This window comes from Dendropsophus ebraccatus, chromosome 11 (genome assembly GCF_027789765.1).
Source record: "Dendropsophus ebraccatus isolate aDenEbr1 chromosome 11, aDenEbr1.pat, whole genome shotgun sequence".
NCBI classification, from domain to species: Eukaryota; Metazoa; Chordata; class Amphibia; order Anura; family Hylidae; genus Dendropsophus; species Dendropsophus ebraccatus.
Window position 1 is genome coordinate 57,023,564 of NC_091464.1, and position 144,179 is coordinate 57,167,742.

At 44.5% G+C, this 144,179-nt stretch overlaps 2 protein-coding genes across 2 annotated transcripts; both read left to right on the top strand.

The window, feature by feature from the left end:
• The first annotated feature begins 37,362 nt into the window (after positions 1–37,362).
• LOC138767920 (cell surface glycoprotein CD200 receptor 1-A-like) lies at positions 37,363–55,237 on the top strand. Its single transcript, XM_069945820.1, has 5 exons — positions 37,363–37,580; positions 45,579–45,836; positions 52,694–52,787; positions 53,548–53,587; positions 54,991–55,237. Exons 1-5 carry the CDS (start codon positions 37,457–37,459, stop codon positions 55,096–55,098), a joined length of 624 nt encoding a protein of 207 aa, XP_069801921.1. The 5' UTR covers positions 37,363–37,456; the 3' UTR covers positions 55,099–55,237.
• A 14,959-nt stretch (positions 55,238–70,196) lies between these two features.
• LOC138767857 (cell surface glycoprotein CD200 receptor 2-like) lies at positions 70,197–106,628 on the top strand. Its single transcript, XM_069945690.1, has 7 exons — positions 70,197–70,284; positions 70,445–70,769; positions 90,252–90,545; positions 96,966–97,232; positions 99,830–99,926; positions 100,237–100,288; positions 106,257–106,628. Exons 2-7 carry the CDS (start codon positions 70,697–70,699, stop codon positions 106,389–106,391), a joined length of 918 nt encoding a protein of 305 aa, XP_069801791.1. The 5' UTR covers positions 70,197–70,284; positions 70,445–70,696; the 3' UTR covers positions 106,392–106,628.
• The last annotated feature ends 37,551 nt before the right edge of the window (positions 106,629–144,179 follow it).

Consider the following 144,179-nt stretch of genomic DNA (forward strand, 5'->3'; position numbering starts at 1 on the left):
AGGGAATAGAATGTTCTGGTCTTCTTGTTCTGACGGGAGGCGAACAGGTCTATCTGCGGAGAGCCCCATAGAAGGCAAATTTGGTGGAATACCTCCTGATTTAGTTCCACTCCCCCTGATGTAGTTGATGTCGACTTAGGAAGTCTGCTCTGCAATTGTCTACCCCCTTGAGATGTAGCGCTGACAGGGAGAGAAGGTGAAGCTCTGCCAGCCTGAATATGAAGTGAGAAATCCTCATTAGTTCCACTGACCTGGTGCCACCCTGGTGATTTAGGTAGGCTACTGCTGTTGCATTGTCCGTGAGGATTCTTACATTTCTTCCTCTGATGACTGGAAGTGCTTGTGATAGTGCCAGAAACACTGCCCTTAGTTCTCTCACATTCTGTGACTGTTTGGAGTGTTCCGGGTTCCATACCCCTTGAAGAACCAGTGAGTCTGAGTGAGCCCCCCAACCGTACGGACTTGCGTCTGTTGTTATCGTGAGTAATTCTTGTATGTTCCAAGGCATACCTTTGTTTAAATTTTGTCGCTCTGTCCACCAAGATAGCGACCTGAGAGTCTGTGGAGATAAAACAAATAAATCGTCTAGATTGTCAGTATATCTGTTCCATACCTCTAATATCTGTGATTGTAAGGTCCTTGAATGATATTGGGCCCACTGAACTGCCGGGATGCAGGAGGTGAAGAGTCCCAAAACTGACATCGCTCCCCTAATAGCAACCTCCGGGTGGTTTATTAGTTCCTGGGCCTTTTGGATGACCAACAGTATCTTATTCTCTGTCAGAAAGGACTTTTGAGAAACTGAATCTAGGCAGATTCCAAGAAATTTACAACACTGTGATGGGATCTTATTAGATTTCTCATCATTTACTTCCCATCCAAGCCTAGAGAACACTTCTTCTACTATGGAGATGTTTGCTGTCACTGAGGCCATAGACTCACCAACAATAAGAAAATCATCAAGATATGGGATAATAATAATGTCTCTCTCTCTGACATGGGCCATAACCTCAGCCATGACCTTGGTGAAAATCCTGGGAGCCTGGGAAATACCAAATGGCATGGCCGTGTACTGATAATGAAACACAGATCCATCTATATTTACTGCTACTCTCAGAAATTTCTGGTGATCTGGATGAACCGGGATGTGATAATACGCGTCCCTAAGATCAATTGTAGCCATAAAGCAATTTTGGGATAAGTTTAGAATAGCCGTGGAAATGGACTCCATTCTAAATTTTTCGTAGGAAAGAACCTGGTTAAGAGGTTTAAGATTGATAATCGTCCGAAAGGAGCCATTGGGTTTCTTAACCAAAAAGAGGGTAGAATAAAACCCCCTACCTTTTTGATCTTCTGGCACCGGAACTAAGACCTGTTTATCTATTAGAGACTTGACCTCAGTCACCATGGCCGTATGTCTCTCAGGATTAGAGGTAACGTTAGTAACAACAAATCTTTCTCCTGGGGAGGACAAAAAAGAAATTTTAAGTCCATACTTTATTATGTCACACACAAAAGAACTGTTCGAAATAGCACACCACTCTGAACAGAAAAATTGTAATCGCCCTCCCACAGGATTCTGGCGTCATTGTGATTGTTTTTTAGAGGTATCCCCTCCTGAAAACATGAGACCTCTACCTTTCTTAGGGGGCCTCCAATCCTTCCTTCCTACTTGGGTGCCACCTCTGCCTCTTCTGCCTCTACCTCTAGAAGGCCTGGTTGTTTGGGTAGAGACTAGTGGGAAGCCTTTTTTCTTGTCTGAGGCCTTTTCTAGTACCTTCTCTAAGGCCGAGCCAAATAAGAGATTGCCCTCGCAAGGGACCGCACAGAGCTTAGCTCTGGATGTAACATCTCCTTTCCAGTCTCTAAGCCATAGGGTCCTCCTTGCTGAGTTGGAAAGGGCTGCCGACCTGGCCGATAATCTTAGAGCGTCTGCAGAGGCCTCTGCCATGAAGGAAACCGAACCTTCTATGATAGGAAATTTGTCTAGTAAATCCTCCTTAGTAGCCCCAGATTTAATCTGTTCCTTCAATTGTGTTACCCAGATTTCTGTGGCCCTCGCTACCGAGGTTGTAGCAATGAGAGGCTTGAACGTGGCAGTTGTTGCTTCCCAATTTTTCCTTAAGTAGACCTCTACTCTTTTATCCATAGGGTCTTTCATGGATGCAGAATCCTCAAAGGGCAAGGCATCCTTCCTTGTTAATTTTGCCACCGGAGGATCGATCTTAGGCGCTGTCTCCCATGTTATTACCTCATCAGCGTTAAACGGATATTTCCTCTTATAAGCCCGAGGAACAAAGAATTTTCTGTCCGGGCGAGCCCATTCGTTTGCAATCAAGGTCTTTAAACTCTGATGTATGGGAAAAACCGGGCGTTGTCTGGGGGCCAGGCCCTCGAACATAATGTCCTGAATGGACCTAGGCTGTGGATTGTCCTCTATGGCCATGGTCTGTCTGACAGCCTTTACAATATTATCAACCAGCTCAATTGGCATAAGCTTTTTTGCCGTGTCCTCCCCTTGGGTCTCTACGGTCTGTAAAAGCTCTCCCGGTTCCTTAAGGCCAGATAGCTGTTCATCCCCCTCAGCCTCTTCCTCCTCCTCATCCTCCACCTCCTCATAGAGAATAATCGGAGCTTCCCCACTAGGACCTGGGATCTCCTTTGGAGGTACCTCCATAACGGGTTCCACTGAAGGAAGAGTAGAAGTGGATGTGGAAGGGAGAGAGGCCTGAAATACAAAAAAGAATCTACCTTAAAAATCCTTCTCTTTTTTTTTTTAAAGGGAAGAATAAAAACCAATACACCTACCCGAATCTGCCTCTTAATCAACCCCTTCATACTTCTTAAGAATGCTGGTCCCTGATCATCCAGCACTCTGCTCATACAGCCACCACATAAGGTTTTTGTGTAGGAACTACTTAGTCTCTTCTTTTTTTTTTTAAATCAGATAATTTTTATTGAAAGTTTTTCCATTTTCAGACATACAACTTTACACAAGAAAAAAGAAAAGGGAAAGGGAAACAAAACGAGACTGTAAGACCTTGCCAAGAAGAGGAGAAAAAGAACAGGCGAAGATTCTGTATGACCTCACGCAGGAGGCCGCAGCAATAGACTCGATATAGATACACAACCATATATGTAGCATTATACTGTATCCAAACTTAATATGAGTATTGTATAAACACCATTGTAAAAGATAGACCTGAGATAAATTAAAGCTGTCTCACTACTGCTTCCTAGGCCTTCGTGGAGAGACTCTATATGTCTGCACATGACACCCTTCTTTGTACCAGTGAACTATGGTAGAATATTACTAGGGGGAAGTGGTGGTAGCCTGCAAATCTGCAACAACGCCCTAGATGGGAGACCCGGGGTGTCCACCCATCTTCCCCATATTTTTTCAAACTTCTGAGGACACTTCCTTTTTATATACACTGCGCGTTCCAGTCTCAAGGTATTATTCATTTTTTGCAAATACTCTTGCTTGGTAGGTGGGACACGTTGTATCCAATGGGCAGCTATAACCTTACGTGCCTGATAAAGCATTCTCTGCACCGCCAGGAGAGTGTGCTCATCCGCATCTGAGAACTCCAGAATCCCCAGTATACATGCCCTGGGATCAAAAGAAAGGCTCACCGAGTAAGCCCTCCTCACGATCTCCACAACCCCCCTCCAGAAGCCCTCCAATTGTGTACACCCCCACAGCATATGCAATAAGTTTGCCTCCTCAGCACCACAACGGGGGCAGTTAGGTTCCGGCCAAGAGCCTATCTTATGAAGGAGAATTGGGGTCTTGTATACCCTGTGGAGGAGATACAGCTGTGAGAGACGCTGTGCCTCACTCAGAGATACCTTAGTAGTAAGTTCAAGTACATCATTCCATTGATCGTCTGAGATGTCTCCCACATCCGCCTCCCATTTCTCTTTGACAGACAGAGGGTACTTTTGAAGGTGCTCACACAATAGATCTGCATATATTGTCGATATAAGACCCCTGGCCGAGTTATCTGTGGAGATATATGCTAGGGAGTTATGGGAGGGGGTAGTCATTGGTCCAGTACGTTCTTGGGCCACATACGCATGACGTACCTGGAGGTATCGGTAGAACTGTGTGTTAGGGACATTATAAGTCTCCCGAATATGATCAAAGGACACAAAATTATCCTCTTGTTTTAACTGATGCAGATATACTATACCTCGTCTCTCCCATGGGGAGAATCCTTCCAATCTCAGGCAGTTTTGGATTCCGCCACAATGGGGTATAAATCGTGAATCCAGTAACGCCCAACAGGGCCTTGGCCTTATTCCACGCCTGTACCATTAAGGCCAGTGTAGGGGTCTCTCTCCCACCCCATTTTGTGACCCCCGCTTCCAATGCCATAATAGGCAGACTATGGCCACTGGCCCAGGTCACCAGCCGCCCCGTTTGTCCCATGGACTGTAGCTGTCCCCATCCCCTAATCTGCTGTAGTTGGGAAGCGAGGAAGTATATGTACGGATTAGGCAAGGCCAACCCTCCCGCCTCTTTACTCCTCTGCAGGGTTTCTAGTTTAACTCGCGCCGCCCGCTTTCGCCACACTAGCTCTCTAAATAAACATTGTATTTTGTGAAAAATCCTCTGAGGGATCCACACTGGGGAGTTGTGAATGATATACAATAGCTGTGGCATTAAAATCATCTTAAGTAGATTACCCCTGCCTATGACTGAGAGCGGGAGTTTGCACCATATGTCAATTTTAGAGCGGAACTTGAGCAGCAATGGGGTCATATTTATCTTTAGGAAGTCTCTAGCATCTGGCGTTATCATGATACCAAGGTACCTAACGGACGTGACTACTTGTAAGCCGGACCAGACCAATTGTGTAGTGTCCGAAAGCGGGTGCAAGGGCATAACAACTGATTTAGACCAGTTTATTAAAAGGCCGGAATTACGGCCAAACTCCTCAATAAGTGACATAATCATTGGTAGTGACCTGCTAATATCACGGACGTATAGCAGGAGGTCATCAGCGTATAAGGATACACGTTCCTCCCATGCTCCCCTACAGAAACCCTCAAAGTCTGAAGTAGACCGCAACAAGCACGCCAAGGGTTCTATTGTGAGTGCGAAAAGGAGGGGCGACAGGGGGCAACCCTGCCTAGTGCCCCTCCCCAACGCAAACCCACCTGATATCCCACCATTTGCCCTCACTCTGGCCCGAGGTTGGGAATAAAGGAGCTGCACCCATCCCAGGTATCCTGGTCCGAACCCCATTTTCCGCATGACCGCCCATAGGAAGGCCCACTCGACGCTATCGAAGGCCCTGGCAGCGTCGAGTGAGACCACCGCCGGGCAGCCCCCCTCCCCCGCCCCCAGCTGGATATTCATATACAGTCTACGGAGGTTCAGTGCTGTTGAGCGATCTGGCATAAAGCCACATTGGTCTGGGTGGATCAGAGAAGTGATGACGCGCTTAAGGCGATCCGCCAACACCCGTGCGAGGAGCTTGACGTCATTATTTAACAGCGAAATAGGTCGATACGACCCAGGGTCAGCTAAATCTTTACCTGGTTTGGGTAAAACCACCACCGTAGCCTCTCGCATGGATGACGGCAAAAGCCCAACCTCAAACGCCTCGTTATAAACCTTTAACAGCTGAGGGAGAAGGAGTTCCTGGTGTAATTTATAGAACTCGGCAGGAAAGCCGTCACAACCAGGGGCTTTATCATTTGCAAAAGATTGAAGGGCTTCCTCCAACTCCTCCAGCTGCAAAGGCGCCTCCAGTTGTTCTAATTGGGCGGCAGTCAGACTCGGGAGTGAAATGGAGTGCAGGTATTGCTCTATGTGTGCCTCCGAGACCTGTAGAGTAGATTTGTATGTGTTAGAGTAATAGTCATACAGGACTCCCAAGATATCCTCATCTGAGCATACCCTCTGCCCCCCCGAATTAGTTAGCTCAACAATATGAGGTGGGCCGGACTGGGATTTTACTATGGTGGCTAGGAGGTGACCTGCGCTCTCCCCCTCCTGGAAGAACCGTTGTTTTTGGAAGAATCTCTTATCCTCTGCTATTTTTAGTACGTGGTTGCTATAGGCTGTTTGGGCCTCCTCCCAGTTGGCCTTATTCCTAGGGGATGGATCTGTCACCATTGCATTTTCAGTATCCCCGACTCTACTCTGAAGCACCGTGGTGAGTTTCCTGGACTTAGTTTTATGTGCACTGATTTTTTGAATATAAACTCCCCTCATGTACGCTTTCATAGTCTCCCACACACAGAGTGTCGAGGCTGAGCCAGTATTTACCTCAAAAAATTCCCGGATGGCTACATCTATAGAGGTATCCACGTCCACGAGTTGCAACCAAAATGGGTGCAGCCTCCAGGGCAAGATCTCGCCTCCCCCCCGTACCCCCATATTGAAACTCACATGCAGCGGGGAGTGGTCTGACACACACCTTGGTAAATATCGTATATCAGATACATACGTCAAGAGGGTGGGTGAGCCCACAGCCATGTCGATCCGGGACAGGGAGTGGTGCGACCCAGAATAGCAAGAAAACTGTTGATGATCAGGATGGCGAACTCGCCAAAGGTCGCAAAAACCGCACTCCCCCAGCAGGCGCGACAGGGCTGTCGGCTGGGATGTACTTTGCGTACCTGTGGACGCCAATCTGTCTAGAGGAATAGAGAGTACAGTGTTAAAATCACCGATCAGCAACACCGGCACAGAAGGTAACGATGCAATATGGGTGAGGATACGTGTAAGCACCTCCATTGTAAAAGGTGGCGGTATATAAAGGGCTACCAATATCAGTTGTACATTATACAGGGAGCAGTGCAGGCACACAAATCGTCCTTCGCTATCTGTCTTAGAGACGTGGCACACAAAGGGAATGCTACGGTGTACCAACACACTGACTCCCCTGGCATGAGTGGAGTATGTGGAGTGGAATGCACATTGGGCCCAAGGTTTAGTCAGCAGATGCACGTCATCTTTAGTGAGGTGTGTCTCAGAAAGACAGACTATAGCAGGCTGGAGAGGGTGAAGTGAGGAAAAGATGGCGCATCTCTTAGTTGCATCCCTTAAGCCCCGTACATTCCAGGCCACCACAGACACTGCAGCTACGGAGGGTGCCATTGCATACAAAGATGTGTATGAGTCAGCAATACTGGTGCTGCAGTAAAGATAGTCTTATTACACATATACCCTTTCTGACTACATTCGATCTCTCCACTTGGCACATATAAAGGCTGGATAGCTAACAGTAACATAAACAATAAGAACATAAACATTATTCTCCAACAAGAGAAAAAGTGAGGCAGAAAAAATACTCTAGACCCCGTGTAGGACTCTAAGCTCACCAAACTCCGCTCCCCCAATCCACCCGCACAGGTCAATATGATATGCTAATGTACACGTTCCCGTGACCAGAAGTCATAACCAAAATGGTTAGGCACATATACTTAAACAAACGTTGCAACAGTCGCAAAATAGCTTGCAGGGCCCGCCGGAACCTGGGCAGAGAGACGTTGTCATGTCCCCGGGCAATTCACCACCAATCCGCAATCTCAGTCATTCTGTCTCAACTCTCTTTCATTATTATCCAGCCATTGCAGAGCAGCTTTAGGCGATTCAAAAATGTGAGTAGTGCCCAAGGCTACCACACGAAGTTTGGCTGGGTATATAGTAGAGTAGGGGACTTGTAGGGATCGTAGGCGTCTGCGAATGTCAGTAAACTGAGCTCTTTTCTTCTGAACTTCAGCGGAAAAGTCTGGGTAAATGGAGACCCTGGACCCATTGATGGACAGAGTGTCATTGTCCCTAGCCAGGCGTAGTATTGCATCCCTGTCTCTGAAATGCAGAAGGCGCATGATCACTGGTCGGGGAGCTCCCCCTGGTGGTGGAGGACGAGAGGGCACCCTGTGTGCTCTTTCAATGGCAAAAAGATGTGAGAGGTTGTTAGTTCCTATTTTGTCCTTCAGCCAGCTTTCAAAAAAGACCACTGCATCCTTCCCCTCCGCCCTTTCAGGGATTCCTAAAAGTCTCAGGTTATTGCGCCTCAGTCTGTTCTCTAAATCGTCCGATTTGTTTATCAGCAGGGACACATTATGAACAACCCTCTTTAAATCACGTTTCACTGGAGGGAGCTGGTCCTCCATCTCACTGATCCGACCCTCCACCTCACCAATGCGTTCATTTACTTTTCTCATGTCCTGTCGGATGAGGTTAATATCTTCCTTCAGACCTCCAATATGTGCATGTAAGGAGGCACTGCTCTGTGTTAGGGCTGCATATACATCTTTTATGGTGGGATCTGTGCTGCATTCTCAGATCCCCCTTGTGCACAACCATGTGCCTGGCTACTGCATGTCGGCTCCCGGTCTCCAGGATTTCTCCTCTTATCCCCCTCCACACCGTCAGCCCCCCGCTTCCTCACATCGGTACCTGTCTCGTACTCTGAGGGATCAATATCCTCCTCTATAGAGCTTGTCTCCCAGGCTGTTGAGGAGCGGGCAAGCCTCTGTGGTCGCGGCACGCTCTCCTTCCCGCGCTGCTCTCCCTCAGCGCCATGTTGGATCTGCGGCATAGCAGGGCCTCCGGCTTTATCCTCCGCGATCTTCCGCGATGTGCGCACCATCTCGCCCTCTCTCACTCAGGAGCTGCTTGGGCACCCGGTAAGTCTCCCGTTGTGGTGTTTGCGGGGTTTCGGCCACGGGAAGGATGTCTGAAAGGATCACTGTGCGGGGAGCTCGGGCTGCACACGTCCTCCTACATCGGCAGTCAGGCCACGCCCCACTTAGTCTCTTCTTACAGATAGGGCAATCCCTAGGTTTAGCCCTAGATTTCCTAGCATCCTCCTAGATTACAATATAGAGAAAAAAAAACTATTTAGACTTTAAAAGAAAACAAGTTTACTTGGGGGGAACCCCTCTTACCCACATCATACCGCAATGGTCTCAGGTTGAGGATTATCCGATGGTTCAGCGCCTTGTGACTCCATGTTATTCTCCTTAATGGAATTTTAGGGAGTTTTGAAGAAAAAACCACCAAACAGTGGCTGAGTACACCTGTACTAGCAGCAAGCTTTCCTGGATGTACACTGCCATAGAGACAGACTCCAGTCTTATACCTGGCACCTGCTGAGAAAGACCGGCTGGCCCCGCCCCCTGCCGCGGCGCTGATGTGGCACACCCTCCCGTGTGCGTGGAACACCACACCCGACAGGCCGAAGCCCGGATGCTGCCGGCAAGGCCCGCAGGATATCCCTACTCGCAGGCCCGAGCGCGTGACGTCATCCCGGGGCAACAGCGTCCCGCGCGTGACGTAAGCGTGCCACGCACGCACGCCGAAGGCGGCGCCAGGAACCACCAGAGCGCGCGCGCGCGGCCGCGCTCAGAGGAGCAACCGGGACCCTGCAGCAACAGGAGACAGCGCAACCCGGGACTGGAGGCGCCGGGGCTCACACGGGGACCCTCTCCGGGAGGTGCTGGGGCGGAGGACAGACTTGGCTGTGGCTCCTACAGTGGAGTCTTAAACAGCCGGGATGACGGCAGAATAGGTACGCCGGGTGCCCTGGTCTAAACTTCTTTAAAAGTGAAAAACCAGCAAGCAGGAGGAGATATCCTCCTGCACGTCCTGCTCCCATGGACAGGAAACAGAAACTGGCGTGAGTGGGGCGGGATGCTTCTTTTAAAGGTCCAGTGGTCCTGTTTCCTGTCCAATGGGAGGAGGTGGTCCTCTCCAGGGGTGCCGTCATAGGGCGAGAGGAGAAAAACACAATCGCACAATCTGCCAATTAGGGCAAATACTACTCACTGTTGGATCACCACGGATCCCTAAAGTCCAATGTAGCAAGAAAGGTAGTGAGAGTAAATCGGTGTTAACCACACCTGTACCTGCGTATCCCAAGATAGTCGTCCTCTTTCAGAGCTGGATACCCGTGAAGGTAGGAATCCGCACACTTGAACTGCTGTCCAAACCGCAATTTATTAACAGATACTTGGTACAATTTAGCTCACAGGCTGATCTACACACCCAAGCGTCCACCTGGTGTCCTGCGGACGTTTCGGAGGATAATCCGAAACCCTCCGTAGTGTGACTGGATAACACCGCCATACCAGACCTGGCCAACACCGCCATACTGTGACTGGGTAACACAGCCATACCAGACCTGGCCAACAGTGTCGGACTGGAGTGCCTTAGGCCCACCAGGGGAAATTATTCTTGGGGCCCACCCTTCAGCCACCATACTTATCTATGGTAACATTAATAAGGGTCCAGTTACACAGCGTGATATGGGGCACTGTAGGGCTGCAAACAATTGCTAATCAGCAGGGCAGGAATATATAGAGATGTGCGTCCGACAGCAATGATTTTTACAGCCGCACAAAAGATCAAATCAGCCGACTATCGGGCATTTGCTCGCTTGTCAGCTGATCTCTGGAACTTTTACATGGGGCTTCCTAGGAGCGCTTGTTACCGATAATTGGCCGGTTTTATTAGGCTATAAGACAATTTTCTTTGCATGATAACACTGTTTACTACTGTATGCTACCAATAACACCAGTATATAAAGAGCAAATATCCCCACACATATTACTGCCATACTATCACTGACCAAATCCAGTATACCAAGACGGATATTACCAATAATACCAGTATATAGGAGGGAAATATTATCATCATACATATTACCACCATACTGTTACTGACCAAATCCTGTATACCAATAAAACCAGAATACAAGGGGGAAATATTACACCACACCACAACCATCTCCACCATATGTTACTGACCAAATCCAGTATACTAAATCCAATAAAACACAGTACCGGATTAAAAGTGACAAATAACACCACCACATACTAACACCACCACATACTGACTAATACTATCACATACTGACTAACACCACCACTGCTACTGAATAATCCTGTACACAGATCACTATCACCTCATCCAGTCATATAGAGGTAGCCCAAGCCCTACACAGCCCTGTACACCATATACATCACAGTGCAGTTATATCAGGTGACTCACGGGGGGACGTCTTCTCTAATCAGAGTTCTTCCTTCTCCTTCTTCTCCATCTGCCCAGGGCCATTATGAGAACTTCTCCGAGCCACGAATCCACAGAATCTGCCAGAGAAACATATTAGGCTCCTCACTCTGACACCATCCTCATCTCTATACAAACTGCACATCTGTAATGGCCCCTTTACATCCTCATTTAGTAGGTAGCCCTGACACTATGTACATTATATATATATATGGCCATCTCTGTGTAGACACCTTAAAGATGGTCCTTTGTTCAGTCCTCCATATAGATAGCCCCCAGTGTTGTCCATGCCCCATATAGGTAGACCCCTTATGTTGTCCATCCCCATATATATATAGCCCCCTCATGTTGTCGTTCTTCAATATAGATAGCCCCCTTATGTTGTCCATTCCCCCCATATAGCCCCCTCATGTTGTCCATCCACCTATAGCCCCCTCATGTTGTCCATCCACCTATAGCCCCCTCATGTTGACCATCTCCCCCCCATAGCCCCCTCATGTTGTCCATCTCCCCCCATAGCCCCCTTATATTGTCCATCTCCCCCCTATAGCTCCCTCATGTTGTCCCCATATAGCCCCCTCATGTTGTCCATCCACCTATAGCCCCCTCATGTTGTCCATCTCCCCCCACAGCCCCCTCATGTTGTCCATCTCCCCCATAGCCCCCTTATATTGTCCATCTCCCCCCTATTGCTCCCTCATGTTGTCCATTCCCCCCTATAGCCCCCTCATGTCGTCCATCTCCCCCCTATAGCCCCCTTATAGCTCCCTCATGTTGTCCATCTGCCCCCCATAGCCCCCTTATATTGTCAATCTCCCCCCTATAGCTCCCTCATGTTGTCCATCTCCCCTTATAGCCCCCTTATATTGTCCATCTCCCCCTTATAGCTCCCTCATGTTGTCCATTCCCCCCTATAGCCCCCTCATGTTTACATCTCCCCCCTATAGCCCCCTTATATTGTCCATTCCCCCCTATAGCCCCCTCATGTTGTCCATCTGCCCCATAGCCCCCCATATGTTGTCCATCTGCCCCCATAGCCCCCTCATGTTGTCCATCTGCCCCCATAGCCCCCTCATGTTGTCCATCTGCCCCCATAGCCCCCTCATGTTGTCCATCTCCCCCCTATAGCCCCCTCATGTTGTCCATCTGCCCCCATAGCCCCCTCATGTTGTCCATCTCCCCCCTATAGCCCCCTCATGTTGTCCATCTGCCCCCATAGCCCCCTCATGTTGTCCATCTGCCCCCATATGTTGTCCATCTGCCCCCATAGCCCCGCTCATGTTGTCCATCTGCCCCCATAGCCCCCTCATGTTGTCCATCTGCCCCCATAGCCCTGCTCATGTTGTCCATCTGCCCCCATAGCCCCCTCATGTTGTCCATCTGCCCCCATAGCCCCCTCATGTTGTCCATCTGCCCCCATAGCCCCCTCATGTTGTCCATCTGCCCCCTATAGCCCCCAGTGCTGTCCCCTATGATAAAAAAACAAAAAAAACAAACCCAACTCACCTGTCACCATGCTCCCCCGACAGTAGCGGGTCTCTTCTCCTCTCTTCTCCGACAGACGAGAAGCTTCTGGTCCCGGGCAGTGTCATCACCACTGAGTTCCGTGCGCGCCGCAGTGGCTGGGACTTCCGGTATGCGCTACGGAAGTCCTAGCTGCCGCACCGCGCACAGAGCTCAGTGGTGATGAAGCTGCCGGGACCAGGAGCTTCTTGGCTGTCGGGGGCGGAGGCGGGGGTGGCACTCTTGTGATCGCAAGCAAGAAGCTGCTTGCGGTCACAAGATTGATTGACAGGGCGGGAAGCTTCTCGTGCTGTCAATCGGAACACAGCTGCATTTAACTGGAAGCGATCGTTGTGATCGCTTCCAGTTAAAAGGGAAGGTGCGGCAAGCGGCGGCTGAGTGGGCCCCCCAGGAGCAAGGGAAATCCCCGGTCCCCCGGTGGCCCAGTCCGACACTGCTGGCCAACACCGCCATACTGTGACTGGGTAACAGCCATACCAGACCTGACCAAACAGATTTGAAGCCAGAAGCAAAAAAAAAAAAAAAAAAAAAAAGAAGTTGCAGCATCTGTTCTTCATTTTAACACCAGGAGGGGACTAGAAAGGAGAAGAAGCATCTGTATATTATGTATTTTAAGAAAAGGGAACCTGGAGCCCTCCACTGTTACAAAACTACAATTCCCCTCATGTCTGGGCAGCCAAAGCTTTAGCTGCCAAGGCATTACTGAAATTGTAGTTCTGCAACAGCTGGAGGGCTCCAGGTTCCTCATTCCTCTACTAAAAAATCCCTATAATCCACATCTGCTTTTGGCCTCAAAACTGACTATATATATATATATATATATATATATATATATATATATATATATATATATATATATATAATATACACATATTTCCCTTGGTTAGATTTAACCTCAGGACCCCAGGGCTGCCAGCCAACAATATAAACCACTAGACCACCCCATCCAGGCACTAGACAGAGAAAGCAAATGCCCCCCCCCCCCCCCCAGTGTATAGCCCCCACATACAGTATAACCTCCTGGCTGCCCCTACATAGTATATAGCAGGGGTCCCCAAACTTTTTATACAGGGCGCCAGTTCACTGTCCTTCAGAGCAGTGGAGGGCCGGACTATATGCTGCTGCTATATCTGGTCCACAGGGAGGAGTTGCCACAGGAGGATTATACTGTCTCTGCCCATGAGGAGGAGGTGGAGTGGAGGATCATACTGCTCATCTGTCTCTGGTCCAGGGGAGGAGCAATGGGATGGTGGAGTTGTAGTTCTATCACAGCCATACAGGAGCATGCTTGGAGTTGTAGTTCTACCTCAGCCACACAGGAACATGCTGGGAGCTGTAGTTCTGCCTCAGCCACACATGAGCATGCTGTGAGCTGTAGTTCTACCTCAACTCTACAGGTCATGCTCAGAGCTTTAGTTCTACCTCTGCCACATAGGTCATGCTGGGAGTACTTTAGCCACACAAGACATGCTGGGAGCTGTAGTTCTACCTCTGCCACATAGGTCATGCTGGGATTTGTAGTTCTACCTCTGCCACACAGGTCATGCTGGGAGTACCTCAGCCACAGACACACACACACACACACACTCCATTAGCAAGCACACACACACACAGTGACGCCGCAATGATGAGGCGACCTGACTCGCCTGCCTCAGGCGGCGCCACCAGCTGTCATCATGGGGGCGGCATATGGCGGATTATAATATGGGCGGTTTGGGCGGCCGCCCGGGCCCGTGGCTCCAGGGGGCCCATGCCCGGCCGCCCACATTATAATCTGCCACTGATTAGCTGCATTCCCGGAATGCATGTACCGGAGTCCCCCCGCGCCCGGGCAGTATCTGTAATTATATGCTGGGAGCGGGGGATACTGTATTCATAAGCGCGGCGCTGTAATGAATCAGCTGCACGGTGCTGATACTACAGCGCGGCGCTTATGAATACAGTCTCCCCCGCTCTCCACAGTCTCCTGTATTTCACCAGATGGCGGCACCTGAGGCCATTGCCTACCCTTTGTCCCAGCCCTAACCCCATCTATAACAAATGTCATGGTTTTAATATGGCAACCATAGTAACTCTCTATCTCCCATTTCGTGGAGGGATATCAGGGTTTTTTCAATATGGATATGACATAAAACTGTGTCAGGTTTCTTCAGCTACTGTGCTACTTTTACTATAATTGGTGTCACTAGTATTATAATATTATCATCATCATCATCAATATTATTAAAAATACTTATACTAAATTTGTTAATCTCAACACTGTTTAGATAATGAACCCAACTAAAACTATTAAAACCATGCAATTATCCTTCGTATTATTTTTATTGCTGCTATTATAATATTTTTATCCTCCTCATCCAAACTATAGTTCATATCCCTGTAATGAATATATATATACACACACATATACACATATATTTACTATCATGAACGTGTATAGTCACTATAATTAGTCTTCCTCCTATAGTTATTACATTCATTTTGGTTATACTGTGAAACCTCTTACTTGATGTGCGCACACAGACCCCCAGTCAGATTTCCTGTTTCCTGTGGAGATAACACTCACAGATGAGTAGGCTGATGAGTCAGAAGTCACAGTGTTGTTATCCACCTAATATCTCTGGTCAGGGCTGTTAGAGAAGCCAACACACCTATTACAAGAAAGAAAAAAATCAATAATCAGATTTTTTTTTTTCATGTGGTAAGCGTAAACTAAAAAGATATTGGTACGAAAGTGAATAACTTTAAAAACGTGTTATAGTTTTCAACATTAAAGATGACCTTTGGGTCTCCATAAAGGGACCTCAAAATGATATTATCCCCTTCGCACCCAATTTCAGTATCCCACATCCTCTCAGAATATGTATGACTTATGTCACTGTAAATTGCCCCACAATCCACCTGACTGTTCAGTAATAGGCAGGATTAGTAATGGACAGTACAGGCTGCATTGGTCCATTGAGTCCAAACTGTGGTTAGTCTGGAAACATCCAGGCACCAGCAGTGGCATCAGTATATATTGGCATACTGTATGTCGTCACCTCCCAACACACAAAAGTACCCACATACAGCCAAGATAACATAGCTATAACATAGACAACTGGATTCTAAGTACCAAGAAGAAATATCAGCAGATTATCATCCTACTGTTACTAAACAAAACCCAATAAACCAAGACCAATACCATCAAATATTACATATATATAAGACGCAAATTATACAACAATATCATGATCGTATTACCATCCCATAATGGCTGAATAATACCAATATACCAAGGAAAAACATTACCAATTATACCAGCGTACATAGGGTGTATAGTAGTAGATACCAGCTGTACAGTACATAGGCTCTGTACAACATGTAAGTGATCAAAGTTAGATTCAGTGACTTAAGGGGGGATGTTGGGGGCTCTGCTTCTGCTCAGTGTTTTCAGAAGGATGCTATTAGCTTTAGTTGTATGGATTTAGCCCCAGTGTTTTCAGAGGCTGAAGTTGCAGAGCAACTTGCCAATTTAAAGGGGTTGTCCGGCGCTAAAAAATTATTCACAGAATAACACACATTACAACGTTATACAACTTTGTAATGTATGTTATGTCTGTGAATGGCCCCCTTCCCCGTGTCCCACCACCCCTACCCGTGTACCCGGAAGTGTGGTGCGCTATACATACCTGTCACGTGCCGACCACGGTCTCCGATCCTCAGCAGTGACGTCTTCTTCGGGCGGCCGTCGGATCTTCCTGAGTGCCGGCCGCCCTCTGCAGCGTCATCCGAAGCTCAGCCGCGATTGGCTGAGCACAGTTATGCTCAGCCAATCGCGGCTGAGCTTTGGATGATGCTGCAGAGGGCGGCCGGCACTCGGGAAGATCCGCCGTCCGCCCGAAGAAGACGTCACTGCTGAGGATCGGAGACCGTGGTCGGCACGTGACATGTGAGTATAGCGCACCACACTTCCGGGTACACGGGTGGGGGTGGTGGGACATGGGGAAGGGGGCCATTCACAGACATAACACACATTACAAAGTTGTATAACTTTGTAATGTGTGTTATTCTGTGAATAATTTTTTAGCGCCGGACAACCCCTTTAAAGCTGAATAAGGCGATGGGTCCAGATGGTGTCCACACCAGGATTCTTAAAGAACTTACATCTGTGAGTTCTGCCCCCCTGACAGATCTGTATAACCAATCCCTGCTAACAGGAGATGCTCCTGATGATTGGAGAACGGCCAATGTTATACCCATCTACAAGAAGGGGAGTAAAGAAGAGCCCAGTAACTACAGGCCAGTTAACTTAAAACATCTATAGAAGTAAAAATTATGGAAATGCTTCTAAAAAGATAATATATCCCCTAAGAATCAACAATGTAATGGATCCAAACCTAATCTCATTGATTTCTTTGATTATGTCACAAAAGTGCTGGATGAAGGTGGTGCTGTGGATATCGCCTATATGGACTTCAGCACAGCCTTTATACAGTTCCCCATAAAGAGCTGATAGAGAAGTTAGACAAAAATTGGACTTAATCCCTGGATAGTTCAGTGGATTTCTCGGATACTTACCCCATCTCGCCAAGTCCAGTTCCTGGAGCCGGTCCCGGGATGGAGATATCCCCGTCTGAAGCCCTCCGCGCGCGCTGCTGAGCTGAGTCTGACAGCCATAGAAAATTCATTCTCATTCATTTTCTATGGGCGTCGGACTCATCTCAGCAATGCGCGCTCCGGGCTTCAGTAGGTATATATAATGCTTCCCTGCTGGAGAACATATTAAATATATTATGTAACCTGCTCATCCCCAGTGCCCTTTTGTAGCCTTTTCTGTTTCCCCCGGGGACTGCAGCAGCCACCACTTCGGAGATAAGCTCGTCTTGGGAGTGAGAGCATATATTTACGCCCTATTGCCGGTAAGGGCATTCAGAGCGGCGGTCCCGGGTGCCGCTTGTAGCCCGGGACCACAGGTATTAGCGGGCACGGTCCGATCGCCGTGCCCGCTAATACAGTACATGACAGCTGCATCCGATTACCGGATTCAGCTTATCCCTGGTGTCTAGTGGCGAAGATCGCTCCCCCGGGACATTATCCCGGAGGAGCGATCTCCTTGTCTGAAGCCGGCCGGGGACCGCTCCAAGATGGCGACGTCCCCGGCTCGGCACTCGTTTTCTTCCGGCTGCAGCATGGATCTCTGCAGCATATCTATGCTGCAGAGATCAAAGCACTTATACTAGAAGTCCCCTAGGGGGGCTTATAGTATAAGTGTAAAAGTAAAAAAAAAAAGTGTTGTTGTCAATAAAAAGCCCCCTCCCCTAATAAAAGTCAGAAACACCCCCCTTTTCCCAGGTATAAATAAAAGTAAATAAATAAATAAACAAACATGTTTGCTATTGCCGCGTGTGTAATCGCCCGAACTATTAATTAATCACATTCCTGATCTCGCACGGTAAACGGCGTCAGCGCAAAAAAATCCCAAAGTGCAAAATTGCAATAAAAAGCGATCAAAAAGTCGTATATGCACAATCAAGGTACCGATAGAAAGTAAACATGTAACGCCTGGAGTAGTGGATCCACTGGACCGTCACCAGCGATGGCGCTAACCTCACCAGGGAGCGGAGTCTAAGGGGCCGCTGGTATTCACCAGAGCCCGCCGCAAGGCGGGATGGACTTGCTGCGGCAGGCAACCCCCAGGTCGCTACCCCTGGCTTGGTTGCTAGTGACGGCAGGCGAGGCGTGGCAGGAGCAGTAGGCAGGAGATAGTGCTGGCAGAGGTCTGTCGGCGTAACCGCAGGTGACAGGCTGAACACAGGAGCAATGGAGTGACAGGGGAGCAGGAACCAGGAACAAGGACTAGGGACCAGGTAGCGGATAAGAGGCGGGGACGCGCGCGCCGGCACAGACGGAGACAGGAGCGGAGGAGAGGTGAGGCGCCCCCAGGGGCCGAACTAGCAGCAGCGCCGGGTCCCTGCACAAGGACCCCGGCGGCTGCATGGGGCAGGAGGAGGTCGCGGCGGCGGCCCGGAACACGGGACGCCGCCGCGGGCGTGACAAAACATCATGGGGCAAAAAATGACAACTGACACAGCCCCATGGACCTGTTTTAAGTGACATATATTTGTTGACAATGGTTTGAATTTTTTACAGGCCATCAGATACAATATAAGTTATACATGTTTAATATCGTTGTAATCATAACGACTTGAGAAACATATAAAACAAGTCAGTTTTACCCCAGGGCGAATGGCGTAAAAACACATTTCCCCCAAATAAAAAAAGGCATTTTTTTTTCAATTTCACCACACATTTATTTTTTTTCCTGTTTCGCAGTGTACTTTATGCAAAAATTCAGCCTGTCATTGCAAAGTACAATTAGTGACGCAAAAAATAAGGGCTCATGTGGGTTTCTAGGTGGAAAAATGCAAGTGCTATGGCCTTTTAAGCACAAGGAGGAAAAAACGAAAACGCAAAAATCGAAATTGGCCCTGTCTTTAAGTGGTTAAATGACTATTTATATGATAAGTATTTCACAGCAGGAACATCTCTGTTACAGAATTCTTTTTTGTAACAAATAGAGGGGTCTTGAGCAGGAGACCCCAGTATGACATTTACATTTCCTCAACCATTTGAATGTTAAACTGAGGTCAACAAGACTCCTTAGATTAAAGGTTCACCAACGACAGACAACAGTGAAGGTTCTCCAAGAAGAGTGCTGAGCCCACAAGCAAAAATGGCTGAAATGAATGCCAAGACTTTAGATCATATTTACTCCATATGTTTGGGGTATACATTGGCAACTTGTGAAAATGGGATGCCAACATATTTTGCAGCATCCTTACAGAAGGCCAGCTGAGATGAACGGACCAAATGTAGTCAACAAATGATTAGGCTTCCTCCATTTCTTGAAAATATACTCAAAAGCATGGTCTGCTGACATAAAAAAAAAAAATTCTTTACTAAAGTATATCTATGAAATAAGGCAGCAGTCTATTGTATGTCATACAACGAACCCTGATGTGTACCATACAGCCCAGGTCGTAATATGGTTCCAAGTAGGCTGTAGAAATACCAGTAATTAGATAAGATGGGAGCAACCCATTCTAAATAGTAAATAGTGTGCAGAATCCTCTCCTCTCTGCATAGGGCGCAGGGCATGGCTGGAAATCTCTCTCACAGAAGAGAACAGGATCTTTTCCAGTCTGTTGTGCCTATGCCCATGTTGGGTAGCTGTAAAGTATATCTCTATATACTGTTAAAGTGAATCTGTCACACCCTCACTGCTTACCAAGCTAATGGCATAGCTACAGTACATAGATCAATAAAAACATTCACAACATGCATTTGTTGCTTGTGTCTGTGTTTTCATTTTCATCAAAGCTTATATTTGGGCTGTGAGTAGTGTCAAGAAGGCAGAGTCATTATTTCTGCACGCACTCTCTTGGGCTCTACGCCTACCAACTTAAGACTTAATCGAACTATTATGTACAATAAACTTATCACTTCTTGGATTTATGTACAAATAAACACGTTTTTATTACAACAAACACAAGATAAATAAAACAAAAGTTCAGGTCGCCCCGTGATAAAGTACTTAAATGAAATAAATAAATAAAGATACAGTAATAAAATAGAGACAGAAAATACCTAGGCAAAACATGCACTTATTCAAAAACATTGAAAACACATTGGTCACTTTAAACAAACTTTAGTGGGCTAATGTGAATGTCTATACAAAAAAAAAAGGGGGAAATAAAGGACGGCTTAAGTCTGTGCTATGATACAATTTACATTACACAGCTACATCTTCTCACTATTATGACCTGCATTAATAAACAGGAAGCGAAAGCCAGCAGTGTTAAAATAGGAACCGTGACAGCGTAAAGTGTTCTCTACAGTAAGCTTGCTTCTCCAAGGCTGAGAGATGTTGTCGGTGTAGACCCTATCCTTACAATACTGATATGTAGCTTCAGCAATCAACATGTTTCTCCTACTGCTACTAGTCTGTGTATTCAGCAACGTTGTCTCTGCAGGTAAGATAATCCTTATACCGACTACTGGCATAGGACGTGAGTGTGAACATAGGATGTGTGTTACCATAGGATGTGAGTTTAAAGGGGTTATCCAGCGCTACAAAAACATGGTCACTTTCCCCCCTCTCTTGTCTCTAGATTGGGTGAGGTTTCAAAGTCAGTTCCATTGAAGTAAATGGAGCTTAATTACAAACCACACCTGAACTGGAGACAAGAGAGGGGCAAAAATGGCCATGTTTTTGTAGCGCTGGATAACCGCTTTAAACATAGGATGTGTCTATATATGTATATATATATATATATATATATATATATATATATATATATATATATATATAGGATGCGTGTGTGACTATAGAATGTGTGTTACCATAGAATGTGTGTTACCATAGGATGTGTGTGTGTTGGAACATAGGACATGAGTGTGAACATAGGACATGAGTTTGAATATAAGAATATAGGACACAAGTGTAACCACAGGACATGAGTGTGTGTGACCATAGGAAGTGGTTTAACAAATGTAGTTCATATATATATATATATATATATATATATATAATATATATATACACACTGGCCACTTTATTAGGTACACCTGTCCAACTGCATGTTACCACTTAATTTCTAATCAGCCAATCACATGCCGGCAACTCAGTGCATTTAGGCATGTAGACATGGTCAAGACAATCTCCTGCAGTTCAAACCGAGCATCAGTATGGGGAAGAAAGGTGATTTGAGTGCCTTTGAACGTGGCATGGTTGTTGGTGCCAGAAGGGCTGGTCTGAGTATTTCAGAAACTGCTGATCTACTGGGATTTTCACGCACAACCATCTCTAGGGTTTACAGAGAATGGTCCGAAAAAGAAAAAACATCCAGTGAGCGACAGTTCTGTGGGCGGAAATGCCTTGTTGATGCCAGAGGTCAGAGGAGAATGGGCAGACTGGTTCCAGCTGATAGAAAGGCAACAGTGACTCAAATAGCCAACCGTTACAACCAAGGTAGGCAGAAGAGCATCTCTGAACGCACAGTACCTCCAACTTTGAGGCAGATGGGCTACAGCAGCAGAAGACCACACCGGGTGCCACTCCTTTCAGCTAAGAACAGAAAACTGAGGCTACAATTTGCACAAGCTCATCGAAATTGGACAGTAAAAGATTGGAAAAACGTTGCCTGGTCTGATGAGTCTCGATTTCTGCTGCGACATTCGGATAGTACGGTCAGAATTTGGCGTCAACAACATGAAAGCATGGATCCATCCTGCCTTGTATCAACGGTTCAGGCTGGTGGTGGTGGTGTCATGGTGTGGGGAATATTTTCTTAGCACTCTTTATGCCCCTTGGTACCAATTGAGCATCGTTGCAACGCCACAGCCTACCTGAGTATTGTTGCTGACCATGTCCATCCCTTTATGACCACAATGTACCCAACATCTGATGGCTACTTTCAGCAGGATAATGCGCCATGCCATAAAGCTAGAATCATCTCAGACTGGTTTCTTGAACATAACAATGAGTTCACTGTACTCAAATGGCCTCCACAGTCACCAGATCTCAATCCAATAGAGCATCTTTGGGATGTGGTGGAACGGGAGATTCGCATCATGGATGTGCAGCCGACAAATCTGCGGCAACTGTGTGATGCCATCATGTCAATATGGACCAAAATCTCTGAGGAAGCTTCCAGCACCTTGTTGTATCTATGCCACGAAGAATTGAGGCAGTTCTGAAGGCAAAAGGGGGTCCAACCCGTTACTAGCATGGTATACCTAATAAAGTGGCCGATGAGTGTATGTATGTATGTATATAATATATATATATATATACACACACTATATTCAATTAAAATAGTATATAGAAAATATAAATCTCACTGTATTGTAGTATAATGTTTAATCTTGTATACCAGGCACGTCAAACTTTGGCATGCGGTGCCATTATTTTTGGCCTGCAGAGTAAATTAATAGATCAATATGATTATAATATGGGCAGTCTTCTGATGTCCTAACTCCTAGGCCGCAGGCACTTTCAGACCTGCAGCCTGTGCATGGCAGCGTGATGGGGTAGAGGTAGAGCGGAGCTTTGGGAGAGAGCGATACATCGGGAGAGAAAATAAGCAGAAGCTGCAGTAACCCTGGAGTGTCTGGAGTCCACAGCGCGAGGTAGCCCTAACTGGCACCAGAGGAGTCCAGTTACACAAAAGGTGCATTGGGTGACATTTTCTTTGACTGTTGAGATGGCCAGCGTACCTATTAACTAATGAGAAACTGCTGTGGGGGTGGAGGGTGGCTGGCTACTGTGTGGGTCACTATTATAGGGACTGGCTACTGTATGAAACACTATTGTGGGGGGCCGGTTACTGTACTATTACTATTAGCTGACTACTGTATGAAATCCTACTGTGTGTTTGAGGGGGGGGGGGCTGGCTACTGTATGGGACACTACTATGGGGGTCTGCTACTGTATGGGACACTGCTGTGGGTGGCTGGCTTCTGTGTAGGACCCTATTACAAGGGCTGGCCAGTGTATGAGACACTATTATAGAGACTGGCTAACTGAATGGGACACTACTTTGAGGGCTGGCTACTGTGTGAGACACTACTGTGGGGGGGGGCTACTATGTGAGACACTACTATGGGGGAGTTGGCTACTGTGTAATGCACTATTGTGGGGATCTGGATACTGTATGAGGCACTATTACCAAGTGAAGCACTATTGTGGGCATTTACCATATCATTCACACACCGCTCTACAGTGTCAGGAACGCTGCTATAAAAGGCCAGAAGTGCTAGTTGAACACTTCAATAGATATCAAGGTTTGGCCTGTGTTTTTAATTTTGATTCACCATGTATTTGAGTCTGACACCCCTGGTGTATACTATGTTGTGTATAGTTATAGCAGAGCTGAGCACTTGGCAGCATCATAATGTTACAATTCACTACTAACATCTTTGTGGTTAACTTATCATTTGCCAAGTATGTACCACCAGCCTTATCTAGGTACGTTTTTGTGTAGCATGTGTATAATTTACAACTAGTTATTGTAGGATTCATGCGCACAAATCCACATGAAGCCCTGAAAATGTACAAACAAGACTTTTTAGGGGTGCCCTCACACACATTTTTTTTTTTTTATACCAAAAAAATGTTTTATGCATTTGCGCTTTTCTGGCATTTTTTCTAGTTATTTTTTACTTTATTTGTGAATGATCTTGTGGGTTAGGCTTTTTTTGTACAAAATTTATTTGAAAAAAAAAAAAACTGCCTCATTGCCTCAAAAACGTGAAGAAAAAAACACCACCCCAAAAAACGCTATGTGTGCAAGGCAGATCATTCCATTGATTTCCGCTAACATCTTGCCACTGGCGTTTTTGCAAAAACAAAACAAAACAAAAAAAAACACCAGGGCATTTTTCTTGGCCTTTTTACGTATTTTAGGTCAGTGTCAAGCCAGCCTAAAATCTGGTGTGGATTTGTGCAAAACAATTGGGCTGCGGGCGGGCCGGGCTGCAGGCGCGCGATTGCAAAAGGATTTTTCCGTACGATGTATCCTACCGTCTAAACGCTGATCGTTATAAAGAAAAAAATTGTTACTTCGAAATCGTTAATCGTGCGATTGGGCCAATTATCGCTCCGTGTAAACTTAGCATTGGGCTATGTTCACACTACGTAAGAGACCAGCCGTTCCGTGACCCCGGTCGAGTCACGGAACGGCCGTTCTCTGGCCAGATCATCTCGGCCGGTACTTAAGTACCGGCCGGATGATCCTTTCGGCCGCAGAGCTCTGATGCGGGTGCATCAGCGCGCGCCCGTATCAGAGCTTCCCATAGCGCACAGTGAAGCGTGTGTGAACTGACAGGTGTGTGAACTGACAGGTCTTTCTGCGGCCGGAATATACTGAATTACGGCCGCAGAAAACTGACATGTCAGTTGTTTGCGGCGGCGTATGGGATCCCGGCCGGAGCGTGTACGATGTGTGTACGCTCCAGCCGGGATCCCATAGAACAACAGGCATTGTTCCACCGCGGTAAAAGTACGGGTACGTAGTGTGAACATAACCTTATGGTGCGTTTACACAGAGAGATTTATCTGACGGATTTTTTAAGCCAAAACCAGTAATGGATGTAAAAATAGGAAAACTCTAAATGTTTCCTTTATGACCTGTTCTCTGTTTACAGTCTGTTCCTGGCTTTTGCTTCAAAAATCTGTCAGATAAATCTCTCTGTGTAAACGCACCATTAGACTAGCCATAAACCCAAAAACCCAGAACTATATTGTTAATAAAAAAAACCTGTCAAAAAATGACGGCTGCCTAGTTAATCTTGTGGATGTGGCAGGTTTTTAGGGACACACTTATGACCTTTTTGGAAAAAATGATGAGTTTGTCAGGTTTTTATTGTATATTTATTACACAATAGTGACATTTAATTCATAAATAAAACTGCCATTTAGTGTCCCATTACCACTATCCTACGGCTAAATAATGAAGAGGTGTATGGTACAGTCTCTCATGGTCTAGTGCACGGTAGGTGTTTATGGTAGTTAAAAATGTAGAGCACACGGGTAATGAAGGGGTTACTCATTACTCATCTCTGTGGGCTCCAGCGATGTCCAGACGGGTGTACAGTACTGTAACAGGATGAGGTCAGCGTGTTGAGTTATCACCCGCAGTGACTTCTTCTTCTCCTGTACTGATCACACATATCAATGTAGAGAGGAGATGGAGAAGGCGGTATGACTGTGATGGTGCAGTTTGTGTGAATTTTGTATGAGATTGTATGAGATCAGATGGTGCAGTTTGTGTGAATGGGTGCTATGATGATCCATTCTTGCCAGGTTGCCTTGAAGGGTCTTGTCCTGAGCTTCATCTAGGTAAACAGTTATACAATGATACCCAGTCTGACTTTATATGATTAAAACTATTTTTTTATGAATTTGTTCAAAATTTCCTTGTTCTGATTCCTAAATCCTTTATTTACATATAAAGAAAAATAGATAGGTAGGTACCACCACAGAATTACTGCTGCAGTCACTGGGTAACTCTCAGCGGTGTGGCTCTGTTCACACCAGGTAATGGAAAGAAACAGATAAGGAAATGGAGAGAGAACCTCAGAGTGAAAGCATACTATGTTGATTTATTTCTGACAATATCTAAAATCTGTATTCATAAACCTCATGTGTAAAAATAGATATCGATATAAAATATAATATATAAAATAAATACAGATATACAAACAATATAAAAATATTGCATCCGATCTTATATAGGCAATAAGGAGATGTCCATGGCAGTGTACCAATAGCTAAAAGTCTATTATGTCCGTATATCTTACAGTATCCGTAATGCTTGCTGTATATCTTGTAATCTTACCGGTCCGATGCAGCAGTTCGTAAGCAATTTGCTGGCGATAATGTAATCTTACTGGTCCGATGTAATAATTTGTGGGCGAGTTACTGATGATCGGAGTGCTCCAGGACGTGCTGCGGGGTCTCTAGCAGTCAGGCTCCCAATGAATCTCACTTGCACATGCACATCGGTGTGCCGTGGCCACGGCTCGTAGAATCACAGGTGAAAGAGGGGAGGAGATCCGGCAATCAGAACAAGCTGTGAGCAACAGGCAAAAGTGAACACTGGAACTAAATAGATAAAAGGTATAGTAGTCCTGGAAATAATTATAAAGTGCTTGATATTTGAACTCAGGGAGAACAGTGAAAAATTCCAATGGAGTACTCATTTACGAGTCTCCATTGATTGTCCTATACAAAATTTGAATATGCAAAAAAGGGGTCCGTGGAGCCTCAGTTACGAGTCTCAAAACACGGGAATAGCCAGATATCCCTCTCTCCAGAGAAGGAAGCCCATTGCCAAGGGGTGCCTCCTAGTGGGGAGAGCACCAAACCACCCTGATACGTAGTCCCTCAGGTCCTCACTCTGTAGCGAGCTTTAGGACCTAAATAGGGAAACACCAGGGTGACCCCTGTGAGTCAAAGTCTAACTCTGTGGCGAGTATAACGACATAAGACAAGGGTAACCAAGGCTAGGCATCCATCCACAGACTGCAGTTTCGGGGTATTTGCCCAGTTCAGTGATTGTTGTGTTTTGTTGGTCTATTTATCATTGCCCCAGTAGCCAGAATCCTGCTCCACACTGACGAGGGGCAAATACCCCGAAACTGCAGTCTGTGGATGGATGCCTAGCCTTGGTTACCCTTGTCTTATGTCGTTATACTCGCCACAGAGTTAGACTTTGACTCACAGGGGCCACCCTGGTGTTTCCCTATTTAGGTCCCAAAGCTCGCAACAGAGTGAGGACCTGAGGGACTACGTATCAGGGTGGTTTAGTGCTCTCCCCACTAGGAGGCACCCCTTGGCAATGGGCTTCCTTCTCTGGAGAGAGGGATATCTGGCTATTCCCGTGTTTTGAGACTCGTAACTGAGGCTCCACGGACCCCTTTTTTTGCATATCCATCCTTTATATTACCCTGAGGTGCTGCTGACATCCCTGAGCAGTATACAGACCTTTCATGTTTTATCATTGACCACCATTTGAGAGACTATATGCCTCCGTAGACCTGCAATGTCAGGTCATGTCTCCCTTGTTCACACCTGTCACCCCGTGCATGCCCAATGCACCTACTAGTGCAGACCTACAATGCAATGCTAGGTCACTTCCTTCCACTTTTTACTAGCCTCACTTGCGGCCTTGCTCATGACTATGTTTTCCTCCTTCACTTCCACACATCTGATACTGCGGTGCCTCTATCACTCGTAGACTTGGACACGCGGCGACGCGGCGTCCGGAAGCTGCTAGCGCAATAGCGAGCTGTGTCTCCTCTCCTGCTGGCCACTTGCAAAACCAGGTAATGGATACATTGTTTATATGCCTTGAGGTAATTACTACAGTGGATTGCTCTGCTACATCCGATACACTCAATATATGTGTTAGACCTCGTATGGGCAGATTTTTCGCTTTTGCATTATATCTTTACGGGATAACAGACCAGTACATATTATTTTGCATCATGTTGTCTATAACCGGCGGTTCCATTCCGTGTTTTCTTCTTCTTATGATTTCCCTTCCCCTCCCTCCCCTTGGATGGGTGTCACTAATCACTGCATATGTATATATACTCTCTGTGAACACTGTATCTGTATGCTTGACAAAGGCCAGGAGGCCGATACGTTGCATTTCTGTACCCTGATGTGTGAATAAACACACCATTTGTACTTTGGATACTGTGGGGATTCCTTCTTTTTACAGCAGAGAGCACTGTGTCACGCTGGAAAGAAAGCAACACTTCCTGTCTGATAACTTTCCCCCAAACATTGCAGTTAGTGGCATCCAATCCCCATCTGAACCATGGACACATAGTAGCAAAACTACTATTGATTGGATAATCAGGGCAGGGTCTTGTAATGTTGGTAATGCTATCAGAGTACCACATGGCAGGACATTGCGTTATGCGACAAAACATGTATAGGTGTCGCACAATAACATTTTAAATAGTGGTTACATTTGTTTATACCAGGAATTGCAGTCTTGGTGTGGTGTTCCCCCGGAGATGTTGTGTCAGAGGAGCGGACGGTCACTTCTTAGGTAGTCAGGTGTGACTCCACTCCAGTGATGGTTGGCCGAGATACAGCCGGACCTTGAGGTGTTAACTCGTGACGCCAGTGCCTGGAGGACACACAGGTGTGATGGCACGCCTGCTTTTATTTTATAAGGCCGTTTGTACCCTTTTCCCCTGTGGTCAGTGTCCTGCCGGGTTGCTACCGGGTCCCTTGGGATAATATCACGTATGGCCAGAATGGTGTAGTGACCCTCCCGGATGATAGGACCCGCCACCCACAGAAAGAGGAAATGTCCCAAGGTTGCGGTGTGTGCTGTGTCGGTGGGTTGCGAATAATCTTTGTGTAGAGTTAAGCTGGTTTACTATTTGCAAATCTGCAGCAGTAGGATATGAGGTTTCTCTGGATAAAGCACTTGAAAGCACTTGACAATACAATGACCTGATCTGTAGTAGAAGTGCGGTGTAGGATATAGTCGTGTTGGTTGAGTTGTGCTGAGTGATACAAGAAGCAGAGTAGCAGAGGGGAGGATGCCGTGAGAGTCTAAACCCATGTAGTACTGTGCTTTTCCGGGATGTTGGAGGATGAGGTAGAATAATTAGAAGAAGAAGAAGAACACCTGTGCCTGTGTATTGACTCTTGAATTAGTCTTCACATCACCTTATGCCCACTAGACTCGGCTGAACCTTCCTAATGGGTGACACAGGCCCCAGACCTTGTTACCTGGGATAAGCGTAATGGTGAGGGTTCCCTGCAGACACCGACACTGCGAGACAGAGTTCCTAGGCTTACTGCAACTTTGCTCTGTCCGGATCAGTTCCTAGCTCTTTGGTGGATACTGTCCTGCTCTGTGACTTCTCCTTGTCCTCTGCATGGGTTGAGGTTGTCTCTGGCTGGTCCTCTCTTAAGAGGAGTTTAACAGTGCATATTGCTATGTAGAGTTACTGAATAAGACTGACTTGAGGTACGGGGACCTGGCAGAGGGCCAGGGCCCAGATGGGACCACTGTAGAGAGCTATCTAACTTTTGTCCTTCCTCCAAAATGTCCAGAACGAAAGACCTTTGCTCCTCCTCCACCCATGTGATTTACTTCCTCCCCAGCGTGTAAGGTGTGAGTGGGTGAAGAGTGCAACAGAAGAAGAAAGGAGGAAGATTATAGGAAAGAAGAAAGCTAGACTCCTACTGGTCTACAGATTCAAAGTGACACACAGAAAACAATAACCCTTTACAATCATTCAGCTGTGCAGCTTCCATATGCATATATAACAGAGCGACATCTAGTGGCGAACTTTAGTACTACTTTCATCACCACAACAGTACAATAAGTACAGACTTTTGCAAAGGGTGTATATATCTGTAACACCCGTGGTAGGACACCACATTGGCACATATACTAACAGTGGATATTTGGGAATTGGATATAATCACATAATTAAGCTTACTCCTGAGTCACATATAACCATGTTTTTAACCTTCTTTTGTACTGCATATTAAGTTATTATATAAAAGTATATTTTAGGGTGAGGGTTACAATAAAGGGGGTCTTTACACCCCAGTCCTTTGTGCCTTTGGGTTTGGTTGAATATGATATAATTGACGTCACAGAGACTAGGCATATCATAGCTCCCAACCATTTCGGACAAGTACCCAGCTACCTCCCGCCACAGTAGGGCAAATCCCCACCCTCTGCTTTCCGAGTCCACAGATTCAGGCCAAATCTATGAACAATTCATTTTTACCCCCAGACAAAATAAGTTCAAAAAGAAAAAGCTACACCGGGGAGTACAAGAAAGGGATTGAGCATAATGTGTGATTGCTGCTTACATAAACAAATGAAAGACCTACCCCAAAAATAAGACCTAGTCTTTTTTTTTCAAAGAAAAAAAAAAAAAGGTTCTGTCTTATTTTCTGAGAAATACGTTACTTTATGATTTCCCAGAAAGATATATATCAATCTGCTCAGCTCCTCATGCTCTATAACATAATGCTGATAGATTCAATACTATTTTCATGGTAACAGGCTCCCTTTAAGTAATATGTCTAAATTTCTTTCTTCAATTCAATGGTTTGATTATGACTGTTTTTCCTGCATTATGTGATAAAACAGATCAGCCAAGGCCATGATAGCATTTATATGGTTTTAGGAAGGTCTTGGGATTCACCAACATCCCATCATGGCATAGGAGACACACACGAGTAGACTTCAGGATTCTTTAGGTTTGCAGAATCAGCAGTTTAAGGGTTGGATCATGAAGAGGGTATACAGGGCTTATGCCTTGGTGCCTCCATCATTTCCGTGAATCATTGTAGTATCCTACTATAGAGACCTACAGCACTCCATGTGCACTACACCATCATATGGTGCTGGCACCATACTGGAGGGTTGTCCTACTCTAAGAATCATATAGAATCTTACAGAAAAAAAACTCTCTGTCCACTGCACAGTATAAGGCTATGTTCACACTACGTATCAGACCGGCCTTTCCGTGACCCCGGCCGGGTCACAGAACGGCCAGTCTGTGCCTGGATCATTGCAGCCGGTACTTAGGTATCGGCCGGATGATCCGGCCGGCCGCAGAGCTCTGATGCGGGTGCATCCGTGTGCGCCCGCTTCAGAGCTTCCCATAGCACACCGTGAAGCAAGTTGCCGGAGCTGCTCGCTTCACTGTGTGAACTGACAGGTCTTTCTGCGGCCGGAATTCACTGAATTCCGGCCGCAGAAAACTGACATGTCAGTTATTTGCGGCCCCGTATGGGATCCCGGCCGGAGCGTATACAATGTGTATACGCTCCGGCCGGGATCTCATATCAGATAAGGTTAAGTTGCGCTCTGCAAAAAGTACGGCCGTTGTTGCCGATGGCAACAACTGACGTATTTTTACGTAGTGTGAACATAACCTAAAGATGTAATATGTACAGGTACATTACATAAGTCCTAAGGCCATTTTCATGCATAGTGGTTCGGCCAGTATTTCTACCCAAAACCAAAAGGAAAACTAACACTGAGAAAACCTACAACTGTGTGTTAAGTGTGAACAATGTGTTTGAGGTCAGTGTGTGAGATACATGGGAACTGTGTGAGTTTGTGCCATTTGTGAAAGGTGTGTGTGAAGTGTGATAGGAACGTATAATATGTGTGAAGTGTCCATGTAACGTTCAGTTTACAGCAAATCAATAATTTCCATGGTGGCTTATCTGGAATCTCAAAGAATACTGGGGTTTACCACCTTTTCATAATTTTAATGGCAAGAATAATGCTGCCCCCTGAAAGAAGCCCTGACAGAAACCTGGTAGAGCAGGCATGTCCAAACTTTTTTCGAAGAGTGCCAAATTTGATGAAGTGAACATGTGCGAGGGCCGGCCATTTTACATGCTACATGCTATATGCTTTATAACACAGGCAGATAATAGCAAGCTGGATACCTGGGGGGCCGTAAAAGTTCGGAACGCGGGCCGCAAATGGCCCTCCGGACGGACTTTGGACATGCCTGTGGTAGAGTATAGGAATGAGCACACCACCTATAGGTGAATAAGACGGACATGCTGCAATGGTGGTGACTTAACTGCATAGGATTCGTTATTGTGGGATGTTGATAATGGGACAAGGTGTCCAGCAGTATATGCATCACTGGTGCAGTGGATAGTGGAGCAATAACTTGATACAACATTTTAATTTTCACTTGGTAAAATGATATACTCAAAAGTGGCACTGCAAGCTTATCAGTTGCAAGTTCATAATCCTTGGTGGTTCTCAATTGCATTGATATAGTAGTTAGACTTCCTCTGTATCCCCATATAGTAGTTTCATTCCTCTTTATCCCTATACTATATAGACCCCTTTTTGGCCCCTTATATTAGTTAGGCCCCCTCTTTGTCGCTATATAGGCCATCTTTCTGCATAGATATCGTAGTTAGGCCCCTCTTTCCATGTAGGCATCTCAGCAGCGCACCGCCCAAAATGTTGCTATGACACCAGGAGCCTTCCCTGAAGCCAGTGGCCAGGGCTGGGACAAGGAGTTTTGGTGCCCTAGGCAGAGAGGGTAAATGGCGACTGCCCACCCCCACCCCTGCCTCATATACACACACACCAAAAAGTTATATATATATATATATATATATATATATATATATATATATATATATATACATAAAAAAGACATATATACACAATTTTTTTATTTTATATAATTTTATTTTCCAACGTTAAAATTCAATTCAACAATTAACAAGAATATTACCCCAATAATTAATAAGACCTCAAAATAATATTACCAATATATACAAATATTTTCCTCCCTACCCAACCCCCCTCCCACCCTAACAACCCCTCCCGAGATGGTGTGTAAAAAAAAAAAATCAGAATAAATAAGATCTGGGATTTAAACTTTAATTCAACCATATCCTCCAGCTTCTAACAAGCTGCCCGTACGATTTCTTTCCTTTATAAAAAAAACATTTCATATTTACCTATTTTTTCCGACAATTTTTCCCAGTGCGAGATCTGTAGCAGGGCCAATCCCTCTGCTACCCTTCATAGCCCCCACATAGTGTATAATCCCCACATAGTATAGCCCCCATATATTGTATAGTGCCCACATAGTATAACCCCCACATAGTGTATAGTGCCCACATAGTGTATAGTGCCCACATAGTATAGCCCCCACATAGTGTTTAGTGCTCACATAGTACTGCCCCCACATAGTGTATAATCCTGACACAGTATAGCCCCCACTTAGTGTATAGTGCCCACATAGTATAGCCCCCACATAGTGTTTAGTGCTCACATAGTACTGCCCCCACATAGTGTATAATCCTGACACAGTATAGCCCCCACTTAGTGTATAGTGCCCACATAGTATAGCCCCCACATACTGTATAATGTTCACACAGTATAGCCCCCACACAGTGAATAGCCCCCCACATAGTGTATCCCCCACAGTGTATAGCCCCCACATAGTGTAAAGCAGGGGTCCCCAAACTTTTTACAATTCACTGTCCCTCAGAGCAGTGGAGGGCCGGACTATATGCTGCTGCTATATCTGGTCTGTGAGGAGCCATTGCCGCTAGAGGATGACATTGCCTCTGCCCATGAGGAGAAGGTGGAGTGGAGGATCATACTGCTTGTCTGTCTCTGGTCCAGGAGAGGAGCATTAGGGATGGCTTAGAATGGTGGAGTTGTAGTTCTACCACAGCCACACAGGATCATGTTGGGAGTTGTAGTTCTACCACAGCCACAGAGGATCATGCTGAGAGTTGCAGTTCTACCACAGCTACATAGGATCATGCTGGGAATTGTTGTTGTACCACAACCACACAGGAGCATGTTGGGAATTGTAGTTCTACCACAGCCACACAGGATTATGCTGGGAGTTGCAGTTCTACCAGAGCCACACAGGAGTATGTTGCTCTACCAAAGCCACACAGGAGCATGCTAGGAGTTGTAGTTCTACCACAGCCACACAGGACCATGCTGGAAGATGTAGTATTACCACAGCCACTAAGGATCATGCTGGGAGTTCTACCATAGCCACACAGGATCATGCTGGAAGTTATAGTTCTACCACAGCCACACAGGATCATTATGGGAGTTGTAGTTCTACCACAGCCACACAGGAACATGCTGGGAGTTGTAGTTCTACCACAGCCACACAGGATCATGCTGGGAGTTGTAGTTCTACCTCAGCCTTACATGAGCACTAACACACACACACATGGAGGTATAACCACATAAAGTGAGACTGGTCCGATTTAAAAAATGGACTCTTGTCATCAAGGCAGGTGATGCATAGGAGAAATTGTTCTCGCGGCATTCCTTATGATGAAGAGGGCGGTAAGGAGGGATGGAGGGGTGTCACAATCCTAGGGGCTGCAAGTTTAAAAGTTGTTATTTAGGACAATAACTCCATCACCTGCCAAACGAACCCCAGGACAGATCTTGGATTAAATGCAGCTATCCGAAGGTACAAGCGGTTTGGGGGGTCAGATTGTGGGTACAGAGCTTTAAGAAAGGAGCGGTAAAAAACAACAATGAAAACTGGCTCAGTTCATAAAGGGTTTAAATCCATCCATCTTATTAGTCATGTATACCCCCTTATTATACCTGCTCTTATACCCACCTAAGCTAAACTGTGCATATAAAATCTGTAATTTAGTATGTGAGGTTTATCACATTACATAAGTGCAAAAAATAAAAGTGTTAACGCTACAGATAACATCAAACTTCAGTCATATAGAAAGCTTGATATACATCATTGTTATATGGCTGTTACAATCACATGGGAATTAAATGTATGGAGTCTATGGAGAGCAGGTCACATATATACATCACCCCCTGTCCTGTGCTATAACATAGGTGCAATTCTTGTAAACTGTAGGTTTATCATGAAGATGTGTTGGTGGAGGGTTGTGGTGGAGACTGCAGCCTGGAAATCAGAAAGGATTTCTCTGCTCTCTAGATGACTGTGCATAATAACTATACTTTCATATTCACCTTATGTCATCGTACATTATATGTGTGTGGGTCGCTGTAAACCAACACCACAAAACTAACAAAAAGTGTAGGCATAGCATGGTGAGTTTCCTTTGCTGAAATTTTCTAGACTCATGTTTTCCTTGTGGAAGTCCCTTTGGTCATGTTCACCCAGGTTCAATGTATTTTTATTTGTTTTTAAAATCTAAGACTGGAATTAAATGAATAAATGAATTCCTGATTACATGACATTTTTTAAAATTCACCATGTAAGAAAAGTCTTACTGAGAGCTCCGGGCGAGTGCAGGCACTGATGGGAGGCAATGGGTGACTCAGGGTTTCTATAGATGGTATTGTCTGATTGACTTTAGAAAATGATCACAGGGGTGTTTTCTTCTGAATGGAATTTATGATCTAAGAGTCTGAGTGAACTTCCTGAGGTTCAGGGGGTTTCACCTGAATTACCCATTACATTTATTTAAGATTTAATCTCCATTTGTATTTGGTCTTACATCCTCTAGGTCTAGTGCAGAAACCTTGTAAGCCATTGTAAGAAAAGATAAATTTTATACTGTATACACACAGCTGCCTCCTGTGGAGAAGGTGGCACTTTGGCCAAGTGTGAGGAGAGATCACATAGTGGCTGAGCGGCCAGGTATAAGGCAGATTTTATTATTGTGATGAATCAGATTGTAAAGTTGATTCACTCTTCATATTTATATCATGTCATTTTGATGGCACATGGCCACAATATTTAGCTGGTAAAACTGATGCATTACCAGTGGCTTAGCTACCATAGAGGCAGGGTAGGCAGGTGCTACGGGGCCAATGCAGGAGGGGGGCCTGGGGAAGAAGGTAAGAGCGTGTGTCCTTCTGCTTAACCCATTATCTACTGTCAGTGAATCAATTTTTACTTACATGCAGCAACACAAAAACAAGCAGAAGACAGAGATCTATCCTTCACTGCACTGATAACCTCTGACCTCTGTTCTCCAGCTTTGCAATCAAGTAGAAAAGGAAAATGTTCAGAGCTCCAATTAAATGACATGATTCAGCCCGATTAAAAACATGCTAGGAGACAATATTAACCCATAGCTGCACAAGGACGTTACTGAACGTCCTCGTGCCGCTATGGGAGTTCAGAGGGGGGTCGCGCGGCGACCCCCCTCTGAACTGCCGCGATCCCGGGTGCCGCATGTAGCCCGGGATCGCGGCTATTAGCGGGCACGGTCCGATCGCCGTGCCCGCTAATTAAGTACTTAGAAGCAGCTGTCAAGGTTGACAGCTGCTTCTAAATACTTGCTAATCTCCATACCTGGTGGTCTAGTGGGGGGATCACCCCCCTGCGGCGCGATTGCGGGGGGGCGATCCCCGCATCCATCCCGGGCCGGGGTCTGCGCCGTAATGGCGCTGATCCCGGCTCGGCATTCTATTGCTTTTGGCTGCAGCAGCCAAAAGTAATAGAACACCGATCTCATGGATTCATGCAGTATAACTATACTGCATGGATCTCTATGAGAGATCAGAGTGCATATACTAGAAGGCCCCCAGGGGGGAATAACCCTAACCCCAGGGGGGCTTCTAGTATATGTGTAAAGTAAAAGAAAAATGTATTTTTAATGACACAAAGCCCCCTCCCCTAATAAAAGTCTGAATCACCCCCCTTTCCCCATTTTATAAATAAAAATAAATAAATTAATTAATAAACAAACATGTTTGCTATCGCCACGTGCGTAATCGCCCGAACTATTAATTAATCACATTCCTGATCTCACACGGTAAACGGCGTCAGCGCAAAAAAATCCCAAAGTGCAAAATTGCGCATTTTTGGTCGCTTCAAATCCAGAATAATTGTAATAAAAAGCGATCAAAAAGTCATATATGCGCAATCAAGGTACCGATAGAAAGATCACATCATGGCGCAAAAAATGACACCTCACACAGCCCCATAGACCAAAGGATAAAAGCGCTATAAGCCTTGGAATGGAGCGATTTTAAGGAACATATATTTTCTTTAAAAGGTTTTAATTTTTTACAAGCCATCAAATCAAATAAAAGTTATACATGTTACATATCATTGTAATCGTAACAACTTAAGGAACATATATAACGAGTCAGTTTTACCCCAGGGCGAACGGAGTAAAAACAACCCCCCCCCCAAATAAAAATAAAAAACATTATTTTTTTTTCAACTTCGCCACACATATAATTTTTTTCTGGTTTTTCCGGCACATTTTAGGCAAAAATTACATCTGCCATAGCAAAATACAATTAGTTGCGCAAAAAATAAGGGCTCATTTGGGTCTCTAGGTGGAAAAATGCAGGCGCTATGGCCTTATATACACGAGGAGGGAAAAACGAAAACGCAAAAATGAAAACTGGCTGTGTCCCCTAAGGGTTAAACAACGGCCGTTGTTTCACGACCAGCCCGTATGCTCGTAATTCTACTGCCGTTGTTTTGACCACAAAATTCCGGCCGGTGAAAACAACGTAGTTTACGTAGTGTGAACATAGCCTTAAAGTGGGTGTCCTTTCACATCCCTGCCTGTGAATGAATAAATGACAGAATGAATGAAAGAACCCCCTTATCATACAGCTGTTGTATTATATCAAAACATCAAATGACATTCCCATGAAAATGTTATTACTATTTGTCTTTTTTTTACATCCAGATGTGGTGAGGGTGAGAAGAGGCCAGTCTGCTGTTCTGCAATGTGATGCTGATCCTGTAGACACATTATTAATAGTTACATGGAAGCTTCATCTATATAATTCCTCCTGTATAATAGCATATAAAATAGAGGAAGACAATACAAAGAAATCATACAGCTCCTGCAGCACAAGGATGAGAATTGACAATCTATCACTGAGTATCACTAATACTGAGGTATCAGATGAAGGAAGGTACACATGTGAAGTGGTACATGGTACAGACACAGTCATCAGATACGTTGTACTACAAGTATTAGGTGAGTTGTAAAGTTTATCCTTTATATAACCTAAGGACATTTTGTGTTGACATTTAGTATATACTGTATATATGACATTAGTAACAGGATTGTAAAAACACAAGGGTCCATCAGGTTTAACCTATAACTGTACTGTGTTAGTTCAAAGAAGGGTACAAAACCCTTATAAGGTGGATACTAGTGATGAGCGAGCATGCTGGTCCGAGCTTGGTACTCGATCAAGTATTAGGGTACTTGATGGTACTCGTTACTCGGACGAGCATCTCGCAATACTTGAGAAAATCTCATCATCCGTTTCCTGTAAGTTTGGGTGCTATTTCTCAGCCAATAAACATTCAGGAGACTCTTTGGTACATCCTGCGATCACGTGGAACCCATACATGTCGATAGCAGCGATTGGTTGGCCAGATCAGATGACCCTGCCATATAAACGTGCAGCCGGCAGTGCTCGCTTCAGACGCATGCTGTGAGAGATCAGGGATAGAGCTGCTGCTTCTCAGGGAGAGCGTCAGTGTAGGATTTAGTGTTCCAGTAGGCAGGGAATAATAGCAATACAAACAAACAGCCCTTTTCAGGGCTTAAAAAGTGTTTTTTAATAGTATTACTACAGATTACTGGCTGGGACTTGCAGTGCTGCTACCACAATTTCACCAGCACACTGTGGTGATCGGCTGCTGGCAGAAAGGGGGCATTAGGTGTTGCATATAGACCCCTAAGAAGTGCTCAGTGTACTCTTTTTTTTTTTTTTTTTTTTTGGAGCTGGTGATGCTGCTGTACTACATTGGATTGCTGGGATTTGTAGTACACCTGCATAGAACTTCACTGCTCATTGGACGGGGGTGTCACAGAGTGTGTATCTAGGTCCAGCCACTACCACATTGTACCTTACAGCCCCCCCTAAACTAGTGGGTACTACACTGTATTGCTGGGATTTGTAGTACACCTGCATAAAACTTCACTGCTCATTGGATGGGGGTATCCCAGCTGACATGTCAGTTTTCTGCGGCCACAATTCAGTGAATAGAGGCCGTAGTCAGTTCACACAATGAAGCAAGCGTCTGCGGCCGGCAGCGAGCGGCTGTGAGGAGTTCTGTTGCTGGCGCACGCTGATGCGCCCGTATCAGAACACTGCGGCCGGAAAGATCATCCGATCGGTACTGCAGTACCGGCCGGGATGATCTTTTCAGAGACCGGCCATCCACGGAACGGCCGGTCCTGTACGCCATGTGAACATGGCCTTAATAAGGTTGGAAATGGACATCAGGTTCAACCTATAACCCTACTGTTTTGATCCAGAGGAAGACAAAAGCCCTCATGAGGCAGATGCCAATTGACCCACATCCACTCCAATATGCCAATTGGAATAAATCTCTGAATTACCATCCTATCACATATAATCTTGTGCCCATAAATGGGAATATTATACTTTGCAAGAGAAGCATCCAGGCTCCCCCTGAACTTGTTCATTGAATCAACTCCTTCTGAACTTGTTCATTGCTCTTACAGTAAAGAATCCGTGCTGGTGGTAAAACCTTCTTTCCTCTAGAGGTGCAGGATGCCCCCTTGTCATTTTTACATGATAATAATACTGTTCACAGCAAGAGAAAAGTCATGTGCTAAACCTGCTGGATGCCGTGATTGGCCCACGTCTATACCTGTGTTAGTGAGGACAGCAGACCGTCTTATGAAACCTATTTGGAAGAGATTGAAGTTGACTATTCTCTATTCTCCAGAAATATATGACTTTCTGAAGCTTCTCAAACATCTCAGGAATGTAGAACCTCCAGCATTGGGTGGAGCACTTTTTAAGTGCTCTTGATTCCAGAGTGCTCTACATATAACATACAGAATGTAACATAAAATCAAGTAAACAACAGGAATAAAGTAAATGACAGACTGGCACATAGGGACAGTGTCGGACTGGAGTACCTTGGGCCCACCAGGGGAAATCATTCTTGGGGCCCACCCTTCTGCCACTATACTTATTTATGGTCACAATAATAAGGGTACATTAACACGGCGTGATTTGGGGCAGTGTAGGGCTGCAAACGATTGCTAATCAGCAGGGCAGGAATATATAGAGATGTGCGGCCGACAGCAATGATTATTACAGACGCACAAAAGATCAAATCAGCCGACTATCGGGCATTTGCGTGTCAGCTGATCTCTGGCACTTTTACATGCGGCTTCCTAGGAGTGTTACCCATAATTGGCCGGTGTAATTGGGTTATAAGATTATTTCCTTTGTATGATAACGCTGTATACTTAGATACAAAAGTCATACAGCTACCAATGACACCAGAATATAAAGAGCAAATATCCCCACACATATTACCGCCATACTGTTACTGACCAGATCCTGTATACCAAGACTGATATTACCAATAATACCATTATATAGGAGGGAAATATTATCACCATACATATTACCGCCATACTGTTACTGACCAAATCCTGTATACCAATATTACCAATAATACCAGTATACAAGGGGGAAATATTACCGCCACACCACAACCATTACCATCACTATATTGTTACTGGCCAAATCCAGTATACTAAGACCAATAAAACACAGTACCGGATTACAAGCAACAAATATTACCACATACTGCCTAACACCACCACATACTGCCTAACACCACCACATATTGACTAACACCACCACTGCTACTGACTAACACCACCACATTACTGACTAACACCACCACTGCTACTGACTAACACCACCACATTACTGACTAACACCACCACTGCTACTGACTAACACGACCACATTACTGACTAACACCACCACTGCTACTGACTAACACCACCGCTGCTACTGAATAATCCACTGTACACAGATCACCATCACCTCATACAGTCATATAGAGGTGGATGCAGCTCCACACAGGTTGTATACACCATATACATTACAGTGCAAATATATCAGGTGACTCACAGGGGACGTCTTCTCTGATCAGAGTTCTTCCATTTTCATCTTCTTCTCCATCTGCCCTGGGTCATTATGAGAACTTCTATGAGCCACGAATCCACAGAATCTGCCAGAGAAATATATTAGGCTCCTCACTCTGTCACCATCCTCATCTCTATACTAACTGCACATCTGTATTGGCCCCTTTACACCCTTATTTAGTAGGCAGCCCTGACACTATGTATGTATTAGAGATGAGCGAATCGGGTTCGAGTTCCAGTCCATCCGATCCCAAACTCTCGGCATTTGATTAGCGGTGGCTGCTGAACTTGGATAAAGCTCTAAGGTCTGGAAAACATGGATACAGCTAATGACTATATCTATGTTTTCCACATAGCCTTAGGGCTTTATCCAACTTCAGCAGCCACCGCTAATCAAATGCCGAAAGTTCGGGTTCGGATGAACTCAAGCATGCTCCAGGTTCCCTCATCTCTAGTGTATATATATATATATATATATATATATATATATATATATATATAAAAAGTAGAAAACCGCAGCACTCCAAATAGATTAAAAAAACTGTGGTATTTATTTTCGCACAAAAACTTGCTTTATAAAGCTCTCAGCGAGAGCGAAACGTCGCAAGTTTTTGGGTGAAAATAAATACCACAGTTTTTTTAATCTATTTGGAGTGCTGCGGTTTTCTACTTTTTATACACTTTGCACGATTGGTCCCTTGTGCTAACCGCTTGGCACCACCTGCAGGACTTTTTTTCTATATATTTATATATATATATATCCCTTATAATAGGGTCCCCTCTGTGTTGTCCCCATTATAGATGGCCTCCCCTGTGTTGTCCCCCTTATAAATGGCACCCCATATTGTCAATCCCCCATATAGGTACCCCCCTTATGTTGTCCATCCCCATATATATAGCCCCCTCATGTTGTCCTTCTTCAATATAGATATCCCCCTTATGTTGTCCATTCCCCCATATAGCCCCCTCATGTTGTCCATCCCCTATAGCCCCCTCATGTTGTCCATTCCCCCCATTTAGCCCCCTCATGCTGTCCATTCCCCCCATATAGCCCCCCTCATGTTGTCCATCTCCCCCCATAGCCAGCCCCCCCATGTTGTCCATCTCCCCCATAGCCAGGCCCCCCCCATGTTGTCCATCTCCCCCATAGCCAGCCCCCCCCATGTTGTCCATCTCCCCATAACCAGCCCCCCCCCATGTTGTCCATCTCCCCCATAGCCAGCCCCCCCCCCATGTTGTCCATCTCCCCCATAGCCAGCCCCCCCATGTTGTCCATCTCCCCCATAGCCAGCCCCCCCCCCATGTTGTCCATCTCCCCCATAGCCAGCCCCTTCCCATGTTGTCCATCTCCCCCATAGCCAGCCCCTTCCCATGTTGTCCATCTCCCCCCTATGATAAAAAAACAAAAACAAAACCCAACTCACCTGTCACCACGCTCCCCCGACGGTCGCGCGTCTCTTCTTCTCTCTTCCCAGACAGATGAGCAGCTCCTGGTCCCGAGCAGCACCATCAACACTGAGCTCGCGCGCGTCGCAGCGGCTGGGACTTCCGGTATGCGCTACATGAACCGGAAGTCCTAGCTGCCGGACCGCGCACAGAGCTCAGTGGTGATGACGCTGCCGGGACCAGCAGCTGCTCATCTGTCCGGGCGGCGGCGGCACCGGCACGCTTGTGACCGCAAGCAAGACGCTGCTTGCAGTCACAATCGTGATTGACAGGGCGGGAAGCCTATGGCTTCTCGCCCTGTCATTGGGAACACTGCTTGATTTAACTGAAAGCGATCGTTGCGATCGCTTGCAGTTAAAAGGGAAGGTGCGGGCCGGCAATCGGAGGCTGAGTGAGCCCCCCAGGAGCACGGGGGCCCCCGCTGCATGTTCCCTGACTGGGGGGCGGGGCCTACTCCTGCTCGGGGCCCACCGGGGCCCAGTCCGACCCTGTATAGGGAGGGAGGACCCTGAATCCTTGCAGATTGTATAAGGGCTTACAATCTACAAGCACTAGAATTGTCCCAAAGCCTCCACATCAGACCTACTGCCCTCCATGGGGCTCAGAGCCTGTTTCAGTCCTGCGGCTTACACTCTGAGCAGGCTTCTCTAGCTTCCATGTGCAGGCTGACTACTTCCTCCTTCAGTCACAATCCTCTACTCTCTGCTGTCATCTTATGTCCAGAAAAGGTATAATCCACACAGAAGAGACTTATAGGAAACACAAATAGCAGGATGCCAGGACAGGAGCAGGAACAGTTCAAAATTTAAAGGGGTTATCCAGCGCTACAAAAACATGGCCACTTTTGCCTCACTCTTGTCCCCAGGTCAGGTGCGGTTTTCAATTAAGCTCCTTTCACTTCAATGGAATTGAGCTTCAAACCCCACCCAAACTGGAGACAAGAGAGGGGGAAAAGTGGCCATGTTTTTGAAGTGCTGGATAACCCCTTTAAAAGGACCAAATAAGATATAACCAGAAACAAAAAAAAGATCTGCCACAAAATCATAAATTTGCAATTCACACAATAATATTAACCAAAGAAAACATTGCAAAAAACCCATATGTATAGAAAAAATATATATACAATTCTTTATTTAGGTAATAATTTAATACATAGTACAAACATGGGATAAAATGCAACTGGAGAAGGGGACATATATATATATATATATATATATATATATAGAGAGAGAGAGAGAGAGAGAATTATTGATGGAGAATTAAATCCACAGCTTAAATATATATCCACAGCTTCAATATAGATTGTCCATCTATAACGGTACTGACAGTCCGGGTGGGTCATAACTCCACTACAGCAGTAGTGGAGTATAATAGGGGCGTTTCGGGCGGCAGACCGGGGCCTAGAGCTCCTGGGGGGCCCATGACCACCCAAAAAGACTTATACTTTCAGTGGTGTACTGTCTCCTGGCTACACTTCCGCCATGATTTTCAAAAAATCACAGTTTTTTTATGACAATTTTACACAAATCAGGACATCATGACATTATCTATCCTGTACTATGAACGCCAGGCTAGTGCTTCCATAGTTACAGTGGGGTGGGGGGGCCCAGGCTTGGTGAACAGCCCGGGGCCTATGGTAAAGTTAATCCACCCCTGCACTACAGACAACCGTGATAAGCGCCCAAGGGACCCATCACATTGGGGAAAAGGTATAGCCAGCCTCAAGAACTAAAATCAGGTGTGCCTTCATACCTGTGTGCTGATTCAGCACTGGCGTCACAACAACCTACTATCCGGCTGAACTATACTCCACCAACCAACCACCACAGTAGTGACGTAACACTGTACCATCTAGCAAGTGACTGGTCGAGCGCACACCACGATATAGAAGCCTCTTCTCCTGTCAATCACCCCTGCAAAGTGTACTGACAGGGAGAGAGCAGTGACTAGTTACGGCACGGTCTATGCTCCAATTTGGGCATTTGGATACCCGCACACGAGAAAAACGGACTGATTTCCTGCATGTAAAGTTACAGAAGAAGACACAGAAGAATAGCACATCTAGTGGGCACTGCTAGTAGCTTTATTAGTAAAATTGTGGTGATTGGTTCCCTTTAAAAAATTGACTATAGGAGCAAAATACAGTGGTACCTCGGGTTTAAGAGTAACTTGGATTGAGAGTGTTTTGCAAGAAGAGCTCATAGTTTTTCAAAATTGTAACTCGGTTTAAGAGCATCGCCTTGGTTTAAGAGCTCTCTGTGCTGGGTGGGAGGGAAATTCGGGGAGGGGCATGGTCTGCATAGCGGGGTCTATAGCCCTGTACTCTGACCAGGAAGACTCCTTCTCCTTCCAAATCATAGTAGATCCACATCAGACTGGGGCTTGCATCATGAGACAGGACTGTGGAGGTAATCTCTTCATAGCTGCATGTATGTGCCCACATCTGCCCTGCTCATTCCTCCATGCTCCATGCAGTCTCTGTCAGCCCTGGTGTTTCCCATCCTCTCCATTTCTTCTATACTGTGACTGCATTTACACTCAGCTATACACACTGCTATAATCTGCCTGCACTTACACTCAGCCATTCACACTGCTGCTATAATGTGCCTGCACTCACACTCAGCTATGCACACTGCTGCTATAATGTACCTGCATTCACACTCAGCTATACACACTGCTGCTATAATGTGCCTGCACTCACACTGCTGTCATTTGACTACACAGACCTCTGACAGCAGCCTTGCTTCTCTATTCTTGCCTTTTGTACTACACTCCGGCATTATGGGGATCTGCACCTCCATTCTGTATGTACAAACTGCTGCTGTGTTATCAGGTTTATGCATTTACTATACATTATATGCCACATGCTCATTGCTATACTGTACAGTAACTTATAATATGACATATTCAGCTGTTTCTCAATGTTTATTTTACATGTTATTCAGAATAAAAAAAAATCATTATTTTGGATTATGTGGAACCAATTGTCTGCATTTCAAAGATACCTTATGGGAAAATTTGCTTTGGTTTAAGAGTGATTTGGATTGCAAGCACGGTCCCGGAACTATTTATGCTCATAATCCAAGGCACCACTGTACATGGGTTTGTTTATGGTCTATAATCATGAAGGCATATGGGTGGTGTTACACCTAGTGTAAAGCCTGAGATGTAGCTGACTGAATGAGGGACTCTCTCTTTGCTGTTTTTTGCAATTGAAAGAGGTAACGTTTTTCCTTAAGAAGACAGTTCTCCCCTCTAGTTGTGCATTGGGTATAACACCATGTTCCACCACGGTTATCCTATCCCCATTGCACACGCAGTATATCCCAGCACTAGTTAATGACAACCACACTGGCTATTACATTAGTCTGATAATGTTCTTTCTGGATATTTCTTCTGTGTTGACTGGTTTTATATCTTCCATAGACTGTAATGGAAAGGGACTGAGAATGCTTTAATAGAAAGAGACTGACGGGAACAAGGGCCAGGAACCCAAGACAAATGCATAAGACCATTATGATGTTTTGGTTGATGTAGAGCCCCCGTGACACCCTGTACATTGTACCAATAACCAATCACCTTTCTCTTTTTCAGTTCAGCCATATCCCATCTATTTAACATTAACCAGTGATGGATCTCCAGTGTGTGGCGCCATTGGTGGGAATCCTCCTGCAGAGATCTCCTGGATCCCACATTTAGATAATATAAACACCACAGTAGTGGAGGAGCCGGACCAGACGTGGTCAGTGATCAGCACACTCAGGAGAAAGGGGATGAATGAGACCTCAGTGACTTGTGTTGTGTCTCATCCAACATTAGAAAATCCATGGAAAAAAATCATTGTAGTAAATGGTAAGTAGTTAGTTACTTTTATGAAACAACTACAGGATCTCACTAGTGTAGAACCTCATTAATGTGGCATTACTAATCTTGCTCTGGCACTATAAACTGGTTCCTGTCTATGAAATTTATGTATTAACCCTTTGAGGACCAGGCCCAAAATGACCCATTGGACCACGCAAATTTTGATCTTAGTGTTTTCATTTTTCCCTCCTCCCCTTCTAAGAGCTCTAGCACTCTCAGTTTTCTATCTACAAGCCATGTAAGTGCTTATTTGTTACAGGAATAGTTGTACTTTGTAATGGCGTCTTTCATTTTACCATAACATGTATGATGGAATCCCAAATATATTATTTATGAAGATATAAATTGGTGAAATCGCAAAAAAGAATGCAATATGGTAACATTTGGGGGGTTCCTGTGTCTACGTAATACACTATATGGTAACAGCGACATAATACTATTATTCTATAGGTCAGTCCGAACACAACCATATGCAGGTTACACAGATTCTCTAATGTTATATATATTTTTTTAAATGAAATCCTTTTTTTTGGCAATTAATTATAGTGCTTGAAAAGCACTATATTGTAATCCGTATTCTTCTTCTTCTTCTTCTTCTTCTTCTTCTTCCGTTTCTTCTTCCAGCCTTTTTTCTGCTCGTAATACAGCCCGAACCGCTTTGTGCACACACTCCGTTCAAACTGCGTTTCGAAGCCCTCGGCGGTGTGTGGTGTGCTATCTATTTTTCGTTTCGATCGGATTTGTCGTTTTTAAGAAATATACGTTAAACAACCCCAAATTTCCCATTGCAAATAATGGCCATACTCTAACCGCTGACAGCCAATCACAGCACATATGCAAATAGCTGAAATATAGCAGCCAATAGGAACTCTAAGGTCTCGTCATGCAATGTATCACACCATCCACAGTCACATGTCCACTATTGGCCAATAGAAGATGTAATATATGGAAGGTCCTTAACGATTTTGTCTCCCCGACATGAGTAAGATTGTCATGGTAATTGAGCAATGATCTTTACCATTATAAGTACTCAGATCGCTCTTAAAGGGACCCAGGTCACCCTTAAAGGAACGCAAGTCGCTCTTAAAGGGACCCAAGTCTCTCTTAAAGGGACGGGAGCCATGTCGCTCTTAAAGGGACCCAATTTGCTCTTAAAGGGACGGGAGCCATGTCGCTCTTAAAGGGACCCAAGTCGTTCTTAAAGGTACCCAAGTCGCTCTTAAAGTGGCGGGACCCAAGTCGCTCTTAAAGGGACGGGACCCAAGTCGCTCTTAAAGGGTCCCATGTAGCTCTTAAAGGGATCCAAGTCGCTCTTAAAGGGACGGGACCCAAGTTGCTCTTAAACGGACGGGACACTCCAAAAGGTATGGGACCCATGTCGCTCTTAAAGAGACCCATGTCGCTAGAGCGACCTGGGTCCCTTTAAGAGCGGCCCGGGTCCCTTTTAAGAGCGACCTGGGTCCTTTTAAGAGCGAAATATGTCCCTTCAAGAGCGACCAAGGTCCCTTTAAGAGCGACCTGGGTCCCTTTAAGAGCAAAATATGTTCCTTTAAGAGCGACCTGGGTCCCTTTAAGAGCGAAATATGTCCCTTTAAGAGCGAAATATGTCCCTTTAAGAGCGACCTGGGTCCCTTTAAGAGCGAAATATGTCGCTTTAAGAGCAAAATGGGTCCTTTTAAGAGCAACCTGGGTCCCTTTAAGAGTGAAATGGGTCCCTTTAAAAGCAAAATGGGTCCCTTTAAGAGCGATCTGGGTCCCTTTAAGAGCAAAATGGGTCCCTTTAAGAGCGAAATGGGTCCCTTAAAGAACGAAATAGGTCCCTTTAAGAGCAAAATATGTCCCTTTAGGAGCAAAATTGGTCCCTTTAAGAGCAAAATTGGTCCCTTTAAGAGCGAAATATGTCCCTTTAAGAGCAAAATATGTCCCTTTAAAAGCAAAATTGGTCCCTTTAAGAGCGACCTGGGTCCCTTTAAGAGCAAAATGGGTCCCTTTAAGAGCGACCTGGTTCCTTTTTAAGAGCGACCTGGGTCCCTTTAAGAGCAAAATGGGTCCCTTTAAGAGCGACCTGGGTCCCTTTAAGAGCGAAATTGGTCCCTTTAAGCGTGAAATTGGTCCCTTTAAGAGCGACCTGGGTCCCTTTAAGAGCGACTTGGGTCCCTTTAAGAGCGACCTGGGTCCCTTTAAGAGCAAAATGGGTCCCTTTAAGAGCAAAATGGGTCCCTGTAAGAGCGATCTGGGTCCCTTTAAGAGCGAAATGGGTCCCTTTAAGAGTGACCTGGGTCCCTTTAAGAGCAAAATATGTCCCTTTAAGAGCGAAATATGTCCCTTTAAGAGCAAAATGGGTCCTTTTAAGAGCGACCTGGGTCCCTTTAAGAGCGAAATTGGTCCCTTTAAGCGTGAAATTGGTCCCTTTAAGAGCAACCTGGGTCCCTTTAAGAGCGACCTGGGTCACTTTAAGAGCGAAATATGTCCCTTTAAGAGAAAATGGGTCCTTTTAAGAGCGACCTGGGTCCCTTTAAGAGTGAAATGGGTCCCTTTAAGCGTGAAATGGGTCCCTTTAAGAGCGAAATGGGTCCCTTTAAGAGCGACCTGGGTCCCTTTAAGAGCAAAATATGTCCCTTTAAGAGCGAAATATATCCCTTTAAGAGCAAAATATGTCCCTTTAAGAGCAAAATGGGTCCCTTTAAGAGCAACCTGGGTCCCTTTAAGAGCAAAATTGGTCCCTTTAAGCGTGAAATTTGTCCCTTTAAGAGTGAAATTGGTCACTTTAAGAGCGACCTGGGTCCCTTTAAGAGCAAAATGGGTCCCTTTAAGAGCGACCTGGGTCCCTTTAAGAGCAATCTGGGTCCCTTTAAGAGCAATCTGGGTCCCTTTAAGAGTGATCTGGGTCCCTTTAAGAGCGAAATGGGTCCCTTTAAGAGCAAAATGGGTCCCTTTAAGAGCGACCTGGGTCCCTTTAAGAGCAAAATATGTCCCTTTAAGAGCGAAATATGTCCCTTTAAGAGCAAAATGGGTCCCTTTAAGAGCGACCTGGGTCCCTTTAAGAGTGAAATTGGTCCCTTTAAGCGTGAAATTGGTCCCTTTAAGAGGGAAATTGGTCCCTTTAAGAGCGACCTGGGTCCCTTTAAGAGCGAAATATGTCCCTTTAAGAGCAACCTGGGTCCCTTTAAGAGCAAAATATGTCGCTTTAAGAGCAAAATGGGTCCTTTTAAGAGCGACCTGGGTCCCTTTAAGAGCAACCTGGGTCCCTTTAAGAGCAAAATATGTCGCTTTAAGAGCAAAATGGGTCCTTTTAAGAGCGACCTGGGTCTCTTTAAGAGCGACCTGGGTCCCTTTAAGAGCGATCTGGGTCCCTTTAAGAGCAAAATATGTCCCTTTAAGAGCGACCTGGGTCCCTTTAAGAGCGACCTGGGTCCCTTTAAGAGCGAAATATGTCCCTTTTAGAGCGAGATATGTCCCTTTAAGAGCAAAATGGGTCATTTTAAGAGCGAACTGGGTCCCTTTAAGAGTGAAATGGGTCCCTTTAAGCGTGAAATTGGTCCCTTTAAGAGCGATCTGGGTCCCTTTAAGAGCGAAATGGGTCCGTTTAAGAGCAAAATGGGTCCCTTTAAGAGCGACCTGGGTCCCTTTAAAAGCCATTTGGGTCCCTTTAAGTGCAACGGGGGCCCTTTAAGAGCGACCTGGGGCCCTTTTAGAGTGAAATTGGTCCCTTTAAGAGTGATCTGGGTCCCTTTAATAGCAAAATGGGTTCCATTAAGAGAGACCTGGGTCCCTTTAAGAGCGACCTGGGTACCTTTAAGAGCGACCTGGGACCCTTTAAGAGTGACCTAGGTACCTTTAAGAGCGACCTGGGTCCCTTTAAGAGCGACCTGGGTTCCGTTAAGAGTGACCTGGGTCCCTTCAAGAGCGAAGGGACCCACGTCGTTCTTAAAGTGACCCAGGTCGCTCCTAAAGGGACCCATGTCGCTCTTAAAGGGACGGGAGCCAAGTTGCTCTTAAAGGGATGGGACCCAAGTCGCTCTTAAAGGGACGGCACCCAGGATTAAAGTTAAATGGAAGTCACTGGTAAAGGGGCGCTCTTTTCAAGCACTATGTATTTCCCTGGAAATGCAAATCTAGTTATAAATAAAATGGGACTATTGTGACGCTTATAACAGTTTTATTTTTTCATCTACGGGCTGTATGGGGTGTCATTTTTTCCGCCATGATCTCTAGTTTTTATTAATACCTTATTTGTGAAGATCGGACGTTTCTATCACTTTTTATTAATTTTTTTTAAATATAATGTAACATTAAATCGGTAATCCGCGCACTTTTTCCCCTATTTTCGTGTACGCCGTTCTCCGATCGCAATGACGCTTGTAATATTTTAATAGATCGGACAATTACGCACACTACGGTATATTATATGTTTATTTGTTTATTTATTTTTATATGTTTTATTTATATAATGGGAAAGGGGGGTGATTTCAACTTTTATTGGGGGAGGGTTTTTGGGGTAGTGTGTTGGTGTTTTTAACTTTTTTTTTTTTTACACATTTGAAGTCCCTTTGGGGGACTTTTACATACACTAGTTTGATTTCAACACTGATGATTGCTATGCCATAGGCATAGCATTGATCAGTGTTATCGGCGATCTGCTCATTGAGCCTGACTGTGCAGGCTTAGTGCAGCAGATCGCCGATCGGACCACACGGAGGAAGGTGAGAGACCTCCGGCGGTCCGTTTTACCGATCGGGACCCCCGCAGTCACACTGCGGGGGTCCTGATCGGCAAGTGACAGGGGACTCCCCCTGTCATATACACTTAAACGCCGTAAGGGGTTAATGACACGTGGCAGCGCGATCGCTGCAGCGTGTCATTACCGGTGAGGTCCCGGCTGCTGATTGCAGCCGGCCCCCACCTGCTATGAAGCGCGCTCCGCTCCGGAGCACGCTTCATAGCGGGAGAACCACCCAGGACGTACAGTTACGCCCTAGGTCGTCTGGGGACAGACTTCCATGGCGTAACTATACGCCCTGGGTCGTCTAAGGGTTAAGCTTCAGTTACCCCCAAGAATATGGAAGGTACCAGCATCAGCTTGCTGGGGAATCTAAACAGGTACAGAATATAGGCGAATGGCACAGATTTCAAGAAGTTTTCTAGGGATAAAAAAAATATTGATAGCCTATAAAATGCATAGACTACCTATAGCTGATCGTCAGGGTGCCCACACCTGGTGTCTCTACCGATTAGTTGTTTGGCACCTGCACTACACTGGGTCAGAAGCAGCTGGCTTATTCTCAGTGTGACAGTGGAGCCACATTACTGCAGCCTCATTGAGGAGAATAGGAACTGAGGCCGCAGTTACCTGATGCGGCCAACTACTTCCTGCCCAGTTCTCAGTGTAGTGCGGGTGCCAAACAGCTGATTGTTAGGGACACTGGGTGTGGGCACCCTGCCAATCAACTATAAGTAGCCTATACAATTTAGCAATAATTGTTATTCCTGGAAATTCTCTTTAAGGTTAACAACAATTTCTCATTTACTTCTTAACCTCTTACAAAGTAGCAGCACAGACCTTTTTACATACAGTGCAGATCTTGATAAAATAATACACTTGGTAGGGTACACCCTGCTGCAACTTGTAAAATATGGGAGGTGAATCCACTCTCTTGTCTTTTTACTCAGCAGCACAAAGGTTAGGGTAAAGTTACATACAGTCCCTTTGACATCCTCTAAAGGGGTACACACTACTTCACAGATTGGCTCTCCTACTCTTCCCAGCCACAGGGTGTAGACTGACGTTTGTAGCCTTACCAGACACATTTGCTTTTAGGTCCTGGTCTGCAGGACTTACACAGTTAGCACCGTGTCACAGTAAAGTGAATACATGACTTCCTTCTGGGCGTACAGCATGTGCTATGGACTGAAATGTTTAAGGCTTTTAAACAAAAAATCAACAATCCAGTGCAACTTACTGGAATCAGGTGATTTAATTTTTTTCCTTTAAATCTCAGGAAAACTTTTTTAAACAGAGTACTAGCGTACTAGACTACTAAAGTTTTAGTACTAGGATTATAAAGGGGGCTATCAACAGGTAAGAGAAATCTGTCAGGCCCCTTACCCTCTATAAGCCCTCCCTAGAAGCTTTAGGGCACCTCGTCCGGTCACCAAGCCCAAGTTTTCTCTTTGTCATTAAAAAATTGCTGAATAACAATTAAAAACAAACAAACAGACAAACAAAATGTAATCACTGTTTACCCCATAAGTAGGCATGGGGTCTGAGCTGCAGTGACACACTGCCCCAGCCACTCAGGATTGATTGACACCCTCAGTGGCTGGAAGGATGACAGAGGCCAGTGCGACAACACGCAGCTGCCGCCAGGCCTACTTACCAGACACTGTAAGTGGTGATTAAAGGGAAACTAGCAGCAGGTCAGACAAATCTAACCTTTTATGTCCTATTGTGCACGAGGCACTGAGGATTACGGTAAGTCTCTTACCTTCATCCTCTGCTCCATTGGCGTGCAATTTTGATGCAGTGCTCTGCTCAGTAAAGCCGTTAGGAGAACTGCCCTGTCCCTAGAGCACTGGCACTGGAGGCTGGCCTTGGGAGGATCAACCATCTAGGGTTGGGGCAGTGCTTTAAACGGCCTTACTGGACAGAGAACTACAATAAAACTGCACAGGAATGGTACTGAGGATGAAGGTAAGAGACATATCTACATCCTTGGTGCTGCCTGCACAATAAGGGGCTATCAGCAGGTTATGTATATAAAGGTAGACAAGATGGACTGGATGGCTTTTCCTGCTGATAATCTTCAATGTCTCTGTCTAACATTTCATGTCTTTCCATACAACAGCTCAGAATACATGGATTTACAAGATACTGGGCTGTGTGATCAGTTTTCTCGTAATCTTAGCATGCCTTATCATTTGGAAGCTGCCCTATCTCAGGTAATAGTCCAATATTAGTATGTACTGTATTAGGTTATTATGTATCCCCCAGGTTGCATCTAATATTGCAATTCAGTCCCATTCATTTTAGTGGAGCTCTCCTGCAATGCTATAGACCCAACACATGCAGACATTATTTTAACAATTGATCACTGGGGAGAGGATCTATACACCCAAGGCTCATTGGTTTTGGGAGTGAAGAAGAGTGGCTCGGGTTCATCTTCTCTGATCATCCTATGTAGTTACAGGTGTAACCAGCCTCTTGATTCCTTGTACATTACGAATTTGCACTTCTGATGCTAAAAATAAGTTATCTAACATTAGTCCTCAATTAGTGTCCTTATCCTGATCCTTGGCACATAAGCATATGTAAACTCCACACATTTTTGTTTTTGGTTAATGGATTCAACCATGGCTACATCTGTATGTAATTATGACTGCAGTATATACTATATATTATACTCTATATGTGCAATCTGCTTCCACATTCCTTGGGTGCAAGTTCTGGTGATTTCCATACTTCCACGACTTTTCTTCCATTTTAAAATGTTGAGTAATGTAGTAATCTTTTAACTCCTTTCTCTGGGTATAGTTTGTATAGAGAACTTGACTGGAGACTATTCGGTCATTTCCTTATATTCTCGGTACATTGATTAGTGGATATGACTATGGCCTTTGGCTTTCCCTTCATGCTCACATTGTAGCTTTAATTGGTTTATTTTACTTGATTTTTTTCATCTTTGTCTATTTTCTATTGCAGAGACTTCTTTAAAAAGCAAATGCAAAATGATCGCGGCGAGGTAAGGTGACTGATAGAAACATAAGCACATTGGCCTTGTAGCCTCATTACAGGAATACAGACTTTATTGATAAGGAATCCCTTATTGCCACAGACTAGTAGAGTGACAGATAAAACACTGGACATGACCACATCAGGACACAGGGCTGACAAAGTAACCAACAAGGTCTACAGTAGACAGTAAACGCCTCTATATTCACTGCATTGTGTACAGTACATTGATAGAGGAATCTTTTACATACAGTACTTTCCAATGTTGGAGATCAGTGGGGGTCACAGGGGTCAGATCTGATCACAGATGCATTTAAACAAATACATTAGGGCAGAGTTCACACCATGATTTGTGCCTCCAAATCATGGATATGTTGGGAAAATAAAAATGACATGCCAACGTATTCCTCCTTGGACAGATACGGGCCCCATCCATTTCAATGGCCCAAGAGTAATCAGCTAGTGACTATGTTCAGGCAATTTTCTGAGCGTATCTAAGTTTTGTCCCGGACTAAAAAGTACCGCAAACCACACTTCCTAGTTCAAGGCAAAACCTGGATACACTCGGAGAATAATACCAATATAGTCACTAGCTGAGTGCACTCCGGCCATTGAAATGAATGAGCCCCATGCTGATCCGAGCAAGGACAGGTTGGCATGCCATTTTGCTGATGTGTCCATGCATTCGGGTTACTATGGGAGAGGGTTGGACACAGCCCCATTTCCATATAGTTAAAAAAATATTCTAGAAATACCCATGAAATTCAAAATGCAGTGCAAACATGCAACCACACAGTAGGTGGCGCTCAAGTGTTGCTTCAAACTGATGTATACAAATAGGATGGACACTAAAAGTGATTAAAAACCGAGCATAAATACAGTAAATATATTTATACACAGAACGGCTCAGCAATACATTGATTTGGTATCGCTGTAATCTTACTGACCTGCAGAATGAAGATAACATCAGTTTTACTACAGGTTTTTTTTTTTTTGTCTTTAATTTTAACCCTAAAATCATTTTATATTAGTCAGTATAGTTTATGGTGTAATGAAGAAGTTTTTAACATCTTTAAAGCAAAGGTACCACTAGTACATCGCTTTGCGTTTTTTTACATGAATAGACCGACGCAGGGGATATCAGTGCCGTGGTCCTTCTTTCGAATGACCCTGGTTTATTTCCAAGCACTGGCCCGACATCAAGCACTGGAGGCCCCCAGTGTGACGATCTCTACTCTCCTCTGATTCTAATGGAGCCAAGTCACAGAGGGGAGAGAAGATCGTCACACTGTGCGCTGGAACATGGCCGCGGATCGAAAAAAGGACCATGGCACCGGCATCTCTTTGACATCTCACCGACATCTAGTAGACAGATACTTCAGAAATTAATATTGTCTTTTTTGTTGTACACAGGACAAACTAGAATGTGAACCCTATGAAACCTTCACCCAAAACGACAATGTTATTTATTGGGTAGCTACAAGATCTGTCACCTTAGATAATGTGGCAGCCAATGTGTAATGCAAGACACGCCGATATAACTATAAGGCTATGCACGAAGATTTGCTGCATCGAGCTGTGTCAGCTATTGTTTGTTTGTATTTTTGTGTACAAATAAGTTAACATTCAATTTATATAATATTGTATAAAGAGAGTAAAGGGGGGGGGGAATGCATTAATTTTTTATTTTTCTTTGTCCACTGTTCACTTTTATGGGTTAGGCTGAGTAGAGGTTACGTATGTTTTTAATGTTTATAATTTTTTTTTATTTAATAAAGATACTTTTTTAATAGTTTATTGTATTTTTTTAGTTTGTGGCTTTAGTTGTTAAAACTGTTCATTTTGATTAATTATTTGTATTAACTTTATTATTGTATTTGATGATTTATGAACTTTTTTAATTCAATGTAGAATCATGGGCCCCATTCATATCACATTTCAGGTCTCCCCCAATTTTTACGTTTTCACCTACCGATTATCATCTTGAGCTATATTCAAAGAAAAAAATCTGCTTTAATTACTAGACCTTATTCACAAGCTGCAGAAATTTTTCACCTTTGGCAATGTCTGCCAAAAACCGTATGTGGTAAAAGAGCCCTGTGTTCTTACATTCTGTTGTAAGATTTTAAAGTTGTAAAATTAAGTGTCAGGACTCTTTTTTTTTTTGGATGTTTTTATGCATATTTTGGCATGTCTTTCACTTTGCTGTATAGGACTAAAAATACTTTCCAACTAGAAAATGATAAAGAATGATAAAGAATGATGATAAAGAATACTTGACACCATGGCCAATTATTTTTTTAAGAAATGTCCAAATGCAAAGAAAATACTGAAAATATGTCTGACATTTTTGGACTTTTTTTTAAATTTTAATAAAAAAATAGTCTTTTTAAAGTGACACTCTTTTGTGCATTCTGACATCTCTACACAGGTGTAAAGGGTAAATTTAGCAGTTTTCACACCTTACTTTATATCATACGTCATGGTGCTTGTTAAAGTAAAAAGTCGTCTTTTATGAACTGCAGATTGTGTTAAGTGGGCGGGGCCTCGCGACATTAGCACCACTTAGCCCCGCCCACACAACCTAGCACCACTTAGTCCCGCCACTTAGCCCCGCCCCCTTGGCAGCCATTGGTGGGCCGACCTAGAGGGGGTGGGGCCTAGACCTTTAGGCCAGCCTGTTCCAATGGCTGGTGAGGGGGCGTGACCAACGGTGGTGTTGTGGGCGGGGCTAATTGGCGCTAATGCCACGAGGCCCCGCCCACTTAACATAATCTGCAGTTGATAAAACATCACTTTTTACTTCAGATTTATTTGCTTTAAACAACTGTTTAGACAAACCAAAATCAGAAAAACGATATCCCAACAATCAAAATAACAAGATTTTTACATGATTTAACTCCTTGTCTAAACGTCAGTCATTTAGAAGGCTAAACTGTCACTTTACAATCAGTAAACAATCGCTTGATCGATTAATCTGTTGTGTATAAAGACCCTTACAGTAGGAATAATCTGTTGCCCATAGCAACCAATCACAGTTCAGCTTTCAATTATCACTGAGCTCTGCTATCCATTGCTAAGGGTAACGAAGATTATTCTTACCGTAAGGCTATATTCACACAATGTACGGACAATGGCCATTGTTTGGTACTCAAAAACAATGACCATTGTATTAAATGTCAAACAACGGCCATTGTTGTATTGAAAATTGCATTAAAATCAATGCACAACGGCCGGGAATAATGCCATTGTTCAAAAAATTGTTTGAGCAACAGTAAAGCAACACAATTCTCCATGACAAAAATGGCTTTTGTTTTAAAGGGGTTGGTCACTTTAAAGTAAAATAGTTCAGTGTACAGTATTACCAACTGTACTTACTGTATATACTGACAGCAGCTCCCTGTGTACCTCATAGAGCTAAAATCAGACTCCCCTCCTCCAGGCTGTGCTGCCCTGCTTTGTGGTGAGTCTCTCCATAAGATGGCTGACACGGAGAAGCATGTGACCATGCCCCGCCCCAAGTGTCCAACAATGAGCCTGTATATGCCTATGGAGGACACTGGGGGCAGGGCATAGTCACGTGCTCCTCCATGTTGGCCATCTTATGGACAGACTCACCACAGAACAGGACAGCACTGCCTGGAGGAAGGGTATATGATATATGAGGTACACAGGGAGCTGCTGTCAGTATATACATGGGATAGGGATAGGGATGGTATGGGATATGATGGCGCACTGACTGTACTACTACTGTACTGTATATGCACTCCAGTCTCATACAGCACTGTAAAATATGGGAGATGGTGGTGCACTGATTGTACTACTACTGTGCTGTATATGCACTCCAGCAGTCTTATACAGTACTGCTTATATACAAGCCTCACCAGTGCTAAACTCATCAGGTACAACCCACTATTCACGCTCTCAAAGACGTTCAGATACCGAGCAAAGTTTGAATTCTGAACATTACTTCCAGGTAAATTTTCTTTCAAATACTGCGGAATTACTATACTTCAAAACTGGGTGCCTGAAAAGGGAACCGAGCAAGAGTTTGAGAACCAAACCAAACTTTCCTTGAAAATGCAGTTTGAGAGCTGAACTGTCTGAGTTCCAAACAGTTTGAGAACCAAGGTACTCCTGTATACTGTGTTAGTATGTTCAAGAGCTCACTGCCAGTCTGCTTTAGTAAAAGATTTGCCTAAGGCTTCATTCACACATCAGTATATTTTTGTGGACTATATTTTGTGTTATCTGCTAAAAACCATCCATAGTGCACATCTGTAGCATCTGTGTTTTTTGCAGATCCCCAGAAATTTTTTTACCTAAATTTGCTGATTCAGAGCTTCTTGTGGGTATGAGTGTAAATTCTGGGTTCTTTTTATAGCTACAGTACATCTTGGTGCTTCCTCATTACTATGGATGTTGGTATATTAGTAGCTGCCTGAGTTTGTAGCTTGTTGCAAGTCAATATCAGATGTTTCATGGCTGCTGATTCATCACTAGTCAAAAGCGGAAGCTTTTTGGGGTGTACATGAGCTTTGCAATTTGTGATGTGTAGACGTCAGGTTCAGATCATCTTCTGCGGTGTTAGTACCAACCTAACTTGTTTAAACGAAAGAGGATCGGTTACCAGGGAAAAGGTTATGGCAGTCTAAGGCTCATTGGGCAGTGGGGGTGGGGTGGGGGGGCTTGAGGCTAGGCTGTCTAGTCTGAAGAAACCAGTCATGTAACAGGAAAGTTTCAAGGTCTTTTAGGCAACAGGATGAATCTTTATAAAAGCGCCACCCCCCTTCCTTCCCCGGACCTCACTCAGTTCAGCCCTAGGGAAGGAAGGGGGGCTTTTATAATGATCTAGGTTACTAGGAAGAAGCAGTGGGTGTATAACGGCATGTTGCCCCCCCCCCCCCCCACCACCACCACCACCTAATACTGTTCTACTAAATACAAAAACATCATTTAGTGACTCATAGGTGACATATTCTTCGAGCTGAAGCATCACTTTCCTTTTTCTCTCCATCTGACCTGGACCACTGTGATGCCATGATGATTTCTTGCAGCTACAATTTATCTCTTCAGAACCTGCCAGACAAACATCTTAGGCTTCACACATTTCCAGCAACTTACTTCCCTTTTCCCCTCCCATAGGCTCCCAAACAGTAGTAATTGGCTGTTTGGTTCATTAAAGTGAGTAGGTATGTGGGTTGCCCCCTGTATGTAGGATCTTCTGCTGTGCCTGCTATATAGTAACAATGCCCCTGCTGTGCCCCCCATATAATAATAATGCCCCCTGTTGTTCCTTTCCATATAATAATAATGCCCCTTGCTATGCCTTCCATATAGTAATAATGTCTCCTGCTGTGCCCTCCATATGGTAATAATGCCCCTGCTGTTCCTTTCCATATGGTAATAATGCCCCCTGCTGTGCCTTCCATATAGTAATAATGCCTTCTGCTGTGCCCTCCATATAGCAATAATGCCCCCTGCTGTTCCTTTCCATATAGCAATAATGCCCCCTGCTGTTCCTTTCCATATAGTAATAATGCCCCCTGCTGTGCCTTCCATATAGTAATAATGCCTCCTGCTGTGCCCTCTATATAGTAATAATGTTTCCTGCTGTGCCCTCCATATAGTAATAATGCCCCCGGCATGCCCTCCATTTAGTAATAATGTCCCCTGCTGTGCCCTCCATATAATAATAATTAGAGATGAGCGAATACGATTCAATCAAGATGGTATTCGATTGAATATTGCAGTATGCAAAAGATTCGAATTCAATCGAGTAGTGTGACGAATACGTGGGAAACATTTGAAAGCCCTCCCATCGCAGTTGCCACTTTTTTTAATCCAATCACCATGCAGGGGGGCCGTGAGGGACCCTGGGAGTACGCATGCAGCGCAAAAATTGTGTCTACCCTCATTGGATGGCTGAACCACATGACCTCAAATATTTAATACTTGACTTCTGCCTCTCGACCGCAGATGCGCTTTCAACCTAGCCAGGGAAAGATTTTGGAGCAGGGGGAGATAAGTTTTAGTAGCGTTTTGGTTAGGCAGGCTTACTACTGAACCCAAAAGTCCTTTTCAGGGCTAATATCCAGCGAAAAAGTCATCTTTGAATACAAAGCACTTCTCAGTGCTAAGACATAGATGATTTAACAGCATCAGCAGCTTTATTCATTCCAGTACCCTGTGTGTACAAGTGACTTAAAATGTCCCTGGTTTAACCCACTAAGGGCACGTTATACATATTGTGCCAGTAGCCCAGTAAAAGGCACGTGATACCTATTGTGCCAGTTGCCCAGTAAAAGGCACGTGATACCTATTGTGCCAGTAGCCCAGTAAAAGGCACGTCATACATACTGTTTCAGTAACGTTCGTACAGCATGATGCGTGATACGCGCGAATAACATGACCCTCTATGGACGCACATTGGAATCATGTATGTAACGCTGCGGAAGAAATACAAAGGAAATGTGTGAACATTGCCGTAAACGTTCGTAAAGCGTTCGCAGATATTTTTCATTCACAATTGGCATTATACTGCGATTTTGGGGTGTTGGGTGCACCCAGGCATGCTCCCCCTAATGTCCCAGTGTCATTCCGGAGGTGTTGGCATCATTTAGGGAGGTTTCATGAGGGACTTGGTGACCTCCAAGTGGTCGAATTTGGATTTCCAAATGCCGAGAATTTTTTTCCCATAGACTATAATGGGATCGAATATTTGTTTGAATAGTCGAATATCGGTGCCTATTTGATTCGAATTCTCGAAAGTCAAATATTTCACTACACGCTTAACTCTAGTAATAGTGTCTCCTGCTTTGACTCCATATAGTAATAATGTGCCTCCATATAGCATGGGTCTCCAAACTGCGGCCCTCCAGCTGTTGTAATACTACATTTCCCATCATGCCTGGACAGCCAAATCCAAAGCTTTAGCTGTCCGGGCATGATGGGAATTGTGGTTTTGAAACAGCTGGAGGGCTTCAGTTTGGAGACCCACGCCATATAGTAGCAATAGAAACAGATCGCTGATCTCAGGGAGACCAGCCAAACAATAACACTGCCAGCTGCCGGTTAAAGCACTCAAAGCAGTGAAATCCTAGGTGAATTGCTCCCTGGGAAACATAAATATGCAAAAGAAGAGCCTGTGGAGCCTCATTTAAGAGTCTCAAAACATAAGACCAGCCAGATATCCCTCTGTGAATGACCCAGCCACATGGTGGCTGCTGTAGGGAAACCACCAAAACCACCATATTAAGTGGCCCTATAAATCAATGTAATGAAAAGGGAAAAAACCAAGGCCAGGTATCCATCCACAGCCAGCTGTTTCATGGTGTTGCCCCTCATCAGTGGGGAGCAGGATTCTGGATAGGTGGCAGCAATACCTAGTAAAGCCATAAGAGAAACATATTGCTGATCTCAGGGAGACTGCCAAACGATAACACTGCAGGCCGCTGGTTTAAGTGCTCAATGCAGTGAAATCCTAGGTGCATTGCTCCCTGGGAAACATGAATATGCAAAAGAAGAGCCTGTGGAGCCTCGTTTAAGAGTCTAAAAACACAGTTTTTTCCCTTGTTATTACATTGGCTTACAGGGCCACTTAATATGGTGGTTTTGGTGGTTTCTCTACAAGAGCCAACCTGTGACTGGGCCCTTCCCGGACGAATATCTTGCTAGTCCTGTGTTTTGAGACTCTTAAATGAGGCTTCATGGGCTCTTCTTTTGCATATTTATGTTTCCCAGGAAGCAATGCACCTAGAATTTCACTGCATTGAGTGCTTTAACTGGTAGCCTGCAGTGTTATAATTTGGCTGGTCTCCCTGAGGCTCCACGGGCTCTTCTTTTGCATATACACTCACCGGCCACTTTATTAGGTACACCTGTCCAACTGCACGTTACCACTTAATTTCTAATCAGTCAATCACATGGCGGCAACTCAGTGCATTTAGGCATGTAGACATGGTCAAGACAATCTCCTGCAGTTCAAACCGAGCATCAGTATGGGGAAGAAAGGTGATTTGAGTGCCTTTGAACGTGGCATGGTTGTTGGTGCCAGAAGGGCTGGTCTGAGTATTTCAGAAACTGCTGATCTACTGGGATTTTCATGCACAACCATCTCTAGGGTTTACAGAGAATGGTCCGAAAAAGAAAAAAACATCCAGTGAGCGGCAGTTCTGTGGGCGGAAATGCCTTGTTGATGCCAGAGGTCAGAGGAGAATGGGCAGACTGGTTCGAGCTGGTAGAAAGGCAACAATGACTCAAATAGCCAACCATTACAACCAAGGTAGGCAGAAGAGCATCTCTGAACGCACAGTACGTCGAACTTTGAGGCAGATGGGCTACAGCAGCAGAAGACCACACCGGGTGCCACTCCTTTCAGCTAAGAACAGGAAACTGAGGCTACAATTTGCACAAGCTCATCCAAATTGGACAGTAGAAGATTGGAAAAACGTTGCCTGGTCTGATGAGTCTCGATTTCTGCTGCAACATTCGGATGGTAGGGTCAGAATTTGGCGTCAACAACATGAAAGCATGGATCCATCCTGCCTTGTATCAACGGTTCAGGCTGGTGGTGGTGGTGTCATGGTGTGGGGAATATTTTCTTGGCACTCTTTGGGCCCCTTGGTACCAATTGAGCATCGTTGCAACGCCACAGCCTACCTGAGTATTGTTGCTGACCATGTCCATCCCTTTATGACCACAATGTACCCAACATCTGATGGCTACTTTCAGCAGGATAATGCGCCATGTCATAAAGCTAGAATCATCTCAGACTGGTTTCTTGAACATGACAATGAGTTCACTGTACTCAAATGGCCTCCACAGTCACCAGATCTCAATCCAATAGAGCATCTTTGGGATGTGGTGGAACGGGAGATTCGCATCATGGATGTGCAGCCGACAAATCTGCAGCAACTGTGTGATGCCATCATGTCAATATGGACCAAAATCTCTGAGGAATGCTTCCAGCACCTTGTTGAATCTATGCCACGAAGAATTGAGGCAGTTCTGAAAGCAAAAGGGGGTCCAACCCGTTACTAGCATGGTGTACCTAATAAAGTGGCCGGTGAGTGTAGTAATAATGTATCCTGCTGTGCCCTCCATATAGTAATAATGTCTCCTGCTGTGCCCTCATATAGTAATAATGTCTCTTGCTGTGCCCTCCATATAGTAAAAATGCCCCCTGCTGTGCCCTCCATATAGTAATAATGCACCCCTGCAGTGAACCCATAGTAATAATGTCCCTCTGCATTTCCCCCATAGTAATAATTTCCTCTTGCAGTGCCCAATAGTGCTTTGCCCCAACACATTAAAAAAAATAATTATACTCACCTAATCCTGGCATGGAGCTGACCTTCCTCTCTTCTGGCCTCTTATCTCCCCCATAGTAATAATGTTCCCCTGCATTGCCCCATAGTAATAATATCCTCCTGCATTGAAGTGATGCAGGAGGATGTTATGTCGGCAGCCAAAGCTGCTCTTGCACCACATTGAATACCCGCCCACAGCCCTCTGCATAACAGCTTGCACTGTTGTGGTACCATCACATTTTTACAGGGTGAATTCATTATAAAATGGTGCAATTTTACTCTAATTATCCAAATTTCAGAAAAAAAGAATGGTGCCATTCTAAAGTGACTATGTAAACTGTGGTAAAATGGCAAAATTTTACAATAATTTTTATCATTGGGGAAAAAATTAGATGGTATTAAGACGGTACTGCAAAATATCCACTGTTACACAGAGGGCTGTAGTGTATATAGCTATAGAGTTTATATATATATATATATATATATATATATATATATATATATATATATATATATATATATATAGTATCTCTATGTAAACCAGCCAGACCACTGCCTTTAGAGCAGAGCACAAGCAGGCTTTACATTCCAATAAATCAAAGCATTGCTACAGTATAAAGAAATGGTCTTACATAAAAGTAAGAAATGAACCACGAGAATTATACTTTCGGTTTGAAAAGGAAATAGGTGCGTGGGCACAAACTACAGGACTTCAAAATAAAAAACATTCACTCTACAGTAGAGCAACAGTATTAACATTCCATAGTAAAACATATGCAAGCTTTGAATAAAGGGTTAATCCATATGGTACACTACATGAAATGTATTCCTAAAGGGTTAATCCATTTAATCCATATGGTACACTACATGAAATATATTCCTGAAGGGATACTGTAAGACAAATAGACTCCTTCAGTGTTTAAAAAAAAAAAGATAAAAAGGACTGTAATACGTGTAAGAAGTGTAAAAACGAGTTGTACAGAACCTAAAAACCACCGACCTCATTACCTATAACCACATAAGAGCACTTACATCCGGCATACCAGAAACAGTATGAATTGTATGGACTCTATAGGACCCTATTATACACTGTATATAGTGCAACAGGTAAAAGCTGTTCAGACCATACAAAGGCCCATAAACCTTCACTCTTTGAGTATTTTAAAGACTCTCTATACACCAAGAATATAGATAGAATACACAGACTGCACCAAACAAGCAGTTCATTCTTTGGTTCAAATCCCTGTTGAAATTGAGTGGATGGCCGTCCTTTAAAGGGGAACTCCGGGTAGAGGTAAAAAAAAAAATGAAACTTCTGCAGAAGCATATAACATTACTTACCTGTCTATCCCAGTTTTGAAACTACCATAAATCCATTTGTTTGTTTTTTTTTGCTCTGTACTGTGTTTCTGTCTTTCCTGGTTTAGCATTTCCTAGAATGCAATGCTTTCCCTCAGCTGACCATCACAGCCCCTACCCAATACAATCAGAAAAATTAGTGCAGCAGCTGCTTCTGGCTGGTCAGAGATGGTGAATCTCTCAGGGGATTGGGGGATCCAGCCAAGCCTCCTGTGACATCACGCCCTGCTCCCCTGTCTGCATCATCAGCCTGTGCTCAGCAAACACACACAATGTGAGACAGAGGCATGGAAGATTTGTCTCCTAAGGGGGAGAGCAGTGGGAGCAGGAGACTATGTGAATTGAAACAGAGGCCATTTTTTTCACTTCCTGGATGTCTATCAGCTGCCAGTGTGAAAGAACTGTACAGGTACAGTACTACAGTACTTGTAAAGACACATCTATATAACTTTTAATGTACTTTTAATAGAAAACAAGTTTTTCTTATCCGGAGTTTCCCTTTAATGGCAAATAATTGCCGTTATTTTTAAACAATGGATGTTATTTGCTATTAAATGGTGACTATCCACTCAATTCCAACAGTGTGTGAACATAGCCTTTCTGTGTTTTCAATCCACTCCTGGTTTTGGTTGCAAAAATACTGACCAAAATACTGATTGTGAACATAGCCTTAAAATGATACAATAATGAGAAGGGAAAAAAAGACCTATATTTAATTTCCATCACAGGATTTGAACCAAAGAATGATCTGCTGGCAGGTCTGTGGACAGGTGAGTTACCCCTAAACCACAGCTCCAGCTCTTTTGGGGTTAGAGATTCAACCACATATGTGTGATTCAAAAACATATGTGTTGTTTCAGAAATAACCTGCTTACAAAGGACTAATCTGCAGTCAGAGACACTGGCTGAAAACTGAGCAAGCAGGAGGCCGGATAGCGTTGCGCCGGCCTCCATGTGGGAAGCCGTTCCGGTTGCGGCAGCTCTTCCCCGGATGCCTGGATGCCAGTGTGCTGTGATATCCGGGGGCGCTCTGCTGCCTGTGCGGCTGGCTGATGATGTGCAGGGAGGCGGCAGTCAATATGTGGCCGGCACTCTCTGGGACATGTCCCTCTCCCCGACAGTACGTAGTGCACCCTCTGCCCCCGGGCAGCCCTCTCCCGGGCACCACTCACTTCCTGCCCCGCTGCCATGCCCGCAAAGCTGTCAGGTCTCTGCGGGGAGGTGACATGCCACCCCTTCCTCGTCTCCTTGCAGGTGGTGCGGCTGTGCGGACGTATGATGGTGGTGATGGTGATGGGGGTGATGCTCACAGTGGTGGTCGTGGTGTGTCGGGTTCTCCATGTCGTTGCTTCTCAGTCTCTCCACCCCGAGGCTGTGCAGCAGCTTATGGAAGCCGGTCATGGTCAGGCTCTGGTTATTCTCGCCGTAGCGGTGGAAAAGCAGAAGCAGATTGTGTCGCTGACTCCTCACTGCCAGCACCTTCATCAGCACCCGCCGCCCGGTCACGTACACGAGTGCTCACCAGCCGCCTGATCACGTACACGAGTGCTCACCAGCCGCCTGATCACGTACACAAGCACTCATACATCTCCTCCCAAGCAGCTTGCTTCATCATGCACGGGACCGAGCAATGGGCTGACAGTCTCAGCGCTCACCCTGCTGCCTGGTCCCATACATGATGAAGCAAACTGCTTGGGAGAAGGTGCAGCTGCTTGGGAGGAGGTGTATGAGCGCTCACCACGCCGGGACCGGGCGGCGGGTGAGCGCTCATGTTTATGACTGGGCGCTGATGAAGGGGGGGAAATTGAGAAGGTGTAAGAGCGCTCAACCCGCCGGGACTGGGCGGCGGGTGAGCGCTCGTGTTTGTTACCAGGCGGGCACTGATGAAGGGAGGCAGATTGGGAAGGTGTTTGAACGCTCACCCCGCCGAGACCGGGCGGCAGGTGAGCGCTCGTGTACGAGACCGGGCGGAGGGCTCAGATGAGGGGTGGCAAGTTGGGGAGCACCCAACCCGCCGGGACTGGGCGGAGGGTGAGCGCTCCTGCACAGGACCGTGCAGGGGGGAGACAAGCTGAGAGGGGACAGTTAGTTGGGGTGAGCGTCAGATAAGGAGCGCTCACCTTGCTGCAGCAAGTGTAATAGGACCAGGCAGAGGAAGGGGGTACATTACCCGCACAGGAAGGGAGAATTATCTATTCTACTGCTCCCCCTACTGGCACATACACTTGAGATGTGACGTCACTTTTTTTTGAGGAAGTGAGTCTGACTGATCTACTAAATTGAGGGAAATAGCACTATACTGTATGTGCATTTTCCATAATTAGTGGATATTAGGGATTTGTATAACTTTCTTTATGTAATAACATATTTAAAAATACTTTTTGCCCGGAGAACCTCTTTAAGAATGATACACTGTATGCAAGTGTAACGAAAATCATACACTGTGTGCAAGTGTAACGAGAATCATACACTGTGTGCAAGTGTAACGAGAATCATACACTGCCTACAAGTCTATTAAGAATCATATACTGTATGCAAGTGTAACGAGAATCATACATGTGTGCATGTGTAATGAGAATTATAAACCAACATGGTCTGATTCTTAATGTAATTTTTTAATTTTCTTTGTTACATACATGGCTTGATATTCTATGTGTTCATATATTTCTTCAAATGCCATGCTAGAAGTTTCTCTTCTCGATTCTGCTTAATGTTTCTACAATGATCCACATAGTTAAGTTCTAATTTAGACCTGATAACTTAATTAAGAGGAAGTTACACAAAGCCACAAAGACAATGGCCCAGATTAATCAAATACCTTAAAAAGGACGCACCATACCTACCCATCCCTTTTAAAGGGGTACTCTGGCAAAAATATTTTTCTTTAAAATGAACTGGTATCAGAAACTTATATAGATTTGTATTTTACTTCTATTTAAAAATCTCCAGCTTTCCAGTACTTATCAGCTGCTGTTTGTCCTGCAGGAAGTGGTGTATTCTTTCAAGTCTGACAAAACGCTCTCTGCTGCCACATCTGTCCATGTCAGCAACTGTCCAGAATATGCAAAAGAAGAGCCTGTGGAGCCTCATTGAAGAGTCTCGAAACACAGGACTAGCCAGATATCCCACCGGGAAGGACCCAGCCAAGGGGTGGCTCCTGTAAAGAAACCACCAAAACCACCATATTAAGTGGCCCTAAAAGTCAATGTAATGACAAGGGAAAAACCAAGGCCAGATATCCATCCGCAGACAGCTGTTTCGGGGTGTTGCCCCTCATCAGTGTAGAGCAGGAACTGTCCAGAGCAGAAGAGGTTTTCTATGGGGACTTGCTGCTGCTCTGGACAGTTCCTGATATGGACAGAGGTGGCAGCAGAGAGCATTGTGTCAGACAGGAGAGAATACAATACTTCCTGCAGGACATACAGCAGCTGATAAGTACTGGAAGACAAGATTTTTTAAATAGAAGTAAATTACAAATCTATATAACTTTCTGACACCAGTTGATTTGAAAGAAAAAGTTTTCAAGTACCAATTTAAGATCCATATAACAAATCCATTCCTTAATTCCATGTATTGGGGAGATTTATCAAAGGGTATAAAATATAGACTGGTGTAAACCACCCACACCACCCAATTACAGCTCTTCTTTCAATTTACCAGAGCTGAAAGCTGAGCTGTGATTGGTTGCTGTGGGCAGCTTACACCAGTATGTATTATAAACCCTTAGATAAATCTCCGCCAATACGTGAAAAGAAGGATAGGATTTCTTATACGGACCCTAAATGGGATGGGTAGGTATGGTGTGCCCTTCTTAAGTTCTGTATCCATTTTCTGTATATTCTAAAGTGATGTCAGTATATCGCAGAGCTTTCAGGTTTTACATATATTTGCCAATAGCTTCAATATCTTCTCCTCCACTACACAGTCGAGTCCCATGTAACTGAGTGTGCAATATGGACAGCAGATTGATGGAACAGGAGTGACTCAATAAGGGCCTGGTAGGTGTCATAGGTATCTCAGCCATGCTTGCTGCTTCTGAAAGGTACAAGGGGGGTGTCATCCATAGAGCAAACAAAATGACTTAGCCCCGCAGATGTTCAATTGGGTTCAAGTCTGGGGAATTAAGGGGCCAGCCAGGGCAGTACTGTGAAGTCTTGGTCATGCTCTTCCGACTAGTGATGAGCGAATAGTGAGATATTCGAATATTCGATATTCGTACGAATATCCCGCGAACATTCGATCGAATATTCGATCCCATTAAAGTCTATCGGAACAAGTATTCAGTTAGTTAAAAACATCTATTTGACCATTTGGAGGGTAAAACTGGAAGCTGGGGGATTTGAACGCTTATCGAATATTTGTCAAATATTCGCGGGATATTCGTACGAATATTCAAATATCTCACTATTCGATCGAATATCTATTCGATCGAACAGTATTCGCTCATCACTACTTCCGACCAATATGGGACTTTTCTAGCTGCGTGACATCTTGCATTGTCTTGCTGGAAGATCCTATCCCTAAGAGGAAAATCAGCTTCTCGGGATATATTCATACCCAGATAGTCTGCAATATGGATGAGTGGCCCAGAGAATGTCAAGAGGGAATACCCTAGTCCATAACAGTGCCCCCACCAGCTTGTGTTCTTCCTGCAATGATTGCAGGGTTTTTGTTCTCTCACAGAAAATCTGGACTTATTAGAGAAGACAACTGTGTCAGGCCATCTTCGTGCAAAGATACCATATACATTCTCACATAAAATATAATTTTCTTGAAAAGCTTATCATCTTGTAGCACATATTTTGTTGAATCATACGTAAAGTTAAAGGGGTACTCCAGCAAAAAGCTTTTTCCCAGTAATTGAAACACATTACAAAGTTATATAACTTCAATCACCTATCTGCCCCTCTTCCCTATCTCCCCCCCCCTCAATCCCCCAGGAAGTGAAGTAAACTCATTCTTACCTAATGACTGTTGACCCCAGGATTTTCTGTGGCAGCCTCCTGGTTTGTGGTTTCCCATTATGCACTTTGTCTCCTGTAATATCTAACTGACTCTGTAGAACTGTTAAATGGCTTACAGCTTGTTCGGCCAATCAGAGCTGAGCTACCTGAGCCATCTGACAAAGGGAGGCTGGCCTTACACGGCTGAGACCAGTTTCCCTCTTGATGACATCATTGTCACAAAATGGCTGCCACAGAGCAGCCTGGGGTCAAGAGTCATTAGGTAAGAATAAGTTTACTTCACTTCCTGGTGGGGGGTTGAGGGGTGAAAAGATAGGGAAGAGGGGCAGATAGGGGATTGAAGCATTTTACAAAGTTATATAACTTTGTAATGTGTTTCAATTACTGGGAAAAAGCTTTTCGCTGGAGTACCCCTTTAAAGTAGGACACATTGGTAACCTTAGTCTCTATAGTTTCTATACAGCACTTTTCAGAATTCCATTTTCTCCCAACCACAAAATAAGGACATCGTCTATGTAACGTCACCCATTAAAGGACCTTACATGTACTGTACAGTATTGTGCAGCTAACATTCTAACTGGAAAAAAACAACCCTTCAGCCCTGAAACCCATCGTGGTAGCAAGATATGTATCCTCATTGAGTTCAGTTTATGGTTTCCTAATCCAATATACAAAAGGTGCATATCTTGAATAAACATGTACTCTGAAAGAGAACGATTATCCAGCTAGAAATAGATTCTACTAAATTAATATATAACAGAAACAACCTAGTATATATGTGCTGGTTTGAGTCATAGGCTAAACCTTAAAGTGTACCTGTCATCCTAATTTTCAAAATCAACAGTAGATGTGAAATAAAGCATTGTTTTTTTTAGTTATCATGGAAACACAGCACTTCCTTTTTTTTGTCCAAAGTGTCTAAACTCAGTAAGTTCCATGATTCCCAGATCAGTCATGTGACTGAAGGACACATTGAGCCATGACCCTCTGTACTGGCCAGACTTCATGTGTTTAGTCTCTTTTATTCAACACAAGACTAAAAATCTGCCTTCAGAGACTGGACCTGGATACAAGTAAGTATAGCATTGTTATGAGAGCTAAATAAAATAAAGAATGTAAATTTGCTTTATATCATATCCCCTGATGATTTAGATTTTCAAAGTTATAACGACAGTGACACTTTAATAAAATTGCACATTTTTGATCTCTTGTTTGTATCTTTTCTTATTGCAGTGTAATAAGTAAGCTTGGTTGTTCGCTTAGTTTCCTTTGAGTCATCTGGCACAGGAAATGGTGTAAAAATGAATATTCTGGGTCTACCCAGAGGTTTCTTATAGCATGACAAGCCTTATCGCATGGAACAGAGAATGGAGAAGTTATTTTTATATTGAAGGGTGTTAGAAAAAAAAAAAAAAAAGATGTGTGTTCGCTCTGCAATGCCTCCTTTCAAGTCCCGATGTCAGCAAGAAGAATAAGAAATCCAACATGAAGTTACAGGAGAAAAGTTGCTTTATGCTTCAGCTGTTTTGGCTTATTTGTGCTGTCAAAGTAAAGGCAGGTAAGAACCAGTACACTGCTCTACATGGAGCACAAACTGGTTATACTGGGAATGAGAGTTTTCGCTGCTACTTCTACTTATCCCAATATTCATATAGTACTACAGTACCCTTTACCCTGCTTTTTATTTTTTTTACTATGAATTCTGCTACAATTATTCTCATTGTTTACTACTACTATTCCCCACAGTACTTACTAGATTACTATATACTACAAGTGGTGTAAATTGTTATTTAAGTGTATCTACATTGTTTAATTATGTAATTTAGTAAAAAAGTAATCACTTGATAATGTATTGTATAAATGTTACAATAACTATCATCATATGTATGGTTCACATCTGCATTATGATTTTTAAAAAGTGGCGTTTAGTGCAGTGCTGGGTCTGTAACATGACAATATTTCACTACAACCATTGCCCAATAGTGTATTTCATTATATAAGTACTGTACAAATGTTAAGGCAGAAGTGGAAAAAAATCTTTTATCCAGGGAAGTGTTACAGGTTACTTTTATCAGTTAACAAAATGTAAATAAGTGAATAAGCAGAAGAGAAATGTAATTCCGATGAATACTCGGTGTGACCGCTATTTGCCTTCAGCTTCAGTTATTCTGGATACACAGAGTATTCTTGGTACTCCCTGCCTCGCAAACAGGCCTGAGAAATAAAGGAGCACCCTGAGAATGTTGGGGCATTCTTTTTATTGGGGTGCTTTTAAGGAACCATGTTGGGTTTGCAGAAGAATTCAGGTGCCAAAACACTAAAAATTTCACCAAAAAGACCCTGTTTTGGAAACAATACAGACGGTTCTTATAGGAGCCATTAGACCTGAAAAGTAAAAATTATATTTTTTTCTAATAATATATTGTTCTAGGCTATGTTCACTCACCGTCAAAATGAAGGATGTTTTTATTGGACGGCTGTCTATAACTGACAAATAACTGAAGAATAATGTCCTCAGGCTAAATTCGTTCCTATGCAATTAATCCTGAAAACAGAAGTGCCCCATACTGTTTGGGCATATGGCAGGGCTCTGATGGGAAGGTGCGCCATTGTGAATATTTGGCTAGATTTTACTAGACCAATTTTTTGACACCAAACACATTTGCAGTGCCCCCCATGGTATCAGTACAGTGGAAATCCAAGACTGGATTTGGAAACCACAACATTTAGAGAATCTAGGGGTGTTCTAGACACTCTTGAAAGATGCTCATTATGTGTAGGGAATTGAGCTAAATGTTATGTAGTTTATTCCTGGTATGTAAAGGTGAAGTACATTACTTGTGTGTAGAGGTGATAGAAACGTGGTAGCGTTAATTAATTTATTTTAATGACCACTTGTAACACCAAATGTTTATGTGGTTTGTATCCCCAATGACAACAAGCATTATCCTGACACTTTGAAGGCAAAGAACGCCCTGCTCCTGCTGAAACTGTTGTATATATTGATGGCAGCGAGCACATCACTCTGAGATACAGACGCCATAAACAACCTGACATTGAGACTGATATCAGCTGCACTGCGAATGAATTTTGGCAATTGTCACAGACTTGACACCATTTGTTATAGATTAGCATACAAGACTGATGTTGAGTAAACTTGCCGAAAGTATGGGTTTGGCAATGTTCATCTGCACCCAGGCCCTTGGCATTCGACTTCCGGCATCAGGAAAATTTGATTGTTGCTCTAGGGAGTCCTGCAAAACATGCCATAGGCTGTATTCGGGTTTTCCTAGCATAAATTTAATGGCTATTTCACCCTTAGATGATATTTTAAAGGAGAACTCTGATCAAATCTAAAGTTCCTGGGTGGGCAGGAGGTGGAGGATCATAAAAAAGAAGCAATGCTTATCCATCCTCGTGCTCCTGCAGCACAGCATCACCAGCTCTCTGTTGCCCTCCAGTCTTCAGTTTCTCACATCTTTCTGCATTGTCACGTTCCATTGGGAAGTAACTACTGAGCCAGTCAGTAACTGAGGCAGTGTCTGGTCCTTGACTTTTTTGAGTCTGAACATGACATCATCGGGATGGAAGCTTTAGAAGGCTGGAGGGGTTCATGAGCAGTGGCGCTGCGGTGCAGGGGCACAGGGACAGCTAACCCTCTCCATATACATTCATTCAACTTTTATGTGGCTAAACACATGGGTCCTGTGGATTATCTATATACTGTACATACATATAGTTTTATTTATTTTTTCTCCTGTATATTTACTTACAATGCTTTTTTTTTGCTTTTGTATTTGTATTTTAACAGTGTAGTCATTAAAGGTCCTGTTCCATGGAACGATTATCGGCCATATTCAGCTGATATCGGCTGTTATGGCCGATAATCGTCCCATGGAATAGGAGGCAACGATCAGCCGACATCGTTCATATCGGCTGATCGTTGGAGTCATTTGTCTTTCAACATGTTGAAAGACAAACAACTTATATAGCAAAGATCTGCTTCCATCTCTCCGTGAAATAGGAGCATCAGCAGCAGACGCTGCTATATGCTATGGGCTGCCCCGACGATCAGCGATCACCCAGGCAGCCCCCTCGCAGCTCCCCGCAGCCCCTCCCACACTCACCCGCTTGCTGCAGCCGTGTGTAATAGCGTCAGCAGCAAGCGGGGAACGAGGAGCAAACAAGCTCTGACAGCACTTGTTTACTCCTCACTGTCGGCCCATGTAAAAGGGGCTTAAACCTTTTCCACCGCTGCAAAATAAATTAATGTCACTGCAGCCTATGCCTGAGGCCGGAAGGGAAGGGAGGGATAAGCGGCTTGAGCGTGCGGTTTCCAGCTCTGCACCCTTCCCTCTCTCCCCTGACTCTGTTACAAGCTTCTCACAGTGGCAGGGGACAGAGGGGAGGGGGCATAGATAGGGACTTCAGCTTATGGGCTCATAAGAGTGATCAGAATAAGCTGTAGTTTTTAATGGTACCATTCTTGGGAAAATATAGCTTGTTTTTGAATTAAAGTATTGATTTTCTTTACCTTTTTTGGGAATAATAAGGCATTATTGGGAAAGTTTTTTTTTGTTTTTTTTTTCACTTGATTGCATTATTACAATAAATATTTTTTATGAAACATTCATACATGATGATGCCAGAAGCCCTGAAACTGTTTAAATCTTAAATATTATTATGAATGATGATGCCAGGAGTTCTGAAGTTTGTTCTGTAGCAAATTGTCTATATATACATGCAGTGCATGGAACATGCGAATGTAGCCCCGTTTACACTACGGAAACGGCACAGAGATTCCATGCAGAAACACCCCCCCCGCACGGACTCGGTGCCGAATCCTGCCTTCAATGTGTTTGGGAGGGCTTGCATGCCTCCGCTCTCTGTGCTTCTCCGCTTAAAGAATTGACATGTTGATTCTTTAAGTGGAGAGGCACGAAAGCCCCTCGTTCAAAGACATTGAAGACAGGATTCGTTTCCTAGTCCGCACTCATTCGGACATTCGGATTGGCACATTCGGAGGTCTTAATATGGTCTCCAGCTGCCCTGGAAACCATCAAATCCAACAATCTGCACCAGTAAGATATTTGCAGTTGCATCAGGATAGCAGCTGTGTTTTACAGCCAGTTCTAGCCTTCGATTGGGTGGGCTCTGCTTCTTTTTAAAAAATTCATTTTTTAAATGACCATTACAGAGAAAAAGCAGTAGTAAGCAAAGCATAACTATCTTCAAGAGCCCGTTTCCACAAAGAAAGTATAGGAGAATAACCCCAGCCTGTCTCCCTTCCCCCCCCCTTTTTTTTCCCCCACTAAAAAAATGTAGACCTGTAAGTCCAACAAGGGCAGAGCCCATCCTAGGGTGGAGGACCATCCTACAAGACAGATGATAAATGTCATACAGAATTGGAAGAGAGAAATGTAAGACAGAAGAGAAAAGCAAGAGGGTGGGAGAGAAGAAGGAGAAGAAAAGAATTGAGACTCCAAAAGGAGCGAGTGCAGATAGTGGGAAGGTTGGGTAGATCTCCATGCACCTAAGGGCGGGAGATCCGGGACTGATCTCAACACCGCAGAGGTTGGCCAGGTCACGTTAGCAGTGAGGGGTTTTACCCTAAATGTATTTGCGGTGGCCGATAATAGGCGTCATGAGAGAGCACTGGGGAAGCAACTGCGAGAGTATTATTGAAACCTCACATGCAATAATCATAGGGCCAATGGTCGGGTGTGACCTAAGTGGGCATAAGTAATGCTTAAGGGGCCAAGTTGTGCAATGCAGGGGGATGCTAGTGGAAAACTGCTCTATAGCCACCCATTGTTTCAAGAAGGAGTGACATAACCACTCAAATATTAAGCGTATAGAAATGGCAATGCCAACACCACCCAACCTCCCACCTACATAATTAGGTGTGTTTAAGGCACGCAGGTTTTGACCCCTAAATAAACTTATTTTGAGTGGAGGGTACAACTTTAGAGAAGGCCTTTAGAATCTTAACGGTAGGCATTGGAAGGCGTACAATAACTTTGGTAAAGGAGTGATTTTGAAAATGGCACACCGACCAAATCAAGTTCAATTCCCTTACTTCAAGTAGTGCAACACAATTTGATATTGGCCAATATAGGTGGAAAATTGAGGAGAAAAAAAGTCCTTTAGGTTCACAGAAATTTGAATGCTTTAGTATTTTAGTGCCTTGGAAGCCCAGCGAAACCTGAAGGGAGAGTGGAGGGTGGGCACCAACTCCACAGACAACAAGACATTAAGCGCCTCAGACTTTGAAAAGTTAATTTTAAAATTAGACAGAGAAGCATATACCTCCAGTTCTTTCTTTAAGACAGGTAGCGTTATGATTGGTTTGGAGATGAAAAATAAATTGTAATCCGTGTAGGCGGCAACTTTGTGGTGTCCCCCACGCAAACCCCACCTCCAGGTCCGAACGAGTCCGGACTGTGTGAAGGAAAGGCTGCAGGGATGGCCATGACCCATGCATAAAAGTTTGGCCCAAGACCTAAAGCTTTTAGAGTCTCTTCCATAAATGTCGAGTTGACCCAGTTGAAGGCCTTTTCTGCATCAGTAGACAGCAACATTAGCGGAGCCTTTTCTGAGTTAGCCTTATGGACCAGGTTAACTTCACCAATGGTATTGTTGGGAGCCTCCTGGCCCAGAAGGAAACCTAATTGGTCTGGGTGAATGACCCCTCCTAAGGAAAACTACAAGTCTTGAAGCCAAGATTTTGGAGCTTCAGGTCCATGTTTGGGGAGGTATTTGGTGGGCTCTGCTTCTGAGCCTACTCCATCACAGGACATACCAGTACTGCCTGAAACGCAAACTGCATTGCTGCCAGAATGTGTTTGCACAACCCGGAGTGGGAAGAAGTGGCTGGATGTTTGAGGTCAATGTCCTTCTACAGAACCTTTGGAGCCGACCAGATGCCTCCATAATGGCAAACATCATACTTTCCATGAGGGGGAAGGGGGGGGGGGAAATCATTCTACTACGACAGACAGGAAGAGCTAATACAGGAGGCTGGCAATTCTCATTGACCTGGGGTAAAAGCTGTCTCCCAGAAAGTATAAGCTTTTTGGCAGCAGGGAAAAAGGAAGAAGGTTAAAACCTGCTAAAGCTATTGACCCCTTTTGCTTCTGGTGGGCAGCTCACTAAGGTAAATGGCTAAACTGGAGGGTGTCACATGACTTCAGTGGGCATCCTACCTATACAGGCACTCTTTAAAATCTTAAAGGGGCTAGAATATGGCGCAGCAGTCATTTATTTTTTTTAAGACATTGAAGCAATACAGAAACTATACAAATCAGCAATTCAGTATCGCTGTGACTGTAGTGACCTGCAACATATAGCATTTTTTAAAACCCTTAACATACAAAACAAAATTGCACTATTTATTTTTTTGTTTTGTCCCAACCCCCCTCCACCATCACCGATTTTTTCTTTATAATACACTGTATGGTATAGTGAAGGATGCAAACAAAAAATAGTGCAACAAAAATAAATCTCTTTTGAAGGAAAAATAAAAACATAAAAACAAGCTTAGAAAGTGAGGACAGGAAGGAGTTAAAACAATGCAACGAAAACATGGCCACTTTGTTTCAGAGACAGCCAGTGTCAGACTGGGGTACCTTGGGCCCACCAGGGAATATGTTTTGCAACAGCTGGAAGGCCGAAGGTTCCCCATCCCTGTTCTAGTGTATAGGAGCTGTCCAGGCATGATGGGAGTTGTAGTTTTGCAACTGCTGGAGGGTCAAAAGGTTCCCCAACCCTGTTCTATGCAAACAGCACAGCCGTCCTTTTTAGTTTCTTGAAAGGTGAAGTCCCATGAAACTAACTGGGGGATTATATGTCATCCTGTAGCTGCTAAACAGGGATACAGACGTCCTGCTCAGGGGCCCACCGGGGGATTCCCCTGCTCCCCTGTGGGCCAGTCCGAGCCTGGACACAGCAACACTCTTGACTCCAGTTTGGGTGTTGGTTTTGTAACTCAGTTCCACTGAAGTGAATGTAGCTTTATTGCAAACTACACCTGAACTGGACAAGAGACAAGAGTGGGGCTGTCTCTGGAAGAAAGTGGCCATGTTTCTGTAGCACTGAATAACCCCTTTACGTTCTGCAGTACATACTGTATAATATAACTAAACAAGTACGGTATTCGTTGTTTTATTTAGTTGTAACATTTTGAGGTGATTTTCATTAATGAACACATCAAAACAAAGTAAAAACAAAAAGATAAACTGCACATACATTGTTTCAGGTGTGCAGTGAATTGGAAAATCTTCACTTCCCTTACGTCCCATTGGCATCACAACATATGGGGTAAATTCGCCCCTGCGAGCCCCTGGGACGAAGGAATATTTAATGAAAAAATAACAATTAAATTTTAATCCCCTCCTCCATGAGGTATAAATAGGCTCCACCTCCCCCTAGACCTCAGTCTTTTTTTACTTCGTTGCTGTTAGCCCTAGGGGACTTTGTCCCTCCTCCGTTTTTATGCTTTGTTAACCTGTTGCATTCAGGTTTTCTCTCCAGGTCTTAGCTTTTAAGTTTTTCTTACCTAGTGCGTCTTGGAACGCACTCTGCGTGTCACCCGAGCCGCTGGCTTTTCTTCCAGTCGCGTTCGACTGTGGAACGCATCAGCACCGCGTGCGTCTCAGCACTGCGGCGTCGGCGTCATGTCACTTCCGGGCGCCGGCAGCGGCGCGCGCTCTCTGCATGCCGGATTACCTGTGTGTCCAAGGCAGAAGGTAAGCTGTTGCTACCTCTAGGTCTGGCTGTCTTCCTCTGGAAGGATTTTCTGTGGCTCATTTGGATCTAATAGAAAACATCTGAGTGCAAAGTGCTGTGATCTCTCTTCTATATACTTAAAAATGTCTGAAATGGAGACCAGTCCTGCTGCTGGCAAAAGACCTTCTAAGGAAGCACTTCATGTGCCGAGTGTGAGACTCCTCTACCTGACGGCTATGGATACCATAGGAGGATCATTTTTTCCAGATAAGATTCATCCTTTCTTTCATAAAAATATTTATGAATGCCTAAAAATATTTATAATGCCTAAGTACGCTGTCCTTCATGCAGACCAAAACCTATGAGGAGCCTGATGTTCAGGATGTAGTTGTATGGGTCAAGGACTATGTGCAAAAGACTTTAGCGGCTAATGAGAATCGCTGCCCGTGTCCTAAGTTAAAGACCAAATGGAGTATTTCTCCCTCTACTCCCAGCCTTTGAGTATATTACTTTATGGCTGTAGGATTATGGTCATTTTCAGTTTTACTGTGATTGATGAAGTTAAGTCATCATCTTCTTCTGAAACCTCTTCTACTTCTGAAGATGAGAAAGAATTATTCAGGGGGTATTTCACAGCTGATAGAATTCACAAGCTCTGCTAAGCTGTGCAAGCTGAAATACACCCTGAGGAAATAGAAGAGGATAGGATTGGTCCTCCTCAAAAAAGCCTGGGGCTTTTTCTGTGGGAAAGACTTCATTGTCTATGTTACAGGCGGAATGGAAGGAACCGGAAAAGGCTCCGGGTTTGAGCAAGAGGTTTAAGACCTTGAGCCTCCAAAGGTGGACCCGGCCATAGCCAAACTGTCGAAATGTACTGTGCTGCCTGCGGAGGACGGATCCAATCTTAAGGATCTGATGGATAGAAGGGTGGAGGTAGCCCTCAAGAGATCATATACGGCAGCGGCAGCCCAAGGGGCAGTCTCCATTTCTTCTTTGAGGTTTCTAGAAGCCTAAGAAGATGGCTGGCCAAGGTCCAGGAAAATTTGGAAGGTAGAGCTAGCAGGGACAAGGTCCTTCGCTCCTTAAAAAAGGTCATTATGGCCATTGATTTCCTCTGCGATGATGCATCTCTGGGAACCAGGTTAGCGTAAAAAAACTAGTACGCTCTCGACCGCTGCCGAAGGGCGCAATGGTTAAAACCCTGGGTTGGAGATGCTAACTCCAAAATTCAGCTCTGTAATATGGAGTTCCAGCCAGGTAGGCTGTTTGGCTCTGAGCTGGATAAATTAATGGAGGAATTGTCTGACAAGGAGGGGAAGTCCCTACCATTGTCCTATAAGAGTGGTGATTCCTTTCGCAGAGCAAAATCTCCTCAGCGAGGCAAAGGGAGATACCAGTACAGAGGTTGAGGAAGAAACTATTCCAGAAGAGGTTCCGGGAAGCAGCAGAATAAGGACACCAACAAGAAACCAGACTTCTGACGCAGAAGCTGTCCAGTGGGAACACGTCTGAGTTTGTTTCTCCCTGCCTGGGAAGAATTAAGAAAAGATCACTGGGTGTTAAATATTATTCAAAATGGTTATGTCCTTCATTTATCATCTCTTCCTCCTCCAAGATTTCTTCTGTCAAGAAATCTTAAGCCAGAAAGACACTTAGTCCTAGAGACAGAAATTCTTTACCTCCTTTCCATTGAGGCTCTAGAGGATGTTCCTCTATTTGAGATCGGTCAGGGAGTTTACTCCCCAGTGTTACTAGTGCTGAAGCCATCCGGAAATTGGAGGCTTATTATAGATTTGCGATATCTCAACAGGTGCATCGTAAAGAAGACGTTCCACATGGAGAACATAAGATCGGTAAAATCTATCCTCCAGAAGGGAGATTTTATGGTCACCATAGATCTACCGGATGCATATCTTCATGTACCGATTCTGAAGGCTCACAGGAGAGCCTTCGCCATCCAAATCCAGGGGAAGGTAAGACACTTACAATTCAAAGTCCTTCCATCTGGAATACCTCCGCACCCTTTGTTTTCACAAAGGTAGTGTCACCATGATGGTTCGCTTCCGTTTACAGGGGATAAAGTTATCCCTTACCTGGACGATTGGTTGATTATGACTCAGACTCAGGATCTTCTGAGAGTTCAGTTGAACTATGTCCAGGACATACTTCAACAATTAGGTTGGCTTATCAACATAGAGAAATCAGACTTAATTCCTAATTCCTCCTCGTCAGGTATCCATAAGAACATAAATGCGCTTTCTAGGGCTCCTTGCCTCAGCTGCGGACGCGGTGCCATGGGCGTTATGGCACATGAGATTTCTTCAGAGAGAAGCACTAACAGTATGGAACCGAGGACTGAAGGACTTGGATGCGATGATGTTCTATCGACTCAAACAAGACATTCTCTAATGTGGTGGAGACAAGTCAAACATGGAGTTTTATTTTCAGAACCACACTGGATAACCATCACGACAGATGCTTCAGGAACAGGTTGGGGAGCTCATCTGACAGTCATCACGACTGCAGGATCTTAGAGTCAACAGGAATCCGCTCTGCCCTCCAACGTGAGGGAGCTTAGAGCGATTTACCTAGCTCTTCTTCATTTTTCTCCTCCTATTTTACAGAGAGCAGTCAGAATCCGGATGAACGACATGACCTGTGTGGCGTACCTAAACAGGGAGGTACCAGATCCCCTTCTCTCCTCAGGGAAGTAGAGAAGATTTTTCTGTTGGGCAGAAACCAGAATAACTAGACTCTCTGCGATTCATATCAGGGGTGTCGACAATATATTGGCGGATTGACTGAGTTGAGGCCTGACATTACCGGGGGGAATGGTCTCTCTCAAGGAGAGTGTTTATTCAGTTAACCCAGAGGTGGGGGCTTCCTCAGAGAGACCTCATGGCATCAGCAAGCAATGCCAAACTGAGGAATTTCTGTTCCCTTTACAGGGCAGACAATCCCCCAGTAGTGGACTCAATGACAATACCATGGACATACCAGCTGGCGTATATCTTTCCTCCCATAGCCATGATTCCCAGAGTTTGACGAAGATCAGTCTAGATCAGTCGTCAGTAATAATAACTCCCTTCTGGCGGAAGGGGTCATGGTTCACCCTGCCCATAAATATGAGCAGAGGGGAATTTTGGAGGTTAGCTCTGCATCCGGATCTAATATTTCAGGGTCAACATCTGTGCAGGAATCTTTCCAGCCTCAGCTTGACAGCTTGGAGACTGAGAGGACCGTATTAGACTCTAGTTTTTCTGAGAAGGTATAGTATACCCTTTCTCACGCTCATAGTAGCACTACAAATAAATCTTATGCACGGATTTGGAAGATTTTCAAGATTGGTGTGCAAGCAGGAGTATTGATGGACTTAAACCTTCTACTCCACTGTTATTGGAGTTTTTACAGGAAGGCTTCTATAAAGGATTAAAACCTAGTTCCATCAAGGTGCAGATAGCATCCCTCTCTGCACACCTAAACTCTCGTTTCTTTCAGATCTTGGAGGTAAAGAATTTTGTTAAGGCTAGATTAGGCCTAACCTGGTAAAGCAGGTAGACCCATGGGACTTATCATTTGTGTTGAGACGCCTGTGTCTTCCTCCCTTTAAGCCTTGGGAGGAAGTAGACTTCAAGTTAACATTGAAAGTTTCTCTTTTACTAGCCATTACCTCTGCTAAGAGAGTTGGAGAACTTCAAGCCCTTGACTCCGCACCTCCATACAAGATTTTTTTCCCACCTGCCTATGGTGGCTTCATTTTCCAACATCAACCAGCCAATAGTATTGCCTGTATTTTCTCCTACTGGATCATCTAAAGAAGACTTGGATCTTTCTTTATTGGACGTATCCAGAGCTATCAAGATCTATCTACATAGAGTAGGTGATTTTCGTAAAGACGAGCATTTCTTTATCCCTTTAGCAGGAAAAAACAAGGGGAGGAAGGCTTCAAAACCTTCAATATTCAGATGGATCTGTGACTCCATTGCCTTATGTTACTCCTCTGCTGATCTGGATCCACCAGAATTTACCAGGGCTCACTCTACTAGAGCTGTGGCCTCCACTTGGGCAGAGCGTGCCGCTGTGCCACTTGAGGACATATGCCAGGCAGCTAGCTGGTCGTCTTTGACTACCTTTGTGAGATATTTCAGGCTGGATACTTCTTTCTTGTCAAGAACAACCTTTGCAAGATCTGTTCTTAATGCGGACGTAATAAATAACCCGCCCATTGGGGATAATGCTTGCTAATTCCCCATATGTTGTGATGCCAATGGGACGTAAGGGAAGCTAAAATTATTATGTTAATTTGTTTTCCCTAAGACCCATTGGCATCACAAGACTCCCTCCCTGTGTTTTATGTTTCTTTATAATTAGACTGAGGTCTAGGGGGAGGTGGAGCCTATTTATACCTCATGGAGGAGGGGATTAAAATTTAATTGTTATTTTTTCATTAAATATTCCTTCGTCCCAGGGGCTCGCAGGGGCGAATTTACCCCATATGTTGTGATGCCAATGGGTCTTAGGGAAAACAAATTAACATAATAATTTTAGCTTATTTTTACCATAGAACGTCACAAAGTGTTATGTAGGGTAGTGGTGAAGAGGAGACAATCAGGGTCTTTGTCTTATTCACTAGCGGCTGCTGACTAAGCCTGAGCTGCAATATCTGTGGTTACAAAAAGATTTGAAAAGATTTAATTCTTACGATAAAATTCCCCATTTCCGACAAATGCGTCTGGTTTCAGTTTCCCCCGTGACTGTGTGATCTCTTCCTCTTATCTCTCAGAGCAATCATACTTCATTTAGATGCCTAAAGGTCTAGAAGCAAGGGCATACAGGGTTTACAGTGTGTAGTGACCGGGGAAAGCCCTAGTCTAGGCAAAAGCATTTACACTAGACTGCGCACTGACTAAGGCAATATTTAGACTACACTAGACTGTTGTTGACTTACTGGGGCAGCATTTACACTATAGGCCTATATTCACACTGTCTAAAAAAAAAAAAAAAAGAGAAAAAGGTGTCCTTTTTTTTACTTCTTTAAATGACGTCCCTTATTACCAAATTATAACTTAAGTCAATGGAATGCATTAAAGTGAATGGACCGACGGCCGCCAAATAAGTACAGTGTTATTAACTCCTTCATGTCAGCAATCTGTATATATACATTCCTACTGCACACACCCCGTGCAGTAAGAATGTATATACAGGTTGATGTGAAGGGGCTTGATGTGTGTGGGACTGCTGCAGTGACAGCGGCCCTGTACACATCAGAAGATAATGAGAGGCAGCTGCAATCCCTCAGCTGCTTCTCATTAACCCTTTGAGGTACTCAGTGACAGGACAGGACTGATTGATTGGGACCCCCACAGCCATGTTGCGGGGGTCCTAATTGCTTGTACCGACGGGCAGGGGTAAGCCACTTACCTCCATCCTGTCGGATCGGCCATCTATGCATAGAGTCTGCTCTCAGGCAGGTTCTATGCATAGATTGCCGATAACACTGATCTATGCTATGATATGGCATAGCATAGATCAGTACATGCAATCTATTGATCGCATGTTTTAAAGTGGAAAATAAAGGTAAAAAAAGTGTACTGAAAAAGTTGAAAGTATTAAAAAAAAACCTTATAAATCCCACCCCCCAATAAACGTTTAATATACCCCTTCCCCATTATAAAAATATTAAAGATAAATAAACATATTATTATAAACATATTATATATCGTAGCGTATGGAATTATCCGATCTATTAAAATATAATGTGGTGTGCTGCCGGAGGTGTTATATCGGAGGGACGGCAGGTCACTTGCTAGGTCTTGTAGTGTGACAACACTCTGGTTGTTGATGGCCGAGATACAGTCGGACCTTATGGTGTTGTCTTGTGACGGCAGTGCCAGGTGGGCACACAGGTGTGATGGCACGCCTGCTTTTAGTTGCTAAGGCCGGTTGTACCCTTTTCCCCTGTGGTCAGTGTCCTGCCGGGTTGCTACCGGGTCTCTTGGGATAGTGTAATGGATGATGTAGTCACAGGTGGCCAGAGCAGTGTAATGACCAGCAGGTAATACAGAATATATTACAGTAATACAGTTGATATACACTTGATAAGGGTCCAATACAGACTTGAACATAAGACAACCAGATCTGTGAGATAAGTGCTGAGTAGGAGATAGTTGTGTTGATAGAGTTGTGATGAGGTAGAGTAGCAGAGAGGAGGATGCCGTGAGAGTCTCAACCTATGTAGTAAGGTGCTCTGCCGGGATGTTGGAGGATACAATAGAAGAATACTTGTAGAAGAAGAAGAAGACCTGTGCCTGTGTATTGGCCCTTACTTTAGTCTTCACACCACCTTATACCCACTAGCGTTAGCCGAACTCTACCAATGGGTGACACAGGTCCCAGACCTTGTTACCTGGGCTGAGCCGAATGCTGAGGGTTCCCTGCTGACACCCGTGCTTCAAGATGGAGTTCATAGGCTTACTGCAACTTTGCTTCTCCCGGATCAGTTCCTAGCTCTTTGGCTCTATAGTGGATACTGTCCTGCACTGTGACTTCTCCTGGTCCATGGCGTGGGTTAAGGTTATCTTTTGGCTGGTCCTCTCCTAAGAAGTTGAAAAGTGCATAAAGCTTTGTGTGGGTACTTAAAAGAAAGTTGTGGAGCTGCTGTGGAGAGCTATCTAGCTTGCGTCCTTTCTCCACACCGTCCCGAACTGAAAAGCGCTTGCTCTTCCCCCACCCAAGAGACTAACTTCCTCTACAGTGTGTAGGGTGCCCTGTGATTGGGTGAAAAGAGTGCAATAGAAGAATAGAGAGAAGAGGTGATAGGAGAGAAGAAAGCAGAAATCCTACTGGTTCACAGATTCAGGTACACACACAAACATAATAAGCCTTTGCGATCCTTCAGCTGTGCAGCTTCCATACATCAATACATAATACAGCGAAATCTAGTGGTCAACTCTTAATGCTACTTTTACTGTAATAAGACCACAAAAAGTACAGACTTTTGCAAAGGGTGTGAATAATAGTAACACCCCTAGTGGGACACCACAATAACATTATTGTTCCCACACAGTGAACTGCGTAAACGGGGAAAAACAAAACACCAGTATTGCTGATTTTTTTACCCCTTAACGACATCGGGCGTAAATTTACGCCCTCGCAGCCTGGTACTTAACGCACCAGGGCGTAAATTTACGCCCGATGTTTCCCCGCTCGCTGTGTGTTCACACACAGCGATCGGGGAAGATGGCCTGCTATAATGTATAGCAGGCCATCTCTGCTCGTCGGCACGAGGGATGATTAACACCCCCCCCCCCCGTGCCGACGATCGCTGCTATCGGCTGATCAATACAGATCAGCCAATAGCAGCTGAATACAGCTTTCCGGGTCATCGGTGACCCGGAAAGCAATGGCAATTGGTGCTGTCCAGGACAGCACCAATGGCCATTAGTGTGCTACAGAAAGATGGCGTAGCGTAGCCTAGCGTACGCTGCCCCCCAGACACGTCTTTTCCGCCAGTACCGTCCCAATAAGAGATGACGGTATGGCGTGAAATTCTCCAAACTCTGTGAGAGTACCTCAGGGTACACTTACAGATTAACTTAGGCTGGGTTCACACTATGTATATTTGAGGCTGTATTTGTGAGGCTGTATAGCAACCAAAACCAGGAGTGGATTGAAAACACAGAAAGGCTCTGTTCACATAATGTTGTAATTGAGTGGATGGCCGTCATTTAATGGCAAATTTTTGCTGTTATTTTAAAACAACGGCTGTTATATTGAAATAATGGCAGTTATTTACCGTTATATGACGGCCATCCACTCAATTTCAACATTGTGTGAACAGAGCCTTTCTGTGTTTTCAATCCACTCCTGGTTTTGGTTGCTATGAGGACCTGACTTGAGGACCAAATACTGCCTGAAGTATACAGTGTGTGAACCCAGCCTTAGGGTACGTGCACACTGCGGAATTGCGAATGATAACCCTTTGTGCATTCCGCAGCTGGCACGCACCGGCGGACTGATGGAGGCGCGCGTCTCCACCCTAGTCATAGACTCCATTCTATGCACGGGCGGATTCCATCGTCCATCCAAAGAATGAATACGTTGGTCGGAGAGCGGAATCCGCCCGTGTATAGAATGGAGTCTATGACACAGACGGAGACGCACGCCTGCATCAGTCTGCCAGTGGGTGCCAGCTGCGGAATGCGTGAAGGGTTATCTGTCATGATTCCGCAGTGTGCACGTACCCTTATTAGAGTGTATGAAGGAAAGGACACTCGAATCCAGCCCCCAGATGCCCCCTCCCCCCAATCCTCAGAGTTAGTGGGAAGATCGTTTGGGTACTGATCTTCCCACTGCTGGATAAAGGTTACCACCTGTATGGGATAACCTTTATACCAGCGCCCCCTCTTCTGGTCCCTTGCTGCCTGAGCTACTGTAGCTTGCGGCACGATCCGAATATATCAGAAGCGGTAATAGAGCCCTAATATTTAGCAGCCATGGAGCGGACCCAGCGCTTCTGGAAATGAAGGACCCCGTATCGCACCAGGACAACATTTTCCAGGTGACGTCCCCCACACTGGAGAACGGGAGACCCCAGAAGAAGTGCAGAGTGTGGGGTAAAAGGGGGATCAGGAAGGACGCCATTTTCCAGTGTGACACCTGTCCTGATCACCCCGACCTCTGCATACTGGATCGCTTCAAGGCGTACCACACGTCATTGGAGTTCTACATTTTCTAAATTCTGTCCCTTATTCCTATTTCAGGGGTCACATTGATCCAGGGATTATTCTGATTGCCATTATGGAGTCAGGAAGGAATTTTTTCCCAGTGATGAGGCTACTGTTGTCTGCCTCACGAGGTTTTTTTTTGCCTTCCTCTGGATCAACACAGGTTGAATTTGATGGACACCTGTCATTTTCAACCTTATAAACTAATAATTGGCCTAATACCCCCAAATAAATTAATAATTGTCCCTTTTCCCCAGCTAAATAGGTATGGCCGCCATTCCCATGAGAGGATGCCATGATGCAATTACAAAGCCTCTGTGCGGCCAGGACAGTAGAAACCCCCTACAAGTGACCCCATTCTGGAAACTACACCCCATAAGGAATCTAACAAGGGGGGCAGTGGGGATATGGCCCCCTGGTGACGGCTACATTTGGGACGTGAAAATGAAAAAAAAGGTATTTTTTATTTTCACACCACATGTTCTACATAAGTGCCCGTCACCAGTGGGGTCCATATCCTCACTGCACCCCTTGTTAGATTCCTTATGGGGTGTAGTTTCCATAATGGGGTCACTTGTGGGGGGTTTCTACTGTCCTGGCCGCACAGGAGCTTTGTAATTGCAACATGGCTTCCATCCTCCATTCCAGCCTCTAAATAGCGCTCTGTCCCTTTGGTGGCTTGCCCTGTGCCCATATGGCACATTATGTCCACATGTGGGGTATTTTCGTACTCAGGGGAAATTACCCTACACGTTTTGCTTTTATTTTCTTTTTTAACCCCTTGTGGAAATGGAAAAAATCAAGGCTAGACCAACATTTAGTGTAATTTTTTACACTAAATTTTTGTAATTTTGTAATTTTTACTCTAAATCATTGATCTTGTCATGATTTTTTCATTTTCACAAGGGGCTAAAAGATAAAAAAAAACACAAAATGTGTAGAGCAATTTCCCCTGAGTACGGAAATACCCCACATGTGGACATAAAGTGCCATGCGGGTGCAGGGTAAGCCTCCAAAGGGAAGGAGCGCCATTTGGTTTTTTGAGGCTGGACTGGATTTCGAGGGGCCATGTTGCATTTAAAAGCCCTGTGTTGCCAAGACAGTTGAAACCCCCCACAAGTGACCCCATTATGGAAACTACAACCCTCAAGGAATGTAACAAGGGGTGTAGTGAGCATATGGACCCTACTGGTGACGGGCACAAATGTGGCGTGAAAATGAAATATTACATTTTTTACACTATAATGTTGGTCTAACCTTGAATTTATCATTTTCACAAGGGGTTAAAAGAGAAAAAAAAACACAAAATGTGTAGAGCAATTTCCCTCGAGTACGGAAATACCCCACATGTGGACATAAAGCGCCATGCAGGTGCAGGGCAAGCCTCCAAAGGGAAGGAGCGCCATTTGGATTTTGGAGGTTGGATTTGGCTAGAATGGATGATGAACGCCATGTCGCATTTACAGAGCCCTCGTGCTGCCAAAACACTGTAAACCCCCCATAAGAGACCCCATTCTGGAAACTACACCCCTCAAGGAATCTAACAAGCGGTGCAATGAGGATATGGACCCCTTAAAGACGGGCACATTTGTGCCATGAAAGTGAAAAAATGAAAATTTTCACTTTCACGTCACAATATTCCACATTTGTGCCCATCACCAGTGGGGTCCATATGCTCACTGCCCCCCTTGTTAGATTCCTTGAGGGGTGTAGTTTCCAGAATGGAGTCACTTGTGGGGGGTTTCCAGTGTCTTGGCAGCACGAGGGCTCTGTAAATGCGACATGGCCCTTGAAATCCATTCCAGTGAAATCCAGCTTCCAAAAGCCAATTGGCGCTCCTTCCCTTTGGAGGCTCGTGCTGCGCCCGCTTGGCACTTTATGCCCACATGTGGGGTATTTCTGTACTGGGGAGAAACTGCGCTACACGTTTTGTGTTTTTTTTTCCTTTCATCCCTTTGTGAAAATGAAAAATTGAAGGCTAGAACAATGTTTTAGTGTAAAAAATAAATTTTTCTTTTTTCACGCCATATTGTTCGGAAAATCTGTGAAGCACCTGTGGGGTCCAGATGCTCACCGCACCCCTTGTTACATTCCTTGAGGGGTGTAGTTTTCTAAATGGTGTCCCTTTAGGGGTGTTTTTTATGTTTTGGCACCCCAGAGCCTCTGCCAACCTGAAGTGGTACAGTCAAAAATGACCAAGTATAACAGAGGTGTTCTAGGCGCTCCTTTGTATCTGAGGCTTGCGGTTGTGTCAAATAGAGCAATAGGGCCACATATAGGGTATTTCTATAAACTGCAGAAACGGGGCAATAATTATTGGGGTGCATTTCTCTGGTAATAGGTTTATAATTATGAAAAATATTGGATTACAATAAAATCTCTGCACAGAAAATTAAAATTTTCAAATTTCTTACACACTTAGCTTTTATTTCTGTGACTCCCCTAAAGGGTTAAAACACTTTCTGGGTCTGCTTTTGCAGAGTTTGGGGGTGCAGTTTCTAAAATGGGGTGCTTTGTGGGGCTTTCTAACATAAAGTCCCCTCAAATACACTTCAAACCTGAACAGGTCCCTAAAAATATCTGATTTTGAAATTTTACTGAAAATTTGGAAATTTGCTGCTTATGTTTTAAGCTTTCTATTGTCTAAAAAAATGAAAGATAGTTTAATAAATGTCGTCTACATAAAGTAGACATGTTGCTAATGCTATTTAATATATAATTTATGTGGCATAACCATTTTCTGTACAAGCAAAAAAGTTTCAAAGTTGGAAAAATGCATTTTTTCACAATTTTTCACGTTATTTTGTTTTTTTTAATAAAGATTTGTTATAAGTATCGACTCCAATTTACCAGAAATGTAAAGTACAATTTGTCACAAGAAAAAAATCTCAGAATCAGCCGGATAGGTAAAAGCATCCCGAAGTTATTAATGAATAAAAAGACACTGGTCAAATTCATAAAATTTGTCTCTGTCCTTAAGGCCATTTCAGGCTCTGTCCTTAAGGGGTTAAAATTATATATAAAAAAAATAATAAGGAAAAGCAACCAAAATGTTTCTGTTACACCAGTATGACATTAATAAAAACTAGAGATCATGGTGCAAAAAATGACACCCCAACCAGCCATGTTTGTGGAAAAATAAAAGCTCTTAGAAGGCAGGGAGGAACATTGCATTAATTTGACCCGGACATCAGTGCATCAATGGGCTCGGTCTTGAAGGGGTTAATAATGGACGTTGTTTGCGCAGATATCAAACTAATGTTCAAGACAATTATTTGCAGACATTATTTTGCAAGCAACTGTCTTTTTTTTTTTTTAGTAGTAGTAGTTCACACACTTCAAAAACAAACCACACCCAAAAGGGCCTGAACTAGAATAATGTACCAATGGCCGTCACTGTTATGTTGGGGGACAAAAACAAATGACAGTTGATTTTGGTACTCAAAATGATGGATTTCATTTTGAGAAGAAGAAAAAAAAGGTTTAAAAAAAAAAAGGATCATTTGAACATAGCCTAGCTGTGAACATCCTTCTGTGCATTTTTTCTAATTGAGCCTGATTCTTATTGCTCTCCTTTTCTTTTCCAGATGTCTTGACTGCTCATGTTGGAGAGGACACTGTCCTGCCTTGTATCCACTCAATGGCAAACTTCATTGTGGTCACCTGGAAGGGGAGTTTTCTTAATCAGTCTTCCTGTTTTCAATCATATAATGGAAGCATTACTAAGGGGAACTGTAACAATAGAATACAACTGGATATAAATAAGAACAAAATATCTCTAAGGATACGTAACTGTATGGTTCTCGATGAAGGAAATTATACATGTGAAATTGTGAATAAAACAGGAACATACATCGATACAGTTGCATTACAGGTACTAGGTAAGGGAAAACTTCCATCTTCAAGGGCTCATAATATAATATTTTGGGGCTAGGTTCACACTATGTAACTGTGCGGCTGTATTTTTTATGCGGCTGTAAATGTGCGGATGCAACTACGGCCGTGGGAAAAAATAGACATGCGGCTCAAAACATACGGTCATTTACTTGGAAATCTGGTTCAACTAAAAATAACAAATAAAATCTTAAGAAAGTGATGCAAACACCTCTGGATGCATCTGGGAAAGCAGGGAACACAGTATACATGAATCGCTATTACCGGGGTTTGCGATCCTCTGCACTAATGCCGATGTCTCTCATGGCTAATCTATTAAAATAATAAAACACATTTTCGTTGTAATAAAGTGCCTTTCGTTGTTCAATAATTAAATTTAAACTAATCCATCATTTTGCAATTAAATATACTGTTAAAATAAATAGATATATAAATAAATGTATATTTATATATATATTTATTTTTTGACAGTATATTTAATTGCAAAATGATGGATTCGTTAGAATTAAATTATTGAACAACGAAACTGAATTAATTTCATCGAAAATGTGTTTTATTAATTAAATATTAATTAGTACAGGAAGCTCCATAAGCCGTTAATTCATATTGCCGGCAAAAGAGCTTTCTGTACTAATCATCACTTTACTTTAATGAAAACATCAAATGTTTCTTCTAATTATGTTATCACAATAGCATTATTAGAAGAAACATTTAGAATTATATGTGCGCTCAGCTGATTGGCTGATCGGCTGAGCGCACATATAATTAGCGGGTCCGCAGTACAGTGACTTCATTGTGCTGCGGACCAGCGAAGAGGACACATCGGGGTGAGTATAGAGCTCTCCCCACCCCCTCCCCAGCACTGCACCCCTCCCAGCAAGGAAGGGGGGTCACTTAACCCCTTCCTTGCTGGGATGGGTGCAGTCTGACATCAGTCTGGCCCCCAAGGGGTTAAGGGGGTGCAATACATCCTCCCTTAACCCCTTGGGGGCCAGACTGTAAGCAGCGATCTGTAAAGATGCTGCATACTGTAAGGAGCACAACACTGCTCACAATGATGGGTGTTGTGCTCCTGTTTGCGTGTTTTTTGTGTGTTTCTCCCTTTTTGTTTTTCAGATATCGGTATCCTGGGGATTACGTCGGATTCCGTGGACTACGTCGATGACCAACGTTTTTTTTTTAATAAAATGGTCAATGAGGGGTGTGGGGGTGTTTTTGTTTGAATAAAAAAATTTTTTAACTTGTGTCTTGTCTTTATTTCTTTACTTTATAGACTTAGTAGTGGAAGCCGTCTAATAGACGGAATCCATTACTAAGTTGGGGCCTAGTGTTAGCCGGTATAAAATGGCTAACACTAACCCCCTATTATTACCCCAGTACCCAATGCCACCAGGGGTACTGGGAAGAGCCGGGTGCCAGTGGTCCCGGAGTGTCAAAATTGGCGCTCCTGGACCGGGCGGCAGCAGGCTGGTAAGATTTAGGCTGGGGAGGGCCTAAACCAAAGGCTCTTCCCACCCTGGTGTTACCAGGCTGCTGTCGTTTGTTTTTTAACCCGGCTGGTTATAAAAATAGGGGGGACCCTATGCGTTTTTTTTTTATTATTTATTTATTTATTTTAAAAAACGCATAGGGTCCCCCCTATTTTTATAACCAGCCGGGTTAAAAACCAAACGACAGCAGCCTGGTAACACCAGGGTGGGAAGAGCCATTGGTTTAGGCCCTCCCCAGCCTAAATCTTACCAGCCTGCTACCGCCCGGTCCAGGAGCGCCAATTTTGACGCTCCGGGACCACTGGCACCCGGCTCTTCCCAGTACCCCTGGTGGCATTGGGGTAATAATAGGGGGTTAGTGTTAGCCATTTTATACCGGCTAACACTAGGCCCCAACTTAGTAATGGATTCCGTCTATTAGACGGCTTCCACTACTAAGTCTATAAAGTAAAGAAATAAAGACAAGACACAAGTTAAAAAAAATTTTTATTCAAATAAAAACACCCCCACACCCCTCATTGACCATTTTGTTAAAAAACAAACAAAAAAAAACAAAAAACGCTGGTCATCGACGTAGTCCACGGAATCCAACGTAATCCCCAGGATACCGATATCTGAAAAACAAAAAAGGAGAAACACACAAAAAACACACAAACAGGAGCACAACACCCATCATTGTGAGCGGTGTTGTGCTCCTTACAGTATGCAGCATCTTTACAGATCGCTGCTTACAGTCTGGCCCCCAAGGGGTTAAGGGAGGATGTATTGCATCCCCCTTAACCCCTTGGGGGCCAGACTGATGTCAGACTGCACCCATCCCAGCAAGGAAGGGGTTAAGTGACCCCCCCTTCCTTGCTGGGAGGGGTGCAGTGCTGGGGAGGGGGTGGGGAGAGCTCTATACTCACCCCGATGTTGTCTCTTCGCTGGTCCGCAGCACAATGAAGTCACTGTACTGCGGACCGGCTCATTATATGTGCGCTCAGCCGATCAGCCAATCAGCTGAGCGCACATATAATTCTAAATATTTCTTCTAATAATGCTATTGTGATAACATAATTAGAAGAAACATTTGATGTTTTCATTAAAGTAAAGTGATGATTAGTACAGAATGCTCTTTTGCTGGCAATATGAATTAACGGCTTATAGAGCTTCCTGTACTAATTAATATTTAATTAATAAAACACATTTTCGATGAAATAAATTCAGTTTCGTTGTTCAATAATTTAATTCTAACGAATCCATCATTTTGCAATTAAATATACTGTCAAAAAATAAATATATATATATAAATATACATTTATTTATATATCTATTTATTTTAACAGTGTATTTAATTGCAAAATAATGGATTCGTTAGAATTAAATTATTGAACAACGAAAGGGACTTTATTACAAAGAAAATATGTTTTATTAATTTAATATATTAACTATTAGAGGCATCGGCATTCGGCATCATTGCCGGCTATTTTTGAAGTACTCCGTACGGACCGCCTGTCAATCCACGGCCGCGTTTCCAGCCGCAAACAATGGTCTTGTTCATTTTTTACGGGTCCGTTTACGATCGGGCCGTAGATTCATACATAGTGTGCACTGTGCAGCCGTATATCCTATACTTTCCAGCGTACGCATGAACCACCAAAAATACCGCCGCACAATTACAGCCGCAAATACAGCCGCACACTTACATAGTCTGAACCTGGCCTTAAAATGTACCTATTGTTAACTGCCTCAAAAGAATGATGGTTGACCTCAGCGAGATTAACCAAAACACAGCAGAGACACCATCACGTGTTTCTCAACGTCAATAAATTTAGGAATGTGTCCTCCTGTGAAATAAAATATGCAAAAATACTGCAGAGACACCATCATGTGTTTCTCAACATCAGTAAATCTAGGAAAATTGCCCTGTGCAAAAATACTGCGGAGACACCATCACATGTTTCACAACGTCAGTGAGCTAGCCAGACCTTCTACCAAGAAAGAACTATCAAGTCAAGTGGGGTCTCCACTCAAGGAAATTTGATTTCCCAGGGGACAATGTTCCTAGATTTACTGATGTTGAGAAACACATGATGGTGGTGTCTCTGTGGTGTTTTGGTTGATCTCCCTGAGGTTAACGATCATTCTTTTGAATGTACTTACTAGGCTTTGTTCCCCCTAGCAAATACCCCTAAACAGCTGTCTGTGGATAGATACCTTGCTTGGGTGTAGACCACATAATGGTGTCTCTGCAATATTTTTGCAAATTGTTTAATAATAACCATCGTAATTTGGTTCAATTACCCAACGGTGATATGGTACTATTATGGTGCGTTTACACGTATCGATTATCGTACAAATTTGCGCGATAACGATCGAATTCGAACGATAATCGTACGTGTAAACGCAGCGAACGATCATACGACGAACGATACATCGTGCATTTTGATCTTTCAACATGTTATCAAATCGTCGTTCGCAAAAAAATTCGCAAATCGTTCCGTGTGAACAGTCGTTCGCCGATTTAACCAATGTGTGAGATAGGCTTAAGTGTTCGCAAAACGATCGCACAACGAATTTTCCGTACGATATACCGTACCGTCTAAACGCTGCTCGTTATGAAAAAAAAAACGTTACTCCGACATCGTTAATCGTACGATTGGGCCAATTATTGTTACGTGTAAACGCAGCATTAGTGATGTCACTGCTGTTGTTGAGTCCCCTTCATGGTGCACAGCTACATCTCATTCTCTCTATTTAAGGGAATGGTACTCACACATGGACTTCCTTTGCCTTACTTTTTTGAACAATCACACTATGGCACATAATCCTTGCTTCTATGCTGTAACAAAATTCTGGAGAAAGTACCTTGGGCTGAACAGCAGGGACTGTGCTAGACTAATTATTTATACAGTCAAAATACAAGCATAAAGTCCGCAGTGAATCAATACGTTACAGCCTCCACACTGCCTGAATCCGCCAAGTCCAGCAATGGCAATCTTCAATACGATAGGTATGGTGGAAAAAAATAGATTCAATCTCACCTTAAAGCGGACATCACATTTCCGATAAGTTGCTAATTCGCACCGGAAAAAAAACGGGTGAAAATCAAAGTGTTTGTAATGACATAAACATGACAGCTCTGTGGACAGGACTGCTGGCACTTCTGATGGGGGTAGTTTGGGGGTCTTTGGAGGGGGGGAGGCAGCTGAAGGGGGCAGACGCACCACAAGTGCAGCAGCCCCGTCCTATGTGCCGTGGATAGGGCTGCTTGCACTTGTGATCCCTAGTTATTCTTACAATGTAATTTATCCATATACTGCGCCCCCTGCTGGACACTTTATTTGAATTACACCTGATTCATGACATCTCGGTTGATTGAGGGAAATAGCCCTTTATGTGCATTTCCCATAATTAGTATATATTAGGAATTAGTCTAACTTTCCTTATGTAATAACATATTAAAAAATAAATTTTTCCCGGACTTCTCCTTTAACTAGCAGAGTGTCAAACTAACAAATGCAATAGTATTATATTGCTCAGTCTAAGTAATCTAATGCTTGCTTTAAAAAAAAATCCTTATAGAGAATTAAAGGGGTTATCCAGTGCTACAAAAACATGGCGACTTTCCCCCTACTGTTGTCTCCAGTTTGGGTGGGGTTTTAAAACTCAGTTCCACTGAAGTAAATGGAGCTTAATTGCAAACTGCACCTGAACTGGAGACAACAGTAGGGGGAAAAGTGGCTATGTTTTTGTAGCGCTGGATAACCCCTTTAAAGGGCTTATCGGAAAGGCAGAAAAATCCTCCTTGTTGTGCTCCACTCCCTCCCTCTGGTAGTATCCTACCATGCTGTGGACAATGTTGCAGTAAAACTGGGTAGAAAATGGACATTGCATAGGGATGAGGTTTCGTCTGTGTGCAATGCTTGCAATGTGCACCTACCCCCACCTCACCTCACATTTCAGGAGAAAGTGGAGCATTGGAGAAAGAAGCCATGTGGAGCCTTCAAAAACACAATATAGAACCCACAGAAGCTAAGAATACTACTACAATACAATATCCATTGAGCGAGTTATGATTTCATTCCTGTTATATGTCAAACCAACAAGACAAAAAATTTGTTTATGGGTATATTCACACAAACGGACTCGCAGCGAGATTCTTGCTGCGAGTCCGCAGGTCCTGGCAGTTCCCACACACTATATACTCGCTGCGGTCTGAACGACCGCAGCGAGTATGTAATTCTACCGCCCTTCTGCTCCCGCCCGGCTCCCCCGCTGTAAGCATACATTACCTCTCCTCGCTGCACGGGTCCGGCGTCCTGCTCTCCCATCCGGCCAATCAGTGGCTGCGGCTGGGCAACACACTGATTGGCCGAGCGGGAGAGCAGGACGCCGGACCCGTGCGGCGAGGACAGGTAATGTATGCTGCTTACAGCGGGGGAGCCGGCGGGAGCAGAAGGGGTTAAGGGCGGTAGAATTACATACTCGCTGCGGTCGTTCAGACCGCAGCGAGTATATAGTGTGTGGGAACTGCCAGGACCTGCCGGTCTCGAATCGAGAATCTCGCTGCGAGTCCATTCGTGTGAATATACCCAATCTGTGTAAGACTGGAGACCTTCTGTACAGGACCTAATCAGGTGTCTCATTAAAGATCTCTACCTATTCTGAGGGTGCCCTTACACAGAGAGATTTATCTGACAGATTTTTGAAGCAAAAGCCAGGAACAGACTATAAACTGGGAACAGGTCATAAAGGAAACACTGAGATTTTAAATCCATCCCTGGCTTTGGCTTCAAAAATCTGTCAGATAAATCTCTGTGCAAAGGCACTCTGACTCTTTAACTACTGTAGGTTGAGCCAGTACTCACACCAGAACATACCAAGATTCCAGGGGAAGTCTATTTCCAATAAGTTTTTTTGTTTTGTTTTCTACAGCTAAACCCTTTGTAGAAATAAAGACAAATGAAAATGGTTATCCAGAATGCCGAGCGATTGGTGGGAATCCAGCGGCCAATATCTCATGGAGCCCAGAGCCTACACATAAAGTAGTGACTTGGAGTAACCCAGAACAGAATGGAACCACGACAGTGATCAGCTTGTATAACTCCTCCAATATTATAAATGTTACCTGTACAGTGTCTCACCCCACCTTTACAAACCCTATGAAGAAAGAATTATTACAAAGTACTCCAAGTACTCTGGGTTTGTATCCAATGTTACATTAGTTTTGTTATATCAAAAAATTGTCGGGGGGGGGGGGGGGGGTTAAAAACAAAAATTGCATAGACTTATGATATAGTACATCAAGAGCCTCTTCATTTTGAGTCCAATGTCAAAATGACAGCCATCATTATGAAACAATGCATGTTATTTGGACTCCAATTGTTGGCCATCCAAAAAAAACGTGTCAAACGGCAAAAAATATTATTTGTGAATATAGGCTAAGAATTAAAAAAATAAAAACATTTTCTTAAACCCCTTAAGGACCAATGACATAGCAGTACCCCATGGGAGCATGTCAATTAAAGGGGTTATCCAATGCAAAAAAAACATGGCCACTTTCTTCTAGAGACAGCACCACTCTCCAGCTTGGGTGGGGTTTTGCTGCTCAGTTCCATTGAAGAGAATGGAGCTTAATTGCAAACTGCACCTGAACTGGAGACAACAGTTGTGTTGTCTCTGAAAGAAAGTGGTCATGTTTTTGTAGCACTGGATAACCCCTTTAAGGACCTATAATGTACCTTGCATCGTAGAGGGTGAGGACTGGCCCCCAGCCATTAACCCCTTCAGTGACTTGTATAACAGTCAGTGACTGCAGCAGTGTTACTGCAGCGACCCCAATTGTTTTATCTGACTGCCAGATGTCTATTTCTTACCTCCGTGCAGTCAGCTCTGCAATCCTCTAACAGACTCTGCTACAGGCAGGCTCCTTGTAAAAATCGCAGATAACACTGATCAATGCTATGTAATGGCAGAGCATTGATCAGTCTTAAGAATGTAATGAATGAATCTAATAGCCCCCTAGAACCTAAAGTGACTGTACCATCAGGCCCGAGCTGAAGCACATGAGGGGGGCCAACCTACCCTCAGTGGGAGGAAACCCCTGCCCCTCTATGATATGGATCCATTGATTCTAATGGAGTCACGTCATGGAGGGGCTGGGGTTTCCTCCCACTGGGGGTGGGTTGGCTCCCCTCCTGTGCTTTAGCCTGGGCCTGATGGTACAGTCACTTTAAATAGAGTAAAATACAAATATTTAAAAGAAATATGACATAGCCCCTCCCCCAATAAAAGTTTGAATCACCCCCTTTCCCATTTTATATATAAAACATAAAAATAAATAAACATATTATATAACGTAGGGTACTTAATTGTCCGATCTAATAAAATATAACAATAGTGTTCCTGTACGGTGAACAATGTAAAAAAGCACCAGAATTGCTGATTTTTTGTTACATTATCAAAACGTCCAATTTACAGTAGATCACTTTATTTAAGATATGCAAATTTTTGTAATGTTTACATGAGGGACACCACTGCGCATCTGATGTACCCCTTACTTTACTATAATGAAATTTATTATATTCTGTCATGGTCAAAGAAATCAATGATGAAGGGTCTGACTGCAGCCTCCAGATGAGATATGAACAGAGCCTAAATAAAGGGGTACTGAGTGAAAAAATGTTGTTGTTGTTGTTGTTGTTGTTGTTTTTTTTTCAATTCAATTGATGTCTGAAAGTTATACAGATCTGTAAAATTAATTCTTAAAAAAAGCAAAACCACATAGAAAACCTTTCCTACTCTGGACAGTTCTTGACATGAACAGAGGTCGCAGCAGAAAGCACTGTGTCAGATTAGAAAGAATACACCACTTCCTGCAGGACATACAGCAGCTGATAAGTACTGAAAGACTTGTGTAAATTGCCTCTTTACATGAAATTTCATCTGTAAATATTTCTGACACTGAATAGGCTACAAAGGTAAAAACCTATGTTGCATTAAAAGTAAGAATGTGATGACGCAAAAAACCTAAACTGTTTTAGTTGTTAAAGGGGTTTTCCAAGGAAAATACATGTTATATGCCTTCCTATTAAAGCAATAAGTAGATAATAATAATAAAAAAAAAACTGCATACTTACCTCTAATGCTCTCTTGCTGCTGCCAACATTAAGTCTTCTGGTCCCCACAGTCTCTTCTTCCTCTTACCCGTGATTTTTTTTGCCCTCTCAAAAAACTTCCTAAGAGTCCATTCACACGTACCATATTGCAGTGGACTTCATACTGTGAGTCTGACACTCCATTCTCACAGATTTTAATTCCAGTGCAAGAATATACAGTGCCATAGCGGTGTACATATTTAGCTGCTGCAAATATGGGAAAGAGACAATGCTTACCTGCTTGCACTTCTCCGGCGCCCTCCTGCTTCCTTCTCTGGGTTCCTCCCTCAGTGGAGGCCTGCTCAGCCAATCAATGTCTGCGACAGGACAGGGTCACCGAGTGAGGAACCTAGAGAAGCAAGCAGGAGTGTGATGGGGAAGTGCTGGCAGGTAAGCATGGTCTCTTTATTAGTTTTAACATCACAGCAGCTTGATAGGTTTTACACTGCTCAATATTACAACGTATTTCACTGCGACAAACTCTCAGTGTGAAATCCACTGCAATATGGTACCTATAAATAGACCCTTAAAGGAGTAATGTTAATTTAACTAATTAAAAGCAATAGCACTATATTTTCAGAGGTAGTAGATGGACTTTAAAATCATTTTTTATAATTCTATTATTTTTTTTTTAATTTTTAGGGACAAATATCTTAACCCTAACCCTTGGTGTAGTAACGGCCGGCTTGCTCTTCATGCTGCTTGTTGGGATTTTGTTTTGGAAGCGATCAAATCTCAGGTATTTATAATAAATTATGGTGTTTTTTAAATACTATATTTTTGGGATTTATTGTAAAGAAAAATCAGAAGTTGACTTTCCATACACCACATGGTAGGCCAGGCACTCACTACCACGCTCCCCCTTTTGGGATATTTTGGGATTGGTGAAGGTGATCTAACTCCAGACTAAAACAATTGCCAAGTAAAAAACACATATTATACTGTATTATGTAACGATGAGTCATGCCGATATCTTGTGGTGTGCAAAATGGTATGACCAGATACAAAACGTAACTTTTTTTTTTTTACTAATGTTTCCCATTCTCTAGAACTTGTTTCTGCATGAAAAAGAACAGTCCGGCCAGACAAGAAAATCCTGTGGTGAGAACTAGTTATTGCTACTGTTATTGTTATCAGATGGAGAAGGTGGCTACAGCCTGAGAAGCGCTTGGAAAATATGCATAGAGCCTACCACGTATGGCTGTAGCCATGTTTTCAAGGCAGTCCTCAGACCGTATCCACCTTTCCACAGAGCGGGCAGACAGTGGGATTCATAAGCCGATTGTTTGGCTTTACTCATCTCTATGTATGGTATGTATTTATGGACGCATGGATGTATGGTGGTAGAAAAAGCATCCCCTATGGGAGATTATCTCCATCCATATGGAATCCCAGAAAACCCATTTAGGTACAGGGTGATAAAGGATAGGTATATTGCCATAACATGTGACATGTTTTGGGCAATGGCGTAGCTACCATGAAGGCAGGGAAGGCAGTTGCTATGGGGCCCCGGACTACAGGGGGCCCGGGGGCCGCCTTGCCCGTCTCCCCTGTCTTTAAGGTAGCTACGCTACTGATAGCAAAGCACCCTGCCAGAGATGCAGGAGGGAGCGTCTGCAATCCCCTCTGAAACACCTCTACACCTCCCCCGGACACAGGCTCAGAGCATCCTGCACCAGTGTCCCCCTCTCCACAAGTGGAACAGTCCCGGGACGTTCCGTTAAGCCCCGCCCCCATCGCGGCAAGCCCCGCCCCCAGCGCCCACCGCGGGTGGGATATTCGCTCATGGCAGAGTGCACAGGGCCTGAGGAGGAGACACAGCAGGAAGATGGTAACTATCACTGCCAGCTGGAAGACACTTAGCTTCCCTGGCATCCTGTATAATGGGGGTCACCAGCTTCCCTGGCATCCTGTATATTGGGGTCACTCAGCTTCCCTGGCATCCTGTGTAATGGGGGTCACCAGCCTCCCTGGCATCCTGTATATTGGGGTCACTCAGCTTTCCTGGCATCCTGTATAATGGGGTCACCAGCTTCCCTGGCATCCTGTATAATGGGGTCACCAGCTTCCCTGACATCCTGTATAATGGGGGTCAGCAGCTTCCCTGGCATCCTGTATAGTGGGGTCACTCAGCTTCCCTGGCATCCTGTATAATGGGGGTCACTCAGCTTTCCTGGCATCCTGTATAATGGGGTCACTCAGCTTTCCTGGCATCCTGTATAATGGGGTCACTCAGCCTTCCTGGCATCCTGTATAATGGGGGTCACTCAGCTTCCCTGGCATCCTGTATAATGGGGTCACTCAGCTTCCCTGGCATCTTGTATAATGGGGTCACTCAGCTTCCCTGGCATCCTGTATAATGGGGCCATTCAGCCTTCCTGGCATCCTGTATAATGGGGGTCACCAGCCTTCCTGCATCCTGTATAATGGGGTCAGACAGCCTTCCTGGCATCCTGTATAATGGGGTCACTCAGCCTTCCTGGCATCCTGTATAATGGGGTCACTCAGCTTCCCTGGCATCCTGTATAATGGGGTCACTCAGCCTTCCTGGCATCCTGTATATTGGGGTCACTCAGCTTCCCTGGCATCCTGTATAATGGGGTCAGACAGCCTCCCTGGCATCCTGTATAATGGGGTCACTCAGCCTTCCTGGCATCCTGTATAACGGGGGTCACTCAGCTTCCCTGGCATCCTGTATAATGGGGTCAGACAGCCTCCCTGGTATCCTGTTTAATGGGGTCATTCAGCCTCCCTAGCATCTTGTATAGTGGTCAGTATAATGGAGGTCACCCTCCTGGACTCAGAGCTGCTCCAACCAGCAGGGACTCTGAGTGGCCTGCTACCACTCACCCACCCCACCCCACCCCAGGGCACAGCGTCTCAGAGCTGCCAAAGGCAGGGGGGCAGCTCCATATTGCCGGTACAGGTAATATGTTGGGGGGGCCCCATACACTTTTTTGCTATGGGGCCCCATGAATCCTAGTTATGCCCCTGGTTTTGGGTATTTGTTCCTCTTTTTTTTTAAAGGAGTCATAGTTCTATACCTCTCAGCTGAACAGTAACAGTTGCTCAGTACTACAATTCCCAGAATGCATTGCTTTCCCTAAACTACTCATTATAGCCCTACCACAGCACTTCTGCTAATTCTCTGCCCAAAGCTGGTACAGATCATCTTATTTCACTGTAGACTATTCAGGTTGTAACACCTGTTGTATTCACTCCCTGTCTGCTTTAGCATCACTCAGTACAAGGCAACATGCTGTAGTCACACCTTACTGTTCCTAAATGTCCCAAAGATATATCTGTATCCAGTGGCGTAGTGACCGCGGTCGCAGGGGTCGCCGCCGCGACCGGGCCGCTACCAAGGGGGGGCCCGCGAGGCCCCCCCTTACCACTGCACTGCCCGCCTCCCACTCCCTCTTGTGACCGCAAGCAATGTTTTGCTTGGGATCACAAGAGGCAGGGGCCCCCGGCTGTCTTGCGGCCCCCAGGGAGCTCTGTGTGCGGCGGGGGGGGGGGGGGAAGTACTTCCAGCGCAGGGAGCATCGCGTTAAGAAAAAAACAGGTCCCGCGAAGCTCCGCCCCCTCCGCGCTAAGCCCCGCCTCCCGCCGGGGGAAGCCCGCCAGCGCGTGTGACCTGGGGGCTACAGAAATCATGCAGGTGAGTATAGATTTTTTTGTTTTTAAGGGGATGATGGGGGTGTAGTGGTATGAAGATGGAACAAGAGCATGATGGGAGGTGTAGTGGTATGATGATGGAACAAGAGGATGATGAGGGGTGTAGTGGTATGATGATGGAACAAGAGGATGATGGGGTGTAGTGGTATGATGATGGAACAAGAGAATGATGAGGGGTGTAGTGGTATGATGATGATGATGATGATGATGATGATGGAACAAGAGGATGATGGAGGGTGTAGTAGTATGATGATGGAACAAGAGGATGATGGGGTGTAGTGGTATGATGATGATGGAACAAGAGAATGATGAGGGGTGTAGTAGTATGATGATGATGGAACAAGAGAATGATGAGGGGTGTAGTGGTATGATGATGAAGGAACAAGAGGATGATGGGGGTGTAGTAGTATGATGATGGAACAAGAGGATGATGGGGTGTAGTGGTATGATGATGATGGAACAAGAGGATGATGAGGGGTGTAGTGGTATGATGATGATGATGGAACAAGAGGATGATGGGGGTGTAGTGGTATGATGATAAAGGAACAAGAGGATGATGGGGGTGTAGTAGTATGATGATGATGAAGGAACAAGAGGATGATGGGGTGTAGTGGTATGATGATGGAACAAGAGGATGATGAGGGGTGTAGTGGTATGATGATGATGATGGAACAAGAGGATGATGGGGGGTGTAGTGGTATGATGATGATGGAACAAGAGGATGATGGGGGGTGTAGTGGTATGATGATGATGGAACAAGAGGATGATGAGGGGTGTAGTGGTATGATGATGATGGAACAAGAGGATGATGAGGGGTGTAGTGGTATGATGATGGAACAAGAGGAGGATGAGGGGTGTAGTGGTATGATGATGATGGAACGAGGATGATGGGGATGTAGTGGTATGATGATGGAACAAGAGGATGATGAGGGGTGTAGTGGTATGATGATGATGGAACAAGAGGATGATGGGAATGTAGTGGTATGATGATGATGGAACAAGAGGAGGATGATGGGTGTAGTGGTATGATGATGGAACAAGAGGATGATGAGGGGTGTAGTAGTATGATGATGATGATGGAACAAGAGGATGATGAGGGGTGTAGTGGTATGATGATGGAACAAGAGGATGATGAGGGGTGTAGTGGTATGATGATGATGGAACAAGAGGATGATGAGGGGTGTAGTGGTATGATGATGATGGAACAAGAGGATGATGAGGGGTGTAGTGGTATGATGATGATGGAACAAGAGGAGGATGAGGGGTGTAGTGGTATGATGATGATGGAACAAGAGGAGGATGAAGGGTGTAATGGTATGATGATGGAACAAGAGGATGATGGGGGTGTAGTGGTATGATGATGATGGAACAAGAGGATGATGAGGGGTGTAGTGGTATGATGGAACAAGAAGATGATGAGGGGTGTAGTGGTATGATGATGGAACAAGAAGATGATGAGGATGTAGTGGTATGATGATGATGATGGAACAAGAGGATGATGGGGGGTGTAGTGGCATGATGATGGAACAAGAGGATGATGAGGGGTGTAATGGTATGATGATGAAGGAACAAGAGGATGATGAGGATGTAGTGGTATGATGATGATGGAACAAGAGGATGATGGGGGGTGTAGTGGTATGATGATGAAGGAACAAGAGGATTATGAAGGAACAAGAGGATGATGAGGGGTGTAGTGGTATGATGATGGAACAAGAAGATGATGAGGATGTAGTGGTATCATGATGAAGGAACAAGAGGATGATGAGGATGTAGTGGTATGATGATGAAACAAGAGGATGATAAGGGGGGGAAGTGGTATCATGATGAAGGAACAAGAGGATGATGAGGATGTAGTGGTATGATGATGATGGAACAAGAGGATGATGAGGATGTAGTGGTATGATGATGATGGAACAAGAGGATGATGAGGGGTGAAGTGGTATGATGATGAAAGGGCAGGAGGATGAAGGGGTAGTAGTATTATGGTGGAGGTGGTTGTAGTATGATGATGGAGGGGCAGGAGGAGGGGACAACATGGGGGGCATCTGTAAGGGGGATAAAATGGGGGGCATCTATATGGTTGATAACATGGGGGCAATCTATATGGGGGATAACATGGGGGGCATCTATAATAGGGACAACACAGGGGGCCATCTATAAGGGGGAAACATTGGGGGGCCATCTATAAGGTGGACTACACAGGGGGTGTATACAATAGGGGGATATGTACTATAAGGGAGTCACATAGAGTCAGGGCTACCCACTAAATGAGGGTGTAAAGGGGCCAATACAGATGTGCAGTTTGTAGAGAGATGAGGATGGTGTCAGTGTGAGAAGCCTAATATGTTTGTCTGGCAGATTCTGTGGATTCGTGGCTCCAAAAAGTTCTCATAATGGCCCAGGGCAGATGGAGAAGATGAAAAGGGAAGAACTCCGATCAGAGAAGACGTCCCCTGTGATGTATATGGTGTATAGAGCCTGCGTAGAGCTGGGGCCACCTCTATATGACTGGATGAGGTGATATTGGTCTATGTACAGAGGATTTTATACAGTAGCAGCGGTTGTGTTAGTCAGTATGTGGTAAGGGGGGGGGGGGCCCAAGTTGACCTCTTGCACAAGGGCCAAAGAGACATTAGCTACGCCCCTGTCTGTATCTGTGTGTATGACAGGGAGATAGTGATGTAGCTTGCAGGGGCTGGTCAGAGATGGTGACATCATTCAGGGGTGGGGCAAGAGCTCAGAGCCAAAATCCAGCCAAACCTCTGGTGTAAGCAGAGGATAATACATTGTCTAAAGAGGAAGGGAAAAGATGAGGAGATGGAGACAATACACATTGGGTACTTTTTCTATTTTTAACTTCCTGTCACACTAAAGCTGCTGGGGTGTGTACCCCTTTATTCAGATGGGAAACTGCATCACAGGCTATAGGCTCAAGCCCTCACTCTTCCATGGTTCTGTCATAGAAAACCTGCAAAACAAACCCTCAACCTAAGGTGGCAAACAAAATAGCGTCAAGAAAAGATTTCATAGACGGAAAAAAAATACTAAAAAGTCACTTTGACACATCAAAATCTTTGCAAAACTGAAGCTCAAATGTCATTTTTTTTTCTGTGAAAATTGTGACAACACAATTGCCTGGGAGCTGAGCTGCAGTTACATGTTTCCACCACTACACAGTGAATGGAGCCACCTTTAGTGCTTAGAATCCTTTACCACTTGAGACATCCTAGAGCATTTTTTTTATTTTGCATTTGCTGATTGTTTCCTCTGCTTTTCAGATAACAACACAGTATATAATATTTATAAAAAATAATAGTATCTATAAGTGTGTTTTTAAAAAAAAAATATGTGTGTGTTTAAGAAACTTATGTTATGTTCTGTTTTAATTCAGTTTTCTCATGAGTATGAAGAAGAGGTGGAGCCTTACGCCAGTTTTACCGAAAAAGTCAACACCATCTACAGCTATAGCCGAGACCCCACAGAATACAAAGGAGCTCAGCACACAGGAGAGAGGACTTACCGCTGAAATCCTCACCTCTTCATGACACAAAATCCTAAACATCTTGAATCTGGGCGGAGACAATGATTTATTTATTTCTAATGTTTTCATTAATTTGATATCAAAAGTGGTAAAACCCCAAAGAACTGAGATTTTACAACAAAAAAAATACAAAATGAGTAAACTTTTTGTGATATTTTTTTCTGATGTGGCCATGATTAGATGATTTGCACTTGTCGCTATTTACTGGTTCTTAGCATTAAAGACTCCATGAATATCCGTGATGTGTGGACCTATAGGATGGGAAGGATAGAATTAAGCGTTTGTAGCGTAGAGGGTAGGGGCTGTCACAGGGGCGGACTGACCATTTCAGCAGTAGTACCAGTGGACTTATGACAAGGAGTGTTCCACAGTCCATTTTGCTTGGGCCATACAAGCATAAAAATAATTATAGTTTTGCAAGATCTGGAGGGTCTCTGTGGTCCATAGGAATGATGTTTTACATACAGGGTTAGCAAAATTAAAACTTTCCCAAGCTTAGGGGGCTCTGGAGGAAGTTCTGGTGGTTAAAATGTGATGAAAATCAGACACCAGACACTTCAGATCATGGGCTCTCCATATGTAAATAAAAATGTTTTGTTTAAAGAGTAACCAACAGGTGGCGCTGTAGCTATGCAAGTCACCCAACAAATGTTTAAATTTTCCCCTTGGTTTTTAATAATTCTGTCCATATGCAAAACCTTGCTTTTCACCTTTAAAGCGACTCTGTACCCACAATCTGACCCCCCAAACCACTTGTACTTTCAGATAGCTGCTTTTAATCCAAGATCTGTCCTGCGGTCCGTTTGGCAGGTGATGCAGTTATTGGGTGCGTTTACACAGACAGATTTATCTGACAGATTTTTAAAGCCATAGACAGGAATGGATTTGAAAAGAGGAGAAATCTCAGGCTTTCCTTCATTACCTGTTTCTGTTTATAGTCTGTGCCGGGCTTTGGCTTCAAAGATCTGACAGATAAATCTCTCTGTGTAAACGCACCATAAGCCACTAAGTGCATCACCTGCCAAACGGACCGCAGGACAGATCTTGGATTAAAAGCAGCTATCCGAAGGTACAAGTGGTTTGGGGGGTCAGTTTGTGGGTACAGAGTCACTTTAAACACAATAAGTCAGCCTTAACGGGAACATGAAGATCTGACACTGATGTGAGTTACAGCAGACATGGTTCTTTTGGAAACTCCATAGTCAGTAGTCACATGGGGTAAGATCAGGTAAGCAAGGAGGCAATTGTGCAATATGTGCTGAATCTGTATCGGCTATAGGATTAGAATCCTATTGCTCCTTGTTATAGTCAATGGGGCCTGTGTCTGTCCTCGTTTGTATATGAACAAAACACAGTAATCGCTGAACTCAAGGAGAACAGCGAAAAGAATTCCAATGAAGTACTCAATCAAGAGTCTCCACTGATGCCCCCAAAAATTTAAATATGCAAAACAAGAGTCCGTGGAGCCTCAGTTACGAGTCTCAAAACACGGGATAGCCAGATATCTCTAGCCTGTTGCCAACGGGATGCCTCCATGATGGTGAGAGCACCACACCACCCTGATAAATAACCCCTTAAGTCCCACTCAATTGCGAGTATTGGAACATAGACAGGGAAACAACAGGGTGGCCCCTTTTGTCAATGTCTAACTCAAGGTGCGAGTATTGCGATCATGATAAGGGCTTGCAAAGGCAGGCTTCCACCCACAGACAGCCATTTCGGTGTTTTTGCCCCTCGTCAGTGTGGGGTAGGATTCTGGCTAGTTGGGGCAATGAAAAATCAACCAACAAAACACAGTAATCACTGAACTCAAGGAGAACAGCGAAAAGAATTCGTAACTGAGGCTCCACGGACTCTTGTTTTGCATATTTAAATTTTTGGGGGCATCAGTGGAGACTCTTGATTGAGTACTTCATTGGAATTCTTTTCGCTGTTCTCCTTGAGTTCAGTGATTACTGTGTTTTGTTGGTTGATTTTTCATTGCCCCAACTAGCCAGAATCCTACCCCACACTGACGAGGGGCAAAAACCCCAAAGCGGCTGTCTGTGGGTGGAAGCCTGCCTTTGCAAGCCCTTGTCATGATCGCAATACTCGCACCTTGAGTTAGACATTGACAAAAGGGGCCACCCTGTTGTTTCCCTGTCTATGTTCCAATACTCGCAATCGAGTGGGACTTAAGGGGTTATTTATCAGGGTGGTGTGGTGCTCTCCCCATCATGGAGGCACCCCTTTGGCAACAGGCTAGAGATATCTGGCTATCCCGTGTTTTGAGACTCGTAACTGAGGCTCCACGGACTCTTGTTTTGCATATTTAAATTTTTGGGGGCATCAGTGGAGACTCTTGATTGAGTACTTCATTGGAATTCTTTTCGCTGTTCTCCTTGAGTTCAGTGATTACTGTGTTTTGTTGGTTGATTTTTCATTGCCCCAACTAGCCAGAATCCTACCCCACACTGACGAGGGGCAAAAACCCTGAAACGGCTGTCTGTGGGTGGAAGCCTGCCTTTGCAAGCCCTTGTCATGATCGCAATACTCGCACCTTGAGTTAGACATTGACAAAAGGGGCCACCCTGTTGTTTTCCTGTCTATGTTCCAATACTCGCAATCGAGTGGGACTTAAGGGGTTATTTATCAGGGTGGTGTGGTGCTCTCCCCATCATGGAGGCACCCCGTTGGCAACAGGCTAGAGATATCTGGCTATCCCGTGTTTTGAGACTCGTAACTGAGGCTCCACGGACTCTTGTTTTGCTCGTTTGTATATGTCAACATTCTACTTGGACAGGTTACCAACGTATGCATGCCACAGAGGGCACAACTGAGGTGTGACCCAAGCCTTACCTCTATGTAAAACACTAGTCAAACTATGATAGTACATACAGATTATATCTACTGGATTAGAAGAGACATAGCAGAGCTAAAGAATGTTTAGGGTCTGTTCACATGTACAGACTCACTGCGTATTTATCGCTGCTAGTTTATCGCACATAAATCCACAGTGATACTGATTGCTATTAAGTTAATGTATGTGTATTCTCGCTGCGTGTTTGGTGCGATTTTTACATGCGAGTTTTGATTTTCACATGATTTTCACGGGTGAGTTCAATACCACAAAAAACACAGCTACTTTCATGCGAGTTTGGTGCGAGTTCTGAGTGAGTTTTACGCAGCGAGTCTGTGCGTGTGAACAGACCCTTAGAGATGAAAACTGCTGAAGCGATTGTCCGGCAGGATCACTTTCAATTCTACATGAAAGCAAATACTTCAACATTCACGTGGGCTAATAGAGGGGGTGTAAGCCATGTTCTCGCTGTATCCCCAGGATACAGGAAAGTCACAAATGAGGAAAGCGACTCCAACACCAGTTTAACCCCTAGACGACCTAGGACGTACCGGTACGTCCTGGAAGTCTGTGCCCAGACGACCCTGGACGTATCGGTACGTCCTGAGCTATGAAGCGCGCTCCGGAGCGGAGCGCACTTCATAGCAGGTGGGGGCCGGCTGCAATCAGCAGCCGACACCTCACCGTTAATAACACGCTGCAGCGATCGTGCTGCAGCAGGCCACTAACTCCTTAAATGCCGCGGCCGCGCCGCGACTGGGGAGTCCCCTGTCACCTACCGATCGGGACCGGGTCCCAATCGTTAAAACAGACCGCTGGAGGTCTTTCACCTGCCTCCACGCGGTCCAATCGGCGATCTGTTCACTGAGCCTGCACAGGCAGGCTCAATGAGCAGAGCGCCGATAACACTGATCAATGCTATGCCTATGGCATAGCAATGATCAGTGTATAAAATCAAAGTAGTGTATGTACAAGTCCCCCAAAGGGACTTAAAATTTATTTAAAAAAAAAGTTAAAATCACTAACACACTACCCCAAAACCCCTCCCCCATTTAAAGTTTAAATCACCCCCCTTTCCCATTATATAAATAAAACATATAAAAATGAATAAACAAACATATAATATACCGTAGCGTGCGTAATTGTCCGATCTATTAAAGTATAACAAGTTCAATTGAGAACGGTAAACAGCGTACACGAAAAGAGGGAAAAAAGTGCGCGGATTACCGATTTTATGTTACATTATATATAAAAAAAATTAATAAAAAGTGATCAAAACGTCCGATCTTCACAAATATGGTATTAATAAAAACTAGAGATCATGGCGGAAAAAATTACACCCCATACAGCCCCGTAGGTGAAAAAATAAAACTGTTATAAGCGTCACAATAGGGCCATTTTATTAATAATTAATTGCCAAAAAAAGGATTCCATTAAAAAAAAAATATATATAACATTAGAGAATCTGTGTAACCTGCATATGGTTGTGTTCGGACTGACCTATAGAATAATAGCATCATGTCGCTTTTACCATATAGTGCATTACGTAGACACAGGAACCCCCCAAAAGTTACCATATTGCATCCTTTTTTACGATTTCACCTATTTATATCTTCATAAATAACATATTTGGAATTCCATCATACATGTTATGGTAAAATGAATGACGCCATTACACAGTACAACTATTTCTGTAACAAACAAGCACTTACATGGCTTATAAATAGAAAACTGAAAGTGCTAGAGCTCTTAGAGGGGGAGGAGGGAAAAACGAAAGTGCAAAGATCAAAATTTGTGCGGTCCACTGGGTCATTTTGGGCCTCAAAGGGTTTAACAAAACTGCACTTTACTGAAACATGCAAAGGTACTGGCAACTCAAATATCCCAAAATTACATACAATCAGGCAGGGTTAAGCAGGGTGCCCCCCGGAACCACTATATGTTGTATAAATACAAACATACTAACTAACTTTTAGTGAACTCAGATAGGCCATCCACTATATACTGTATCTATTTAAGGCTGGGTTCACACTACATTTTTGTAATCCGTTTTTTTTTTTTTGTTTGTTTGTTTGTTTTTTAAACACAGAAAGGCTATGTTCACACACTGTTGAAATTGAGTGGCAAATAACGGCCGTTATTTCAAAACAATGGCCATACTGAAGACCAAGAACAAATTGGTGGTCCTTGCTCCATCTAGTCCACCCTTATATTACTGTAATTCCTTTCTTATTATCTTAGGATAGATAAATGTTTATCCCAGGCAGGTTTACATTCAGTTATTGTAGATTTACCAACCACATCTGCTGGAAGTTTGCTCCAAGCATCTACTACTCTTTCAGTAAAGTCATATTTTTTCATGTTGCTTTTGATTTTTCCCCTAACTTACCTCTCACTGAGCCCACTTATTCTTGTGGTATTTTTTATTTTTTTAATTAAAATAACTTTCCTTCAGACTAAGGTGTGAGGTGTAAATCTACTGAGGCCAGAATTCCTTGTGTGTAAGCCAGCCCCCTCAGTAACACTCACTGCTGCTAAGCCAGCCTCCTCAGTAACACTTACTGCTGCTAAGACAGCCCCCTCAGTAACACCCACTGTTGCTAAGACAGCCCCCTCAGTAACACCCACTGCTGCTAAGACAGCCCCCTCAGTAACACCCACTGCTGCTAAACCAGCCCCCTCAGTAACGCCCACTGCTGCTAAGACAGCCCCCTCAGTAACGCCCACTGCTGCTAAGCCAGTCCCCTCAGTAACACTTACTGCTGCTAAGACAGCCCCCTCAGTAATGCACACTGCTGCTAAGCCAGTCCCCTCAGTAACGCCCACTGCTGCTAAGACAGCCCCCTCAGTAATGCCCACTACTGCTAAGACAGCCCCCTCAGTAACACCCCCTGCTGCTAAGACAGTCCCCTCAGTAACACTTACTGCTGCTAAGCCAGTCCCCTCAGTAACGCCCACTGCTGCTAAGACAGCCCCCTCAGTAATGCCCACTACTGCTAAGACAGCCCCCTCAGTAACACCCCCTGCTGCTAAGACAGTCCCCTCAGTAACACCCATTGCTGCTAAGCCAGCCCCCTCAGTAACACCCACTGCTGCTAAGCCAGTCCCCTCAGTAACACTTACTGCTGCTAAGACAGCCCCCTCAGTAACACCCACTGCTGCTAAGACAGTCCCCTCAGTAATGCCCACTACTGCTAAGCCAGCCCCCTCAGTAATGCCTACTGCTGCTAAGCCAGCCCCCTCAGTAATGCCCACTGCTGCTAAGCCACTCCCCTCAGTAACACCCACTGCTGCTAAGCCAGTCCCCTCAGTAACGCCCACTGCTGATAATCCAGCCCCCTCAGTAATGCCCACTGCTGCTAAGCCAGTCCCCTCTGTAACACCCACTGCTGATAATCCAGCCCCCTCAGTAATGCCCACTGCTGCTAAGCCAGTCCCCTCAGTAACACCCACTGCTCCTAAGCCAGCCCCCTCAGTAATGCCCACTGCTGCTAAGCCAGCCCCCTCAGTAACACCCACTGCTGCTAAGACAGCAACCTCCTCATCTCAATGAGGCCAATAAGATCAGCCCAGGATATCAAATACAAAACAAAAGGAGAGACCGAGGCGCTTTCTAGTGTAGTATCCAAGCACAGGTTAGTAGAGGCTACAAAAGGTGAACAACAATATGCTCACCTGGGCGAGTTGTGCTAAGCATAGGCAGAACTCTATTGTAGGCTTAGAGAAGCTCACTGCTTCCAGCTCTAGGTGCCTCGAGGTAAAACCAGGAGATGCAGGATAATGTAGAGGTTTCCCAGCAGTAGCCGTCTGGGACAGGAAGACCTTGGATGAGTCCGTCGCAGGTGACATGCACAGTGGTAGCAAATGCCGCTTAGTATATAACCATAGGCGGTATATTACAGTGAAGATTTATTACAAGCAACGAGTTTCGGCTCTATAATAAGGCAGAGCCTTCCTCGCAATAACAATCGCATTTGAGCGATAATCGTTTTGTGTGAATACAGCAAAGAATCAAGCGACGAGCAAGAAATTGTTCATTTTGATCTTTCAACATGTTCTCAAATCGTTGTTTGTCGTTCGCTAAAAATTCGCAGATCACTTCGTGTAAACAGTCTTTCAAAGATTCACCCTATGTGAAAGATGGGCTTAAGCGAACTTAAAAACGTTCACAATAACAATTTTTCTTATGAATTTTCTGACGATTTATTCGTCTAAATGCTGATCGGTATAAAAACCAAATTGTTGCTTCAAAATTGTTAAACGATCGATTGGGCGAATTATCGCTTTATGTAAACGCAGCATTAGCCATGAGGAAGGGGGATGGTTTACAAGCCAGGACAGCCCAGAGCAGTGACTGCACACTGACAGGCTAAAACAATATGGTGGCAGCTAGAGATAAGAGGGGGTCACCAGTAATAGAGAAAATAGGAACTTCCTGGGCATCAGCTGAGAGCAGAAAAGTGGTTGAAAACAGTAGAACAGATTATACATCCCTATGTGAGTAATGTATATGCTGGGGAAAGGAATAGAAATATAGATAAATGTTTTTTTTAGCAGAGTACACCTTTAACTGATTGGATAGGGTTAAATTGAGAAACAAAAAGATAATGTACTTCCTAAGGTGTAACAATGTGTGGCGGTACATTATAACATCTACTATGCAAAGCAATGCAGATACAAACGTATGTTATATGATGATGAGCGTCCATAAGAGCGTCCACAGGAATATACATAGATAACATGCTATACTAGTCGTGTGACAGGCATCAAGGATATACACAGGTAACATGTTATGCTAGCCATGTTACCTGTGTATGCTAGCCATCTCTAGCTGCTAAATTACACAACAGTCACACTCCATCAGCTGTATTTACACCTATTATATATAGCAGGGATATCAAACTTTAATGTGTGGTCTACTTTAAAGGACAACTCCGGCGATTTTCTTTTTTAGCTTATTTAACACACATTACAAAGTTATATAACTGTAATGTGTCCAAATAAGTGGTCTGGCCCGGATCCCCCCCTTTCCGACCCCTGACCCAAGACCGTTAAGTTAATGGGAGAGAAAAGGCTGTCGGTGCACTTACGCACCAGCAGCCTTTTCATTGGCTGGACCGCATCACATGGCTTCCAGCTTGCTCAGCCCTGATTGGCTAAGCTTGCTGGAAGCCATGTGATGCACTCCAGCCAATAAAAAGGCTGCCGGTGCACATGCGCACCGACAGCCTTTTCTCTCCCATTAACTTCACGCAAACCCAGAAGTGAGGGAGTTCCGAAGACAGCAGCTCGGCGGCCGGAGGTGACAGAGTCACGGGCGCCGGGAGATTCAAGTGGTGATCGTCACCGGATTGATGGTGAGTATGATCTGTGGGTATGTCTGTGTTTTTTATTTTTTTTTAGGTCCCGCCGGAGTTGTCCTTTAAAATCACTGTAATTGATGAATTGACCACTAGATGGCGAAATAGATTCACTTTTTCTCCTTACTAATAGCACCACCTATATAGGTGTTACTGGTGCAGTGGAGCTGAATTTGTCATTGCACTCTATGCAGGGGCGTAGCTAATGACTCCTGGACCCTGGTGCGAGAGGTCAACTTGGGCCCCCCCCTTCCTCGACCAAGTGATGCTATTGGTATATGTGTATATTATATATATATATATATATATATATATATATATATACACCAAGACAGATATTACGAATAACGATCTTAAGATAGAAAGAGAAAATATTATCACCACACATATTACCACCATATTGTTACTGACCAAATCCTGTATACTAAGACCAATAAAACATACCATACGTACCAGATAGCAAGTAACAAATAATTCCACCACATACTGACTAACACCACCACTGCTACTGACTAACACCACCACATACTGACTAACACCACCACATACTGACTAACACCTCCGCTGCTACTGACTAACACCACCACATACTGACTAACACCACCACATACTGACTAACACCAACGCTGCTACTAACACCACCACCTACTAACACCACCGCTGCTACTGAATAACATCCACTGTACACGTATCACCGCATCCAGTCATATAGAGGTGGACGCAGCTCCACACAGGCTCTAGACACCATATACATTACAGTGCAGTTACATCAGGTGACTCACAGGGGACGTCTTCTCTGATCGGAGTTCTTCCCTCTTCATCTTCTTCTCCATCTGCTCTCGGCCATTATGAGAACTTCTCCGAGCCACGAATCCACAGAATCTGCCAGACAGACATATTAGACTCCTCACTCTGACACCATCGTAATCTCTCTACAAACTGCACATTTGTATTGGCCTCATTTAGTGGGTAACCCTGACACTATGTGACCTCCTTAGAGTGTATGCCCTATATGTAGCCTCCTTATAGATGGTCCCCACTCTGTGTATCCCCCCTTATAGTATATGCCTCCTACTATGTAGCCTCCTTATAGATGCCCCCTCTGTGTATCCCCCCTTATAGTATATGCCTCCTACTATGTAGCCTCCTTATAGATGCCCCCTCTGTATATCCCCTCTTATAGAAAGCCCCCTCTCCCCCTATGTTGCCCCCCTTATAGATGCCCCCCCCCTTATAGATGGCCCCTTCCCCCCCCTTATATATTGCCCCCTTATAGATAGCCCCCTCTCCCACCCTCCTATAGATGGCCCCCTCTCCTATAGATGGCCCCTTCCCCCCCTTATAGATGGCCCCCTCTGCTATAGATGGCCCCTCCCCCCCTTATAGATGGCCCACTCTCCCCTCTCCTTATATAGATGGTCCCCTCCCCCCCCCCCTATAGATGGTCCTCTCTCCCCCCCTTATAGATGGTCCCCCTCCCTTATAGATGGTCCCCCTCTCCCCCCTTATAGATGGCCCCCCACTCCCCCCCTTATAGATGATCCCCCTGTTTCCCCCCTTATAGATGGTCCCCCTCCCTTATAGATGGTCCCCCTCTCCCCCCCCTTATAGATGGCCCCCCTCTCCCCCCCCTTATAGATGATTACCCTGTTTCCCCCCTTATAGATGGTCCCCTCCCCCCCTATAGATGGTCCCCCTCTTCCCCCCCTTATAGATGGTCCCCTCCCCCCCTATAGATGGTCCCACTCTTCCCCCCCTTATAGATGGTCTCCTCCCCCCCCCTATAGATGGTCCCCCTCTTCCCCCCCTTATAGATGGTCCCCCTCCCCCCTTATAGATACCCCCCCTCTAGAAGGTCCCCCTCTCTTGCCCCCCTTTATAGATGGCCACCTCTCCCCCCTCCTTTATAAATGGCCCCTTCCCTCCTATAGATAGCCCCCTCTTTCCTTTATTAAAACAAACAAAAATAAATAAAAAAAAACACACACAACTCACCTAACAACGCGCTCCCCCGGCGATCCTCTTCTTCTTCAGCCTCCGTCTGCCCCGGATCATGCGCTGCTGCCGGGGGTGTTGCGTCCTATCCCCGGCAGCGCGCGCATCATAGAGTTCCCTGTGCTGGGACCTCCAGCACAGGGAGCGTCTCTAATGTGCGCTCCCTGTGCCGGAGCAGTGAACTCTATGATGCACGCGCTGCCGGGGATAGGACGCAACACCCCGGCAGCAGCGCATGATCCGGGGCAGACGGAGGCGGCCTCTTGTGACCGCAAGCAACACAATGCTTGCGGTCACAAGAATGATTGATGAGGGGGGGCCTCAGGGGCCCAGCGGGCCCCCCCTTGTGGCGGGCCAGGTCGCAGCGGCGACTGCTGCGACCCTGGTAGTTACGCCACTGACTCTATGCACACTGGAATAACTGAAATCAGATGGCAGCAAAAGGTCTTTGCGAGGATCCTACAACGAAAGACCATTTCTTATACAAATGTGGATGCTTGTATCAAAGAGATTTCCCGTTAATTATACAATAGCTTTGCTTCACCAGCTGTTCATGCACCAGATATACATAGTGGATACTATTTCATCTTCTGTTTGTTTAGGGAACTGCACATACTGTACTTCCCACCTATTATCAGGATTACCAGATCTTGCTGATCTTGCAAGTAAATGTAATTTTTATGATCTATACCAATAATGGTGGACCGTCTGCCCTCCAGCCATTGCAAAACTACCCAAAAAATCCCATAATGCCTGGACAGTCATGCCCGAAGCTTTGGCTGTCCAGGCATGATGGGAATTGTAGTTTTGTAGTTACTGCATTTACTTGGCTATTCATATACTGTAGTCTGCCAATAACAAGCTGTGCCACTAGAGCTCCAATCTAACGGGTCATTGGAATACATATGTAATGCACTGGTCTGTGTGAGCTATCGAGGTATTACCCATGCAAGTGTCCCCGGAGGACTAGAAAAGTAAATAAAAACCCATAATACCCCCCCCCCCCCCTGCAAAACAGCTTTTTGAGTATTGAAGAAAACTCCTTTTCTTCAATACTCAAATTTGAAACTCAAAACTAATACCGAGTTTAGTTTCTTAAAATCTTCTTAAAAAAAGAAGTTTATATAGTCACTGTACAAGGCAGACATGCCCCCCCAAACACGCACACAAAGAGAAACTGAGAAATATTAAGGGACTCCTGTAGATCTATTGGAATCTCTCCAAGAATACGCTGTATGTGGTGTGGGTGACCACTTCTCTTATTTTGTCATCAGATTTAATGTTAGGCAATATTCAGGGCAGAGATAACAACAAATGATGTGCAGTGTTCTGTTTGTTTGTGTTTTTTTTCTGGATTCTCTGGATTCCTATCACACCACTAAAACATAATGTGAATAGAAACTGCTCCAGCCTGTTCTGCAGCTCAGTATCTGTGCACAGCATTAACCACAGTGCAGAATACAGCAGGGTGACCTGCACAGCTGTGCTATATCCTCCAGATGTAATCCGAAGCCTCAGTCCTCACTCTTTCCAGTTAGTCGGCTGTCAGTCATAGACATCCTTTGCTCTGTTCCTTTATGGGCTGAGCTTCACGTGGAGGAATATATAATTGACTGTCCACATGGATATAGCAGCACCATAGAGATTCCATTCTCCACTGCAGGTACTGTGTCTATCACTGTTACAGGGGCCCTGTAGTTGATACTGCTATGGGGGTGTGTGGCTGTCAGTGTTACAGGGTCCCTGTAGCTGATATTGCTATGGGGGTGCTGTGGCTGTCAGTGTTACAGGGGCCCTGTAGTTGATACTGCTATGGGGGTGCTGTGGCGGTCAGTGTTACAGGGCTATAGGGGTCCTGGGCTGTTATGGGGGTGCTGTAGTTGTTTTTAGGGAAGCACTGTAGCTGTCACTCTTATTGAACGCTATGGCCTCCACTGTTACAGGGACTCTGTAGCTGATGCTGCTATGGGGGTGCTGTGGCTGTCACTGCTATGGGGGTGCTGTGGCTGTCACTTTTACAGGGGTCTTGTAGCTGATGCTGCTATGGGGGTGCGGTAGTTATTTTTCTATGGCAGACACTTTAACAGCAGCACTATTGCATTTAGCTGTCTCTTCTAGGGGTGTATTGATATTTCACCTGTTATAGCGGTGTTGTGGCTTTTACTATTATAGGGACACTATAGCAGACACAGATATAGCAGCCCTACTGTACTGACTGTTATAGAAGAGTTGTAGAGTCTGTAAAGATGTATCAGATAGTATACTATATTATGTTTTCTACATTTTTTTTTATAAATGTGCAGCAACCGCCATGTTTATCATATTAATATGAGTTTAATACTGTATCTCACCTGATACTAAACCTGACCAGATCCAGACCCTGACTCTAGGTCTGGTCATGAGGACTGCACGATGGGGATTAAATTCATATGGTAATAGTTCCTAAGTGGCTGTCCTGATGCCATGGCCTGGGGTGCTGGTGCAGGTGTTGTGTGCAGCCGATGAGCTCTGGGGTTTTGGGGCGACACATGGGCACCGGACCTTTGGTAGGACTAGTGTGAGGTATAGGGTGTGACGGCAGAGATGACAGAGTCAGACTTTAAACAATGCTTTAACTTTGCTTAGAAAAATATATTTAGTGCAATATAAAAAGGTATAACAGTGCTTAGGTACTTAAGTGCAATAGTATAACAGTAACTTGAGGTGAAGAAAGTTAGAAGGAAGCTTGGTAGCAGGAGATAGGGGCTGTGTGGTGTCCCTTAGGCACCTGTCATAAAGTTCTCTCTTCAGTTCAGTGGTGATGAAGGTAGCATTCTGTAGTTTCACCACTAGGTATCAGTGTTATTTTTAAACCTTCTTATGTGTTGCACAGCTGAAGTAAGCAAAGGGTTATTATTGTACCATGTGTTCTGCGCTGAACTATAGGAGATACTCTCTCTTCTTCTACCTATCCCTTCTCTCCACACACACACAGCTCCTGGGGAAGTAGCTAGTTAACCCCATGTTGACAGGAAGTCAGTTCAGTATAGTCTAGACAGATTGGCTAGTAAGTCAAGACATGTGTATGAAGCAACCAGAGACACTCAGTTCTTCCAGTCTGTATACTTTGCCTACTGTGCAGTGCTAGACACCAAGAGAGAGAAAAGTTGGGGATCAAAGCCAGCCCACGCCGAGAACCACTCTACAAAGTGCAGGCCTGTATCCTGATACACAGAGGAACTAGCCTGGATAGAACAAAGATACCAGAAGGTCTAGGTATTCTATCTCACAGTGCAGGTGAAACGGGGAAACCCTCGGACACTTAGCTTCACCCAGGTAACCACAGCTGGGGCTTGTATCACCCTAATAGGATGAGTATGTCAACACTGTAGGGCAGAAGGTGGTCGGACATTGGTCTGGACACAGGTGCAAGTATCTCTCACTCTCAAGTATTTCTCTAAGGTTCCGGCAGAGCACAAGTACTACATTGGGTTAGGACTCCCTTGACAAACTCCTCTCCTCTACGCTGCTCCACTCTACTTTCAACTCTACAAGCACCGCTACAACTTCCTCTACTATATTCTACTCTTCCAAGTATCTCGGCAGCACAAACCAAGTTGAGCACTATCACCTGTACAGAGATTATCTATTCGCTGCCAAAGTGTTTTATATTATTCAGAGACGGCACCATAAGGGTGAGTGCACACTACGGAATTCCCGCGTATGACCTGCGGCGGATTCCGTCGCTCGTACCCGCACGCGGCAGCGCGCATCTCCACCCGTGCTAGAGACACTATTCTATGCATGGGCGGATTCCGCATTCCGCCAAAAGAATTGACATGCCACTTCTTTCGGACATTGCCATTCAGGACAGGAATAGAGATGAGCGAACTTGAAGGACTTCTGGTTCGTATGAACCAGAAATCTCGGCGTCTGATTCCCGCTGTCTGCTCACTCCGTGCAGCAGGTGGATACAGCATAAGGAATGCCTAGAAAACTGAGATACAGCCAATGCCAATGCACGGAGCAAGCAGACAGCGGAAATCAGACGCCGAGATTTCTGGTTCATACAAACCAGAAATCCGGCAAGTTCACTCATCTCTAGACAGGAACTAGAGGTGGGAGAGTGTATAGCTAACCTTTCTACTGAACTGAAGCTGTGTCCTGGTGGAGTGTGACGCCTAGTGGTTGGAGTAATGCACAGCAAATTATATCGTTCAGCTGTAACACCTGAAAGAACTGCTTTTACCTGGGTGTGTGATGGTGCGTTTACACGCAACGATTATCGTGCGTATTTTCGCAATAACAATCGAATTCGAACGATAATTGTACGTGTAAACACAGTGAACGATCAAACGACAAACGAAAAATCGTTCATTTTGATCTTACATGTTCTCAAACCGTTGTTCGTCGTTCGCAAAAAAATCGCAGTTCGTTCCGTGTAAACAGTAGCTCGCCGATTTAACCAATAGGCTTAAGCGATCGCAAAACGAATTTTCCGTACGATGTATCGTTCCGTCTAAACGCTGATCGTTCTGAAAAAAAAACGTTACTCCGACATCGTTAATCGTACTATCGGGCCAATTATCGTTTCGTGTAAACGCAGCATAAGAAAAGACAATGTGTCAGACTAAATGGGCAGAACTCTCTATTCTGTGAAGGAAAAGAACAGCAAGATTGTGAAAAGTAGCAAATTATCAGCCAAACCGACCGATTACACCACACACTAAAAACCAAGGCTGAAAACATACATATCTTATACTGTATCTGATTTTTACTGATCGTGATACATAACCCTGACCCCTGACACAAACCTCTAATATCTTACCCTGACTCTGATATTCAATCTAGACCGAGCCCAACCCCAACACTTTAGTCTGATACTTGACCTGAACACCTGACTTTTTTTACCTGATAATAACTTTAACACCAACCTCCAATACCTGACACTGACCCTGGCACCTGAAACTAAACTAAATAAGTGTAGAATAAAAATTGAAATAAATAAAAAAAAAATATTCAAACCCCTAAAAGTAAATACAAAAGATCAATGGATAGAGAAATAGTTTTTATTATTTTATTATTTAACACCCCCCCCCCCACTAAAAAAACGTACTATTCTCTTTAAAGAGGTATTCTGGGAATGATTAACTTTTCCCCTATCCACAAAATAGGGGAAAAGTAGGAGATTGTGGGGGTTCGACCCCGTGATCTCGGTATCAGACCCCGCCGGCTCTGTTATAACTAGAGGGCGAGTACAGTGCTCTTCTGGAGTAATCGCCTCTTTCTGTCGCACCATGGGGGAATGAATAGAGCCGCGGGTCATGTGCCGACCCGGGGCTCTATTCATAACAGAGCCGCCGGGGTCGGCGATCTCCTACTTTTCCTGAAATACGCCTTTAAGGCCAGGTTCAGACTATGTAAGTGTGCGGCTGTATTTGCGGCTGTAATTGTGCGGCGGTATTTTTGGTGGTTCATGCGTACACTGGAAAGTATACGATATACGGCTGCACACTATGTATAAATCTACGGCCCTATCGTAAACGGACCCGTAAAAAATGAACAAGACCATTGTTTGCGGCTGGAAACACGGCCGTGGATTGACAGGCGGTCCGTACGGAGTACTTCAAAAATAGCCGGCAATGATGCCGAATGCCGATGCCTCTAATAGTTAATATATTAAATTAATAAAACACATTTTCTTTGTAATAAAGTCCCTTTCGTTCTTCAATAATTTAATTCTAACGACTCCATCATTTTGCAATTAAATATACTGTTAAAATAAATATATATATAAATAAATGTATATTTATATATATATTTATTTTTTGACAGTATATTTAATTGCACAATGATGGATTCGTTAGAATTAAATTATTGAACAACGAAATTTAAATTATTGAACAACGAAACTGAATTTATTTCATCGAAAATGTGTTTTATTAATTAAATATTAATTAGTACAGGAAGCTCCATAAGCCGTTAATTCATATTGCCGGCAAAAGAGCTTTCTGTACTAATCATCACTTTACTTTAATGAAAACATCAAATGTTTCTTCTAATTATGTTATCACAATAGCATTATTAGAAGAAACATTTAGAATTATATGTGCGCTCAGCTGATTGGCTGATCGGCTCAGCGCACATATAAAGAGCCGGTCCGCAGTACAGTGACTTCATTGTGCTGCGGACCAGCGAAGAGGACACATCGGGGTAAGTATAGAGCTCTCCCCACCCCCTCCCCAGCACTGCACCCCTCCCAGCAAGGAAGAGGGGTCACTTAACCCCTTCCTTGCTGGGATGGGTGCAGTCTGACATCAGTCTGGCCCCCAAGGGGTTAAGGGGGATGCAATACAGCCTCCCTTAACCCCTTGGGGGCCAGACTGTAAGCAGCGATCTGTAAAGATGCTGCATACTGTAAGGAACACAACACCGCTCACAATGATGGGTGCTGTGCTCCTGTTTGTGTGTTTCTCCCTTTTTGTTTTTCAGATATCGGTATCCTGGGGATTACGTCGGATTCCGTGGACTACGTCGATGACCAGCTTTTTTTTTTTTTTTTAATAAAATGGTCAATGAGGGGTGTGGGGGTGTTTTTACTTGAATAAAAAATTTTTTTAACTTGTGTCTTGTCTTTATTTCTTTACTTTATAGACTTAGTAGTGGAAGCCGTCTAATAGACGGAATCCATTACTAAGTTGGGGCCTAGTGTTAGCCGGTATAAAATGACTAACACTAACCCCCTATTATTACCCCAGTACCCAATGCCACCAGGGGTACTGGAAAGAGCCGGGTGCCAGTGGTCAAAATTGTCGCTCCTGGACCGGGCGGCAGCAGGCTGGTAAGATTTAGGCTGGGGAGGGCCTAAACCAATGGCTCTTCCCACCCTGGTGTTACCAGGCTGCTGTCGTTTGGTTTTTAACCCGGCTGGTTATAAAAATAGGGGGGACCCTATGCATTTTTTTTTAAAATAAATAAATAATAAAAAAAAAAAACGCATAGGGTCCCCCCTATTTTTATAACCAGCCGGGTTAAAAACCAAACGACAGCAGCCTGGTAACACCAGGGTGGGAAGAGCCATTGGTTTAGGCCCTCCCCAGCCTAAATCTTACCAGCCTGCTGCCGCCCGGTCCAGGAGCGCCAATTTTGACGCTCCGGGACCACTGGCACCCGGCTCTTCCCAGTACCCCTGGTGGCATTGGGTACTAGGGTAATAATAGGGGGTTAGTGTTAGCCATTTTATACCGGCTAACACTAGGCCCCAACTTAGTAATGGATTCCGTCTATTAGACGGCTTCCACTACTAAGTCTATAAAGTAAAGAAATAAAGACAAAACACAAGTTAAAAAAAAAAAATATTCAAATAAAAACACCCCCCCACCCCTTATTGACCATTTTATTAAAAAAAAAACAAAAAAAAAACCGCTGGTCATCGACGTAGTCCACGGAATCCGACGTAATCCCCAGGATACCGATATCTGAAAAACAAAAAGGGAGAAACACACAAAAAACACACAAACAGGAGCACAACACCCATCATTGTGAGCGGTGTTGTGCACCTTACAGTATGCAGCATCTTTACAGATCGCTGCTTACAGTCTGGCCCCCAAGGGGTTAAGGGAGGATGTATTGCATCCCCCTTAACCCCTTGGGGGCCAGACTGATGTCAGACTGCACCCATCCCAGCAAGGAAGGGGTTAAGTGACCCCCCTTCCTTGCTGGGAGGGGTGCAGTGCTGGGGAGGGGGTGGGGAGAGCTCTATACTCACCCCGATGTGTCCTCTTCGCTGGTCCGCAGCACAATGAAGTCACTGTGCTGCGGACCCGCTAATTATATGTGCGCTGAGCCGATCAGCCAATCAGCTGAGCGCACATATAATTCTAAATGTTTCTTCTAATAATGCTATTGTGATAACATAATTAGAAGAAACATTTGATGTTTTCATTAAAGTAAAGTGATGATTAGTACAGAAAGCTCTATTGCCGGCAATATGAATTAACGGCTTATGGAGCTTCCTGTACTAATTAATATTTAATTAATAAAACACATTTTCGATGAAATAAATTCAGTTTCGTTGTTCAATAATTTAATTCTAACGAATCCATCATTTTGCAATTAAATATACTGTCAAAAAATAAATATATATATAAATATACATTTATTTATATATATATTTATTTTAACAGTATATTTAATTGCAAAATGATGGATTAGTTTAAATTTAATTATTGAACAACGAAAGGCACTTTATTACAACGAAAATGTGTTTTATTATTTTAATAGATTAACCATGAGAGACATCGGCATTAGTGCAGAGGATCGCAAACCCCGATAATAGCAATTCATTTAAACTGTGTTCCCTGCTTTCCCAGATGCATCCAGAGGTGTTTGCATCACTTTCTTAAGATTTTATTTGTTATTTTTAGTTGAACCAGATTTCCAAGTAAATGACCGTATGTTTTGAGCCGCATGTCTATTTTTTCCCACGGCCGTAGTTTCATCCGCACATTTACAGCCGCATAAAAAATACAGCCGCACAGTTACATAGTGTGAACCTAGCCCCCGGCTGTATTACACGCACAGACAGCAAGCAGGATTGGAAGGGGACATCCAAATGATCCTTAGATTGTTTAGGTGACCCATTTAAGTCAGCAGCAGTCTGCTGCCAGGCTCCTATTACACAGAGCGATGTGCTGCACACTGATCGTGATCTTTCAACATTTGCTATTACACTGAACGATTATTGGCCGAAATGGTCAGTAATCGGCCAAGTAAGTCCGATAATTGTTCACTGTGTTGGGCTTTTAGCCAGTATCAGATGTCAGCATGAATCCTTTCACTACTCTAGACCACCAGGAATGTCAGCATGCAGAGGCGGTGTCACTTCATCTTTATTCTTCTTGTTTCAAAAGTTGTTTTGACGGGGGAGGAGCATGAGGTGGTGCTGAGGTACGCCTCTTCCGCTGTTGGTCCGGCGTCTCTGAATCCATGTGGTCTGACTCCATGAACGTATGAGGGAGAGCGGATACCTTAGGAAGCTCTAGCGGCTAAAAGTATCCTGCGGCCGGTGTGAGCCTGGGTCTGCAGCCCTTTGGAGCGGCTTGTGGAAGCATTGCATGAGGCAGCAGAGAAGACCCCAGAAAGGACTCAGTAAGGAGGGAAGGAGGGAACTGGTGAGAGCAGCCCTCCTGCCTCCGGGAAAAGTCACAGGGTGGAGGAAACCATTTGCAGGTGCAGGTGATTGCAGAGCCGGTGAGAGCTGCATCAGGAGACTCCTGTATTTCCCAAGCTAAAGAGTCCGGGTATAGTGCCTCGTCAGCCCGAGGGAGCCGGTGAGAGCGGCTGCAGCGTGGAGGAAATGATACATAGCTGCAGATGATTGCAGAGCCGGTGAGAGCGGCATCAGAGGATTCCTCTAGTTTCTTGCTAAAGAGATCGGGTACAGTGCTCTGACAGCCCGAGGGAGCCGGTGAGAGAGGCTGGAGTCTGAGAGCGCAGTTCCCGGGACTACCACTGGCTGTACGGGGGCAGAGTAGAGAGTCACATCCACAATTTGGAGCTGTCCCAAGTGGAGTGGAGACGACCTCTTGGTGAGAGTGGCAGTGCCACAATTTTCTTACGATTGTATATATGCCGTTTGTTCTGTCCCCTTTGCTGTCTGTCTTACCAGAGTTGAGGGTTAATACCCCAGGTAAAACTACTGTTGGGAACTCGGCCGGATCAAGACTGCTCTCATCTCTGTGCTCACTGGACTGACTGTTGCTTGAGGTTCCATCAGTGTGGGGGAAAAAGGTGCTCCAAATCCGAACTTTCTTTGTGGATCTCTGTGGAATTTGTTATAGTCAAATGGTGGCCTTTTGGAGTTAAAAGACTGTTTGGATGTTTGACTCTCCCCCTGTACAGTGCAGTCCAGAATTTATGAATGGTGATCAGGACTAATTCAGTTACCTACCTACCTAAACTCTGTGATGAACTTGAGCCTAATTAACATACTAACCCCCTATCTTTTTTCCTCCCCTGGACTATTTGGATAACTGTCTGTGGCATTAGCCATACCAGGATATGGGCACGGGGTCCGGTTGGTGAGAGCGACAGGACCAGTGTTGAGCTTGGAGGGCTAGGGGGGGGGGTGCGAGGGTGGGAGAGGGAGGAAGGAGGTTAAAAGGGGCTTATTGAACTGGACTGAGAATTGGTTATATTTTTCTTGTTTTTTTTTTTTTTTTTTTTTTTTTTTTTCTGCTGTTTTGGTTATCATACTGATTGAAGGTACCTGTGTATGGGTCCTAAGAGGGCGAGCCCAGGGAAAGCACACATAAAAATTGATAAGTGGTTCAGTCCGCCCAAGATGGCAGGAAAGGGGCGACTGGGTAAGGGGACCAATGAAACTGCACAAGATCGGAGAGAGAGCTGTGGTGTGAAGGAGAAGGTCCCCCAAGAGCAGCCTAGTTGGTTGGGCGAAATCTTAGCGGCAATCAAAAAATGTGATGGGTCCATACTAGAACTAGGGACACAAGTGGGGGCGATTAGCTCCGACATTTCCATCTTGAGATCTGATGTGGCTAAGATCAGAGAGAGATTTACAGAGGTGGAAACCCGAGTCAGCTCCCTTGAAGATGACATGAATATGGTTAAAAAAACGTTAGAGGGAGTAGTTCAGGAAAATCGGGATCTAAAAAGCAAAATAATAGAGGCAGAGGATAGAGCAAGACGGTGTAACATTAGGATAGTTGGTATGCCAGAAGGAGTGGAGGGAAAAGATCCTACAGCATTTGTGCAAAAATGGTTTTTGGAGGTATTGGGTAAGGACAATGTAACAGAATTGTTTTGTGTCGAAAGAGCTCATAGGGTCCCGGCTAGACCTCCACCCCCAGGGAATAGACCTAGGTCAATTGTGGCTAAGTTACTCTGTTACACTGACCGTGAGAAGATTTTGAGGAGAGGCAGAGAGCTGGGGGAACTAAGATGCAGTAATGCGCAGGTTTTCCTTTACCCAGACTATGCCTCTGAAACCCAAAAAAAGAGATTTTCCTTTTTGCAAGTAAAAAAGAGATTGAGGGAAAAAAGGATAAAATATGGTCTTATGTTCCCAGCTCGCCTAAGAATAATTTATGATGGTAAAACTTTTTTCTTTGAGTCGCCGCAAGAGGCCGAAAAGTGGATGGAAGGGAAGGGTCTTGTATGATTATGTAATAGCCGGACCTGGCGGAAAATAAGTCTCAAGTTTAGAGGCCTAGATAGTGATACTATGTAGTGTCAGAGAGGGGGATGGGGGGGGGGAGGGAGTTCGGGGTGGTAGGGGGGGGGGTTTGGGGGATGGAGTGGAGGGGGGGAGGTGGGAGGGGGGACTTCGGGGGGGGGGGGACCCCACGCCAAAGGTTTTTTTTTTTTTTTTTTTTCTCTCTCCGTTTTGTTTTGGAAGGGTTCGTATTTAAAGCTTGGGGGAAATGGTTAAGTTAATGATATGGAATATAAGGGGTTTAGCCGATAGATTGAAGAGATTGGCAGTAATGAATTTTCTGAAATGTCAGCTCCCCTGTGTGGTTGGTTTACTGGAGACTCACCTGGTAGAGGATACTACTAGGGTACTTTTGAAGGGATGGTGGCTGTGTCAATATCACTCCGTTTATTCCAACTACGCCAGAGGAGTATCAGTCCTTATTCATAGGAGTATAGAGTGGCAACTATTTGAATGTAAAAAGGATAGGGAGGGGAGATATATATTTTTCCATTGCAGACTGGACAATATGATCTGTGTTCTTGCCTTTATATATATCCCCCCTCCTTTTAAGTCCCAGGTTCTGGAGCAGCTGTTCAACTTCATTAAAAATAGAGATGAATGTCCTGTACTAATGTTGGGGGACCTTAATGCTGTTATGAATGAACAGAATGATAGATTAAGGATGTTGAACCCGAAGGTACAGATTAGAAACTCCCAACTGCCAGATATTATTGCTGAAATGGGGTTAAAGGATCTATGGAGGGAGAGGAACCCTGAATCCAAGGTATTCTCTTGTTGGAATAAAACCTCGCGTACTATGTCCAGAATAGATATGGGATTTGGGAATGAGTTAATGGCACAAAAAATTACTAAAATAGAGTATTTACACCGTTGTGTTTCTGATCATGCACCACTCATTGTTGAAATTCAGAGTAGCGCACTAAAGGAGTTTAGGAGTATTTGTATAAATCCACATTGGTTTCAATATATCACAGACACTGTAAAAATTGGTTTAGAATTAAAAGAGTTGTGGGAAATCAACTGTAGCTCTGCTAGTAAGGGAATTGTATGGGATACACTAAAGGCTATAATTAGGGGGAAATATCATGGTGTGATATGTAGAATTAAAAAGGGATTTAGGGAAAAGGAAGAGAGATTAATTAAGGGGGTTAAAAAATTAGAAGAGGAATTTAAAAAGGCACAGTCACTAGCACTAGAAAGTGAATTAAAAAACAAACAGGAAGAGTTGGATAAGTACTTAGAGGATAAAGCAAGGAATATTGCGGCATTTAGGGGGGTGAGGACTTTTCTGGGTTCGGGTAGACCAAATAAGGGGCTAATGGCCCTGGTGAAAAATCAGGAGGGGAAAAAAAGTATAAGGGCAATAAGGAGCAACTCTGGGGATATAGTAAATGACCCGAAAGAGATAAATAGGGAGTTCAGGACATACTATGAGAATCTGTATGCGCAGGAAGCTATTTATAAAAGGGAAGATATGGAGGAATACCTGGGGAAAATTGTTTTCCCCCAGATAAGTCAACTGGAGAAGGAAGAACTAGATGCCCCTATCTCCTTAATGGAACTTAATGAGGCCCTGGAGGCAATAGTGGGGAATTCAACCCCGGGTAGAGATGGCATCCCTTATGAGATGTACAGAAGACATAGAGAGGTTTTGTTACCATGCCTTCACCAAACTCTTCTAGAGGCGATGGAGGCTGGGGAACTGCCGGCATCCATGAGGGATGCCTCCATAATTTTGATCCCGAAACCGGGGAAGGACCACCTAAATATAGAATCTTTTCGCCCTATCTCTCTTATTAATAGTGATGCCAAGATTTTCGCTAAAGTTCTTGCAAGGAGACTAGGTAAAATAATAGGCACTATAGTACATGGGGACCAATGTGGATTTATACCTGGTCGTATGCCCAGACACAACATCAGGCGTCTGTTTGTGAATATGCAGATAGGGGGGGGGGGGGGGCTCCCACTCCATCCTGTCGTTGGACGCAACTAAGGCGTTCGACAGGATGGAGTGGGAGTATTTATGGGAAGTAATGAGGCACTTTGGGATAGGGGAGGGTTTTTTGGGGATGGTCCAATTGTTATATCAGAACCCGAGAGCTGCAATACGTACTGGTGATGTCCTCTCTGAGTTGTTTTCGCTGGGTAGGGGTACGCGGCAGGGATGTCCTCTCTCCCCACTGCTCTTCGCCCTTGGGATTGAGCCCCTTGCAATTAAGGTAAGAACTGATGATAAGATAGAAGGCTTTGGGGCGGGGGGCGGTGGGGACAGAATATCCCTGTACGCAGATGACCTCCTTTTTTTCTTGCGGGACCCTAAAAAGGGGGTACCTCGGGTTATGTCCCTGGTTCAAGAACTGGGGGTTTACTCTGGGCTACTAATAAATTGGGGAAAATCTACCCTTATGTCTCTTGATCAGGAATTGGACTTATCCTTTCCTCCACTGTATAATTTAGAAAAAGGGAAAAGTTTTACATATTTGGGCATTCAGGTGTCCAGGGATTTACGGGGGTTTGATGACCTGAATACCAAGGATGTGGTAAATAATATAGAGAGGAAGGTCTCTGTTTGGTGCAGACTGAGAGTCTCCAGGATAGACAGAATTACATTAATAAAAACAATACTTCTGCCCAAACTTCTTTACCTATTCAGTGCCACACCAGTTGGGGTAGGGAAAAAGTATCTTAAAAGAATTAAAGTGGCATGGAACGCACTGATATGGGGAAGAAAAAGGGTGCGGATGAAAATAGAAGATTTATGTGTGCCAGTTGCAAGAGGAGGGTTGGGGGTTCCCAACGTAGATAAATATTTGTTAGCTTCGGAATGTTTTTGGTTGGCTAGATGGAAACAAGACAATTTGGGTAGATTTCTGTGTGAAAAATTGGGAGAGGGAGTATGGGATGTTTTCCAGATTTTAGAAAGCGGCCACTTGGAGCGGGGTGAATGGAGTAGATGGGTAATGGTAAGGTCCCTAATTAGGGTTTGGAAAAAACTAAAGATAGAGGAAAAAAGAAATGGAATATTGGACTTTTCCCCTTTGTGGCTGCACGAGGGGTTTGGTGGGAGAAGTGGTATGGGAACAGTGAAGGCCTTTGTAGAAGCAGGAATAAGAACAGTGAAAGATGTAATGTTAGGTAATGATATTAAAGATTGGACCACTCTTAGAAGGGAATATAAACTAGAGGAGAAACACTGGTACGATTATGCGAGGTATACAGCGATAGTTCGTGGGAACCTAAAAAGATCCCAGGGCAATATATGCGAACCGGGCCCAATAATAGGAAAACTTAGAAATGGGACAATATTTAAAAATGAGGTTAAAACCCTATATCTACACTTCATGTCGGACTATGAAATAGGTGAGAAGGGGAGGAGGAAATGGGGAATGGAGTTTGGAGAGTTGAGTAACGATCAGTGGGTAAGAATTCTAAAAGGGATTAAGGAAGTTTCCAGGGCAGGCTCCCATAGGGTTGTTCAATTTAATATTGTCCATCAGCTATATTACACCCCACTCTTTCTATGTAAAATCAAAAAATGGGATGAGGATAAATGCCCAAGGTGTGGTGTAAGCCGGGCCGGCTATGGGCATATGTTGTGGTCGTGTGGGGCCCTGGTCTCCTTTTGGGAACTGGTACACAGAAAAATTATGGATATGTTAAAGTTAAAGTTTGAATTAAGTCCAGTGTTGGCCGTTTTGGGAGACTCTTCGTCTGTAGCATGCAAGAGGAAAAGTAGGAGTAAAATCCAGAGAATGTTGTTCTATGCTAGACTTGTGATCGTGAGAAAATGGCTGGCACCGGATACCCCTAATATAAAACACTGGGAGAACTGTATAGAGAAATTTGAAAGATGCCAATGAATTTTTTTTTTTTTTTTTGTCTCTTTGGCGGGGGGGAAGGGGGGAGGGGGAAAGGGAAGGGAGGGGGGGCAACAAGGGATTGGTTCGGTTTATTAAAGAGATTAGTGATTTAAAGGTTTGGTGGGGGATGGTAACAAAATTAATTTATTGAGGTATTAGTAAGGATTACAGACACTTAGATATATATTGTTAATGTGTAAAATGTTTTTGTCTATGTACCTTATTTATGATTAAAAATAAAAAATTTTAAAGTTAAAAAAAAATATAACAAAAAAAAAAAAAAAAAGTTGTTTTGACGCCAACACCTCCATGCTGATTGGAATATTTTAAGTTGTTAGCTATTAAGTTGATGAGCACCTCCATTACCTTAGTCGGCAGGGAGCTCACCTCCGTTTCTGTTCAGGCCTGGTATGGCGGTGTTATCCAGTCACAGTATGCTCTTATCATTTACTCAATGTGGAAATTTGTTTATGTTTTAAGCCATTATAAACCATGAAAAACATGATTCCGACAATGTTCATACATGTGGAAAAATGCATGTGGCCAAAAACACTGTACCCTCTGAATATAATACTGCCACACACTGCACCCTATGAATATAATACTGCCACACCCTGCACCCTATGAATATAATAATGCCACACACTGTAACCTATGAGTATAATACTGCCACACAATGCACCCTAAGAATATAATACTTCCACACACTGTACCCTATGTATATAATACTGCCACAGTCTGTGCTCTCTGAATATAATACTGCCACACACTGCACCGTCTGACTATAATACTGCCACACACTGCACTATCTGAATACAATACTGCCACGCACTGTACCCTCTGAATATAATACTGCCACACACTGTACCCTATAAAAATACTGCCACACACTGTACCGTCTGAATTTAATACTGCCACACACTGTACCCTCTGAATATAAAGCTGCCACACACTGTACCCTATAAATATAATACTGCCACAAACTGTGCTGTAAATAAGGGTCCTGAATTTCAAATCTTCCCTGTATTACTGTCAGTTCTTCTAACAATGTATCACAGGGCAATGCACATATTGCTCAATCTCTCAGTTACCAGGAAAGTATTGTGATAAAACAATATTGCTGGTAAACCAGAGCTGATCCAATCACATTGTGACAGAATTTACCAAGTCTCAATGTTTGTATTGATGGAATATCTGTCTCTGTGGGTTCTTCAATGTGAAGGGGAAGCACAGTGTTTACCTGTATGTATTTCCAGGTGGTTTCCAAAGCTGCTAAGTAAACAATAAAGATATTGTAGCTGTCCCTATTTCCCCGTTCCTGTCCTGCATTAGTATAGTATTTGTAGAATCATTTTTCTATCTATAGCCCATGTTTGCTAGCACATCTAAATATGCAAAACAAGAGTCCGTGGAGCCTCAGTTACGAGTCTCAAAACACGGGATAGCCAGATATCTCTAGCCTGTTGCCAACGGGGTGCCTCCATGATGGGGAGAGCACCACACCACCCTGATAAATAACCCCTTAAGTCCCACTCGGTTGCGAGTATTGGAACATAGACAGGGAAACAACAGGGTGGCCCCTTTTGTCAATGTCTAACTCAAGGTGCGAGTATTGCGATCATGACAAGGGCTTGCAAAGGCAGGCTTCCACCCACAGACAGCCGTTTCGGGGTTTTTGCCCCTCGTCAGTGTGGGGTAAGATTCTGGCTAGTTGGGGCAATGAAAAATCAACCAACAAAACACAGTAATCACTGAACTCAAGGAGAACAGCAAAAAAAATTCCAATGAAGTACTCAATCAAGAGTCTCCACTGATGCCCCCAAAAATTTAAATATGCAAAACAAGAGTCCGTGGAGCCTCAGTTACGAGTCTCAAAACACGGGATAGCCAGATATCTCTAGCCTGTTGCCAACGGGATGCCTCCATGATGGGGAGAGCACCACACCACCCTGATAAATAACCCCTTAAGTCCCACTCGGTTGCGAGTATTGGAACATAGACAGGGAAACAACAGGGTGGCCCCTTTTGTCAATGTCTAACTCAAGGTGCGAGTATTGCGATCATGACAAGGGCTTGCAAAGGCAGGCTTCCACCCACAGACAGCCGTTTCGGGGTGGTGTGGTGCTCTCCCCATCATGGAGGCATCCCGTTGGCAACAGGCTAGAGATATCTGGCTATCCCGTGTTTTGAGACTCGTAACTGAGGCTCCACGGACTCTTGTTTTGCATATTTAAATTTTTGGGGGCATCAGTGGAGACTCTTGATTGAGTACTTCATTGGAATTTTTTTTGCTGTTCTCCTTGAGTTCAGTGATTACTGTGTTTTGATAGCACATCTATTTAAAGGGGTTATCCAGGATTAGAAAAACAGAGCTGCTTTCTTCCAAAAACAGCACCACCCCCATCCTCAGGTTGTATGTGGTATGAAAATGCAGCCCCATTCACATCAATAGAATTGTGCTGCAATACCTCACCCAGGCTGAGGACAAGAGAGGCATTGTTTCTGGAAGAAGGTGGTGTATTTCTTATAACTTTTTTGTAAACTGTACTTATCAGTAAAATGAGGCACCCAGTACCCTGACTGCGGCCCTCTTCTCTGCAATTAGAAAGTCTAAGAGCTCCTTAGACGGCTCCTTTCAGTGTCTACACACAATCAGAGCTAGATCACAACTATTTTGCAAATGAGCACTATGGAGGAGATTTATCAAACATGGTGTAAAGTAGAATTGGCTCAGTTGCCCCTAGCAACCAATCAGAGTCCACCTTTCTTTTTACAAAGAGTCTGTGAGGAATGAAAAGTGGAATCTGATTGGTTGCTAGGGGCAACTGAGCCAATTCTACTTTACACCAGTTTGATAAATCTCCCCCATATGTATTGTTGGAATACAACCAGCAAATGAGCTATTTGTGGTGAGAATGACATACAAATTCGGTTTACAGAGTTCTGGTAGCTCGCTAAACTTGGGTAAGAGCATAATATAAGAGATAGCGTGCCTTCTTCCCCACAATTCCTCAACATCGATAGTAAGGACACGTAATGTGATATGCATGAAGCACCGTAGGAATTTGTGACCCCATTTTAACAGTGATGGACCGAGGTGGGAGGGCACAGAGTCTGAAGCATCCCACCCGCCATTTCGTATATCAGAATTCCACCCACACATGCAATGCCAGCTTTTGGTTTGCCCAAATAACTTAGAAAGTAATTTCTATACAAAGAACAATTCTGATAAAGGAATGAGAAGGATACAGTGGTCCTGTTTCATTGGTAATGTCAAATGGCAATGTTCCATTACCGAACAGCTTAGTAGAAGGGCTAGAGTGTAATGCAGCAATGAGCTGGTGAAAAGGCCAAATTTATGGAGAACCGAGAAGGCATACAACCAATTTGTTTAATCTAACGCCATCTCAGCCTCCAGAGGCAGCAGAATGACGGATGGTTTACTGGTATATAGATGGTAAGCCACATTTAGGACCCTTCTTGTATTTTCAGGGGCTCGTCTGCCCCTGGTGAATCCCATTTGGTCAGTATTTACCAGATAAGTCATCAAAAATGCCAAGTAGGTTTCCAGTATTTTGATATAAATTTAAGGTTGGTATTTAATGATGATATCGGCCTAAAATTTTGTGGGACATCAGGAGTCTTCCCTGGTTTAGGAAGATTGTTGATGGGATGGTAGACATGGTTTTATATGGACAGTGTTCCATACAAATAATCATTATACAAAAGAGGGACATAAAAACACTTGTGTGAGTTACAGGATGAGTATCTATTTACACAGACAAATGTCCCAGAGAATGCGTTCACATTATTACTCATAAATCAGACCCAGAGGTCCTAGAGCCTCCATCTAGAAGATGAATTCCATTGCCTTCTTTAAGAGCAACTTATGATTCCCCCTTCCTGCTATTGGTTTCTCTACATGCAATACTCCTGCGAACGTCATATTTGCCACATCTCCATCATGTTTAGTATGTATATGTTCTATCAATGTGGGACATCCCTTTCCATTACAGATTGATTGCAAAACCATCTAAAACATGTGTCAGTACAGTATTCCGAAGATTTAAACAGTTTCGGAGCTAACAGCATCATAATGAATGCTGATGCTGGGAGTTCTGAAGTCTGTTCCATTAGACATCATCTGTATATAGAGACCGTGCATGGAATGTATAAATGTCCCCTTACACAAAGGTCTGATAGTTTTACATGTAAAACAAACCACAAATAAAGATATATATATATACAATATACGGCTATGTTCACACTACGTAAAAGTACGTCCGTTGTTGCCATCGGCAAAAACGGCTGTACTTAATGCAGTGTGGAACATTGCCTCTTGTTCTATGGGATTCCGGCCGGAGCGTGAGCGTACACACATCGTATACGCTCCGGCCGGGATCCCGTGCGGCGCCGCAAAGAACTGACATGTCAGTTTTCTGCGGCCGCAATTCAGTGAATTGCAGCCGTAGGAAACCCTGTCAATTCGCACAATGAAGCAAGCGGCTCCGGCCGCTTGCTTCATTATGTCCTATGGGGAATTCTGATGCGGGCGCGCGCTGATGCGTCCACATCAGAACACTACGGCCATAAAGATCATCCTCGCCGCTACTGCAGTACCGGCCGGGATGATCTGGGCAGAGACCGGCCGTTCAGTGACCCGGCCGGGGTCATGGAACGGCCGGTCGTTCACGTTGTCTGAACATAGCCTACAACTGCATAAACTACATACAAAGTTCTACAAGTATTCAAACTATTCTTTTTTATTTCTCGACCCCCCCAAACATATGCACTGGACATTTTAACTACAATAAATACAGCGGCTGCCTTTAAAATTGCCTTATAGGTACACATGTATCTAACCAATTCTTAGGACTCATATTCGGTTTAATGTGAACGTGAGAAATACTTTTGACGTGTTTCCTGAAAGCAACTGTCCTGAACAATCTATGTTGAATCTGGTGATTTAGTTATGAGCGTGTTTTTTCAAGAATGGTTAGAACTAGAGATGAGCAAACCGAACTTCCCGAACTAAGATATGTTCTGAACGTTGCAAAGAGGTTGGTTTGGTACTGAGTAGTGATGAGCGAGCATGCTCGTCTGAGCTAGGTACTCGATCAAGTATTAGGGTACTCGATGGTACTCGTTACTTGGGTGAGCATCTCGAGATACTCATCTCAAGATACTGTACTACTTTAGGTGGGTACTACAGTGGGTACTAGTGGGTACTACACTGTATTGCTGGGATTTGTAGTACACCTGCATAAAACTTCACTGCTCATTGTGAGGGGGTATCACAGCGTGTGTCTAGGTCCAGCCACTACCACATTGTACCGTACAGCTCCCCCCCCTAAACTAGTGGGTACTACACTGTATTGCTGGGATTTTTTGTACACCTGCATAAAACTTCACTGTTCATTGTAAGGGGGTATCACAGCGTGTGTCTAGGTTCAGCCACTACCAGATTGTACCGTACAGCCCCCCCTAAACTAGTGGGTACTACACTGTAGTGCTGGGATTTGTAGTACACCTGCATAAAACTTCACTGCTCATTGTAAGGGGGTATCACAGCGTGTGTATCTAGGTCCAGCCACTACCACATTGTACTGTACAGCCCCGCCTAAACTAGTGGGTACTACACTGTATTGCTGGGATTTGTAGTACACCTGCATAAACCTTCACTGCTCATTGTAAGGGGGTATCACAGCGTGTGTCTAGGTCCAGCCACTACCAGATTGTACCATACAGCCCCCCCTAAACTAGTAGGTACTACACTGTAGTGCTGGAATTTGTAGTACACCTGCATAAAACTTCACTGCTCATTGTAAGGGGGTATCACAGCGTGTGTATCTAGGTCCAGCCACTACCACATTGTACCGTACAGCCCCCCTAAACTAGTGGGTACTACACTGTATTGCTGGGATTTGTAGTACACCTGCATAAACCTTCACTGCTCATTGTAAGGGGGTATCACAGCGTGTGTCTAGGTCCAGCCACTACCAGATTGTACCTTACAACCCCCCCTAAACTAGTGGGTACTACACTGTATTGCTGGGATTTGTAGTACACTACCCCTCAAGTGATGATCCCTTTGCATGAGACAATTGCCAGATCCTCAAGGATCAAAGTCAAATTCTAAATCAAAACAACGGTGGGGGGGAGAGGTGGAGAGTCACATTATGCAGGGACTGTTACCCCAACTGCTACTGTCAAATTGAAAATCGAAAGGGTGCTGGGAGTAGAAGGCTACGTTTTGGCTACTGCTGGGCCTTAACTGGCATCCATGTTGACTACTGGTGTGCCTGCCCTTACCTCCTTGTTGCTGGGCCTTAACTGGCATCCATGTTGACTACTGTTGTGCCTGCCCTTGCCTCCTTGTTGGCTACTGCTGGGCCTTAACTGGCATCCATGTTGACTACTGGTGTGCCTGCCCTTGCCTCCTTGTTACTGGGCCTTAACTGGCATCCATGTTGACTACTGGTGTGCCTGCCCTTGCCTCCTTGTTGGCTACTGCTGGGCCTTAACTGGCATCCATGTTGACTACTGGTGTGCCTGCCCTTGCCTCCTTGTTGGCTACTGCTGGGCCTTAACTGGCATCCATGTTGACTACTGGTGTGCCTGCCCTTGCCTCCTTGTTGCTGGGCCTTAACTGGCATCCATGTTGACTACTGGTGTGCCTGCCCTTGCCTCCTTGTTGCTGGGCCTTAACTGGCATCTATGTTGACTACTGGTGTGCCTGCCCTTGCCTTCTTGTTGCTTGGTCTTAACTGGCATCCATGTTGACTACTGGTTTTGGACAACACAGATTACTGGGTGTTCACCCTCCTGGACCCTCGGTACAAACCAAACTTTTCCACTCATTTCTGCCGAGGAACGCAGTATGAGAGTGAATCAATATCAACAGGCCCTGGTGCAGAAGCTGAAAATGTACTTCCCATCTGACACCACTAGCGCCAGAGGACATAGTTCTGTGGGCCAAAGAGCGGTGGAGCAGGCAGCTTGTCGAGGGGCATGGGAACACTCTCCAAGGCCTTTTGACAGTTTCATGGCACCCCAGCAAGACTATGTCAACCGTCCCCAGTCTAGACAGAGTAGGGGGGAAGCCTTCAGGAAGATGGTGAGGGAGTACCTTGCTGACCATACCAACGTCCTTCCCGATCACTCTACCTACAACTACTGGTTTGCAAAGCTGGATACGTGGCCCGAACTGGCGCTTTACACCTTTGAGGAGCTAGGCTGCCCTGCCGCTAGCATGTTGTCAGAGCGTGTCTTCAGTGCAGCTGGTGCCATCATCACTGATAAGCGCACCCGCCTTTCAACTGACAGCGCTGACAGGCTGAAGTTTATAAAAATGAACAAAGCCTGGATTTCACCCGAATTCAACTGTCCACCCGGGGAAAGCAGCTCAACATGAAGATTCTTGTTATCTCCGCTCCTCCTCCTCTTCCTTCAATTCTCAGCCAACAGCCAAGTCTTCTTCCGCCATGCAGTGTCTGGCCTAATTATTGGGAGGCTCACTTGCTTCCTCACTCACTTTTAATGGTTCTCTGTGTGCTCACTGCCATGCTAGGTCTGGTATAATTTTTGGAAGGCTCACTGGCTACCGCTTCTACCTTGTTCACTCTGTCCTCACCGCCATGCTGTGTCAGGCTGAATTTTTGGGTGGTTCATGATATGCTACCTCTGTTTTAATGGTTCCCTGTGTTCTCACTGCCATGCTGTGACAGGCTGAGTTTTTGGGTGGTCCCTATGCCTACCTCTGTTTTAACCAGGCTGTTGCACAGAATTAGGCATAATGGTGCCATTAGGCAGCCCCAGAGGCATGCATACATGCTGCCCCTGCTGTTTCCTGTCCATTTCCGTTGTGTTTCCATCAATTTCTGAGGTTGACAGGTTTTCACACGACCTTCCCTCTACAGAACTTGAGTCTCCTGCAAAAATGCTCGAGTCTCCCATTGACTTCAATGGGGTTCGTTACTCGAAACGAGCACTCGAGTATCGGGAGATTTTAGTTTCGAGTAACGAGCACCCGAGCATTTTAGTACTCGCTCATCACTAGTACTGAGCCAAACTTTTTGCAAAGTTTGGAACGAGTTAGGAAAGATGGTGGTCACACATCTAAAAAACAAAACAACTTGTTATCTCAACTGTGTGGGTCCCCTGGTTTCTTTCTCCGGGTCTCTGGTATCTTCAGCTGCCTCCAGCCCATTCAGTCAATCACTGACTGAAAAGGGACAGTGCTGTGGCCAGCGATTGACTGAGCGAGCTGTCAGCCAAGCGTGACAGCCAACTCAGCCAATCACTGGCCTCAGTGCTCTCCCATCTCAGTCAGCCAGTGATAGGTTGACACTGGACAGCATCGCTGCCAGCGATTGACTGGTTGTTACCCTTTTTCTCCCACTCAACCAATCACTGGCTGCTGCACTGTCCCATCCCAGTCAGTAATTGGCTGAATAGGATTGACTTATTTGACTGAACAGGTGTTTTTTGGGGCAAACTGTAGCCTGTGTGTGTGTGGGGGGGGGGAAGTTGTCGTTTTTAAAAATTTTACCTAATAAAACCACTTTAAAAAATGATGTTGTACACATTTAGGAAAGGAGGTGTAAATAAAGTTACAAGAACTTTACTGCAGGAAGAATACTGTATGTAAGGGGATTACCCCTTACTTTCCCTTTAGTTCAGAATAGACAACACAATAAAGGGAAAGTTTTAACCCTCTTACAAAGAGAGAGAAGGACACCCAGGAAGGAAGAGAGATCAAGTGAAGGAGACTGAAAGAGGAAAAGAAATGAGACCAGCTGTGAGTTTATACACTGTAGAAAGATGGGGAAAGGGGTCCACAGAAAAGAGGTCACAGACGGGAACAAGGAGCAGACTTTCACTTTTTTCCCCATCAGAATTGACAATCCAACCAGCTGGAAGAAGTGGCTGTTACTAAGCACTGACAGTCACTGGCCCTGTCATTACCTGTATACTGCTGCTCTCATAGCAGTTGCATAATCGTACACTATAGCATGTACACCCTTGCATGAACTTTTGAATCCTGTCCTGAACTCCTTGTGCAGAGAAAATAGAATCAGCCATCACTTGCTGTTAGTAGAAGCGATGCCAAATGTTTTTTTATTAGTGATTGGTCTGGGCTGCAGGCTGGCCAGTGCAGCACCATCACCCTTTTATGTGAAGCCATGCAGATGGATGGATACAGCATGAGATTTAGCTAAAATATGTTCCTTCTCTGAAAGAGACATTGGGGTTGATATCCTGATGTGTTCCTTGCAACACAACCTGTCAAAAAAGCTAACAAACCCATCATTTTTGTACACAAAACCACCAAATGGGTGTTTCATGTGTGTTCTTTAAACCTGCTACAGACGACAGATTTATTAAGCAAACCGTCATTTTCACTTCTAGTGTGGCGGAATTCTCAAGTTTTAGTATTGTCCTATGAAAAAATCTTAGAGATGTAGGCTGCTATTACACGGCCAATGGAAGACCTGCTAAAACAAATGCCGATCTGCTAGATTGGCACTTGTTTACTGGGCTTATTATACGGCCCGATAATCATGTAGCAAGGGCTGCATGGACACAATTACCGATGTCTGTGCAGCCTTTGCCTAAGTAGTTTACATTACCTATCCACGTTCCCGATCTCCTCCTGCACTCTGCTTCCTCCCCTGTCCCGCACGCTGCAGCTTAAGAGCGGCCCATCATAGCTGACAGGCCGCTCAGCCAATTACTGGCTGGCACCACCGCGGCCAGTGATTGGCTGAGCAGCCTGTCAGTTAAGAAAGGGCGCTATGAAATTGCAGAGTGTTGGTCCGGGGAGAAAACAGAGCGCAGGAGAAGACCAGGAATGTGGAGAGGTAATGTAAACTGTTTGTTGAATTGTCAGCTGCCGGCCGCACATTGCTATTGCACGTAGCGATGCACGGTCATTGGCCGATGATTTTCAGCCAGGCCCTAAAGAAACGATCAGCCGATGATCGTTTCATTGGCTGATCATTGTCTCTATTACACAGAGTGATAATTGGCCGAACCGGCCTGATTCGGCCTATTATCGCTCTGTGTAATAGGGCCCTTACTAAGGGCATGCATGACATTAATGAATTTAACATAAAAAACAGACACAAACAACAGTATAACAGCTTAGGCCCATTGTCTAGATAGGAGCATGTTCTATTCTAAAACCTCTTTATACTGTTGAGCATTGATACCATACCAACAGACATGCAGCCTTTAAACTATGGGGTTGATTCCTTGGACTACACAACAGTTTTTTTATTTTGCCTCAGTCCATTGTAAATTAGTTTTGTTATAGAAAAGACAGCAGTATTTCTGGATCTTGTAGACTGATGGCTTCTCCTTTGCGTGACACAGTTTTAGGCTATGGTCACACACGGTATTTTTGCTCAGTATTTTTTAACCAAAACCAGGAGTGGATTGAAAACACAGAAAGGCTATGTTCACACACTGTTGACATTTTTTAGATGTCCGTCATTATTTAGATGTCCAGCCATTATTTCAAAACAATAAAACAACAGCAATTATTAGCCATGGCGACATTCACTTAAAGGGGTACTCCAGCGGGGGGGGGGGGCACTTATTGGCTGGGACCGCGGCGCTCTGATCCACGGTTTCCCGGCGCTTCCTGGTGTCTGACGCGGGCCCGAGACGATACGTCTCAGGTCCGCTCAGCCAGTCAGTGAAGGAGGCGGGATCTGAGCGGACTTGAAATGGATCCCGCCTCCTTCACTTACTGGCTGAGCGGACCTGAGACGTCACGTCTCGGGCCCGCATCAGACACCAGGAAGCGGCCGGGAACCGGAGTGCCGCGATGCGGGACCTGCCGCTGGAATCGGGGAGGTGAGTGAATGTCTTTTCCCTCAGCCACCTCCTCCCCGGTCCCAGCCAAAAAGTGCCCCCCCCCGCTGGAGTACCCCTTTAATTCCAACAGTGTGGGAACATAGCCTTTCTGTGTTTTCAATTCTCTCCTGGTTCTGGTTGCAAAATACTGAGCGAAATACTGAGCAAAAGAACTGTGTGTGAACATAGCCTTGCCTTGTATTTTTGGGTTGCACAGCAAGCTGTGTCTACAGCTAATGGTTTCTTATAGTGTTCCTGAGCCCCTGTGGTTATCTCCAGTACAGATTTATGCTGTATATAATGCAGTTCTGCACAAGACCACCCTATGTACCCAGCATACAATATTTACTGTCAGCCTTGTCCGTTGCGCACAGGGATTTCTCCAGGTTCTCTGAATCTTTTAATGATATTATGTTCTGTAGATGGTCGGACAATCAAAGTCTTTACAGTTTCACTTTGAGGAACATCTTTCTGACATTGTTTTGCAATTTTTCGGAGATTGGTGAACCTCTTGTCATCTTTGATTCTAGTGTGTGCGTGTGCGTACTATAACCTGAAGAACAATAAGGTATATTGGTGTACTGAGACACTTTTAGACATTTTTGTGGTATCTTCACAGGAAACCATAATATAGCACACAATAAAGAACTGTGACATTTAAAGTCACAACAACAGCCTACAAATGTATATGTTTTTCAGAAAGGTTTAATTATTTTTGTACTATTGGGACTGCTCCTCTCCATATGTTCAATTGTGTCCTATAGATCTTATAGAGGGGATTTTCCTGTCAATGGCAGCACAAGGTTCCTTCATTCCTTTGTTTTTGTCTTTAAAAATTGCATAAAAGACTCACCTTTAACATGCTATAATACAATGGTCGTTGTATTACAGCGCAGGGACCGGCCAGCATGTGGCATCCTCTTATAAACATTGTCTTCTTACAATTTGGTTTGCGGCACCTTGAGGAGTGCCTGCAAGTCAATTAACCACAGTGTCAAGTATGGCCGGCAGCCGTACTTTACACTGTGTGCATAGAATATTTTCAACGGCCACTGTTCACCAAACTGCGGCATGTCAATTATTTTTGGTGGCCACAGTGAACAATGGCTGTAGTATACAGTATACTATACAGTATGTATACACTACAACCATTGTCTTATTGAAATTAATTGGATTGTTCCAATTTCATTAATAACGGTAGTTCAAAGAACAGCCATTGTTAATGAAATTAATTCATGGTGTGAACATAGCTTTATACAGGGGCATCCTTTATAAGATTTTAACATCATTATCGTGTGGTTACAGTGATCTTTCCAGAATTAGTTTTGTGTCCCATTCAATTAAATTGACCATCAGATACAATACACTCCAGAAAAGTTCTATATCTACTACATAGTGGAACATGATGAACAAGGCAGGACAATGTGCGGCTGTGTAGGGGTAGTGTAGTAGTATAGTACAGAGTGGTATCCCACCACGGGTGCTGTATAAACGTGCAGGGCAGACTCCTAATACGAGAGGAGCTGACCCCAGTAGGACAAAGCTACCTTAATAGGTCTACGTATCCTACTGCACAGTGCAAGACAACTGGGTAATCTTGGAAGTCTGCTACACCCAGATAACCAACGACTGGTGCTT

What these genes read in the sequence shown, in the direction of transcription:
- LOC138767920 (XM_069945820.1), top strand. Translation starts at nt 37,457, where the DNA reads ATGAGAATTGACAATCTATCACTGAGTATCACTAATACTGAGGTATCA. An exon ending in CGTTGTACTACAAGTATTAG is followed by an intron (nt 37,581 to 45,578) that starts GTGAGTTGTAAA and finishes TCTCTTTTTCAG; the next exon opens with TTCAGCCATATCCCATCTAT. An exon ending in TGCAAAATGATCGCGGCGAG is followed by an intron (nt 53,588 to 54,990) that starts GTAAGGTGACTG and finishes TGTTGTACACAG; the next exon opens with GACAAACTAGAATGTGAACC.
- LOC138767857 (XM_069945690.1), top strand. Translation starts at nt 70,697, where the DNA reads ATGAAGTTACAGGAGAAAAGTTGCTTTATGCTTCAGCTGTTTTGGCTT. An exon ending in TGGAAGCGATCAAATCTCAG is followed by an intron (nt 99,927 to 100,236) that starts GTATTTATAATA and finishes CCCATTCTCTAG; the next exon opens with AACTTGTTTCTGCATGAAAA. An exon ending in CCAGACAAGAAAATCCTGTG is followed by an intron (nt 100,289 to 106,256) that starts GTGAGAACTAGT and finishes GTTTTAATTCAG; the next exon opens with TTTTCTCATGAGTATGAAGA.